Source organism: Myotis myotis, unplaced genomic scaffold, assembly GCF_014108235.1.
Source record: "Myotis myotis isolate mMyoMyo1 unplaced genomic scaffold, mMyoMyo1.p scaffold_m19_p_8, whole genome shotgun sequence".
Lineage (NCBI taxonomy): Eukaryota > Metazoa > Chordata > Mammalia > Chiroptera > Vespertilionidae > Myotis > Myotis myotis.
The window spans coordinates 8,921,196-9,064,677 of NW_023416390.1; the positions used below are offsets into that span (position 1 = coordinate 8,921,196).

The 143,482-nt window shown below is 42.8% G+C and overlaps 3 protein-coding genes and 1 pseudogene across 11 annotated transcripts; 2 read left to right on the top strand and 2 right to left on the bottom strand.

Annotated features, from left to right (window-relative positions):
* Positions 1 to 889: 889 nt before the first annotated feature.
* KCTD18 (potassium channel tetramerization domain containing 18) lies at positions 890 to 15,689 on the bottom strand. 3 transcript variants are annotated; one of them, XM_036319848.1, is made up of 7 exons: positions 15,559 to 15,689; positions 12,840 to 13,070; positions 11,060 to 11,271; positions 8,733 to 8,926; positions 7,546 to 7,640; positions 4,318 to 4,420; positions 890 to 2,652 (listed from the first exon to the last, which is right to left on the bottom strand). In XM_036319848.1, the coding sequence occupies exons 2-7, from the start codon at positions 12,994 to 12,996 to the stop codon at positions 2,202 to 2,204; spliced, it is 1,212 nt and encodes a 403-aa protein (XP_036175741.1). In that variant the 5' UTR covers positions 12,997 to 13,070; positions 15,559 to 15,689; the 3' UTR covers positions 890 to 2,201. The 3 variants fall into 3 exon arrangements, with proteins under 3 accessions (XP_036175741.1, XP_036175742.1, XP_036175743.1); XM_036319849.1 differs by lacking the exon at positions 15,559 to 15,689 and adding an exon at positions 14,445 to 15,529; XM_036319850.1 differs by lacking the exon at positions 15,559 to 15,689 and adding an exon at positions 14,401 to 15,529.
* Positions 15,690 to 21,839: 6,150 nt separating this feature from the next.
* SGO2 (shugoshin 2) lies at positions 21,840 to 44,025 on the top strand. 5 transcript variants are annotated; one of them, XM_036320171.1, is made up of 9 exons: positions 21,840 to 21,978; positions 24,536 to 24,670; positions 27,331 to 27,506; positions 28,316 to 28,393; positions 31,470 to 31,555; positions 33,431 to 33,660; positions 34,625 to 37,798; positions 39,776 to 39,923; positions 43,702 to 44,025. In XM_036320171.1, exons 2-9 carry the CDS (start codon positions 24,538 to 24,540, stop codon positions 43,715 to 43,717), a joined length of 4,041 nt encoding a protein of 1,346 aa, XP_036176064.1. In that variant the 5' UTR covers positions 21,840 to 21,978; positions 24,536 to 24,537; the 3' UTR covers positions 43,718 to 44,025. The 5 variants fall into 5 exon arrangements, with proteins under 5 accessions (XP_036176064.1, XP_036176066.1, XP_036176065.1 ...); XM_036320173.1 differs by lacking the exon at positions 21,840 to 21,978 and adding an exon at positions 26,905 to 27,006 and having other exon boundaries at positions 24,559 to 24,670; XM_036320172.1 differs by lacking the exon at positions 21,840 to 21,978 and adding an exon at positions 26,905 to 26,994 and having other exon boundaries at positions 24,559 to 24,670.
* Positions 44,026 to 48,552: 4,527 nt separating this feature from the next.
* On the top strand, positions 48,553 to 113,933 carry AOX1 (aldehyde oxidase 1). Of its 3 annotated transcripts, XM_036318538.1 has the most exons (35): positions 48,557 to 48,926; positions 55,616 to 55,673; positions 57,735 to 57,831; positions 59,943 to 60,051; positions 62,039 to 62,165; positions 62,480 to 62,541; positions 63,490 to 63,579; positions 64,409 to 64,489; positions 65,085 to 65,229; positions 66,391 to 66,483; positions 67,402 to 67,553; positions 67,746 to 67,839; positions 69,415 to 69,524; positions 71,184 to 71,368; positions 72,314 to 72,476; positions 74,049 to 74,141; positions 76,444 to 76,613; positions 76,945 to 77,071; positions 80,773 to 80,895; positions 84,138 to 84,234; positions 90,372 to 90,496; positions 92,950 to 93,083; positions 93,910 to 93,997; positions 94,839 to 94,925; positions 95,755 to 95,946; positions 97,040 to 97,267; positions 102,311 to 102,406; positions 104,496 to 104,624; positions 105,282 to 105,356; positions 107,229 to 107,281; positions 108,550 to 108,664; positions 110,448 to 110,513; positions 111,544 to 111,732; positions 112,183 to 112,350; positions 113,383 to 113,933. In XM_036318538.1, exons 1-35 carry the CDS (start codon positions 48,882 to 48,884, stop codon positions 113,431 to 113,433), a joined length of 4,017 nt encoding a protein of 1,338 aa, XP_036174431.1. In that variant the 5' UTR covers positions 48,557 to 48,881; the 3' UTR covers positions 113,434 to 113,933. The 3 variants fall into 3 exon arrangements, with proteins under 3 accessions (XP_036174432.1, XP_036174431.1, XP_036174433.1); XM_036318539.1 differs by lacking the exons at positions 108,550 to 108,664; positions 112,183 to 112,350; positions 113,383 to 113,933 and having other exon boundaries at positions 48,553 to 48,926; positions 111,544 to 111,641; XM_036318540.1 differs by lacking the exons at positions 48,557 to 48,926; positions 55,616 to 55,673; positions 57,735 to 57,831; ... (2 more) ...; positions 62,480 to 62,541; positions 63,490 to 63,579 and having other exon boundaries at positions 64,416 to 64,489; positions 65,019 to 65,229.
* Positions 113,934 to 125,454: 11,521 nt separating this feature from the next.
* Positions 125,455 to 125,592, bottom strand: LOC118662367 (annotated as a pseudogene).
* Between the last annotated feature and the right edge of the window lie 17,890 nt (positions 125,593 to 143,482).

A 143,482-nucleotide genomic window follows, 5' to 3' on the forward strand; every position in this document is an offset into this window, starting at 1 on the left:
GTTTATTTTTCCCAGAAAGAACAATGGATTATGATGAGTTACCAACTCTTTCGTGTTTATAGGGCCTGGTATTAGGAAAAATGTGTTATCATGTGAAATTACCCTAAACCCCAGGGAAACACATCCAAATAAAGTATGGTTCATGTTTCTCCAACATTCTGACATTGACTTTGACTCCTGATGAACACAATGAAATAAGAAATATGAAAATACTTTATAAACTGCAACATCCGGCAATATCAAACAAAAACATTTAAAAACATGCCCTTAAGGGACTCTTTGTTCCTTCCCACCTCAGCTGCACCACAGCCCAGTAATTACTCCAAACACTCTCTTTCTAGAAAGGCTAGATGTGCTAAATAGGCTATCCCGAAACTACCCGAGACCAAGAAATGAAGGTGTTGACTGAATCACCCATGATTAATCTTCAAGATGTTTCCTTTCCAGATAAATGTTTATTAGGTATAAAATAAGCATTACATGTTTATTAGTAGTGTCATATTTCTTATATGAATCAGCGATTCAAAATGTCCTAGCTCAAGCAGTACTAATAAAGCCCTCATTGGAAGTTTCAAAATTCCCTGTGGTCTTTGATTTTCGGGATGCCTGGATTCTCTATAATAGTATTTTTTCAAAAGGAACTGCGTATTTTATATATTCTACAAGGGGATGTCACCCATGACTCTTCAGTTAAATATTCATTGTTGTCAACCAAATAAACCACCTATTTTAAAAGGCTGCCTGTAATTGGTTTCATTATTTCATACATTACCTATACAGGAAAGCAATTTTGTAAGCAGAAATAGATTACCTACACAAACTGGCAAGCTTTCAAACTACTAAAGGGCGGCAAGGCTTAAGAATAAGTATAGTAATAGAAAATGTCACGTTTTATGGAAAAGTTTTACTTTATTTTGTAAAAAATAATGTTTTGAATAGTTACTTTACTCTTTCAAAACAATGCAACCACAAGAAGCACTGAGGAGAAAGTACCCTGCTTTTATGAACTTATTGTTAACACACCGATGGCAGGCACACTGCTCACTGAAGCAGCCATATGTGACCCAATTGCAAGACACAACATGTAGGAGTAAACACACAAGACTGAACAGCTGTGAAAAATAGAGGATTGATCAAAAGATTCTGCTTAAAAACATTAAATTCAAGTTATGTGGATCTTTTATGCATAAAGATCATACTGTGTCACCAGAATGACTCTTCAATGGTCAGTTCTGGAAAACAAAACTTAACTTTAGTTAGAAAGTTAAACTGTTAACTTCTCTTTTTCAAAGCATTTTCAAAAACTATGCTATGTAGTTTTTATTCCAAGAAGCCTTCTTGTGATGTACAAATACATCTGCTAATGGAAAAAAGTAAAAAAAGCCAACCTAGGTCCGGGCTGGGTAGCTAGGTTGGTTAGAGCATTGTCCCTATATGTCAAGGTTGCGGGTTTGATCCCATCAGGGCACATACAGGAATAACTAATGAATGCATAAATAAGTGGAACAACGAATTGACGTGTGTGTGTGTGTGTGTGTGTGTGTGTGTGTGTGTGTGTCTACATTAAAAAAGGAAATAAGTAAAAAGAAAAGCCAATCTGGAAAAGAAAACAGTTTAATTAAATGAACATCAAAGTGTGGTCTCTATCTTCTGCCCCTCCTCATCTTTCTTCTCATGTCGCCTCTGAGACTGAGAGTAACTTGGGGCAAGTTCCCCTGATGTGCGTTCTCTCCGCCTCTCTGGGCTGTGCTACCACCAGGGAGCCCTGCAGCACCCTCGCTGGTCCAAGGCAGAAGGACCTCAGCCAGACTCACTCCTACCCCTGGGCTGCTATGACAAACATTACAAAGTGCCTACAGCCTACAATTATTTCAGCAACAAAGTAAACTTCTCTAGTGATGATGCTGTACTGGTTTGTCGCCCTAATACCAACCAACCATTAAAAAAACATTAAAAACCGGAAATTCAAACTGTCTGTAGACAAGTAATCATTTAAAAGTTGGGAAAATGAGAAGGAACTGTAGTCCCAACCACCTAAAGTCTCCCCTCCTCCACTCTTATGTAGCAATTTCCTTTCCCCATAATTACCCTGAATGCAAACATGACGCTGTCACCTCTACTGCATCGACAGTGTCACTTGTGTGCATCACCGGGTGGCAGCCCTGGGAGGCCAACAGGGCGTCTGGAGCCCAGCGCTCCCTTCAATCGGTCTTGTCCTGCCTGTTCTCAGTCCGCACATCCAAGGTGGGCGCTTGGGGTGGCGGGGCCCCCGCCGGGCTCGCTGCTGGGCAGGTGGGCGGGGGAGGCCCCGTGGCACACAGTGGAGTCCGCTTCAGCTTTATCACCCGGGGTGGGGTAGCCTTCTTGTCGCACAGCAGAACCTTGGCTGGAGGGGGTGATGTGGCCCCATTTTCAGGACCGCTGGGCCCATGCGATGGGGAGTGCCCAGGCACCTCCATGCCCACCAGGGACAGGGCCTTAGACAGTGCAGAGTGCTGAGCTGGCATTCCGCCTGGAGACGGGGACACCCGGACTGAAGCCGAGTTCTTGACCTTGATTTGTGTGCTGGTGGAAGGGCCCGAAAACCTGACAGGTTTAGGACCAGCCTTACAGTTCACGCCTTCCTCCCCTTCATCCAACGCCATCAGCCTCCTGCAAACACAGAAGCATGCCTGTCAGCACTTACACGGTCAGTAGCTAATGAAACCAGCTCCAAAATTCGCCTTTAAGGTGAACAAAAAGGTTTCCATCAAGAATGTGAGCCAATGCCGAGGCCGGTTTAGCTCAGTGGATGGAGCGTCGGCCTGCGGACTGGGGGGTCCCGGGTTCGATTCCGGTCGGGGGCATGTGCCTGGGTTGCGGGCACATCCCCAGTGGGGGATGTGCGGGAGGCGGCTGATCGGTGTTTCTCTCTCATCGATGTTTCTGACTCTCTGTCTCTCTCCCTTCCTCTCTGTAGAAAATCAGTAAAATATATTAAAAAAAAAAAAAGAATGTGAGCCAAGAGATCGATGCGTATCAATCGACCCCATTTCTCATCTCCCGCCATGGTCAGTACGTACATCGGCAAGTTTATAAGAGATTGTTTCACCTTGAATAGGAACCCTTTTAAAATCACATATAATACGAACAAGCTAAAATGTGGAAAAAGATGTTATGTGAGAATTACACAACATATCACTCTGTTCCCAAGATCCCTGATGCGATCCAGGGGCAACCAGAAACATCCTGAGTTGTTTTTCCCAGGTTACTAAGGAAGAAGAGCGCTTCCAGGCCACTAGACTCCAGACCAAGGTTTCTCAGTCTTGGCACTATTGTCACTATGGGCCGGATAGTTCTTTGCTATGGGGGCTGCCCCATGCATTCTAGAACATTTAATGGCAACCCTGGCTTCTACCCACTCGATGACAGTAGCATTCCCCACTCCACAGTGTGACAACCCAAAATGTCTCCACACACTGCCTAACACCCCTGGGGGACAAAATCACTCCCAGCTGAGAACCGCTGCTCACACTGAAATGATGTTTGCTAACTATAGGTTCAATGGGCAAAACAAATAATGATAACAAAACGAGAGCCTCTGGGAAAATAATCTGTTTTAACAAGAGATCATTAATTGCTACACACTGAATAAACTCGGCATTTCTGAGAAAGATCTAGAGGGCACAAGTCAGAGAGCATTCTGGAATCCCACAGGAGCTTTGAATCAAGTTCTAGAGCAGAAATCCAGAAATCAGAACTTCTGAAAGCCATGAATAATTCCCAGACGATGAAAAAGAAAAATGGTTTGTAAATGCATTTAAAGCACAGTGAACGACACAGATGAGGAGTGAGTTTAATGCTAATAATTTTAAAGAACACAAGAAAGTACCATTAACTTAAAATGCTATTTGTGGCATTGAGAAGGAGAAAGGAATTCAGAATAAGTCACAGGAAATTCCAAATATTAAATCTAATAAATACATTTTTTTGACTATTACCAATAAAGCCTGAATTTCACTTCTGTGCAGAAAACTACTTACCACAGCATTCCCACTGTCTCCACTAGTGTCATTAAAATCACACTCTCCCCAAAAGAACATACTCTAACTCCGTTTTAGAGAATTATTTGTACAGTTTTGGTAAATTATTTTACACAGTTTTGGTAAATTTGCATTTATCCAGATTTATATTTTGGTGGTAAGGCAGAATATTCGTCTCTGTGATTAATAGGTTTTTATTTTAGTAAGGTCAAGAACTGTTATTCATTTCCCCAATAAAGTCAGAAAAAATATAGGTCACAGATTAAAAAACAAACATCAACAGAGCAGAGTTCACCTCTTCCGAATCGGTGCCATGTGGCGCAGGCTCCCCAGCAAAGGCCGCTCCTCCAGGGTCCAGCATTCTATCAGCTCGTGCGGCACCCGCCAGTAGCTGACGCCTGGGAGAGAAAGGCATCGTTAAGAGAACCTCTGTCCACTGCACACGGGGCAGGAGCACTGTCTCCTAGAAGAAGAGCCAGGGAGAGCGTCCGAGCTTCATGCCTCATTTCTTTCCCTCCTAAGAAATCAATTATTTGCTTAAATTTCCTTTTAGTTTATTATAGTTTCATTTTTCATTCATAAATCTACCTGGGCTTATTTCGATAAATGATGTGAGGTCAAAGATGTTTGTCTCTCAAACATACTTGCCAATTACATGTTAAATAACCTATCTTTTTTTCATTGATATTTAGTCAGTCAACTCTGTGACTTTCTTATTACATAATATTTGTATTCTTATAACTTTATTGGGGTTTACTCTTGCTCTCTGCATCTATTCTTACACCAGGAACACATGATTTTTTTATTATTATCTACAGCATGTTTTGTTTTTGCTTTTTTAAATATGTTTTTATTTATTTCTGAGAGAAGGGAGAGGGAGGGATGGAAACATCAATGATGAGAAAGAATCATCGATCAGCTGCCTCCTGCACGCCCCCCCCCCCCCCCCCAGCCCACTGGGGACTGAGCCCACAACCTGGGCATGTGCCCAGACCAGGAATCAAACTGGGGACCTCTTGATTCATGGATCAACATTCAACTGCTGAGCCATACCAGCTGGGCTACAGCTTGTTTTACTACCAAACAGAGTTAGACTCATCCCTCTAATAACCTCTACTTCCCAAAATGTTCTTGGCTATTTTTCGTTTATTCTTTCAAAGGCATTTTAGAATCATTTCAAGATTCCCAAAGAGTCCTATTGATATTTTGGTAAAAACTGTGTTAAATTTACCATATAATCTCAGAAGAACTGACATCTTTACAGTATTCAGGTCTCCCTCAGGACCATGGCTTGTCTCACCATAGCCTTCATGTCCTCATTTATGCGGACAGATGGCGGCTAAACACATGTTAGCAGTTTTCTTCATAAACACTCAGGCATTTCTTGGCAGGGCAGTCCTATTTATTTTTGTTTTATTCATTGCTATCGTGAATGGGATTTCCCCTATAATTTCTAATTAATTTATCATAAATGAGCTGCTCTTTGTTAACATATATGTATACAGCTAACAATATATTGTATGCAACATATAAAATACAACTACTAAACTCATCATTTAAAATACCATTAGTAGATTCTTCTGAGTTTTCTAGAAATACATATTGTTCACAAATAACAATAAGTGTCTTCTTCCTCCCAACTGGCCTTTCTCATACTTCTGCTTCCTGCGTAGGGCTTTCCACAGACCTTCCAGAGCTTTATTCAATAGCAGTGATGCTCTACTACACACTTCCTAAAAAGCTAGAGGTAGTTGCACGCTTTGGTAAAGTCAGGGATCGCACTCTCTGCTCCAGCTTCCTAAGTCAGCAGAGAGCCTCCTGGGCAGCCTGCCAGTCCAGGGCACAGAAGGAGACAGGACACCATGGGTTTGTTCTCAATTATAAGTCCAAGTGTCTCAAAGTCAGTTAAATCTACAAGAATAAGCTAAAAGAGAATAGCACTCCTTTCGTGCTACTTTATCCTATCTGCTAGAGGGGTATGAAAAGAAAAGAAAAAGGAGGGAAAGTGAGGGAGGCAAAGATGAGGAAAGAAGAGGTTGGTACTGGCACCCCACCTAAAGGAGGAACAGCTGATGTAGTTTTTATTTACTTTTATTTTTTATTTTTAAAATATATTTTATTGATTTTTTACAGAGAGGAAGGGAGAGGGATAGAGACTTAGAAACATCCATGAGAGAGAAACATCGATCAACTGCCTCCTGCACATCTCCTACTGGGGATGTACCCGCAACCAAGGTACATGCCCTTGACCGGAATCGAACCTGGGACCCTTCAGTCCACAGGCCGACGCTCTAGCCACTGAGCCAAACTGGTCAGGGCTGATGTCGTTTTTAAAAGCCTCTTCCACTCTTTTTATTCCATTTTATAATGACTTGCAATCTCTGTTTCTATCCGCTTTTAAGATCATTTGAGGACTAAGATGTGCTATTTATCTTTGGACCCATTTTTAGGATTTAGTATAATGGTTGCACTTCACACTCAATAAATGCTTACTAATTAAGGGGGGGAACATCTTGGGCATAGAACAGTTAATTATCTGTGATCCTTAAGCAAGTGGCATGGCCTCTCTGAGATTCAGTTTCCTCACCAATAAAATGATAAAGAGCATAGGACGTTGTTTTAGGATTAAATAGCATGATTATCAATCCTATATAACAAAAGGGTAATATGCAAATTGACCCTAATGGTGGAAGAAACGCTCCACCAGTCACTATGAGGTACACTGACCACCTCTTGCTCCCTTTCCCTGGCCTGCAGGCTCCCATCACCCAATGGCAAATGGGGATCTGAGGGTGGGTGGCAGGGGACACAGACCAAGGCCCCGCCCTGACAGTCGCCCCACACAGAGGGCGACCTGTGGCAGGGGTGGGGCCAACGAGCAGGAGGGAATGGTCCCTCCCCATGGCCAGCAGGCTCCGATTGCCCAATGAGGAATGGGGAACTGGGGGTGGGTGGTGGCGGGGGGGCGGGGCTGGCTGTGGGAAGCTGGGGAAAATGGCCCTGATCATAGGCCAGGCCTAGGGACGGTACCTACGCACGAATTTCATGTGCCAGGCCTTTAGTTCTCACATAAGCAGCTTGGTAAAAATGGCCAGATTTCAAAGTGTGTATTTAAAGATTATTTTTATTGTTTGATAAGGGCTCTTTAGACATCTTACCAGAGTTATTTTCATTTCCTCTGTCTCTTTTTATTTATTATACATTTTATGCTGAACTTAGAGATACACTTCCTAGGACAATGCTAGGTACATAGTAGGTGCTACGTAACCTCTTGTTTAATTGAACTAAATAAGCACAATTAACAGAAGCATATTTTAGGTTACTGAATTATAAACTATTAACCATGTCTAGCAACTCACGAGGTTTAAAGATTTGCAAGTAAATTATCTCAATGTTACCATGAAATGACAAATACCTGGACCCACACAAAAAACATTCTCAAAAAAAGAAATGCATCTCAGCTCACTTTGTCTTACTAAGGACACGCCTCCTTCTGCCATGAAATAAAAGAACTGGACTGTACCTTTTCCTTCCCAGGCATCAAAGGCATCCATCATTTTCTTCAGTTCTGCTGCTGAGTAATAGCTCCAGATGTACTGAACATTACTGCCCGCCTCTCTAGAAAGATTGCAAAAGGTAATGAAAATGTACCACCTAGGTATGAATGTGTGTGTGTGTGTGTGTGTGTGTGTGTGTACAGCTAACAGACAGTAAGTGCTTGTTCGTTAAGAAAAGGTTTGTTCTGTGACCGTTAAGCACATATATAATTCTATATACTATATGAGTATTATATACTATATGAATATGCTAACCTACATTTGATCTCTTTTTACAGTAGTAAAATATTTGTTAATTTTATTATATATAGACCATGCAGACAAATCAACAAGTCTTTAAAATAGCTTTTCTAAACATCACCAACTCCAGTAATGTTAGAAAAGACTCAACTTTGACCAAAACTTTATTAAATAACAGTGATGCTCCACTACATGCTTTCTAAAAAGTTAAGAGCAGTTGCACGCTTTGGACTTGCCTAGCCTTTGCCAGGCAGTTATAAGTCTCATATAGAAACATCTCTGCCTGTAAAGAATTCAGAAAATGGTGACGTGTTTAACCATCTAAAAACAAACTTGTGTGGTCATGCATTTGTCACTAATATGTGCCCTAATTCAATATCCCAGAGAACTTTCTCTAAAAATTGCTAAGTGGACTGACCAGTGTAAATAAGATTACAGGGAAAATAGTAAGAGAATAACCCTTAGAAATTGAACATATTCAAGTCATAGAATTTTGAGGCTGGGACCAGGAAAGTCTCTCATCATTTCTCAGGGCAGGACACCAATGCACAGGCCACGCAGTGGGCCTGCCGGCTCCTTAGCCAGGGCTTCTGCCCCCAGGCTATGGCTGAGACACCCAGGCAGGTGGCTTTGCTTTTCTTTCTTTCTTTTCTTGTTTTATAAAGTCTCACAGGGAATTCTGATGTCCACTTCCAGTTGAGAACCACAGTACTAGATCACATAGATAGCCCATAGCTTCTTTGTGAGACAGTCTTAATTATAACTTCTGTCTCGACAGTCCGAAAGGCTCACTTTGCCTGTTGAGAGGGGCTGATGCTCTCTTCTGGTCAACCACATATTCCATTCAGTAACGCCTCTTAGAAAAGATCAAGACTTAATTTTGTTCCGTTTTCATTTTTAAATATGGACATACCTTTTAAAAATGCTTTTACTGTGAATTCTTCCTCCCAGCTGCTTATCAATAGCATCGGTTCCATCTGTTTTTGTGGCGTAAACACCAATAATTCTACTCTCACAGCTTGCACCGGATGTGTTAAGATAGTGGAGAACCCAAACTGTTGGTTTGTTGCAAACTAAACCATATGAATCACAGAAGTCTGTTAAAGCCTGGAGAAGAAAAAAAAAAAATTTGAATTTAATTCTGGAAAGTAATTTTTTAATTTAAAAAATTAATTTGTTGTTACTTTCATGTAAGGCTGCAATTTCAGTTGGTCATAAAGCAAAAAAAAAAAAAGATATTCCTAGTCTTTATGCCTTTAAGAACCAAACATGCATGGATTGAACTTGGAGTGAGGGGCAAATCACCAAAAAAAACATCACCCAAAAACCCAACAGCTTCTCATCTAGAGAACCCTTTTCCTGATGGAAATTACATTTTATTCCTCCTTCTTTAACCTCACTACCAGCATCACTTTTAATTTTGAAATCTTCACATAATAACTAAAACTGGACCTCTTTACTTCTCCCTTTAATTTCCCCCAAACTTTCCACTTGACTCAATCTTCCTTATATCTCCTACTGACTCTCCCACGATTGATGCTTATTTTTAAATCCAAATCCAATCATGGATAAGTGGATTTTAGCTTGCTCTTTTGCACTGAAAGGTATGAATATGTGAACTCAAAACAGGCTGCCTGAACTCACTCGGCACTTACCCACCTGCTCATTCATTCGCCTGAACATTAAGCAGCTACTATGTGCGGAGCACTGTCTACGGTCCTGGAGATAGAATGCTGAGCAAGACAGGGCCCTGGCCCTCCTAGAGTGAATGGCTGATGCAGAAGACAGACATTAAATAAGCCAGCAGCACACAACGTGGTAAGCGCCACTAGGTGAGCCTGCGCGGTGCTGAGGGGCACAGAGCAGGAACGCTTCGCCCATCAGGTGGCAAGGGCCTTCCCCGGGAGAAACGGTGAGCGCCCTGAGGGCAAGCACTTTTATCTGCTATATGCCAAGTGCCTGGAAGAGTGCCTGAAACACTGCCTGACACAAAGGAGATGCCTAATATGTACTGACTCAGTGAATGAAAATAGGACCCTGACATGTCTTGCATTTCCATTTAATGTTGCTATCTAACTCCTGTATTGGTTTTTAACTTTACTTGCACATCTATGAGAATTCCCAACTATATTATAAACTGTTCAAGGGCAAGAAGCACCAAATGTTGTATTTCTTTCTGTCCCACACAATCTCTAGAACAGTGCTCCCTATGCCTAAAACATTTGAAATAAATGTGTTGGTGAGCAGAATGAATGCATGCATACTATGTCCTTTTTGCATACAAACCAGGAACAAAAGACTACAGAGTTGGGACTTCAAAAATGAATGTTAGCCCACCCCAACCTTCTAGTCAAGTTTTTTCAGGCCCATTCTGCAAATGTGTCAAAAAACATCAAAAGACTATCTAACAACTCAATTTATAAAGAACTTCAGTAGCAGAACCCACACAATCATGCAAAACCCTGAAGGGGGTCTGGAACCAAATGAATGTTCTCCATGCTGCCCTCCTAATAGCCACAGCATCAGATTGCTGTCGATATCCAAACCAAAGATTTCATACTAACTCAGATCCACTTTCACTATTAACAATTATCTAGGTAAAAGGCCTTTCTTAGATGTCCAAATGTGCTAAATAATAGAAACATAATATTTATCAATAAAGCAAAAACAGATAATTAAGTAATAAAGATCTTTAAAATGTGATTTAAAATAGAAGCATCTTTAAAAAAATTTACTGATCGCAAAGTGAATTAATCAAACTGATGTTCTAACCTAGTAACGAACTTTATATTCACTAAATCGGGTAAGAAATTTTATACAATCTTTTATATATTATGACCATTTTTTAAAAAAACAATAACATTTCAGAAAACAAAATAATACCACCATACTCTCACTACTACAGTATTGCTCTTAATTCAAAAAGACCTTCAAGAGAAGAGTTCTATAAAATAGCCATCAAAACGTGTTACATCTTCAATGAAAAAGAAAAGCCCCACAAACCTTTGAGTGATGTAATGCACTTTCCTAAAATAGAATTTTGGTCTTAAAAAATGACTAGTAGTCATTAAGATATGTGTCTTCAAAATTATAAAAAAGTAAAACCGCCTCATGTTGGATTTATGTGACAGCCCAGGCTATGCAAAACAACACACGTCGCTTTGTGCAGAATAAATAGAGATATGTATATATATGTGTGTGTACATATATATATGTTAAAACTTAAGAAAATGCCAAGACCTTTTTAAGTTCTATATTTGACCTTAAAGAATATGTCTCCATTTCATTGGCCAAGTGGTCGGACAGGCTGTACGGATAAGGGATGCCAAAGTAATCCGCCTCTTCCTGTAGGGCGACTCGGGTTTGCTCGTCCGTGGGGATGTGAACTTCTCCATGGAGGTAATCCAAAAGGTATTTAAACAGGCGTCCATCGCGGTCAATAACACAAGCCCCTAGAAAAGATTCAGTTCCAAAGTCATTGCACAGATACATGACCATGGACAACATTTCCATGTCAAACCAAGGTCAGATGGAGGTAGCCGTGTCTCTCACAAGAAAGTTCCCGTCCGGTGTTCAAATAGGGTTAGCCAAATGTGGTGATCCTCTGCACTCTCACCCTCCAAGTAGGAAAATGCTTGCTCTGAGCTCCACTTGGAATCTTGGGTGCAATGACCATAACCCCACTGAAGCCCTGCAAAAGCTGTGGAAACCTCAGCCTGCTGGCAGAAAGGGAAACTTACCCCTAACTTCAGGCCACTTGACTCAATCTTCCGGAAAGGCCTGTGAGTTTCTCTCTAATGAGGGCTGGCAGAGGCCTGTTACTATGTCTAGTGTTTGTGTTGATCTGCAGTGCTGACATATAAACCCGGGGTTCCCAGCTCCAGCCTTCCATGTGTTTGGATTTATCAGATTAGTCCCTTTGTACTGTGAAAACCTAAACTTTAAAAAGCAAATATGCCCGGCTGGCATGGCTCAGGAGTTGAACGTCAACCTATGAACCAGGAGATCACAGTTCGTTCCCTATCAGCACACCTGCCCAGGTTATGGGTTCAATCCCCAGTACGGGGCGTGCAGGAGGCTGCCAATCAATGATTCTCATCATGATGCTTCTATCATTGATGCTCTCTCTCCCTCTCCCTTCCTCTCTGAAATCAATAAAATAAAATAAGAAAACAAATGCTATGCTGGTACTACTTTATGATAAAAGGCTTTTCTTGGGCAATTAGCAGAATTTTTAAAAAAACAACAGTTCTGTGAGTTACTCAGTAATTCCTTTTCTCCCTTGATTAGTTTAGAAAAGAAGGGATTAAAAAGGTAAAACTTGGGGACAGAAAAAAAACTCAATCTCTGCTTATCATCTTCCACCAGCAACCTTTCTGTCCAGATGGACATCAAGCCCTGGGCCATCGGTGACTCTCCCAGGCTTTCCACTGCCATTCCGCTGGCAAAGCCATCTCTCCAACCCAGGGTTGACTCACAGCCCCCCATACCCAAGACCCCACAAGCCCTCTCTTCTAGCAAAGAAGAATGGGTACCAGGAGCCCCGGAACCTCTAAGACATGCAAATTCCAGCTGCACCAGGTGACAAGTTTAACATTAACCCTGCACTAACAATGACGGCCCTGTCAGCTATGAGGGCAACTGCTTTTTCCAGAAATACATATTTTTTAACTTGAAAAACACAGAGAGAAGCTAATATTTTTAATCGGCCTCAATACCTTTACCCATGGAGTTTCATGAACGTAACAACTTCCAAAATATAATCCCCGTAAATCACACACTGATTTGCCTTCACACACTCACTGTTTTGTCAACTTTCAGCGAAAGCATCACAGATCCTAGAAACCGGTGTTTAATTTCCCCAAGTATTTAATAAGTCTCCATACAGTCCTAATGAGCTCACTAATTAGTAAACTAATCTAATCTATTTCATTGTAATTAGGAAAATCAAAGGGAATTTAAACTAGACTCCTATTTTAATGAATATGCATGATCATGCTTACAGATTGTAGATGTTTACCTGACTCATCTCTTTTTAGAGGAAAACGACCACTGAACATGGAAGCCAACATGGAGTCTTTAAATCGGCACAAGGACTCTCGCCTGGCTGTGTAAATACAGCCACCCACGTTCAGTCGAAGAATGTCTAACATCTCTTCTTCCTTGTGATCTTCCATTGCTCCCGCCGACACCTGAATTTGTGCCTTGAAATACTTTCAGAAACTGCAAACAATGGTGGTCCCGGTCCCCTCTGTAAAAACAAAGGACAATCACCACTGACATTTTCAACAATAGACAGTAAGATAAATACATTTTACTGTGATTTCAAATAAATTCCTCAGCACTGGCAATACTGAGTTGAAGGACTTTATACACTATGAAGAAAGTCTGACATATGCTGAGAATCTGGAAAACTCGGGCTCAAAGGACCTGTAAGTAATAATAAACTATGACCAATGAAATCATAGCTGTGGAGGTGACTGTTTAAAGAATTAAACAGCATAATGCATTGTGTGTCATATAGAAAACAAGGGCGGGGTGTGCTTCTGAGCCTCAATATTCACGTATCTTTTTAAAGTACAGTAAGTCTGAGGGGCTGTCTAGACTGCAGAGGACGCAGCGGGCATGGGATGAGGCTGCAAGGCTCTACTGTGCACTAGCTCGGGGCCTCAGGCAATACTGTCGTCCCCTGCCTGTGTCCTCATCTATAGAATGGAGGTAGGGACGGTGCCTACCTCAAAGGATTATCCGAGGAATAAGTGACAAAACATATGAAAAGCATATAGAACAGTCTCTGGCTCAATGTTAGTACTTAATAAATGATAAATATTACCTATGATGATATACATTTTACCATAAGGGGTATACTAGGGACTTGATATTGGCTCTGCAGATTTAAGGAAGCAAAAGGACAGAAATGATTAACAATAGTAATTGTAATTCTTAAATCGTGTAACTAAGGAAGATATAATTTGTCAACTGAGATCGGAATTCCATGTCTGCCAGTAGCTAGACTGGTCCAGAAAAACAAATAGCATCTCCAAATCATCTGACTTCTGCCCGGTTGGCATGGCTCAGTGGTTGAGCATCAACCTATGAACCAGGAGGTCACGGTTCGATCCCGGTCAGGGCCTATGCCCGGGTTGCAGGCTCTATCCCCAGTGTGGGGTGTGCAGGAGGCAACCGATCAATGAGTCTCGCTCATCATTGATGTTTCTCTCTCTCTCTCTCTCTCTCTCTCTCTCTCTCTCTCTCCCTCTCCCTTCTTTCCTGAAATCAATAAAAATATATTTAAAAAAATAAATCACCTAACTTCTGCACTCTGAAATGGCTGAAGCTTTATGCACATGCCATAGCAAGGGTAGCATGGCTGCCCAGAGGCGTGGCTACATCCATGGCAATTCACTTTACCACGTGCTCAACTAAGATCCTTTCGTGGATATTCCAGTGTATCCACTCTCCCAGGAAAAGGGGACAGGAGACAACCATGGGTGTCGAACACGGTCAGTGACAGAAACTACCACGGACCAAGGCCCAGCCTTCAAAACCCACCCATGGATGTGACTTCTTGCACTACCTACCGGCCCTGGGGGCAGCCCCGCAATGATCCCAGTGAGAGAACCACCTGGGAGGCCTGCAAGGTGCCTGGGATGGAGCTGGTTCTTGCTGCCGGTTACCAGCTCCCTGGAAGCCCATGTCTTCTTCAAAGCCCCAGGCAAACCTCACTGCCTGCACTACCTTCCCAATCACCCCCGAGTGACAGCCGGTGCGCAGTTCTCCGGATGAACTGTGCTCCTGTCTACATTTCACCTCGCCTGCTTAATCCCTAGTTTGGGGGCCTCTACGCCCCTAGAAGGCAGGGCCTGTGTCGCTCTTACTAATTCCCTTTTACTGAGTGCGTACTGTGTGCCAGCCCCTGCGGGCGACGCGGGCAGACCTGACCTGACGCACACGAGAGCCGGGCTGGATGCGGCTCCCTGTGCCCAGGGACAGATGAGGGCCCTGGGGGCCACACCCAGGCTGCCCTGCGTGTGGTAAGCGGTGGGGACCGCTCGCATCCAGGTCACAGGACCAACCCCCCAGTTCTGCCTGCTGCACCCACACTGCCGCCTCAGCACAGCTTCGCCCCGAGGCTGCCGGCCCAGGCACTGCGCTCTGTGCACCCCGGGGGCACAGCAGCACCCCGAGTGCGAGGAGGAGACACCCCGGCTCCGGTCCGACTCTCCTGAGGCAGAGGGCCACCACCATTGCAAGTGCAGCCGCGGTGCCCGCCCTCAGGTGCACCCAGTAGGCTGCCTACTGTGGCCGAAGTGCCCTGCCCTCCGGAGACGCGTCCCCGAAGTGCGGGCCTGGGACCCCCTGTATCTAAGCCGCCGGCATCGCCTGCTGCCAGGCGGATTCCCGGGCCGCGGCACAGAGTGCGGACCACAGAGTCCGCGGCGGCGGTGGGAGTCCGCCCGCGGACCCACTTTGAGAAGCGCTGCTCCAGGATTCGCACTTCTCCCTCCAGCTGGGAAGGAGGGCAGGGGCCGGGACACCAGGAAGCCCGCCGGAGTCTGCCCGCGGCCCGGCTTTCACAGATTCCGCTCCCGGCCCGAGCCCACGGCCCAGGCCTCCCGTGTGATCCGCGCGGCCCGGGCCCTTTCTCGGGGCGCCCCGCCGCCTCCCGGGTCCGCGGCCCACCCGGAGCCCAGATCCTCCGCTCGGGCGAGGCCGGGTAGGCGGCCTCCCCGACTGACCTGCGGCCGGCGCGGCCCTCGGCGCCGCCGCGGGACACTGCGGGGCCCCACTCGGAAGGAAGAGCCTCCTCCGATGCTCGGCAACTCCAGGAGCAGCGCGGCCCTAGTGGCGCCCCCGTGCGGCCCCGCCCGGCAGCGACGCCCGGGACACCCCCACCCCATCCCGCCCCCGGATTGGTCCCTCCCAGCCAGCGCCCCGCCCCCGGATTGGTCCCGCCCAGCCAGCGTCCCGCCCCCGAGCTGGTCCCGCTCAGCCAGCGCCCCGCCCCCGAGCTGGTCCCGCCCAGCCAGCGCCCCGCCCCCGGATTGGTCCCGCCCAGCCAGCGCCCCGCCCCCGGATTGGTCCCGCCCAGCCAGCGCCCCGCCCCGGGACTGGTCTGGCCGCTGGCTCTGGGCGATGGGAAGGCACGAGTCAAGGGTCTTGGTACAACCTCGGGGAAAGGAAAGGTCAGCAGAGACACGGGCTGGACGTCGGGGGACGGTCTTGTCCGTCAGCGGCTGCTTTTAAATATGAAGAAAACACCGAAAGTGCTAATAGTTATAATGAGTTAGGTTTTCGAGTTAGGTTTTCGCACCCCCTACATGAGGGCCCGTCTCTCCAAACTGGGCTGCTCATTGCCAAGATTTGTGAACATATTGCACTTAGATACGCCCATTCGGTAGTATTTAGAGTTTGCAAAGCTTTTCCACACAGAGCATTCTTGCTTCATCTGTGAGACAGCCCTATATTTTTATTCCCGTTACAACCAGCAAAACTGAGGCAGGAGCAACACTAATTGAGCATTTCTGTACACCTGACATTCTTCCAAAACTTTGTGTGTACTATTTCATTTTCTCTTTCATTTCCCAGCTTCACCATGCATTATGCAAAAGACTGCTAGGTATTGCAAGAAGAATAAAACACAGTCCTGTTTTCAAGGTACTTCCCCAGAGTCCATAATAATTGGTTCCTAATTCCTCTGGGTCTTAGAAGGGAATAAGCCAATGAGCGGTAAACCCATCTACCCCTCAGATATTAATAGTCGGTGAGAGATGGAAGGTTTACCCAACTTATAATTATTGACCACTAGCTATGGACTAAGCACTGGGAGTGAAGGAGTTACTATGACAATGTCCCTGACCCATGGCATGATTTAATATTACAATTCACAATGATTATACAATAGTTATAAATTCTATTCACCAAATAATTCAGCAACACGTGTATAAAGCAAAAAAAAAATATATCATAGGACATTTAAAGAAACATTGGTAGAAATACACTAGTAGTGGGAAAGTTTAATATGTCACTTTTAGTACAACAGACTAGTCAATAAGATAGATCTTATGGATATACATACTTTATACCCTGAAAATAGAGAATACAATAGTAACAACGAAGATAAAATGTTGTTTCAGAATGAAGTTTTCAAGAAATGTGCAAACCTTATATGAGAAAAACGTGAAAGCACCCTTGAAAGTACAAAAATGGGCGTGAACAAATGGAAAGATATTCCATAACATAAACATATCCATTTCCTCTAAGGTAATTTATAAATTTAACAAATACCAATAAAAATACCAACAAGATATTTATAGAGCTAGACAAGTTGACATTAAAATTCATATGGAAAAGTAAAAATGCAAAAATAGCCAGGAAAACAGGAAAAAGAAAAGTTTATGAGGGGAAGCTAGCCCTACCCATCATTAAAATACACTGTAAATCTGGCTTGTTTATCTACTCATGGCAACTGGTGAACGAATAGGCCAGTAGACCAGTGGAATAAAATAGAAAGTCCCAGAAATACTATATACCTAAATGCATATGAAAATGTAATATGTGATAAACATAGTATCTCGAATTACTTGGGAAAAGATGGGCAATTTAATAAGTATTGGTAAGGCAACTGGTTTGCATTTGGAGAAAGATAAAATTAGAACCAAGTTTCACGCTATAGTCAAGAATAAACTTCAAATGGGCCATGGATATAAATGTCAAAGATGAAACCGTGTAAGTACTAGGAGAGAGTATGTATGATTTTCTCTTTAGTCCGCTGTAGGAAAAGACTTTCTAACTATGACTCAAAATTCAGATCCAACAAACAATAAAGTTGCTGAATTTGACTATGTCTTTAAAAAAACTTTTAAACAACAAAAAAATAAGCAAAGATCAATTACTAACCCGAAAACACTTTCCCCTTCACACACATATACATTTCTCACACATTTCTCAAAAATATGAAAAGATGTTCAAATTCACTTACAAGTGAAATGCACATTAAATCTACTCTGATAATACACCTCCAAAAGTATGACAAAGTTAGACATTGTGTTATGGGTGGAAGTGGAGCTCTTGGGGTGCTGTGGGAAAACAGTTTCCTGAGGTCCCCACGGTGGATGTGTTTTTGTGGAAAGCTTTATAATGTAAAATTAAGGGGGTTGCCCTTCGAGGTCCCATCTCTGTCCATCCCACCATGGAAACAATCCAATCTTGTCTGCAGCAGGCCAAACTAAAAACCAATCTCCAGAGTTTCTGCTCCATTTTAAAGTATGTCCAGTCCAGCATCCCGCCTGTGGAGTCCGCATGGCCACTGCTCACACAGCTGCTTAAGGCCACATGGCGGGCAAGTGCAGGTCACAGAGCAAGAGAGCGTAAGAGAGAGCAAGCAAGCAGGCAAGAGAGGCTGAACTCTTTATTTGGAGATTTTAACTTTCCAAGGGTTCATGCTCTTGCCAATGATCTTTTTCCCAGGCTAGACTGACAGCCAAGCACCATCCCTACGTCACCCAACTTCACTGCACATATGCCCATCTCCCCCTTGGTTCCATCCCTTCCCCAGTGATCTGCAGGGAGTGGACCTGTAGTTCCCTGGGGGTGTGAACTGTTGTTTCCCGGTGAAACTGCCCAGATGGCCATGCTTATAATGTCTGGCCTCCCTGCTTTGCTCTTTTCCTGTTGTTAATATTGAAAAACTAGCTAATTGCCATGATAACTGTTAGGGTCATTGAAGGAGGAACACATGAGGCCAAAAGGGGTAAAGAATTATACATTTACTAGAGGCCCGGTGCACAAAATTTGTGCCAGGGTGGGGGGGGGGGCGGGTGTCCCTCAGCCCAGCCTGTGCCCTCTCGCAGTCCAGGACCCCTCTGGGGTCTGCCTGTAGGCCAGCTCCCTGCAATCGGACATCCCTCTCGCAGTCCGGTAGCCCGCACCTGTTACCACCTGGTTCGCTGCTCCTTAGCGCTACCATGGAGGCAGGAGAGGCTCCCACCACCGCCGCTGTGCTCACCAGCCATGAGCCTGGCTTCTGGCTGAGCGGCGCTCCCCCTGTGGGAGCACACTGACCACCAGTGGGCAGCTCCTGTGTTGAGCATCTGCCCCCTGGTGGTCAGTTCACATCATAGCAACCAGTCGTTCTGGTCTTTCTGCCATAACAGTCGCTTAGACTTTTATTATATAGATTAGGTAATCTGGGAAACCAAATGGGCTGAGCCCCAAAATGGCACCAGCACCCAGGAATGGGGAGGCAGAGGTTTTAAAGACTCTAGGTGGGCTTTCTCTGGGCGGAGAATTCTCTAGGTGGGTCCAGATCCTGGAAAGGTCTGGAGGGGAAGGATAATGAATGGTCTTAGCAAGTGGAATGTGGTCTAAGCAAAAGGGAATGTCAGTTGTGAAGTGGTCTAATGTATAGGCCCAGGAGAGGGGGTATCAATTCAATATTTGATCAGTCCTAATAATAACAATTGTAGTATTGTTTGCAATTGCAAAATACCAGAAGGAAAAAATAAATTTCTATAAATAGGAGAGTATGTGAATAAACGGTGACACAGACATAGAATGGAGTATTATGAATCCGTAAAAAAGAATGAGGTCATTTTCTATGAATTAATGTGAAGTGATTTCTAGGATACTTTTTAAATGACCAATGGGAAGTTTGGTGCATCTGGGGGTGGAGAGGTGGTGTCAGTTTCAAGCCAGGCAGCTACAGTGACGGCCTGAGTCGGATGGAGTGGAGGTCCTGTTGGACTCTGAGCACGACCCATGATAACAGCCAAGCTCCAGGGCCGAACTGTCCGATCTCTGAGTTCTCATGGCCCAAGACAGACAGCAGTCCCACTCATGTGAGTGTCCAGACTTGGGTTTTGGGCATTCTGGGCCCCTCCCAAGGGCTTTCCCATTACACGCACTATCTCAGTCTTGGGCATATTGCCACTTAACATCCAGGTAAATGTCGTGGCTGACAGTGACTCCGTATCAGATCGGAAAAGTCTGCTTTGCTCTTGCTCTATAGACAAGCTGCACTGGTAGCATGACTGTGGCTCAGTCCCTCTCCGCTGCCAAGGCCCCCTCATTCTTGCTTGTTTTAAAGCCTCTATTTCTATCCTCCCCAGAAATGCTTTAAACTACCCACGGTCCTTTTCTGTGTCTATCGGTGCAATTCAACCTGCCAGACCAATACAGATGATCAGATCAGATGGTTTAATGAAATGTAAGTCCACTATTTCCACTTTGTTTGATTAGTTTATTGATTTGCAGGGTGTCTTCTATTTGGCTCCTATTCAGGGAGGACATTTCTTGGATGATTTTTGTTTTCGTGATGCTGAGATGTGACAGGAGCTTTTTGCTGTTGTGCTGTGTGGCAGTGAGCCTTCCTCTTTCCTTCCCTCTACTCCTCTATTAGTGGGGAGTGTGGGTCAGGATAATCACATTTTAATGGACCAGACTCTACCTTTAGATAGAGGAAATCAGGAAACTAATGAGTGTAAGAATAAAGGAAAATGAAGGGAGAAAAGCAAAATCAGTTCCTTGTGTCAGAGCGTATCACAACAGAACTGTGAGCTCATTTCATTTAATTGGTTTATTTTATAGGTAAGGAGTTTGCAACAAAGAACATATCGATAATGTGTATTCAAGATATGAATAACTGCATCTTCACACTCCTAGTCCAGGGCTCTTGTCTCTATCCGTTATACCAAGACCCAAGTGGCCTGAAGGCAAGCTGAGATCAGGTTAAATTAAGTAGCCTAATTAATTATACTTTTTAAGTTTATGGTTGTATATGATAAGAATTCACATTTTCAAGAGGTTTTGTAATTTAAAAAGCTCTTGGTTCATGAAATTCTCTCAACTGCTTTGAGATAAGATAACGAGCACTTTTTAAAAAAGAGATGTTGGTATTCATGTCTTGATAAAATTTTTAACAACTCTCCTACCTCTGACTGCCCTGTCTCCCTTTTTCTATTTGTTTTGCTGTTGGAGTTGTAGCTACAAAATGAGTCAGGAAGAAAGCAATCTATAATAATAAAGGCATAATATGCTAATTAGGCCAGGCAGCCCAACAACCTTCGGGATGTCCTTCCAGAAGAAGCCGGGGCTGTGAGGGCCGAGCCCCTTCACGAATTTCGTGCATTGGGCCTCTAGTATTAATATATTTGAACAAAAGGGTCTGTTGGTCAGGCCGCTGTGGTTTGGTGGTTGAGCATCAACCCATGAACCAGGAGGTCAAGGTTCAATTCCCGGTCAGGGATCCCCAGTATTGGGCTGCAGGAGGCAGCTGATCAATGACTCTCATCATTGATGTTTCTATCTCCCTCTCCCTTCCTCTCTGAAATCAATAAAAAAAAATATATATTTTTAAAGGGTCTGTTGATTAGAACCACCATAAAAATATATTAGATGCTGTTATTAACTTCCATTTTACGGACAAGGAAACCTCATATGTATAAAACATATATAACATACGCAATATATAACATATGGAATATGTTATATACATATATTATGCATATATAACACATGTGACATATATTACATACATATGTAGTTTGTGTATAATGGCAAATGCCATTCTTGTATAGTTAGCTAAAACAGACCATTAGTACAAGACCTAAATATTGATGCGATGCGGGATTTACAACGAAATGTCACTGCCGCTCTTCGTCAGAAAGTTAGAAGGAAAATGGGGGGAGCTTTTAAGGGAAAAGCAACAGTGCCGGCCTCACAGGGCAAAGCAGCACAAGAATGCTAAGATCGGGTGGGCGGTCTCCCGGCCGCGTCAGAGGCGACAAGAACTTCCCGCTGACTTTAGGCGGCTGCCAAGCCTTTCGGACACCGGCCGATGGAGGTCATTTTGTCAAAGGATCGCCTTCTTCCCGCACCAGACGCCCGCGCCAGGGCCCCATCCAGCCCGCGGGGCGGCCCTTCCCCCAGGCCGGGTCCGCAGGCGCTCTCGACCACGCCCCCGACCACGCCCCCTCCGACCCGCGCGAGGTCCCGCCCCTTCCGCCTCCCACTTCCGGGCCCGGCGCTCTTTCGCGTCGGCTTCTCGGGACCTGGTTGGCTGATGGGGCAACCGCCAACGGCCGCGGGGTTTGAACCGGAGCCTCGGCCGCGGCGCGCAGCTCCGGGAGCGGGCTGGTGCCCCTCACTCTGAAGGAGCGGTAAGTCGGCGGCCTGTGGCTTTCGGGCCGGCTGTCCATTGTGGCGGAATCCGTGTCTTTCCCGGGCGGAACCTCCCGGCCTCGTCCTCGGGCGTCTTGGGTCCGCCGAGCCCCGCGACCCGCGCTCATCACGCCCACCCTCCGCCCTGGCTCCTGCACCCTTCGTCCGGCTTGTTAGGGGACGGGGGCGGGGGGCCTAGTTTGCATCTAAATCGCGGCCTCTGGTCCCCGGGATGCGAACGCCCGGCGGGGGCGGGGGGCGAGCCGCCAGGTAGGAGGTCAGCTCGCTGCAGGAGGGGCTCTCTCTAGGCGGCCGCTCCGCTCCGTGATGGTGGGAGGGTCCCGCCCGTGGGTTCTCTAAGGAGCCCCCTCCTTGGGGCGCCGCGTAGAAGGGAGGCTAGTGCAGGCGGAGGGAGGGAGCCTGGGAGCACCCAGGACTGGAACTGAGGGTGAGGCACAGGGAGTGTTTCGGCAGGGAACCGGGGCGAGGACTTCTGTATGCGGGATCCCATTCGGGGAAGCTGGGTGTGGAGAGGAGCGTTCCTGATTGAGGGGTCAGCTGAGATGCTGGCCAGACCAGAGCCGCAGAGGAACAACCGTTAGGTGATGGCCAGGCGAGAGACTGAGGCTAGAGGTTTTGATGGGTTGCGAGTTCCAGAGGACTCTGCGGGTTGGACAAGGGTGAGATAGGGGGACTGTTCATTCCCCGTGACTGCTGTAAAACACCACCGCCAACTGGGTGGCTTAAAACAAGAGAAATGTATGTTCTCGCAGCTCTGGAGGCCGGAAGTCCAAACACTGAGTGCCACTGCGCAGACTCGAGCTGTCTGCAGGGCTGCGCCCCTCTGGAGGCCCTAAGGGAGGCATTCCTCACCTTTTCCGGGGTCTGGTGTCCGCCTGCCAGCCTCGGCTTCTGGCCACCTCACTCCAGCCTCTGCCCCTCTCCTGTGCGGATACTCACCGTGGCATCCGGGGGGCCTGGCTGGATAATCCGGGGCAATCTCCCATCACAAGATCCGCAGTGACCCTGTAAAGACTCCTGTTCCACATTGGGTTCAGAATGACGTGCATTAGGACCTGATCGCTTTGGGGGACCATTTTCCACCCCACCGCAGGACCAAATGAGGGACGTGCGGACCTGGAGGGGGGCTAGAGTGAGGCGGGTGAGAGTGGCCTGGGAGTCTGGGGATTCTTGTGGTGGCTGACGTGCAGGGCATAGTGAGGTGAGTCCTGTGGACTCGGTAGGTAGGTAGTGGTGGACAGGCTGAGTATTGGGGGTTAGGCAGGTGGGGGTGGCAGGGTGTCTTCTAGGTCTCTGCAGGTGGAGACAAGGAGGCTTGGGGAAGGGGAGGGGGGACTTGGGAGGTTGGTCTTGTTCAAGTAGGTTGCTCAACGTCAACTGTATTTTGTACGTAAAACTTTTTCAGATCCTTTTCCCTGGACTAGGCAGAGTTAATCACTTTCTGTGCCATTGTGTATTATATACATCATTCTTGTCATGATGTGAATATCTTCTTGCTAATCAAATAGGCCATAACTCTAATAGACAAGTTTAAATTTCCTGCCTACTCCTCCCCCAAATACGATTAGGCATATCTCTTCTGTGCACATTCTAAGGTTACACTACATACATTGTAAAGGGTGTCCCAAAATTCACGCAAGAAGTAATTTTGATAGAAAACACAGGTTTATAATTAAAAATTGTAAATTTTTTATTGATTCATAAAGTATACAGAATAGGGTTATGTATGGACTAGCATACATAAAAACTGGATTATCATGTTGTGATAGCGAGCACCATTAACTGTTATTGCCTCAGCAGTCGCATTTTTTAAGAAGAATGGTCCGATGATGCCTCCAGCCCCAAATCCACACCAAACAGTGACACGGTGTGGATGCATTTGTTTCTCAACAATCACTCGTGGATTTTCTGAACCCCAAATGCGGCAATTTTGTTGATTAACCAAGCCATCAAGATGAAAATGAGCCTCATTGAAATTCAGCCACATTTATGCAAAACAGTCGTGGAAAATTTCAACAAAAGAGTGCGTATGTGCCAGCAAAGCCGTGGAGGCCATTTACCCGATATGCTATTCCATACATAACCCTATACTGTATACGTTATGAATCAATAAAAAATTTACAATTTTTAATTATAAGCCTATGTTTTCTATCACAATTACTTCTTGCGTGAATTTTGGGACACCCTTTAATAGTATCAAAGAGTGCCTATACCTACATTAGATTATGCATTCCATATTCTACATTCTTATACAGCCATGTCCTGTGTTCTGTCTCCAGCCTAGCCTGGCTCCTGGCATGGCGATAAAATAATACAGGTTTAAATGAAAAACAGTCACATCTTTTTTTTGGATTCTACTTTAAACCACTTTCAATTACATTCATACTTTACAGGATTATATAAGGGGTTTTATTGATACGTATGTACAGACAAATTATATCATTTGTCATGATTGTTACTTTTTAGAATGTATCAGTTACTCAAATCTTTTATTAATCAATACTATGATTTCCTTCCTTGTCTTTTTTGCTTCAGTGATGGATTATCAAGTAACAGAAATGGGATCACTTTTCCCCTCAGGAATTAAGAGGCATGTGAAAGACAAAAGAATGTCAAAGGCTGCTAAGTTGAATGTTTCTCTTGCCTCCAAAATCAAAACAAAAATAATAAGTAAGTGCCATTGGTTGTACATATACTCACGTTTTTACTTTTCCCTGGAGAATTGATGAGTGTTTTTTTTTATTTTATATTTTATCAAGTATAGAAAATGACTGTTTTTGTTAACTGATGCTTTTCTTTCCTTTTAGTCCTTTCTGTTTCCTTCAACTCCTACTAGTTGAATGGTTGTGATGATTTTCCCCCAGTGGTGACAGCTGAATTTTCAGCAGTGAGCTTGGTACAGCCTAAGGCAGCTACCTCCTACATGGCAAGGAAAATACCAATGCGCCATTCCTGAAAAATATCTTAAAAAGTGGTAGATCGTTATGGTGTGCTGTACCAGTTGGCTGATGGGTCATCTAGAGGGGTTGGCCCACATGGGCTGCTGTAGTGGGTGATCTTATATAGCCAAAGCTCATTAGGAGGGCACTGAGCCCTTTAGAGATGGGTCTCATGGATTCTGGAATTAGGGTGTCAGAAGGGCAAAAAAAGAAAAAAGAAAGAAAGAAATGGGGAAACTCCGCAAGATAAATTTTTAATGCTCTTGAAAATTGTCTCAATGGGTCATACCCACCTTAGCGGGAGTGGGGAAGGCACTTCCACGGGTAACTGCTTGGGAAAGAGCCAAACCTTCTGAGTACCTTCCAGTCATAATGCTGCTCCTACCCAGGTGTCTTGGGCCATGTGTTGTGTTAGACCACCTCCTCTAGAGGCTATTTCCTGCTCTCTGGCAGGACTATTGCACACCCGCTGCTAAGAAGGAATGTACTGACTTTGAGGCCTGCATCAGGAAAAGGTTATTATCCTTTGGCTGTGGCGTCCCACTGGTTCTAGTATGTTTCCGTTGCTGTGTCAGAGGTGGCTGTTGGAAACTGCTTTCTCAGTGCCAAAGATAAAGTATTTCTTTTGCCGGGAGCCGGTCCATCCTTGCTGTTTCAAGGGACCTGGCATATATGGCATACTGTTCTTCATATGTTTGCTCACCTTCTTGGCACTATGTGTTTTAACCAAGGTCACCTCTCTGAGAAAGGTTGTTTCCCCAAGTAGGGATTTTCCCCTGAAGTTAGGGAGGGAATAAAACCCCTTAACTAAGTGCCAGGCGGGTAATTAATCACTTTAACTACGAACAATCATGCTTAAGCTACATAATCTTTACTCCCTGGAATGGAGATAAGAAACGCCCTAACCTTTGGAATAGAGATTGATAGGATTGGAATCAACCGGTATAAATACAGATGTAACAAGACAACAGGACACAGAACCTAGACATAGAACCTAGATACAGAACCTAGACACAGAACCTAGACACAGAACCTAGACACAGAACCTACACAGAACCTAGAGACAGAAGAACTTCGCTGGGAGAACATGGCAAAAGATCCTGGACAGAAACTGGCCACAGAACCTAGAGACAGAACCTAGCGAGAGAACCTGGCTGAAGAACCTAGAGACAGAACCTGGCTACAGAACCTGGATAGAACATGGCAAGAGAACCTGACTAGAACCTGGTGACAGAACCTGGCTGGAGAACCTAGCGAGGGAACATGGCTAGAGAACCTGGCTGGAGAACCTAGCAAGAGAACATGGACACAGAACCTGGCTGGAGATCCTAACCAGAACTTCGCTGGAGATCCTGGCTAGGCTGCTGATCAACTGAATGCTGTCTCCGTGTCATTCTTTCTTCGCCGACTCCGTCCACACCTTTGGGGACCCCTGGACCTGCTGGGGCTGGACCCCAGCATTCTTTGGACTCTGTTTTTTAGATTCCCAGACTTTCCCTGAGTATTTTTAAAATATTATTTTAAATATTTTTACATATATACATTTTTATTCAGTGGCATGCAAATCAAAATTATGAAGATAAGAGTATGCTCTAAGTGTACACAGGGAGCACACTATATTTAAGGTGAGATTTACCAAGGAATTCATAATTAAATTTCTTTCCTTACAACGGGAAAGCCTTTCTGACTTAAATTATGTTTACACAGTGCTTGTAAAGAGAGGGGTTTGGTTTAGATTGTAGTAGATGCCTGCATATACGAGGGAGGATATTTGGGATTGAGGTAGAATATCCCATAGGTGATCTATCCAGCATTGTAGTAAGTATCCCACAAGGTGCAGGTGATTATCCAACATTGTAGTAAGTATGCTCCCTTTCACTCAAGGTTTTGAAAAATGGACTTTGGGAGCATTAACTAATGTGTTCAATTCTGGAGACACAGAAACTGGCTTTAAAATTTTTGCAGACTGGCCACCCTAATTTCTATGGGACATCTCCAGTTAGAGCTGCAGGATCAGCTTCTCCATTCTACTTCCTAGTCAAAGGCAAAAGGAAGGTAGGGCAGCAGGTATCAAATTCAGTGTTTGTGGCTGATCTTATTATCTAGAATGCTGTGTCTGTAGAAGAGCCCTCTGTTTCCTAACTCTGTATCCACAGACATTCTGCATTTCTCATGCCTTTTATTCATCACCTAGACAGCTTTTATTTCTTCAGTTCCAAACTCTAAGTACATTTTTTTCAAAACTACCTCTGTATTGTCAGTCTCTTCTTTTCCAACCTTCAGTTAAAACTTATAAAGTGAAATGCATTTTATCTAAAAGAATTTTATTAAGGAATATGAAAAATTGTTAAGGTATATGTTCAATATTAATTATTAAAAATTTTTTTACAGATAATTCTTCTATTTTCAAAATATCTTTAAAGCACAACAACAGGGCATTAGCTCAGGCTCTTAGTAGAGAAAAAGAGAATTCTCGAAGAATGGCAACTGAAAAGATGTTATTACAAAAAGAAGTGGAGAAATTGAATTTTGAGAACACATTTCTTCGCCTAAAGCTAAATAATTTGGTATGGAAACTATATTATGTTTGAATTCTAAATTGTAACTAAAAATCTTAACTATATTACTATAGAAGCTCTAGATATGTTTTTCAAACCTCCAATTATTATGAAAAATTATTGAAAGAGCATATGTTGCTCATGGGCAAACTGTAATAAAATAGGTGTCTTAATTCTGCATTCTAAATATTTACTTGTGGCTCTGCACACCAGCATAACACCTTGATTAACCTTTGATTGCTTATCATAAGCAAAGCTTTGTGCATTACTAATTCCTCCGGTGAATGGAAAGGAGGGGAGTTCACAGAGTATTAGTATTCTCCTCTAGCCCCAGTGTTTCCCTGACTTTAAGCCAAAAAGAATGAATATTGTAGTCATTGCTTTTCCTTCCAATTTGCAACTCTGTCCATAGACAGGGTAGTAAGTTCCAATGATCACCTAGGCTGCAACTATAGATCTAACTATAAAATAAGTAGAAATTAATTTAAAAATGGGAAAATTACCTACTACAGTTGAGGGTTAAATTCCTGTGACTGACCAACTATGTTTACTTGCCATATAATGTATTATTAGAAGATAGAAAAATGTTTGTAGAAAAATTTATGATTGATAGTTCAAAAGCATTCAAAATGTGTGTCTACTTGAACTATACAGTATAGTACCTTTTTAGCTCAATGTAATCTCAATTTTTAGTCCAATGTTATCTCTGTTATTTTTTAAGTCTTCTCAGCTGATTGTATTCATAAATGTATGATTTAATAAACTCCAAATCTTAATTGTTTAAAAGGGGTCTTTTTTTTTTTTTTTTACTTATACAGAATAAGAAGCTTATAGAAATAGAAGCACACTTAAATAATAGTTTGATAACTGCAATTGAAATGAGCAATTTTTCTGAGGTAAGTAGAATTGTGTGTAAGTGGTGCAGTTTTTTAGCATTACTGAGAATAGTTGAGGTTAGTTAAGTAGCATCAAGATTAGAGATTCATATCCTAAACTTTGTGCAAAGGAATGATGATATTAATGGGCTAACAGAGCATTATCATTTGGTATAATTGGTTATTGTAATTTTTACATAAAATTTAGTTTTGATTAAAAGTAACACAGGATTGGATAGCTCAGTGGAACCTAATAGCCCTTAAACACACTAGAAAGCATGAAAGACAATAGTAGAAAGGTAGTATTTCAACTAGGAAAGAATTTGTGTTATTAAAAAAAGATGGCCATAACCGGTTTGGCTCAGTGGATAGAGCGTCGGCCTGCGGACTGAAAGGTCCCAGGTTCGATTCCGGTCAAGGGCATATACCTTGATTGCGGGCACATCATCAGTAGGGGTTGTGCAGGAGGCAGCTGATGGATGTTTCTCTCTCATCGATGTTTCTAACTCTATCCCTTTCCTTTCCTCTCTGTAAAATATCAATACAGTATATTAAAAAAAAAAAAAAAAAAAGATGGACAGGAGGCTCTCCTCTCAGGAGCATACCTGAGCCTTTTCCTCCCCCCTCCTTCTCCCCCAGGTGCATTACTTTTACCCTTCTCTCTCCTAAGCTCCCAGGGCCCATCCTTCACCTCTGTAACTTCTACCTCTGTAATTTCCTAAATGAACTTTTTCTAAGATTTGGAAAATTAAAAAGATGGACATAATTGAAAAACAATAGAAGAAAAAAGAGGAAGATTGTACTCTATACCATTCTCTAAAATAAATTCTAGATGGATTTAAATGTAAAAAAAGGAAGTCATATAAAAATGAGAAGAAATTACAAATGAATTCACATAGGTAGGAGAGGCCTTTCTATACCTAAAACAAACCATAAAGGAAGTTATTTATGGACTTTCTAAAAAAACAAACAAACAAAAAAACAAAAACAAAACTTAGAAACCTAAAAATCATAAAAATAAAAGGTAAATTACAGACTAGGAAAATTAAACATATGGCAGAAAAGCTCTAATGTAAATAGTTTAAAATCTTTTATAATCTAGCACAAGGAAAATAAAATAATTTCAGGAAGGGAGTGAAATTTACTTAATTATCTAAATAGGAAAAATAACTTTTGAAGGGATAACTAATGAGAAGGCAAAATATATATGGTACGTAAACTGAAGAAAGGTCAGTGAAGCCCCAATTGTAGGTAAATTTCTTACTAGCTTCTGCAGGCAGGTTAGTGCTTCAGGGGGTAGCGTTTTAAATGGGATTGCCAATATTTAGATCCTAGCTCTGCTACTTCCTGATTCTGTGACCTTGGCCTTAAAGTCTTTCCACCCCAGTGTCCTCATCTACATGGTATGAATAATGGGGAGTTAGTGTAAGAATTAAATGTGCCTAGCATGTATTCTTTCAATAGGATGAGTGCAATAAATGTTAGCTATCATTACTTTTTAACTTTCTGCAAATCTGTCCTTTAAAAACTGTTAAAGTCATTTAGAAATCTCTTAAGTGCATTGTCTTTGTGGTAAGAAGATATGAACTCTTTCAACCTACGTGGTCAATGTGTAGCTCCTTTGTCAGAATCTTTTATAAAAGCTAGCCAAAGAATAGGTACTTTATTGTCTAATGTAATCCACATTTGGATGCGGAAAGGATTTGTTCTTAACAAATGAGTGGAAGTCCAAAGTCCCCATGTGTCCTTCACTGATATTGCTGCAGGGGAGGAGGTCTGTACTCATTGCCACCAGATGTCCCAGCTCTCCCCTTGGCCTTTTCTGATAGTACTCCTGGTTTGGAGAAAAGTTGCCTTAGTATATAGCCTGGTGAGTGTGAAAGTCTAGACTCCCCATTTGGCTTTTGCACCTTGTCCAAAATTAATTGACCAAATGTATGTGTATCTATTTCTGAACTCTGTTCTTTTTCATTGACCTATTTGTCTGTTTTATATTTTGTATTTAAGTATATTTGTCTGTTTTTATGCTAATACTATATTGTCTCAGTTACCACAGCCCTTCAACTTTGTTCTTTTTTAAAGTTGTTTTGGCTATTGTAGGTCCTTTGCATTTCCATGTGAATTTTTAAATTAGGTTGTCAGTTGGTCCATACCCATTTATATTGCAGGTTAGCACTGTACTAAGAAAACATGTTTGTATGTTGCCTAATTTTATGGTCTTTATCAAATAATTAAAACATGTCCAGAAAACATGTGAAAATTTAGCAAATATAGAGAAGCAAAAATTTAAAAGCTACATTAAAATCACCCAGGCTTTGAATTTTAAAAGACCATTTAAAAATATCCTCCTATATAGTAAAAGGTTAATATGTAAATTGACTGAAGGGTGGAACGACTGGTTGCTATATGATGTGCACTGATCACCAGGGGGCAGACTTTCAACACAGAAGCTGCCCACAGGGGGAGCGCCACTCATCCAGAAGCCGGGCTCACAGCTGGTGAGCACAGTGGCGGTGGTGGGAGCCTCTCTAAGTTGTCAGTCGGACATCCACTGAGGCTCCCAGACTGCAAGAGGGCGCAGGCTGGGCTGAGGGACCCTCCAAGTGCACGAATTTCATGCAACAGGCCTCTAGTATATTATATCCAGTAATACATTACTTAATACATATGTAGACATAAGCATATTTCATATACAGTTGACCTCTGAACAGTGTGGCGTTAAGGATGCCAACCCCCACATAGTCAAAATCCACATATCAGTTAAGTTGGCTCTTTACCCAACCACAAATCCAAAACTATGTATATGTAAAGACATCGTATTTGTGTGGCTATGCACTGTGTATCCATATGTATAGAAGAAAGTTTGGGAAGTTATATGCCAAAATGTTAGTAGTGATTCTCTTTGGATGACATGATTATGGATGAACTGTGTTTAACCTTATCACATTATTCTCATTGAACTATTAAAGACTAATGCAAGAATTGTTCCATTAGTATTGGTATTCTTGCATAATTTGATGTTTTAATAACGAACATGATTTAATGAGATTAGAAATTTTGTTCTTTTTTATTTTATGTATTTTCCCCCCCAAAATAGTTCCATCAGAGTCCCTTTCTACTGCCAGCCAGCAAGAATAAACGGGTTAGTAAACAGTGCATGTCGATGCGTCTTCCATTTGCAAGGTAATTGCTTCAAAACTTGGTTAAATATTAGCCTGCACACCTCTAAGTGGACTTTGAAACTTTTATTTGTTTCACTTCCTTGAAACATAGAAAAACATTTAAAAATTAATAATGAAATACTTGTTAAAATTGTACCAGCAAAAGAAATTGAAGACATAATATAATAGAATTTAGTTTTATATTTTGAAATAATATTCAGCTTTCCCATAGATTCTAGAGAAGAAAGAGGCACAGATGGACCTTTAGTTACATGAGTTTAAGTACATTGATTCAGAGTACTTAGATTTGTATATAACACAATAATTTTGTATGTCTTATATAATGTTTGAGTTTTATCAACCTGTGGTTGCCTACTATGGTAGGAAAGAGATGGTCTGTGAGTCTTGCTCAGATTGTGTCTTCAGGGCTCTGAGGAAACTTACCCTTATTCAGTACCTAAGTTGTATTTATTAACCCCCTTTCCCTATGGTTACTACTTTCCGTGTCCTTTTAAGAAACTCTTTACTAATTGGAAGGTCATGCTGTGTTCTGTTTTTTTTAAGCTCTATTATTTCCCTTTCACATTTAGATCTTCAGTGTACCTAGAATTTGAGGTATAGTGAAGGAAGAGTCATAGTTTATTTTTTCATGTGGAAACCCTACTGACCTACACCATTTATTTTAGAAAAGACCGTCTTTTTCCCACCTCATTGCAGTATCATCTGTTTCATAAGTCAGGTGACCTGATGCGTATGCATCTGTTTCTGAACTCACTGTTCTAAGCCTTGGTATTTGATAATATGAATCTCCATTTCATTTATTTATGTTTTTGATCATGAGTATTCTCTTGGCTGTTCTTGGCCCTTTGCATATCCATGTGCATTTTAGAATCAACTTGTCCATTTACATAATGCATGTGTACACATACATATTTGATTGGGATTAAAAAATTCATCCCATTAATAGGAAAAAAAGAGAAAGGTATCTTTTCAATAGTGACAGAAAAGGCATTTGATAAAATTCAATAGCCATTTATGAAAAACCTTTCAGCAGACTAGGAGTACAAGGAAACTTCTTTAAGCTGATAAGGAAAATCTGCAAAACTCAAGAGCAAGCATGTTAAATAATGGGAACACAATAAGAATGTTGTAACTTTCTCCTAAAGCCACAAACTATATGTAAACCCAGGGCTTCTACTAGGTACATATCCAATAGAAATGTGTGTATACATTTCAAAAAGCATATAAATAGCAGCACTATTTATAATAGAACAAAACTAGGTAATATCACTTATTTGGGTTCATTTGCTGGACCCCCTCCCACTTTCCTTGATGTTACTCTTCATTCTTTTAATTCAAGAAGGTCAGTTTAACAATATATTTCTGTGGATTTCTGTGTCCCTTCCACTCCCATAGATTTAAGTACTGTAGCATATGGCTTCAGTTTACATGGATGTTTTTGGAAATAACAAACTTCATCTCACACATAACTTTTTATACAATTGTACTTGTTTGAAACCAGAGGAAGAGTTTTGGGTATTCCATATAATTTAAGGAAAACTGTAAATATTATATACAAGTGTTTAAAAGTATGCCTGGACTTTCTTTATTTCATTATTATTACCCTAATAGCCTAACCAGTGATTATATCAGTTATCTCCTTTTGGGGCCACTGGGGTTATGAAGATAAGCATTCTTGTTTTACTCCAAGTTCTGTATTATTAGATACTACCTACTTCCTACCTATACTTGTCTTCATTGAACACAAAAAGGTACCAAGAGGGGTGGGTGGAGGTTGTGGTTGGTTCTTAAATAAATAGATTATAGAAAGAAATGTCTGTCATTTTCTAATTTTTGTAAAATGCAAAATTTTTCATTCATTCCCACTTGCCTTTAGAGTTCCATTAACTTCAAATGATGATGATGATGATGAAGATAAAGAGAAAATGCAACATGACAACAATTTTATATCAAAGACATCATCTGATGTTCCTACTTTGGTTTCAACAAGACAATCTTTATCAGCTCAGTATAATTTGGAGTTATGTCTTAAAGAAAATAATCAAAATGTGTGTTGTTTAGATGATTCAGAACAGATTTCTTCTATTATTGATATACTTCCTAAAGGTGAGATTTTTTTTTTTAATTCTCACTTTGAGTATCAGTATTAAATAGTACACTCATCACATTTTCTTCTTGATAGCCGTGGTATGTAAACTGTTAATAAGTTAAATCTCTAATGTTACAGATTTGCTAACTTCTACCATTTTAAAATGCAATGAAAATTTTCATTTAAAAGTCAGTGTGCTGACAAATGTCAGCTCCACATCGGTCTGATACTGTTACTCTGGAAACAATATTTAGAAATGAGCTGGCCTAAAGAGCTTTTCTTAACATCTTAGCTTATGAATGGAAAGATACCATATTAATTTCACATATTTTCATTTTCTCCTGTTCATAAATATGAAAATTGGGGGCCTAGATGGGAGTAGTGACTTTTACAAAATCATAACCAATTAATAGTAAAGCAAAAACTTGAGTGTGCATAATGGTTGAGCAAGAGAAAATGATGACACATTTTATTTAGATGCTATTTCAAAATAATTGTGTGGTGTAGTCTGGTTTATGTATTTGCCATAGAGTTTCCAATTGATATGTTGAATTTAGACCTTAGAATTACTTTTCCTTTCTAAAAATTTATATTTGTACATTCCATATATAATTTATAGGAACTAGCTTTCTGCTGATAGCCTTCTGATAGTAGTTCTTATTAGAGTTATCATTGTTATTTGGGGTCATTTGCTGGTCCCCTCCACTTTAGAAATATATATATTAATGGCTCTATCATTGGGGCCAAGGCAGAGTGAATTCTCAGTATCTATTTTTCATTGATACATATGTAAAATGTGACTTAGGACTACTCTCATCATTTCTACTTTATTTTTTTATCAGCATAGATTCTTTATAAGTAGTTGAACAGAACACATGGTTAGAAATCCTCTGTAAGACAGCTTGATTTCTAATCTAATTTGTTTAAAATTATAAACCTGTCATTACATATTTCTGAATTTTGTTTCCCTTTATTCTATAGAGAACTGTTCCCACTATGAACAAAGTTCCAAGAGTTCTCTAATGAGTGAAATGAAAAATTCCCAGCCTATCAGTCACAAAAAGGAGATACCATCTTTTAATAACATAACTAAAAGGAAAAAGCTTGCATCATTTCTGGAATCAAATAATCCTTGTCCAGACAATCCTTACATGACAGATTTAAATCAAGAAGGGATTTTAAGCTCAGAATTAAATGGGAATAATAACATAAATGATCATACTAATGAAAGAAATATTAAAATGCAAAGAAACATACAGTGCCTTCCTGACTCATCTGAGTCTGCAAGTGAACCTGCTACAGAATGCATGAATCAAGTTCAGGGTAATGATGACTTTCAGGAGCAGAAAACTGTGTATGACACTGACATGGATTTAACTGCTACTGAAGTAGTAAGCCAAATTGTTACAGTTTCAAAAGGCACTAAAAATAAAAGAAATAATAAACCAAATGACTGTGCAACCAAAACTTTCAGGAAAGTGAAAGATTCAAGCTCTGAAAAAAAGAGGGAAAGATCAAAGAGACAAATTAAAAATAGTTCAGAAATGAATGTTGAGGAAAAGATTGAAAATGAACCAGAAAAAAGACCTGTTGGCCTGAATGACAGTGGGGATTCAGAAGATCCAAATTCTATCTTCAGTACTGAACAACTGACTCAGTTGAACAAACTGAAGACAATAACCCTTCATAATGACTTTGATCAAGATGACAGACAAAGTACAGAGAATGGGAAGAAGAAGAAGAAGAAGAAAAGAATACATGTTACAAATGAGCAAGAAGAAACATACTCTTTCTCCCAAAATTCTGATAAATTCCAGCAGGAGAGTAAACTTGACATGGATCTGACATCTCTAGCTTATGATAAAAATAAAGCTTCTAGACAGACATTTGTGATTCATAAGTTAGAAAAAGGTCACTTATTCCTAAATCAAAAGGATCAAGAAACCATTTCTGAAAACCTAGAAATCACAAATGAATTTCAAACAGCTGACCTTGCCACCAAACATAATGGAAATTTATGTGATTATGAGACACAAAATACGTTGGATTTGAAAAAGCATGTGACCGATGCACAATCTGCTCAGCAACATGAATCAAAAGTAATTAAGAAGCTTAGGCAGAAAGTTAATCGGAAGACAGAAATAATTTCTGAAATGAACCAAATACATGGGGATAATGATCAAGATGTGCATTGTCCAGAAAAGGGTAACTTTTCCATCCACACCCAAGCGGATAAAGAAATCATCTCTGGAAACCTAGAAGTTTCAAATGAGTTTCAAAAACCTGCTCTTCATACCACCAATAATGGGAGCCTATGTGGTTGTGAGCCCCAGAATGTGTTGGATTTACAAAAGCTGGTCACCGAAGCATTTCCTGTTCAGCAAAATAAATCAAAAGCTAGTAACCTTAGGCAGAGAGTAAACCGGAAGACAGTAGTAATTTCTGAAGTGAATCATTTATGTAAGGACAAAAATGTGTATTGCCCAGAAAATGGTAACCCTTTCTGCCTAACCCAGCAGAATAAAGAAATCATCCCTGAAAACCTAGATGACGCAAGTGAGTTTCAGACACCTGCCCTTTCTACCAAAGTTGATAGAAACCTGTCTGATTGTGAGACTCAAAATATTTTGGAAGTGAAAAAGCATGCCAGTGATATGCAAACTGCTGGTCAAAAGGAATCAAAAATAGACAAGCTTAGGAAAAAGGTATGTCGGAAGACAGAAATAATTTCAGAAAACCTAGTACATGAGAATGATGACAAAGATACACATGATGCAGAAAAGGGTAACCTATTTTCTCTAACCCAGAAAGATAACAAAATCATTCCTGAAAACCTGGAAGACTCAAACGATTTTCAGATAGTTGATCCTTCTCCCAGAGGTAATTCCTGTTATGAGACTGGAAACCTCTACTGTGAAAAAAAGCAGGCTACTAAGATTCTACCTGCAAAGCCAAATGAATCCAAAATAAATAAGAGGTTTAGGGATAAAGGAAGTCGGAAGACAGAAATAATTTTAGAAACGAACCAAATAAGTGAGTTTAATAAAGGCGTGCATGACCCAGAAAATGGTAACCTTTTTTCCCCAACCCAAAGGGATAAAGAAACTATTTCTGTAAACCTAGAAGTCACAAATGAATTTCAATCAGCTTATCTTTCTACCAAAGATAATGGAAATTTATATGATTATGAGAACCTGAATATGTTGGATTTGAAAAGGTATGTAACTGATATACAACCTGCTCAACAAAATGTTTCAAAAATAAATAGGCAGAAAGTGAATTGGAAGACAGAAGTCATTTCGGAAGCATACCAGATATATAGGGATAATGATAAAGATGTGCATGGCCAAGAAAGCTATACAAAAGATCTTGATTTTAAAGTACATGAATCTAAACAGAGACTTGAATGCCAAGGTATTATCAGTGGATATTGTATGGAAATCAGTAGTAATGAAAAGGAAAATTGTGAGCAAATTTCAAATCCTTACAAACAAAAAAAGCACGGGAAAGAATCATCAGGCAAGACAAAGAATATTTTGGCAAAAAATAAATCTATTTTTCAGTTAACAGATTGTTCACAGACATCTGTCTCCTTAGAATCAGATTTAAAACAAGTTGCTAATGAAGCAGATTCTGATTCTAGTAACCAATTGGGAGCACATAAGAATCCGAAGCAAAGCACTACAACTTTTAATAAAAAAAGTGATATCCCCTTTGCAGAAGTGATGAAAGGAGAGTGCCAGATCAAAAGAAGAAGTAAAATGACATCCAAATCAAAGAAAAGGAAGACTTTAATAGATCCTTCTCCAGATAGCCATGAAGTAATGCACATAATATCTGACACCAGTCAGAGAATGCCAGTTGGATCTGAACAAGCTGATGAACAAAATTTGGAAAATGAGAAAACTAAGCCAGACTTTTATACAAAGATGTTTAATTCTTTATCTCAGATATATTCACCTAACGTACAAGATTCTTCTCATAACAGTGTTCATGAGGGTTCAAGACCTTTGCGTAGTTCTTCTAGTAAAAATCTGATGATAAAAAAAAATGTCGCCCGGGAGAGCTCACCAGTCTGTGCAGTAAGTGATGTGCAGGAGGAGATGGCAGGGATGACGTTTCAAGTCACCCAGAGAACACAAAGATCAGGAGCAGGTACGTCACTGCCTGAAGTGATCAATTTTAAAAGTGTATTTTTCCCCCACTTAACTGGTAAAGTATTTCTAGTTACTTTTATGGAGTTTAAAAACTAGCTTGATCCAAGAATTTAAAGAGAGCTTAGTACTTTGGAAAGATATTGGTGAGAATGTCTTGGACTTTATAACCTAAAAGACAGATTGGCTTTTCCCACAGAGTTGTCTGGTAATATCATTAGGCAGATAATTTCCTGTTTCATATGTTTGAAGGAAATTGTGTGTTTTACATATATATTATAAGGAATTGTGCTGGATTGATTTTATCAATGACAATTGCAAGTTTGTTTAGCATGGGACTTTGATAACAGTATATATTTAATGTGGTTAAAGCATTATTCTATGTGTTTTAGAGAAATAAAAATAAACAGTACCAACTCCCTTTCCTCAGAATAAATATATGTAAAAGGTTACAAATGCAATGGTAAGTGCTTTACTAGATGCACACATATTATGCTAAGGGTTATAATGGGGAGTACTTTTGACTAAAGGAACTGGCAAAGACATATGAAATAGGTAGCATTTTAGGCCCTAAAGGATAGGTAGGATTTTTACCTTAAGGTTTACTTTTAATTTTCTCCCAGTTATTAAAATACCACTTACTACAGAAAATTGAAAGTAGAGAATCAGAAAATAATAGGAAAAACAATCACCTAGAACTGCAGTCAACATTCTAGCCTATGCATGCAGATTTGAATCTATGGGTTTTTCCTTAAAATCGTATTCTATAAAACATTACTTATATCACATTTCCACCTTAACATTGAATTCTACGGATGTTCCTTTATTATTAGAAATTTTATAACATTAGACATTCCCATATCAATTAAAATTTTCTAGTGGGAGCCTAATATTTTACTACATGTGTGTGGAGCACAGGGATTTTTTCCACTTTTATTAAGAAACAATTGATATATATCACTATAAATTTAAAGTGTACAGCATGATTTATACATGTTGTGAAATGATTACCACAGATGTAGCTAACATCCATCTTCTCAGAGATACATTGAAAAGAAAGAGAAAAAAAAATTTTTTTTCTCCTTGTTATGAGAACTCTGAGGGTTTACTCACTTAACTTTCTTATATATCATACAGCAGTGTTAACTATAGTTACATTACACCCCTAGTACTTATTTATCTGATAACTAGAAGTTTGACCATCTAATGCCAATTTCCCATCCTCCCTGCCTCTCCGCTGCCTCCTAACCACAAGTCTGACCTCTTTCTATGAGTCTGGGTTTTGTTTTTAAGATTCCACATATAAGTAAGATCATACAATATTTGTTTTTCTCTGTTTGACTTATTCCACTTAGCATAATGCCTTTAATGCCCATCTGTGTTGTCACAATGGTAGGATTTTCTATTTTTTTTATCTGGGTGAATAATACTGCGTTTCATTTGTGGACCACAATTCGATCCATTCATCTATCCATGGACACTGAGGTTGTTTCCATGTCTATTGTAAATAATGCTGTTATGAACATGAGAGTGAGGACACTAGGATTTGATGGATGAGGTTATTCCAGGTAAAAGGAACACTGAAGCAAAGGTGCATAGTTATAGGACATGTTAGAGGACGAGAGCCATCTTTCATCTCTGTCTTCTTCATGGTGCCTTTCACAGAGTGGCCAATGAATGACATATGTTGAATGAATGCAGCAATTTGTGGGATTCTGTGAATAGTTGGACCATGAAGAATTTTTCTCAGCCTATAAGTGATTTCTGAATTACAATGTTGTGGACTACAACATTAAGGCTGGAGAAAAACTGATTTACAAATAATTGTAGTGCTACTATTATAATTAAAATTACAACTTGATTATTGTTAAGGTTAAAAATTTGCTATCAGTGATTTTTGCAAACCACTAAATAGCCCATTTCTATTTCCATATTTCTAAATGTTTATAAATATTTGTGAAAATAATATTCTTTTCAGGTGGTAGAACACTACAGGACTTGACAAATACCAATTTTGTTTCAAATAACACTGCTGCATCTGAGAACAAGTCAGAAGATCTTATTTTAGAGCTGCCAAAACGAAGAAGGTGCACTCCTCTCAATTTGAAAGAGCCAAGTCTCAAAGAGTAAGTGTTTCAGTGAGGTCTGAGTGATTTCAGTGTGATATTATCAAATATACACTCTTTCAAAAATCCCTTCCTGAATTAGTATTTGAACACTTCTGAATATCAATAAAGTATATATTATTGATGTGTAACAACCACAGTATAATCTGAGTAAGATGTGAAGAAATGTCTTCTTTTATTCTTTGAACAGTTTTTATAAAAGATGTTGCCTATAATTTATAAAGCACTGTTTACATATTTGTTATTCCCCTTAATTTATTTTCTACCTTGTTCCCTAGAAGTGGTTTTCAAAGTGGTTTATGTTTCCTTTGGCCTCAAAGAATAATACTCTTTTTTTCCGCTTTTTTTAAACTTCAAACATATCTCAGCGAACAGAAATAGTACTTCCCCCATTTACCCATCCCTGAGGTTCACCAGTTATTAATACTTTACCATATTTATTTCATCTGTCTTTTTTGTTATGTATTTTTCAAGCAAATAAAGATATATACAATACTGTGTATAGCTCTAAAAAGTAAGAACTTCTTAAAGTTTTTAACGAAACTTGACAAAAATGATCACATCTAACAAAATTGTCAATAAATTCCTGTTATCTAATAGACAGTTTTTATTCAAATTTTCTTGATTATCTCAAAACGGTTCAAATGCCTTTAATATGTGTTTTATTCAAAATTTCATTTTTAAAAAGGATTAATGAAGTAGCCTCTTTTATAGACCCTGATGATATTTAGAATATATTTTCAGAAGGAAGAGAAAAATATCCTTAAATTTTTCTTTCTTTTTTCTTTTTTTTAAACATATTTTATTGATTTTTAACAGAGAAGAAGGGAGAGGGATAGAGAGTTAGAAACATCAATGAGAGAGGAACACTGATCAACTGCCTCCTACACACTCCCTACTGGTATGTGCCTGCAACCAAGGTATATGCCCTTGACCAGAATCGAACCTGGGACCCTTGAGTCCACAGGCCGACGCTCTATCCACTGAGCCAAACCAGTTAGGGCAAATTTTTCTTTCTTTACACTTTTATTTTTATGTATTTGTTTGTATTTGTTTCAGAGAGGAAGGGAGAGGGAGAGAGCAATAGAAACATCAACAATGAGAGAGAATCATTGATCAGCTGCCTCCTGCATGCTGCACACTGGGATCAAACCTACAACCTGGGCATGTGCCCCAACTGGGAATTGAACCATGGCCTCCTGGTTCATAGGTCAACGTTCAGCCACTGAGCCACTCAGGCCAGGCTCTGTACAATCTTAGTGCTTGCTTCTTTTATGAAATGAAAGACATGATGGCTTTGATAGGTATTTTAAAACTAACCAGCACATGATCAATACAACATCCCTATGGCAGCTCTTTTGAAAGAATTAATTAGGTTCTATCTAATTACCCAAAATAAGGGTATCTTATTGGCTCTGAAGAGGAGTACAGAGGAGGGAAAGAAACCTTCCTTTTACCCATTATGCCTTCTAATTTGGGACCATGTGTTACGTATTTCATCCAAAAAACATATAAATAAATAATATAACTCCACTTCTTGCAGCATTATATACTAGGTTAATAGATCAACCCTCTAAAGTAGAATTACTGGACAAAATATTAAAACAGAACAGACAAGCAAAATACTCCTTGAATGTATCTATTAGAGAAGTGAGAAAGCTCGGATTAGAGATGAAGCCAGGAAAGCAAGTGGAGCCAGAAACTGGCTTTTGCTTGAAGACCTTTTGCCTAAGCATTGGATTCACAGCCTTATGGGCCTGGGGACAGAAGGCAGTCTTTAGGATTTAGCTAAAATTAAGAGTCTAATAGTGGATCTTCCTTAGTAAAGTTGAGCTACTCTCGAATAAAAGAACAAACTAAAATTAACCTTCCCACCAGCTTTTTTTAAGCTCCAGGAAATAACTCTGGTACTGAATTGAGGAGTAAAGAATTCTTAACCAAAACCAAACCCTCATGTATAGCAGCTGTAATTCACAATATCTGGAAGTCACAAAAAAACACCAACCTGAGGATTTAGTATTAGCCCCTGACCTGTAGTGCCCCCTGTTGTCTATTAGAAGCAAATGCAAATATTTTCTAGAGGAGCCCTTCATCTCAGTCCACCGGACATTTTCCACAGATTAAGCTGCAAGGGAAATGAAACAGCAGTTCACAGCAAAGAACAACACACAAGGGAACAAGAGATTAGCAAAAGCAACTGATAGCAGAATCAGATACAGAATATACAATAAGAATGTTTAATGCTTCAATAAAGGAGACACTTGAAAATGAGTCAAGGTATTTAGTGATAAAAAATTATAGAAAATCACCTACAGAATAATATAAAGATCACACATAGATTAAAGCCAAATAATATACATTTTTAGTCTGGTAGCCTGATAGGCATATCTCATGTCCATCCAAAAGTAAGTGTTCCTTCACTTACTGAGAGTTAAGCCTTGGATTTTAAGGTTTTGTGTTTCCTGGGCCAAAGTGGGTAATATTACAAATAGAAGGAAGCTGGGGTTTGCATGGGGCTTGGGCTGTGCAAAAAAAAAACAACAACAACAACAACAAAAACAACAACACTAAAGGTTGAGTTCCAGCCAGTTGGCAAACATGGAAGTCTTTGGTGAACATAACGCAAGAAAAGAATGTAAAGCTTTTTGTATTGAGTGAGAGAGTGGGAGTCTGGAGCCAGGCCAGACATTAGGAGGACCGAGCAGCATGGGCAATAACAAATGCTCTCTATGGAAGAGCCTCTGAAAGAGAGATTCCATCTCCATGGTCTACCCTACGGGGCATGCCCAACTAGAAGTTAGCCGGGAGAGCTGGAAGAAATCCTTTGGGGTAGTGGATTCCCAGCTGATTCACAAATATAAATGAAGCCTTTACTATAGAAAGAGGAATAAAGACATTATTTTCCTACCTCTGAGCCTTTGGGAGAATCACCATAGAATGTTGAAAGTTATTCAAAACATTTTAAGCTCCCTCTTTGTATTCCTGTCCTGTCCCTGAGGAATTTGATGGCCAAGGAGCTGCAGGCACCCAGCCCGAATTTCCCCAGTGATTGGAGTGAAGCCAGAAGTGAAAACTGAGTGAATGGCTCCTCTTGCCTTTTCAGAGCCACCGGAATGACAGACTGGTTGAACTGATTTCGCTATGATGTTAAATGTATAAAAGCCATATAGTCTTCTGTTTTCTCATTTCAGTGTTTCTGCTATGTAGATGAATAAAAAGTATGCAAATTATTTGAAAAATCCCAGCGGGAAGGTACTTTTCAAAGACTGTAATTTTTTTAACCAATAAACATTATTTTTACAAGCAAAAAAAACAAAACAAAAAAACAAATAATATACATTTTAGGAGTGTAATATACAGATGGTTAAAAGTGTAAAGAAAAGCAAGGGAGAGATTAACACAATATAGGTTAGCGGTTACTTTGTGAGGGATTAGCAGGCTGTGATCAGAAAGGGACACACTGGAGGAGTCTGGGTATGGTAATACTAGAAACAGGAGGTACGTATATCAGCGTGTATTTAATTGTTTTAAAGTTATACATTTGCATATATGCTAAGGTTTGTAGTTAAAAGGAACTTATAGTAAAACATGTAATGTATAAAATCTGTTAATTACTATTTCTTAAATGTTATTTATAATTCCCACTATCTCAGAGAGTTTCAGAAATATGGCAAAGCTTAATATGCCACTAGTATGACACAGCAATTTTCTCCATGCTTCACAGCAAAAGCATTTGTTTTGTGTTGTTACTAATTTTCCCTTTTTTTCTACATTGCAGCAAAATGAGAAGATGAGGTGAATTTATGAATTCTGGCTTTTCTGAATTCCAAAATCATAATGAGTCAAAACAGGGATATAATTAGAAGAGGAAATACATGAAGTTTTTTTTTTTTTCTGCCTTTTCATGGAGTATTGATTTATCCATTTTTATGTTTATATATGTGCATAAAATAGCTATTTTGTAATATTAAATTGTATTACAAAATTTAAAATCTTTTTGGTTATCCTATAACTTATATTCCTGTTCATTCACCTTTTTCAACGTAATAGATTTAACTAAACAATAGTTGTTAACCTTTTAACCAATAAAATGTATAATAAATACTTTTGCAGTGGTTATCTTGCTGTATGTCAAGCTAACTTATTTAGTTTTGTTTTCAAATCATTTAATATATGTGAACACCTTTAAGATTGTAAAAGTCTCCTGCAATGGTCAGTTTTCTCACCATTCTTTCATACTTTCAGAATACTTGATCCGTAATTACTTAGGTGTCAGGTTCTGTATTCTGTTTTGTGTAATCTGATGACTTGGCTGAGGGGTTAGGTTAACCTTTCAGGCTCTCTTGAATTTGGTTTTTATAACTGTATTTTAAAGATCACTTACTAGTGTAGTAAAAGTAATAAATCCTATTCATATCTGAGATCAATGAACATAGCTTATTGTATATTCAAATCACTAGTCTAATTCTACTCTGCCTAGATGGGAAAGTAGAGTATCTGACAAGTTACAGGGTGGGCCCAGAAGTCTGCATTTTTAGCAAACATTTTAGATAATTCTGGGGCAGATGTCCTAGTACCAAACTTTGAGAAAAACTGCTGTAGGAGTGCAGAGTCCCACAGAACTTACTCATAATGTCAACAGTGTGGGTTGAATGGGGGCCAGAGGCTTTTTTTAAGGAACTGTTGGCACAGGGGTTAAGAGCTTGGTACCTTGGCAATCTTTGTTCCCTTTCCTATACTCCTGTTACTTATTACTCAGCCTTTGGACCTCCCAGTCATTCTCTGGGATTATATTTTTGTGCCTATTCCTTATTTTCTTTTTTAAAATTTTTTTAAAGTATTACATATGTCTCCTTTTCCCCTCATTGACCTCTCCCCAGCCGTTCCCACCCTCCCAGCACATGCCCTCACCCCCACCCCCCACTGTCTGTGTCCTTGGGTTATGCTTATATGCATGCATACAAGTCCTTTGGTTTATCTCTTAACCCCGTCACCTCCCACCTTCCCTCATAGGTTGGACAGTCTGTTTGATGCTTCTGTGTCTCTGGTTCTATTTTTGTTCATCAGTTTATGTTCATTATATTCCACAAATGAGTGAGATCATGTGATATTTATCTTTCTCTGACTTGCTTATTTCACTTAGCATAATGCTCTCCAGGTCCATCCATGCTGTTGCAAATGGTAAGAATTCCTTCTTTTTTACAGCAGCGTAGTATTCCATTGTGTAGATGTACCACAGTTTTCTAATCCACTCTCCTGCTGATGGGAACGTAGGCTGTTTCCAGATCTTAGCTATGGTAAATTGTGCTGCTGTGAACACAGGGGTGCATATATCCTTTCTGATTGGTGTTTCTGATTTCTTGGGATATAGTCCTAGAAGTGGGATCACTGGGTCAAATGGGAGTTCCATTTTTAATTTTTTGAGGAAACTCCATACTGTTCTCCACAGTGGCTGCATCAGTCTGCATTCCCACCAGCAGTGCATGAGGGTTTCTTTTTCTCCACATCCTCGCCAGCACTTGTCCTTTGTTGATGATAGCCATTCTGACAGGTGTGAGATGGTACCTCATTGTTGTTTTGATTTGCATCTCTTGGATGATTAATGACTTTGAGCATGTTTTCATCTGTCTCTTGGTCTTCTGTGTGTCCTCTTTTGAAAAGTGTCTATTTAGGTCCTTTGTCCATTTTTTGATTGGATTCTTTATCTTCCTTTTGTTAAGATATATGAATTCCCTATAAATTTTGGAGATTAAACTCTTATCAGATATAACATTGGCAAATATGTTCTCCCATGCTGTGGGCTCTCTTGTTGTTTTGTTGATGGTTTCTTTTGCTGTGCAGAAGTTTTTTTATTTTGATGTCCCATTTGATTATTTTCTCCTTAGTTTCCATTGTCCTACAAGCTCAATCGATAAAGTTATTGCTACGATATATATCTGATACTTTTCTGCCTATAGATTCTTCTAAGATTTTTATGGTTTCTTGTCTTATGTTTAAGTCCTTTAATCCATTTTGAGTTTATTTTATAGTGTAAGTTGGTCTAGTTTCATTTTTTTTGCATGTATCTGTCCAATTTTCCCAACACCATTTATTGAAGAGACTGTCTTAACTCCATTGTATGCTCTTGCCTCCTTTACCAGATATTAATTGAGCATGATGTTTGGGTCGATTTCTGGGTTTTCTGTTCTGTTCCATTGGTCTGTATATCTGTTCTTGTGCCAGTACCAGGCAGTTTTGAGAACAGTGGCTTTGTAATACAGCTTGATATCTGGTATTATGTTCTTTCTCAGGATTGCTGTACCTATTCGGGGTCTTTTTTTTTATTCCATATGAAATTTTGGAGAGTTTGTTCTAAGTCTGTGAAATATGCCGATGGTATTTTAATGGGGATTGTATTGAATCTATAGATTACTTTGGGTAGTATGGACATTTTAATGATGTTGATTCTACCAATCCATGAACATGGTATGTTCTTCCATTTGTTTATGTTGTTTTCTATCTCTTTTTTCAGTGTCTTGTAGTTTTCCGAGTATAGGTCATTTACCTCTTTAATGAAGTTTGTTCCTAGGTCTCTTAATTTTTTTTTGGTGCAATGGTAAATAGGATTATTAGTTTCTCTTTCTGTGAGTTCATTATTGATGTATAAAAAGGCTATAGATTTCTGGGTGTAAATTTTGTATCCTGCTACATTGCCGAATACATTTATTAAGTCCAATAGTTTTTTGATGGAGTCTTTACTATGTACAGTATCATCCTATTCCTTATTTCTATTTTTCCTCTTTCTGTGAATTTATCTTCTTTTCTCTTTCCTATGCAAATTATTTCCCATCTTATGTAGTCAGATTTATCAAACTTTATCTTGTTGCTGGTGGAATTTGGTCACAGTAAGAAACAATTTTCCTGTTCCCAGATTATAAACACATTTCCCTGTGGTTTCATTTTGTTTTTACATTTACATTCTGATTTACGTATATTTTGTTGTATGATGTGAGGTATAATGGTATGGTCTGCAGTTTAATCTTTTTCAAACTGACTTCCCATTAATTAAAAAGTCCATGTTCTCCACTACTGATTTGAAATGCCACCTTTTTAAATGTTGTATTCCCATGTGCACTTAAATTTATTTCTCAATTTTCTGTCTAGTATGTCTTTCTGTGCCCCACTACCATCTCCTTAATTTACAGAGACTTTAGGGGAATTTCAAAGTTTCCCTCATAGAGGTTTTATATATTTGTTGATAGATTTATGCCTAGGTATTTTAGCTTTTTTCTTGCTAATACCTATGGGATCTTCTCTTTGATTCTTCTAAGTGATTATTGTTTTCATATATGAAAACTGTTGATTTTTGTATGTTAATTATTATGTATAGTCTCTAGTATCTTCCAGCCCTGTCTCCTGAAACTCAAGTTACCTTTTCCTCTTCTTTTCCCTCAATTCTTAGGCTGCTCTTTGCATTCTCTTGTCTAATTGGGTAGCTGTTTCCTTGAGTAAATACTAAATAGTAGGAATAGTGGTTTTCATGTCTGTTGTTCCTGATTTTCATGGGAATGCCTCTGGTTTTACCCCATTGAGTAAAATGCCAAGTTTTAAGCTGATGTATATTTGTATACAAATGATAAAGTATTTATCATTGTTACTTTATTGCATACTTTTAAAAAATCATGAATGATTGTTGAATTTTGTCAAGTGACTTTTGACCTTGATGGAGATTGTATTAGTTAGGGTCCCGCCAAGGGAAGAAACAACAATTATTTTATAAATTGCTAACCAAATATTAGAGAACTGACAAGAACTGAAGAGGCAAAAGGGACCAGCGGAATATCTAGGAGGAAGTTACTACCGGCAGCTCCCACCACCTCTGGGGCTGAGGGAACAAGAGAAACGGATGGGATTGAAACCTTGAAACCGAAAGGCTTGGAGGCAGAGCTCCAGGACTGGGGAGGGTGTGCCACTGGCCCAGGCTGTCTCCCTGAAGGGCTATGGCAATTCTGGTGGAGAATGTGAAAAAGCTGCGACCTGGAGCCAGCGGTTGCTACTGCAGCAGTTGCTCCTCCGGTGATGGGCAGGAATCAGAAGCAATCGAGGTTGGACATTTCCCCCTCCTCCTCCATGCTTCCAGGATGGAGTACGTAACACTAGTCTGGAAAAGAACCAGTTTTGCTTGATTTGAATTTTTACGAGGTGTCATAGCACAGACTTCAAAAATGTAGAGATAGACCCAAAAAGTTAACCGGTTAAATCTAACTTGTAGGCAGGCCTATGGGTGATTTTTATTTTTATGCGTTTCAGCACTTTCCACGTTTTTAAAAAGTTTTCCAAGATGTTTTACACCTCTTTTGATATTTAGGAGGTGAACTTTGTGGTTATTTACTAGATAAACCGTGAATAGTGATAAAACTTTTTTTTTTAAAGTTTATCTCCATATTAAGGTAGCTGTTGATTTTGAAAATAAACTTGGATACTTATTTATAAAACTGAGCTAAAGTTGCAAAACCATTCGTACAGTTGGAACAAATGTGATTGTTTATTAACTAAAGGGCACCCGAGGGCGGGTAGGAGGGAGGGGAAGTACAAAGAAACCCCGCTGCCTCCAGCTGGCAGCCACTTAGAATATTCTGTCATCACACTGGACCTGCCCAGCCCAGGGGCAGGAGGGGCACAGAGCTGAGCGCAGGCCAGGAGGTAACGGGCTCCGCCCATTATTTCAGGCCAGAGAGTCCGCGCCAGTGACGGGCCAACGTCTCAGGAAGTTGATCTGGAAGGCGCTTGCCGGAAGCCGGTCCATCCTTGCTGGACCCCGGCAGGCGCTCGCACAACTTTTGGATCTTCATCAGGACTTTCTGCATCGTCTTGGCCGGACTTCCGGCTGCAGCTGTCCCGTCTCACACTCCAGGTCAGCGTCGCAGGGTCCCAGGTGCCAGCGATCCCCCTCGGAGCCCTCAGACCCGAGCCTCCGCCATGGACGGGGCGGCCGAGCTGCTCTTCTACGTGAACGGCCGCAAGGTGAGCGCGACCGCGGGACTGGGCACAGGCCCCGGGAACCGGGAACCGGGAACCGCAGCGAGGGCTCCTGCCGGGCCCCTCGGCTCAGGGCACTCCCTCCTGCACGCAGGGGAGCACTGGCTGCCCCAGCTTGCGGTTTGCAAGCGGGTTTGCCCGAGCACCCCCACCCCCGCCCCAGGGCAGGGAGAGCCCGAGTGTGTGGGGACAGCACGTTCCAGAAGTTCCTTTCCCCTCTCAGTACAAGACGCACAGGCCATTACCCCCCTCACCCCATAAACAAGAAGAGAAATAGCTATTCTTCCTCATGGAGGTCAGCACCCCCAACTCTTCCCTCCCTGAAACCCTTGGGAAAATGTCTTTCAATAGACTGAAAACAGACTATCAGGGCTGAGCCTCAGCTGGGGAGGACGGGCGGGGCGGGGGGGGGGGGTGGGGGGTGGGGGGGGTGGGGGGATGGGGGGGTGGGGGGATGGGGGGGGTGAGGCGGGAGAGAGGTGGATGAGCAGGGAGCAATTTAGAGTTGGGACAGGGCCATGGAGTTGAACTAGTTCCGACCACTCCCGTCATTCCTCAGATAAGGAAATTCTAGTTCTGAAGTCACAGACAGCTCCTGGCAGAGCTGAGTCCCTGCTGGGCTCTGAGGATTGGTCTTCAGGGGGTTTACAGCTGGTGTGGCAGCTGTCCCCTCAGAGCCCAGCTCACCCTGCACAACCAGGGCGGTTCCAGGCAGTGTCAAAGCCCCAGGGCACCCTTTAAAACACTTGCCCGAGCTCCGACACACATGCCATGGCCTGTCACTCTTAATGTTATCCCAGCATCTTGGAATCATTTTGCAAGGGGGAAACTGAGGCAGGAAGGGTAAGGGACTACCTGAAGAGCTGACCACCAAGCCGTGCTACTTGCATTCCCACGTGCCAGCGCCTTCAGAGCTACCTGCCACCCTGCTTCTGCTCACAGACGCCACAGCACTTCCCCCACTGGTGCGAGGGACCCCCGGGAAGCGGAGGGGGGTCAGGACCAGGGCCCTGAGCGGCTCCCGCGCTCAAAGGCACAGGTTGTAGTTCCCATGAAGCCGGCCTCTGCCCCGCTGTCTGGTTTCCCAGGAGATAAGATGAGCTTGCTGTTCCCAATCTGTAGAGTAACATATGGCAATGGGAGGAAGTATTATGTCACTTTTTCTTCTTTGGAATAACTGAATGGTATATTAAGGACAACTGGCCTTTTTATTTAAACAAATAAAGGGTTTGCCCTAGCTGGTTTGGCTCAGTGGATAGAGCATTGGCCTTTGGACTGAAGGGTCCCGGGTTTGATTCTGGTCAAGGGCACATGCCTGGGTTGCTGGCTCGATCCCGAGTAGGAGGCATGCAGCAGGCAGCCAATCAATGATTCTCTCTCATCATTGGTGTTTCTAATCTTTCACTCCCTCTCCCTTCCTCTCTGATATCAACAAAAATATATTTAAAAAACAAAAACAGACTTGCCTGTGAAAGGAAGCTTAGAAGCCAATTAGGAGACTCTCAGGGATGTGATTGGCCTCTGGTCTGTGGTTTTTGAGAAATTCCCCAAGATTCCAAAAGGTGTGGTTGAGCAGGGTCTAAGACAGCCGTGGGCAAACTATGGCCCGCGGGCCGGATCCGGCCCGTTTGAAATGAATAAAACTAAAAAAAAAAAGACCGTACCCTTTTATGTAATGATGTTTACTTTGAATTTATATTAGTTCACACAAACACTCCATCCATGCTTTTGTTCCGGCCCTCCGGTCCAGTTTAAGAACCCATTGTGGCCCTCAAGTCAAAAAGTTTGCCCACCCCTGGTCTAAGACCATTGCCATTGGTCTTAGTTGAGATTTAGTTGCAGAGAGATGTCTGAAGACTGTTTGCTCTACCAGGGCCCCCAGAACAGGCGTCCAGTTAACATGGAGATTAAGGGGCAAGAGCCCATGAGTGGATCATACCATAAATGCCAGTCTCCAATACAACTCTGGAACCAAAGTACGTCACTCTCCATGGCAGTGAGGTGTAGAGATCATAGGTGTGGGCTTTGAAACTAGCTAGTCATGGGTTTGAATCCTGCCCTCTCTGCTCTGCCATTCAGCGGCTCTGGAGCCTCGAAAAGCTGTTAAATATCTCCGAGTCTCAGTTTTCCTCTCTGCAAAATGAACCCAATAACAATACATTCTTCCTCGGAATTGGGATGAAGATTAAAGTCCATGGAGAGTGGTTAGCAAGGTACTTGGCACACAGTAAGCATGCGACAATGATTTTTAAGATCTGGACTGGAAAGTCCTTGGTTTCATGCATAGAGCCAGAACCTGCCCAGACGTACCAAGGGGGCCGAAAGGTAGTCGGGCATTGTTTTATTTATTTATTTATTTATTTATTTATTTATTTATTTAATATATTTTGATTTTTTTTACTGAGAGGAATGGAGAGGGATAGACAGTTAGAAACATCGATGAGAGAGAAACATCGATCAGTTGCCTCCTGCACACTCTCTACTGGGGATGTGCCCGCAACCGAGGTACATGCCCTTGACAGGAATCGAACCCGGGACCTTTCAGTCCACAGGCTGACGCTCTATCCACTGAGCCAAACCTGTTAGGGCAGTCGAGCATTGTTTGCTCAACAAAATGTACGGGCTGGATGTCAAGATAAGAATCTGGACAGAACTGTCCTGGGGGTTTGGTTTACAGGGCTGGGAGAGGACAATTTGGGCTGCTGGGATGGCTGTGATAATTCAAAGAAAAATGGAGGGGTTGGAGGTGGCTGCGGCAGGAAGAACCAAAAAGTAAAATGAATTTTAAAGCAACCTGAAGCTCAGGCAGAAGCCCTCCCTGGATGTCCCCTTGAACCCCTGCTCTAATGCTGCTGTGGGTTATTGTTCTTCTCTACAAACAGTGTCCCACAATACATACCTCGTTCTCCCTCTTCTACCTGTCGGCCTGGTGCTTTCACACATACCCCTCTCCCTTTCTTATTCCATTCTTTCACCTCCTTTCTCTCTCTCCCCCTAATCTCCCTTTTCTTTCTGCCTCTGTCTTGGACCTGACAAGGCCCCTCAGCCTGGCCCAGAGGAATGTGGTTTCTCATCCTTGTGCAACGTAAACTTGAAAGCTCCCAGAGGGCTGGTGGAGATACAGAGGGACACACTGTTCTTGCAACACCCAAGGCTGCCCTGAGACGGGAATATGCATGACCCTGACCCCGTCAGTGAGGATAACTGTGCCTCATCCCCTCCCCACCCCCAGCCACTATCTTGGTCCTGACCTCCCTGTTTCACGCCAAGACCTGCCAGGACAGGGTGCTTGCTGAATCCTTCCTCCCACCTCCGTCCTCCAAACATGCCATCTACCAAATCAAGAAAAAGAAACATATTTAAAGCCAGTGGGCTTTGAGCTAAACTCTAATCTCTTGAAACATCTAGAACAAACAAGGCCTGCTGCTTCCATTAACTCCTTCCAAAAAATGCAGTATGTCTCAAGCCTAAAATACTATTCTTTGCTCTCTGGGCTCCCCACATTCTGTTTCTCCATTAAAAGTGGGCTTCTGTGGATTTGCCATCATATGTATTAATTAGGATTAGTTTCAGCTACAAATGGCAACAAATTCCAAATTAACAGTGGTTCAAACAAGGTAAGTCATTTTTTTTTATTTTTAAAGAAAGGATATCTGGGGATAGACACTGTGAAACTGGTCCAGAAGCTTTAGTGTCACATTCTTTCTTTTTCCTCTGCTGCTGTTAATATGTTGCCTCATGGTCTAAAAGGGCTGCTGGAGTTCTAGCCATTTCATCCCTATTCCAGGCAGCAGGAAGGAAGAAAGGGAAAATGCATGCTGGGTAGACAACCAACAGTTTCTGCCACCATTATTGGCATTTCTCTACTTGTCTTTCTTTTCTTCTGTCCAGATGTTCCTCCTCAGTGTTTTCCTAGCAAATTGTATATATCATGTTCAAGTGACTCATTTAATTTATTAGCATTTATTATATCACCAGCACGTAGCTCAGTGTTTGGCGCAAAGAAGAATAGCAGAAGGTGATTTCCCTCAGGGATCAAGAAAGACTTATACATCACAAGTAATTGTGATGCAGGTAAAAAATTCTGTGAGAGGTGTGTGGACATTGGCCATGGGAGCACAGAAGAGGATGGCTCCCTGAGCAGAGCAGGGAGGGGATAGTAGACAGCAGCACCTCAAAAAGGAGAGAGTTTTTGAGCAGGGATTTGAATGGCATACAGAATTCTGTTGAGTTAGAAGAATTGGAGGACTTCTGGGACAGAAGGAATTCTATCAGCACCTGTAGTGAAGGATAAAGGTTCGTGCACTGCTGGGATTGGCTGGCTCTTCCACGTGAGTGGACTTCAAGATACTTCAAGATGGGTTGAGTGGCTGAAGATTATGGGCAGTGTATCAAAGAGGCCTTGTAGGCTATTCTGAGAAGTTTGAACCTCTTGTATTCCAGGTTGTTGTTTTATATTTTTTTATCACTTTAAGAGAAGAAGGAAGAGGGAGAGAAAGATAGAAATATCAGTGATGAGAGAGAATCATTGATCGGCTGCCTCCTGCATGTGCCACACTGGGGATCGAGCCTGAAACCCAGGCATGTGCCCTGATTGGGAATTGAACTGTGACCTCCTGGTTTATGGGTTGATGCTCAACCACTGAGCAACACCAGCCACGCATATCCAGGTACTCTTGAATGTAAATTCACCCAATACCCACTCAGTGTGCTCATTATAGAGGTACATTTTCTGGTTCCCTCTCCTAGAAAGTCTGATTCCATAGGGTTTCATTTTAACAAGTACCCTGAGGGACTGAGGAATTCACGGCATGGCAGTTTGGCAGCAGGGGTGTGTGTTGAATTTAGGCAGATACAGGAGATGATCAGACTTGGATTTTAGGGAGGACACTCTGGCAGTGGTATAGAGGGTGACATCGCGGGTGCCAAGAATGGAGGCAGGAGGCCTGTTAGGGAGCTGTTATAATTCTTCAGGCAGGCGGTAATAAGGACTGATTTCGGGGAATGGCTGTAGAAGTGAAAGGCGTTTAGAGAATCATTTTGGAAGTATACGTGGCAGGACTTGGCAACCCTGATTATGGCAGATCAAAAGAAAGGAAAAGTTTAAAATAGCTAAAAATTCTAATCTTAGATAACCTAGCAGATGGTGAGGCCATTAAATGAATTGGGGAAAATAAGTAAAATTAAGTTTTCCATTTGAGGGTCAATTTAGTTTGGCTTGCCTAGGGCGCTCCTCTGTATTACAGTATGTGTACACACACACACACACACACACCCCACATCTTCCTTACTGTATACAGACTCTCTAGGACCTATATCTAACCTTGGTAATTGGCACATGTCTTTCTTTGCTGGGTGTATGGCCACTTAAAATTAAGGGTAAGGAGGCATCCATAGAATAAGCATTGTCCTTTCCTCATCTACTTCCTGGAAGGGAACATTAGTGAAACAAGATGGAAGGGGAACTCTACTTCTGAACTTGTGGAGTAAGCCATGCTTTTGTTTGTGAATCTAAGAGAAATCCAATTCTTTAATCAAAAGAGAGAGAACGTGATCACTTTGGAAAATATAACCAATTGTGACATTTCAATCATGCCACATCTGTGTGCTCTGTCCTACTGCTGTGCTGCTCACGGACTTGCTTCCCAGGGTGACCTTGCGTTCCCATCTTTGTATCACTTGGCACACACATTTTTTTAAAAATATATTTTATTGATTTTTTACAGAGAGGAAGGGAGAGAGATAGAGAGCCAGAAACATCGATGGGAGAGAAACATCGATCAGCCGCCTCCTGCACATCTCCCACTGGGGATGTGCCCGCAACCCAGGTACATGCCCTTGACCGGAATCGAACCTGGGACCCCTCAGTCCGCAGGCCGACGCTCTATCCACTGAGCCAAACCGGTTTTGGCAGGCACACACATTTTTAAAAAATATATTTCTTTATTGATTTCAGAGAGGAAGGGAGAGGGAGAGAGAGATAGAAATATCAATGATGAGAGAGAATCATTGATCGGCTGCCTTCTTCACACCCCCAACTGGGGATCGAGCCCACAATCCAGGCATGTGCCCTTGGCCAGAATCGAACCTGGGACCCTTCAGCCTGCAGGCCAACGATCTATCCACTGAGTCAAACCAGCTAGAGTGGCAGACACATTTTATCTTCTTCTTTGTTTTTGTTTTATTTGGGGGCAATGGTTGATTGTGATCTCCTTTTGGAAACTTGTTCTTTGAACATGATAAGCGAGTCTTAAAAAAACTATATCAATTTCTCAGAAGCTACTCTATTCCAGCAGCATCTCTCTCTCTCTCTCTCTCTCTCTCTCTCTCTCTCTCTCTCTCTCTCTCTCTCTCTCCCCTCTCTCCCTCTTTCCCTCTCTCTCCATTCTTTTATACTAATATATTATCCGTTTTAGACTTTCTAGCAGAAGCTGGACAGAAGTCACTAGTGTTCCTACTAATAGAACCAACCACTGCCTTGGAGAAGAGTGTACAGTAATGATTCAGTACCAAGGGCAGTGGCAAACTGGTGATGGGGCCCAAGATTCAGACCTTACACTTAAGAGAGTTAATTAATGTGTGTTTCCATCAAATTAACATAAGCCTGCTATAACAAAAATGACACAAGCTTTCTCAAATGTGTGTGCCTAACTCTTATTTTCTTTCCTGTGCAGGTGATAGAGAAAAATGTTGATCCTGAAACAATGCTGTTACCATATCTGAGAAAGAAGCGTATCCTTTCCTTTGCTTTGTGCTTGTGTGTGTTTGAAGGTAGGGGTAGGGGTGGGGGGTTCTGACAGCCTCATCAGGTGATATTTAAAATATCTTTTATAAAAAATGTTTTTATTGATTTCAGAGAGGAAGACAGAGGGAGATAGAAACATTAATGACGAGAGACAATCATTGATTGGCCACCTCCTGCACACCCCCCACTGGGGACAGAGCCCACAACACGGGCATGTGCCCTGACCCTTCTGGTTCATAGGTCGATGCTCAACCACTGAGCCATGCTGGCTGGGCTCAAATATCTTTTTAAAGCCATACTGAGTCATATATTCTCTACTATTGCGGTTTTATGTTCTTTGAGAAAGTCTTACATTGTAGTTTTGTAGGCAGTGCACAGTTGAGACTGTCAGAAGAACCAGCTTCTTTCCCATCTGTTTTGGCACTTACTATATTGTATAGATGGAGAAGCTAGCGATGGGAATGAAAACAATGGATGCTGAAAGGCTTAATTAAGCATCCTTTAGAATCAAGAGTCACAATATTGACATTCTGTCTTTGAGGACTAATCATCATGCCCATCAGAAAAAGAGAGCACAGAAATCTCCTGAAACGAAAGGAAAAGAACAATGGAGAAATCAAGCCTGAGAATGGTACCTTAGAAAAACTTTCTAAATAAGTCATCTAAGGAATGGATTCTTAGCCTTCTAGGCATGAACTCCAGTGGGCTCCCAGAGTTCTGTAGACCGCAATAAATTATATACAAAATTATGTGACAGTGGGAGTTGGTACATTTCTCTCTCCTGGAGAGAGTGAAATTCCCCAAAGAGTAGACAACTCAAAAAGCATCAATAACTATCCTCTGGAAGTCACTGAAGATCTTGGGATGTAAAAACAATGAACACTGATTTCCTGCTTATCCATGGTACTAATGTGTAATATTTCATATTCAGTTCATTTGTGAGTGACAGAAAATCCCCAATAGCAATAAACAAGATAGAAAATAGACATGTATTCCTTTCTCATTGTATTAGTTCAGGTCCTCCGAGAAGCAGAGACTAAAAAAATGGGATTAAATGTGCAAGAGTCTTATTAAATGAAATGCCAGAGTGAAAGGAAATGGGGAGGGAGCCAGTGACAACTGGAGGGTAGATTTCAGAGTGTGGCTGTTGGACCTCTTGGTCAGTACCCTCCCTGTTGAAGTAGGCGTGTGAGGCACATTCTCATAGCTATCCTACTCCCATAGAGGCATCCCAAATGTAGGTATATCAGGCCTAGTAAAGCAGTGTCACAACGTAATCAGGGAACCAAGCTCCTTATATCTTGCTATTCCCCCTCCCCCACCTCAGCATGCAGCTTTCTCCTCCTGGTCAGAGATGACTATTGAGGTCCAGACATCATATCTGAATTCCAGCAAATAGAAAGAAGTAAGGGATGAAGAAATAGGCACCCTTCTCCTTTTGAGGACATTTTCCTTCTGGAAGTTATATTGGCCACCATTGTTGATAACTCTATCTAGCTGCAGAGGAGGCTTGCAAAAAAATTTTTTTTTTATCCTGGGAAACCATGTGTGTAGCTAAAAATTGAGGATTTTATAACCGAGGAAGAAAGATATTGGGGAACAACCAATAGTTTCTGCCACCAAGAAGCAGAGAAATATGGCCAACATGGATAATGTGATAGAAATATTTCAAGAATTATTTGCACATTGACATTTTACTTTGTATGCCATCAAAGACACAGATGAGGTTGAGAACAAATGTAGAATATACTCATACTTTCAAATATTTAAGCCCTTATGTATATAGACTCCTCCTTTTCTTAGTTTGGCTCAATTTTTGGCAACCTGAGGCCCAGTTGTTTTGAAAGGGAGGAAACTAGATATAATGCACAAATGAAAATTAAGAATTTACATTATTCTAAATAATAGCATCCATACAGCCATCATTTGGTAATTATGTATTCATTTAACTATATATATAAGTCTTTGGTAGTGTTGTCTCCTAAGATCAGTTCTATCTGGAAAGAGAATTATGAAAAACATGTTATCCTTAACTGTGCTTTTCCCAGTTCGACTCACAGGAACTAAGTATGGCTGTGGAGGGGGAGGCTGTGGTGCCTGCACAGTGATGATATCACGATATGACCCCGTTACCAAGAGGATAAGGTACCTGTCAGCAAAGTGCAGATATGGTTGATTTCTTGTAGTTTTGAACTTTGTTTTATTCCTTTAGTTGGAAAATATGCACTGAGCACCTACTATGTGAAGGAACTATGTTAGATACTGGAGACACAGTGACAAGACAAACATTATCCCAGGAATATGAATGGATTATTAAAATGTGCCATCAATGAGGATAACATGTAGCCAAAGAATCCCCCATTGAAAGTTAAAAGGCTGTCTGACACCCTGTGCTGTCTGGGAGGAAAGGAGGGCTCAAATGGCAGGGGAGAATAATGCCATCATCACACTCTTAAATCACTATTACGGCCTACTAATGATCCCCTTGCTCTCTCCCTTGTCCCAATATATAGTACCTTCTTCATACATCACTCAGAGAGACCTGTTTCAAGTATAAATCAGATCACAACACTCTCATACTTCAAAATCACCAATGGCTTACCATTACATTTAACATCTCTTTCTTGTTTGCCAAGTTTCTTGGATTTGTGGGTTGATGTCTTCTATCAGCTTTGGAAACTTCTCAAGTTATTATCTCTTCAAATATTTTTCTTCTCTCTCCCTTCCCCCGCATCTCCAATTATGCACATATTACAGCATTTTACATCATTCCATAGATCTCAGATGAGGGCAAAGGATCTGAGCACTGTTGAGACTTCAGAGATCTGTCTGTGTTCCACAGCCAAGCCAACTTATCTGTATACATAAATATTGTCTATCTTCCCTCAACTAAACTATACAACTCTATAAGGAAAGGGGTTTTATCCAATGAATCCTAGCATCTGGAACAGCCTGACACATGGTAGACACTCAATAAATATTTAAATTTATTATACATGAATAATATCCTTTTGATCTTTCATGTGTGCACATACAGAAGCATACTTCATATATTGTTTAGAAATCTGTATATTCTCATGAATATCTTTTGAAAGTAATAAATATAATTTTAATGGTTAGGTATGTTCCATTGCTGAGTGCACCAAAATCAATCCCCAAATACTAATCACTTAGATTGTTTTCAGTTCTTCATTATTATAAGCAATGTGTCAATGACATATACATGTATCTGTGACAGTCCATAGAGATGGAATTTCAGAGTAAAAGAGTGTGTTTGTATCTGAAAAGTTTTTATGCCTTCCAGTGAAATGTCTCCCAGAAGAGCTCTATCAATTTACATTGTTATTCAACAGTACATGAGTTTCTTTTTTCCAAATTTTTGCTAATGATGCATATTACACTTCTTAAAAATGTTTGTCATTTTCCTTGATTTAAAAAATGGTGTTTCTCATTGCTTAATTTGAATTTCTCTTTGTTATTTTGAAGCTGAACATATATCTCATGTGCTTATTAGCCATTTGTAGTTCTGTTTGGTGAATGAGAACATTTTAGTTGTCATTTTTGAGTTGGACATTTCTAAGCAGTAGGTTTTGTGGGATTGAGGAGTTCTGTATCCCACACCCTATTTCTTCTGAAGCACAATTTCAAATTCACTGTATTCCCCCAACCAGCCCCTGGCTCAGCACCTGCCCAGAAGATGGAATATGCTCTAGCTCAGTGGTTCTCAACCTGTGGGTCGCGACCCCTTTGGCAGTCAAACGACCCTTTCACAAGGGTCGCCTAAGACCATCCTGCATATCAGATATTTATATTACGATTCATAACAGTAGCAACATTACAGTTATGAAGTAGCAACGAAAATAATTTTATGGTTGGATCACATGAGGAACTGTATTTAAAGGGCCAGAAGGTTGAGAACCACTGCTCTAGCTGATTAATCGCAGGTGACCACAGAGGAGAATGTCAGCCCCTTATCCATGAGAAAAACAACAAAAGTGAGTGGGACCTGTTCTGGAGTCAGAATTTGGAGGTCGAATTGAATCCTGTCTCTGGTGCTCCAGCTGCGTCCCTAAGCAAGCCACTCTGACCCTCAGATTCTACTTTTGTAAAATGAACGTGAGCTACGGATAAAATGTATACGCAAACAGAGCCTGGAACATTCTTCCAGACTTTCCACATTGGAGGTGCTCAGTGAATATTCAGCCCTCTTCCCCATTGGCTACAATTAATCTGTGCTTTTCTTTTGCATTCTGAAGACATTACCCAGCCAATGCCTGTCTGATGCCCATCTGTTCTGTGTACGGCGCTGCCGTCACCACAGTGGAAGGCATAGGCAGCACCAGGACCAGGATTCACCCAGTTCAGGTGAGGGTGGGCCTCTTCAGGGTATTTCTGGGCTTTGAAAACCATTGATGTCATGATGAGCTCCTGAGATTAATACAGTCGAGCAGCCTGGGTCCTCCTGCTTGGTCAGCTGACAGATGAAATCCAGCCGGGTACCGGGAGGGGAACCTGGGCCACATGGATGTTTTGTGCCTGATGTTTTCCAAAGACTAGAGGACTTGCTTAAAAACAGACAGACACTGACCTCACTGGGTTGTTTTTTTAAAGATTTATTATTTATTTATTTATTTATTTATTTATTTATGTTTAAATTTTCTTTATTGTTGAAAGTATTACAGATGTCCTCCTTTTTTCCCCATTGACACCTTCTAGCCCGCACCACCACCCCAAGGCCTTCGCCACCCTATCAAATATGTCCATGGGTTATGCATATATGCATACAAGTTCTTTGGTTAATTGTTTCCCACCCACCCACCCTCCCCACCTTCCCTCTGAGACTCATCAGTCTGTTTTCTATGTTCTAATTAAATGGCACCTATCCACTATCCGCTTTGCATCTTCCAACCTTACAAAGAAATGAGAGCTCTGTGCATTGAGGAATATAATTTTATTGTTTTTTTATAAAGTGGAAAACAACATGATTTTAAAGCTGAATGACCATCTCAGCTACCAAAATGATTTAAGTGTAGGACTTGTTCAGAAGACTGGTAATAGGAATTGTTGATGAATTTGGAGGGTTTTTTCCTCCTAAGGCAGCACCTTCTTAGAACTTTGCCTCAAGTGAAAGGGCACCTCTGACTCCTGAGTCTTTTGGTTATTTATGCATTTGCCACAAAAATGCTGGTACTGCATGTTTTTCTCTAAGTTGATAAGGGTCACTTATGAGGAGAGGGCTGAAGAGGGGAAAGATTGAGGTGACAAAGAAAATGACCATACTTCAAACTCTCGAGACTTGAAGGAATCATGGGTTCTGTTTATGTTCTATGAAACCCCAATACCTAGAGGGCGTGAATTCTGCCTGGACACCCTGGTAAGACTTCCCTATTCACAGGCATGACAACACTTTCATTTAGTCACTGCTGTTCCTCTCCTGGTTGCAATGTAGCCAGAAGACAGCTTCCAAAAGGAGGTTGCAACTTTGACGTTAGATTCCAAGGAGAACATGCTGGGGGTGGGAAAGAGTTGGAAGGAAAATAAAGGCAATACTTCCTTCTTGATTGCTTTCAGGATCAATAATGGTGCTTTGTAAACAAACTTCTCTGTGCCAGAGTATTAGGGCAGTAGTGGGCAGGTACAGGAAATACTTGGAGGTTGGTTGTTGTTGTTTGTTTTTCCCCCTCAACTTGGGTATAATTCAGTTTATTTCCCTGAAAGACTTCCAGGGAGTAACCTTGGGATCACTTTATCTCAGTGATTCCCATTCGGGACTACAAATTGAAATCACCTGGGAATCTTTATTATTATTATTAAATATATTCTTATTGATTTCAGAGAGGAATGGAGAGGGAGAGAGAGATAGAAACATTAATGATGAAAGAGAATCATTGATCGACTGCCTCCTACATGACCCCTACTGGGGATGGAGCCCACAACCCGGGCGTGTGCCCTGACTGGGAATCAAACCATGACCTCCTTGTTCATAGGTCGATGCTCAACCACTGAGCCACACCAGCCGGGCAACCTGGGAATATTTATATGTCTGTGTCACACCCCTGGGGATCCTCAGTCAGTTGATCTTGGGTGCTGCTTTTGGACATTTTTAAACTCCCCTGTTGATTCTGAAAGCTGAGCACCTTGAATGAAGCTCAGAAGCTGGTGAGGACCAGTATTCCTGGCCACTCAACCCAAGAAAGGGAGACCCTTAGGATGAGAAGGATCTCCTGGGGCCTCTTCTCCAACCCCAATGTGCATATGATTCGCCTGGGGCTCCTGGCAAAAGGCAGGTGTGATTCAGTAGGTCTGGGGTGGGGCCCCAGATTCTGCATGTCCATACCTCCTGTGCCTCCAGGAGAGGATTGCCAGGTGCCACGGCACGCAGTGTGGCTTCTGCACCCCTGGGATGGTGATGTCCATCTACACGCTGCTGAGGAACCACCCGGATCCCACCCTGGACCAGTTAACTGATGCCCTGGGTGGTAGGTTATATGTGTGTGTGCTTTTGTTTTTGAATAATGATGATGATGATGAACACTAATGTTGGACACCTGCCATGTGCCACACGCTGTATTAAATGCTGTGTAAAGATGATCTCATTTGCTCTTTGCAGTAACTTTATATATCAACCAAATATCCCAAGTTGCTGATAAAAAAACTCTGACTTTGTAGATTAGGTGCACTGAAATGTCAAATAGACTTCCTTCTAGGATGGGCGCCTTATTGCCATCATGATTGGCAGTCTGTGCCTCTCTTTGGGTTCCTTGATTGACAGAGCTGGGTGTTTCTCCTGTAGGTAACCTGTGCCGTTGCACTGGATACAGGCCCATCGTTGATGCATGCAAGACTTTCTGTAATGTGAGTAGAAAGGAACTTATTAGTAAGTGTATTTTTTCCCAATGAAACAGAACAGTAGGGGTTGTGAGGTGTGACTGGGGGAAGAGCCATTTGTACTGATTCAGGGCTACTTTTTATCTCAAAGCCTGTGTTTGTTACCTGATCTTGGGCACGGTGCTTACCCTCATTCACTGGCCTGGCCCAGCTACTCACGTAATGAGCACTAAGCACTTTGATGTTGGCTGTGGTCATTGTTGCTGACCTGTTTGCCTGAGTCACATACCCCGCCATGGTGCTCCTGCAGCCCCCTGTGCGTGCCCATGTCACAGCATTGGTCACATGATGGGGTAGGTGCCCATATGCTCTCCTGTCTGTTCATCAGACTTTGGTCTGCCTGACAGTAGAGGCCATGTGTCTCCAAACTGGACACCATTGACCGAGTGAGTGACCACGCAATCAATGTTTGTTGAATGAATAAATGAACAAATGACCTTAAAATGAGGGATATAAGATTGCCCTTTGGAAGTTAAACTATGACATCAGTACATCATAAATAAGGTCAGAGTGATAATAATGCTTGTTAACATTTTTATTAATAAAATAAAAAATATTACTATTAAAAACCATTGTTAATATTTATTACTATGTGCCAGACTTTGTTATACGATCTTCAAATTATGGTGACAATAGTTAATAATACTGTGTTGTGTGTTTGAGATTTGCTAAGGGACTTGACCTTAAGTGTTCTCACCACACACACACACACACACAGTGGTAATTATGTGTGATAATAAGTGTGTTAATTAACTGACTGTGATAATCATTTAACAAAATATACATATATCATATCATCACATTGTACACTTTAAATGTATACAATTTTATTCATTAATTATATGTCAAGAAAGCTGAAAAAATTCTTAGTAGAATCAGCAATAAATTCTCCGTTATTTGTTTTTCACCCCCTAGACTTCCGGCTGCTGCCAAAGTAAGGAGAATGGGGTTTGCTGTCTGAATCAAGGGATAAACGGATTCCCAGAACTTGAGGAAGGAAATAAGGTCAGTGACATGTGCATTTTTTATAAGGGCTTCTCAGGACCTGGTCAGAGACCAGCTGACTTTTCGGAAGGATAAATAGCTGCCTGAGTTAAATTAATTGGAGGTGTGTCAGCATGTCCCCCTCTCCCATTCTCACTCCGTCTCTGCCACATGCACACACAAATCTATCCTGACAACTGTATTCCTCATCCCAGATGTTACTCTCATTCAAAGCACAGCGATCTGTAGCACATTGATATCTCAGTGTTTCTTAGTCTTTTTTTAAAAAAAGATATTTTAATTGATTTCAGAGAGGAAGGGAGAGGGAGAGAGGGATAGAAACATCAATGATGAGACAGAATCATTGATCGGCTGCCTCTTGCACGTTCCCCACTGGGGACTGAGCCCACAACCCGGGCATGTACCCTGACTGGGAATCGAGCTATGACCTCCATCCACACCAGCCAGGCTCTTTCTTAGTCTTAAAAAAGCCTCCTTCAAGTCTTTTTTCAAGAATGAGAAGCAAAATGGAGATGTCAGGGTGATGAAAGAACAGATGGCGATTCAGGGAGATGCTCTTGGTCTCAGCTGCATCCTCTGCTTCCCCGGACTCCAGGAGAACACGCAGGGGGTGCAGGGCCTGGGGGCTCCCCACCACCCACACTGATTGCTAAGGACCAGGTCTTGTCAGAGCCCTTGACTCAGAGCCCAGGGACTGTGGCTGGCCAGCTGCGTTCTGGTGTGTGTGTGCTGTGTGTCTGTCTTCTTCTGAGCTCATTCCACAAAGGATTTAAAGTACTGTAGTTTGAGTTGATGGATGACAGTTACTTATTGTACTTTCTCTTTTTAGACAAGCTCAAAACTCTTCTCAGAAGAGGAGTTTCTGCCACTGGATCCAACTCAGGAATTGATTTTTCCTCCGGAGCTAATGGTAAGTGAAGGCAGCGCTGGGGTCGTCCTAGAGGAGCTCATGGTGAAATGGCAGGAAGGGTGTTTGCTGGCGGATCCTTTCAAAGGCTGATCAGCAACCAGCTAATATCCATCTGTCGTCCTCCGCTCAAGGTCTAAAGAGCGTGGGACCGATGTAGAGAGGGAGGAGCAAAGGGGGGTGTCGCCTGGAGGAGACAGTGACTGTAAGAAGCAACAGTTAGTGTCCATGAAAAATGCTATGAAATTACATCACAACATTTGTGGACGTAGACATGTTTTCTACTTCCAGCAGAAAACCGAGTTTATTCTTCCATAGGATGTTGTGACAAAATTAAGCATGATGAAACCTCTGTGAACATTGAAATGAATTCCTTTGAGATATAAAAGCACCAAAAGGAGACACTGGAACAGATTCCAGAAGGAGTAAAATATTGCCCATTTTTATTCTGATTCCTAGTGAGGCTGTACTTTTAGGTCGTTTTTATTTATTTATTTTAAAATCTCCATTTCCTTTCCCTGTTTATACAAAGATGGAGCAAATCCAGGTGGAAACATGGTCATAAAGTAACCTCAAATCGCTACTGGTTTTGCAACAGATAATGGCTGAGAAACAACCACCCAGGACCAGGGTTTTTGCTGGCGAGAGAATGATGTGGATTTCCCCAGTGACCCTGAAGGAACTTCTGGAGGCTAAAGCCAAGTACCCCCAGGCCCCTGTCATCATGGGGAACACCTCTACGGGTATGCAGAACCCCATACCCCGGAGACTTCTTACAGGGAAACCTAGGGAAAGTGCTTTGGGGAAAAGAACCTCAAATATGTGCATCTCAGGAGAAGCAGCCAGGTTGAGTCTTGGCTTCCCCGGCATTGCTCAAAAGACTCTCACAGCTTCCTGACATAAGTGATTCCTATTGTCCCTGTTGGGAGCCGTGTACAGAGCTGCACCAGGTTGTGGGGCGCGGTGGGGAGGGCTGCTTCCTAGCAAAGCAAGAGCAGCATTTTCAGGACAGCCATCCTGTCCTTGTTCCCTGGGGAGGCCGATCTGGGCTCGTGTCTGAAATGGCTCTGCTTCCTCTCAGAGGTGTCTCAGTGGGTATCCACTGCAGTTACGGGGTCCTCCTACTGTCTGCTCTGTAAACTCAGCTTGACCGCCTGCTTCTTTGAGAAGGCTCCCAGGGTCCTCCCAAAAGATTTTTTAAAATATACTTTTACTGATTTCAGAGAGGAAGAGAGAGGGAGAGAGATAGAAACATCAATGATGAGCCTGGCTAGTATGGTTCAGTGGTTGAGCATTGACTTCTGAACCTGGAGATCACGGTTTGTTTCCGGTCAGAGCACATGCCCAGATTGCGGGCTCAATCCCCAGTAAGGGGGTATGCAGGAGGCAGCAGATCGATGATTCTCTCTCATTATTGATGTTTCTATCTCTCTTTCCGCCTCCCTTCCTCTCTGAAATCAATAAAAATATTTTAAGAAAAGAAACATCAAAGATGAGAGAGAATCATCGATCTGCTGCCTCCTGCACACCCTATACTGGGAACCAACCCCACAACCCAGGCTTGTGCCCTGACCAGAAACAAAAACCGTGACCTCCTGGTTCATAGGTCAGTGCTCAACCACTGAGCAACATTGGCCGGGCCCAAAGGGAATTTTGAGTTGCCACACATTGTCTTGGATTCATCAGCCAAGTTTTCAGGCTGACAATGCAAAGGGTCCCCCGTGCAGTGAAGATTCAGCTGGCTGTTCTCTGTGTGTGTGTGACTTGGCCATGAACAGACCAGTAGGAGAATATGTAGTTTTTATATATTTAAAGTCATCAGCTTGAATACCAATTTCAAAATTAACAAGGCGGTTACCCCTTTATCCTAGTCTTCCTCTTTTTTTTTTTTTTTAATCCTTTAGGGCCCGAAGTGAAATTTAAAGGCGTCTTTCACCCAGTTATCATTTCTCCCGATAGAATTGAAGAACTGAATGTTGTAAACTCTGCTAATAATGGTGAGTTCCGTAGGTCCCTGTTTTCTTAGTTAAAGTGAATGAATCAATTTATTTTCTTTGCCCAGCAGATAACGAGAAAAAGAATTATTCCAAAATATAACAAACAGAGAGATTCTCTTCTTATAAGAAGGCTAACATTCTGGAGGAGGCTCAGGGGAGAATTCTCTGTAATTTTATGAGCTACTAATAGTCTGAATGCCAGCTTTTCATCGAGGAACTTTCTATGTGTGCCATATCAGAGAAACGTAACGACTCTTCCACAAAGGGCGCTGTGTAAGTGCTGGGCAGAAGACAGAGATGAGTGAACACAGTCTTTGCCTCCAGAAGCACAGGAGTAAGCAGAGCAAGTTTATGCATTAAGCAGCTGACAGATTCTTTTCATCCTGATATAGGAAAGGGTATAAATGAGAATTTGAAGCCTGGCTGTGGAGTCTAATTCTTGACTATCTATATCTATAATAATAAAAGCGTAATACGCAAATTGACCAAACAGCCGTCCGGATGACCGAAGCCGGGGCTGCAGCTGTGGGACTGAGGCAGCCCCCGCGGCTGCAAAGGCCTACTCTTGCTTGAATTTCATGCATCAGGCCTCTAGTGTTATATATTAGCTGTAAAAAACTAGTCAAGTTCTTAACTGAGTCTCAGTTTCTTGGTCTGTGAAATAGGGCTAATGACATCTCAAAGCCTTGCTAGGGTGCAAGGCGATTCTGTGGAGCATTCAATGGAGCACTTGACACAGCGAGTGTGAAAAACGTTTAGCCGCCTTCACAGCCATCATCACCAACACCACTTCTGTCACCATCACAGGGCAGGGCAGCATGATGCAGCATGAAGGCCCTGTATCCGTAACCTGAAATCGAATGGACATCCCCGCCAGCAGCGATCACACTGCATGACTTACAAATGGTTTCATTTCAGGGCTGACCTTAGGTGCCGGCCTCAGCCTGGCTCAGGTGAAGGACACCCTGGCTGCTGTGGTCCTGAAGCTCCCCGAGGAGAGGACACAAACATACCGTGCTCTCCTCAAGCAGCTGGGAACTCTGGCCGGAGCCCAGATCCGGAACATGGCTGTATGTATGCAGTGACAGTAAACTGGTGTGTGCCCCTTGCATGGCTGTCCCCACCCAACAAATCAGAACATTGTCACTGTTGTGGGACAGGCCGAAAGAATAGTTCTCCAAAGCCTTGCTTGATTCTTATTTGATCACTTGTGTTTCGATGATTGTTCAACTGGCGTGAGAATGACTCATTGTTTTAAACAGTCTCTAGGGGGCCACATCGTGAGCAGGCATGTAGATTCCGATCTAAACCCCCTCCTGGCTGTGGGCGGCTGCACCCTCAACTTGCTATCGAAAGGTAAGTGAGAACTCCTTCGGAGGGTGATGGAATCGGCTCCTTCTACCCTTTGTTTCTCTGGGTGCAGGAAGTCCGGTTTTGAAAGTGACTCCCCTTTAGATTATTAATAACTCTCTCTGCCTTTCTGGAAGCTGGAAAGGTGGCCAGTCTGGTCCTAATTCTATGCACTTCCTGTGTCTCCCTCTCTTTCTTTTTGGGGACTAGTGCTAGATATTTTCCCATCCTGGTCACCCGGCACTGGCCACACGTGGTGGTGTCCGGATGTGACCCGAGCGTGGAGAGACCACAGGCTGTTGAGAACGACTATTGAAGACTTCCCCCGGGGGTTCAGGAGCGTGGTGGCTCCCACATCGTGCGCTGGGCTCATACTTAATTTGTCGTGAATGGAAGCCTCCAGACCTTTTTCTGTTGAACGATGGTTTGGCTTAATTCTGTATTTATTTACTTGACTTTTGGTTTTGAAACTAAGTTCAGGACTTTTAATTTATTTCTCTTATGCTAACATAGTCAACAATTATTGGGAAATTCCAATTGGTCCTCTATAAATCTCTTTTTAAAATGTAAAAATATGGACTAGCTTTCTATTATCTGCATTGTCAAAGAACTACTCTTCATATTGCTGAAACCACAAAATTATCCTAAGGAGGAAGATTTGCATTCAGAATTATCAATTTATGTAACATCCATTTTAAAAAGTCATATAGTGAGAAAGAGATTTGTGATGTGAATATAAAAATCAGAAGCTTCTTAGCTTTCATCCCAGCATTGTATTTCATTATAGCTTTAAACAGCTTCTCCCTCAAATATATTGATTAAAGAACAGGAGTTTCTTTAGGTGCTGGAAAAAGATATAAGCAAAAAAGATATCAGATCACTAATATAAGAATTCATTGAAGGCAATTTATTTATTGACTACTGAACCTACTAGGGGTCCCAATGATAAACAATAAATGTTTGTTGAATGACTTGATTGGAATATCAAAAGGGGCATTAATATCTATTCCCTATTTGCAAAGCCCAAAATGAATTATGCTGTCCAGGAAGGGTACCAAGGTCCTGTTCTTCCTGACCTCTGGGCTACTCTGCTAGATATTTTTATTTATAAGCCAAGGAGGGAAGGAAGGAAGGAAGGAAGGAAGGAAGGAAGGAAGGAAGGAAGGAAGGGAGGGAAGGAAGGAGGGAAGGAGGAAGGGGGGAGGGAAGGAGGGAGGGAGGGAAGGAAAGGAAAGAGGGAAGGAAGGAAGGAAGGAAAGAAGGAAGGAAGGAAGAAAGGAAGGAAGGAGGGAAGGAAGGAGGGAAGGAAGGAGGGAAGGAGGAAGGGGGGAGGGAAGGAGGGAAGGAGGGAAGGAAAGGAAGGAAGGAAGGAAGGAAGGAAAGAAAGGAAGGAAGAAAAGGTAGAATCTAGATGCAAAGAAATGTTGCAAAATGCCATTATAAGGTGAAAGATTTGTTAATGGTAAGAAAATCACTACTTTTCCCAGTTTCCTCAGATATTCGGTAGAATTGTTGCTTAAGTTTTGGGAGTTTGATCGTTTAATAGTACAGATTCCACAGAAAGCGTCGTTTCTTTCACAGAAGGGGCACGACAGATTCCTGTAAACGAGCAGTTTCTCAGGAAGTGCCCGAGTGCGGACCTCAAGCCTGAAGAAATCTTGATCTCCGTGAACATCCCCTACTCCAGGAAGGTGAGACTGCCCTTCTGTTCCCTAGCTTTCCTGTAATCCCGAAGCTGTTAACTCTGGCACACAGTGGGTTAGGGGGAGGTGCGCAGTGTTTACAGGTGAGATTATGAGGACTTGTGCACACAGTAGTCTCCCCTTATCTACGGGGTCACTTCTGCAGTTTTAGTTACCCATAGTCAATTGTGGTCTGAAAATATTAAATGGAAAATTCCAGAAATGAACAACCACAAATTGTAAATTGCACGTTGTTCTGAGTAGCATGATGAAATCTTGAGCCATCTCACTCTGTCCTGCCCAGGTGGCGAGTCAGCCCTTTGTCCAGCGTCTCCACACTGGATATGCTCCCCACCTGTTAGTCACTCAGTGTCCATTTGGTTATCTGATCGCCTGTTGTGGTGTCACAGTGCTTGTGTTCAAGTCGCCCTTATTTTACTTTATAATGGGCCCAAAGCCCCACGGTGGTGATGCTGGTGCTGTGGCTATGCCAAAGAAGCCATGCGGTGCTTCTTTTAAGTGAAAAGGTAGAAGTTTTTGACTTAAGGGAAGAAAAATAAAATCCTATGCTGAGGCCCCGGTTTGGCTCAGTGGATAGAGTGTCGACCTGCAAACTGAAAGGTCCCAAGTTTGATTCGGTCAAGGGCACATGCCCAGGTTGTGGGCTCAATCCCCAGTGGGGGACTTGGGGGAAGCAGCTGATCCATGATTCTCTCTCATCATGGATGTTTCTATCTCTCCCTCTTCCTTCCTCTCTGAAATCAATAAAGATATATTTTTTTAAAAAATCCTATGCTGAGGTAGCTAAAATCTCCAGTGATTACTGTAGTTGCTTTTTATTTGTGTTATGCAATCGTCTGTCTCTCCTGAAATCAGGAGACCTTTGTCTCTGTCCCTCTCTCTAACTTTCCCGCTACCCCAAACTCTAAAGTTACTTTCTTACTAATTTTTTTAAAAAAATATTTGTGCCAGGAGGGTTTTCCCTCAATAAAGCTTGAAAATATTTCTCTACCTAAATCTGGGGGCTTGGAGGAGGCTTAAAAATTACACTTGCAATAGAACATAGGGGAAAAGGTCTTTGGAGTTAGACTCAAGTAGCATCCTCTTTAAGACCTGCTGTGACCCTGAACTGATTACTGACTCACTCCGAGCCTTAGAGTCCCTATAAAAAGGGAATAACTGAGCCTGCCCTGGAGAGTGCGTTAGTCTGCTAGGGCTGCCATCACATAGCACCACAGACTGGCTGCCTTAAGCAACACGCATTTATTCTCACACGGCTCTGGAGGCTAGAAATGTGAGGTCAAGGTGTCAGCAGAGCTAGTTTCTTCTGAGCCATCTCACTCTGTCCTGGCTTGTAGATGGCCATCTTCTCCTGCGTCTTTACGTGGTCTTTCCTTTGTCGTGTTTGCGTCCACATTTTCTTTTCTGATGAGGACACCACCCTGTTCGATTAGTGTTCACCCTACTTGCCTCATTTTAACCGAGTTGCCTCTTTAAAGATCCTGTCTCCAAATGTAGTCACGTTCCAGGTCCTGAGAGCGAGGACTTAAATGCCTCAACTCAGGGAGGACACAGTTCAGTCTAACAGAGTGTGGCAAGGATATGTGAGGCAAAACTGCCTAGAAACTCAGTGTGTTTCTACATACACCACTTCACTTTGGCTTCCAGTGGGAATTTGTGTCGGCCTTCCGACAAGCCCAGCGGCAACAGAATGCGCTCGCAATAGTCAACTCAGGAATGAGAGTCTTTTTTGGAGAAGGGGACGGCATCATCAGAGAGTTATCCATCTCGTATGGAGGCGTCGGCCCAACCACCATCTGCGCACAGAATTCCTGCCAGAAACTCATTGGAAGGTACGGCATCATGTCCCTAGACCCCAAGTAACAGAGCAGCTCTTTTTTTGATGACATGAAATTGTAAGAAGCAACGTGCTTACTACATTTTTATTTAGTGGCATGGAATTCCAATGCGATTTTACAATTATTTCCATATATCTTGATTTTAGTGAATTCTAAAGTGGGAATCATATAATCTGTGTGTGTGTGTGTGTGTGTGTGTGTGTGAGAGAGAGAGAGAGAGAGACCATATTCCAATAGCACATAGATTCAGTAAGCAAAATGAGTACATTATTTTTTATTGAGAGAATAATTTACTATGATGAAAAACAGATTATGGCAGTTTGTTTTATAATTAATTGCTAAATGCATTTGCTTACCTGACTTTTTATATCTTTAGGTGATACTGGTAGCCAATATTTCTTGAATACTTCCAGGTATCAGTTATCATTTCCTAATAGTTAAAAACATGAGCTCAATTGAGCCAAATTGCCTGGGTCCGAATCTCAGTTCACCCCCTATTAATTATGTGATCTCAGTCAGTTTACTTAACATTACGATACCTCAATTTCCCTATGTCAAAGGCAACAATCACCCCCACCACACAGGACACTTGAGGGGATTAAATGCATGACTACATATAAGATGCTTAAAACCAAAACCTGTCTTACAGTCAACATTCTAGTGATACAGGAATGCATTGCTCCTGGGCTGAGGACTTAACACAGGTTGTCATTTCTTCCTCATGACCATTCCATGAGATGGATCCTACTATTATTTCCCTTTTACAGACGACAAAGAGGGGGCCTGGGCCAGCCGCCTTGAGAGTGGTGCACTGTGGTTTGAATGTGGGTTGCCCGACTTTGAAGCTTGTACTCTTGTTCCCTGCACTAGATTGTGGCTATTTGTCTCACACACTAGCTGAGCCTGTGAGATAAGGAGTCCTCTTTCTGACCCTCACAGGCCCTGGAATGAAGAGATGCTGGATGCAGCTTGCAGGCTGGTCCTGGATGAAGTCTCCCTCCCAGGCTCAGCTCCGGGCGGGAAGGTGGAGTTCAAGAGGACTCTCATCATCAGCTTCCTCTTCAAGTTCTACCTGGAAGTGTTGCGGCTTTTAAGGAGGATGGTAAATGAACTGACCATGTATTTCCCAGCTTTAGGGGCCATGGGAATACCCAAAGTGGAGGCAGCAACCCCCTGACCAATGGCTGTAGAACAGGAAAGACAACCCAGATTAGAAGTGCGTGGGCTCGCTGGGCCTGCTTCAGGCTGCCTGTTGATGGCTTGTAGTTTGGGGAAGAGTTGCAAGTAGAGCACGGAGTTGTGTAGGATTGTGTTTGACACCACTCGGTTCTTTTGTTTCCGATCCATTGTTTGTCTAGGTGGTGTGCAGAAAACTCATTTATGACTTAAATATACTTTCCCTCAGTAAAGCACTTCTTCCACCGGTTGGGGGTTACCTTCATGCGTTAGGCCTTCTTCTCTGGTTCACCTTCATTTCTCTCACCTGTAAGCTGATGATGGCAGCCACTCCATTAGGTCATTGTGAAATGGACCATCATAGGAACAGGGCTGACTATGGTCCCTATTCAGCCCAGGGCTTTAGAGGAACATGATGAAGACTGCCTAGTACTAGTCTCAATAAGAGCAGTAATCATCCAGGAATTCTTTGCCTGGTCTCGCTTTTGACAGACTTTTAGTTAAAGGATTGTTGGCAAGGGAAGGCACAACTAAAAGAATTTCTCTGAATGAATTTGCTGGGCTCAAAGGGAACTTGAGCCATATTGGCCTCATTAATCCCACACTACAACCAACTGACCAGAAGCCAAGCACATCCTTTCTGTGGTATAGAAATTAGTATGAGCACATTAAGTGAGAGGCACAATGTTCTCTGCTTCTGGGGATATCTTCTCATTATATAGAGGAACAACTAAGAACCAAAACAGTTGTATCAAATTTTTGAGAACAAAAGCTTGAAATCATAGATAAGTGACATATTACCACCAGATAATCACAAGAGAAAAAAAAATAAAGCCAATTGTAGACTCCTCCTACCTTATAGTCTCATACTTTCAATTCAACTTCCTCTATTCAGTATTCCTCTACTATTAAAAATAATAGTCTACTATTTAAAAAACTAATGTGAAAAACAACCGTTAGGTGTATTGTTCAAAGCCTTAGATAATGACCCAAATGACCCATTTCCCTTGGTTTTAAGGAGCGTTCCTCCTGGGACCCTGCAATGCTTCCTCAGTGGGGCTACAGCTGCGTGGGCCTCTGTGTTGTCCTTTCTCTTGGAGAGTTGGCGAGTTGGCTGGCGGTGCAGAGTTTTAAGCACATTGCTATGGAGTGCTTTGACTCTTGCTCCTGGCTTAAGCATTCTACCCCTTTCCGTTGTATTTATTTAGCTTTTATCTTCCTGCGCTATTGGTGCCTGAGCCCCAAACCTGTGAGAGAGCCATAGGGGACAGAGCTGTTGGAAGGCAGTGGCCTACTAGGTCCACTTGGCTCTTCAGTATGGACCGTCCAGGACGCGTGGCCCGGAGGCCAGGAGCTGCTGTATTTCCAGGGCTCTGACAGGCGAGTCCTCTGCAAACGTTAGACTTCAGATTAGAGCTGCTGGCTAAGGACCACGCTAGCTTCCCTTCCGAGGCCACTCAGGCACATATTACATATCCACGCTGGTTCTACTTTTCAGGACCCTGTTCACTATCCTAGCCTTGCAGACAAGCATGAGAGTGCTCTAGAAGACTTTCATCCTAGGCATCGCCAGAGCGCACGGAAGTACCAGGTAAGTGGCTTTTTTTTTTTTTTTTTTTTTTTTTTATTCTAAGGGCCTGGCTGTAATTCCTTCACACAGACCCACTGAACAAGCCCAGTAAGCCAAGCTCCCCTCTGGTGAATTCACAGCCTTCTTTCCTGTTCATTAAAGTTTCAAAATCAATGAAGAATTGTGACTGAAAACCAAGCTACCAGTGGCCATTTTTTGTTTAATGTCTGCTTTGATCTTGAAGGCGGTGTGTTTGGCTCTGCGGCCTTGTGCCGTCATGTGCCTGAGCTGCTGGCTCGCCACACGCTTCTGCCCTTGGCAGTGTGGAAGTCGGAGCCCCACAGTCTCATTCCATGTCAGGGCCCTGGGGCCGCTTTGCTTTTATTTCCAGAGGAGCAGAACACACAGGCCCTGGTCGTTGATGACACGAAGTATTGCTTTTTAAAAGAGCTGCTGATTTATTTTGTTTGGATGTGAATCTACTTTGCTCCCCATCCCCATTCACCCAGTGGGTTTTCTGTGAGTTACGTTTTAGAGTTGGATCAAACGTAAGTTCTAAGGGCTGTTTCGAGCTCTCCTAATGAAAGCTGACTATCAGGGAGAACAGAGTCCCTCAGACATTTCAAATGGTATTTTCTGCCACAACATCATAAAAATGTCACCTATAGTAATCCCATTGGTAAACCCGATAAGACTCCATGTGTTTGTCCTTGGAATTATTATTAAGAAACTTCACTTGGAAGGTTTTATTAAGTCAAGAGCTTTGAATATGTTGTTGGATTTAGTTATAAAAGCTTACAGTATGTTGCAATGAATATTGAAGTTGGTGTATACCCTTCAGGGTTTAAGTTTAATATGTTCAAAAATTCAAATATACCATACTCCATTGAAAGTGATTATTTTGACTGTTAAAAACAGCTGCCCCCACCACCACCACCAAAAAAAACACACAAACCATACTAGGAAGGAAGGAAGGAAGGAAGGAAGGACGGAAGGAAGGAAGGAAGGAAGGAAGGAAGGAAGACAGCTGCCAGTCCAGCTGGGTGGCTCAGTTGGTTGGAGCATCATCCCGCACACCAAAAGGTTTCAGATTCAATTCCCAGTCAGGGCACATACCTAGGTGGCAGGTTTGATTCCTAGTGGAGGCAAGTACAGGAGGCAACTGGTTGATATTTCTCTCTCACATCAATGTTTCTCTCTCTCCCTATTTCTCTCTTCCTCTTAACTCAATAAAAACATATCCTTGAGTGAGGATTAAAAAAAAGAAAACAGCTGCCACCTTCCTTTGTAGTCAGCAAAATCTGACAGCTACAACCTTTAGCTTATAAATACCTAACCGTGACAATGGAGTAAACTTTAGGAAGAAACCACAACAAATTAATGGGTATTCAAATCACTCAACGAAAAGTGATCATCTTCATGTAGTTGACAACCTTAAAAGGGAGTTTACTATCATGGATTGCAAGTCAAGGCTTGGAAGCAGTGTAGCTCCCACAGATGCGTATTGTTTCTGCTTCTCTGTGGTTTTTCTCACACAGAGACACACTCATTGCTAGAGCAGCTTCCACGCTCATGACGGGCATTGTCTCCCTGTCGGGTCTTTCTCTTTGAAAGCATTTGTCAAAGCTTCCGGAGACCAGCAGTTTGCGGGACAGCATTCTTTCTTCCATCAGATCGATAACCACAGAACAAATAGAAGCAAGCATCAAACACAATCTCTTTCACCAAGAGATTCATCACAGCTGACTACCAAACATCAAGTGTCTTCAGCTAAAATAAGCCAGTTCGTATTTGATTATAGAATAGGCCAAAGATAGCCTTTGGGACTTTTCTTCAATCTCTTGACAGGCTTCTTTACTCAAAATAGACATGTCCTCAGCATTTCTTATAAACATAGTCACGATGTCATTGTGCTCTTCTGCAGAATACATGTGCTGTGCTTAGATACAAACAGTAAAAATATTTTGATAGTACAATTTAAAGAAATCCATGAGCATTAGCAACAAGACACAATTTTACATCACCAAGAAGGGTTATATGCATTTACTTATACAAATGGGATTTGTATTAGAGATGTTTGTGGTCTACTAGTATATTCAAAAAAAATGGGAAAAAAGATAAGAACAACAGCATAGCTAGGCATCCACCCCAGGCTCCCAACTGAACTATTGAAATAAGCTTATTGTCCTGGTATCATTGTTGATAGTGGTAGTTTTCATTTTCAAAAATATTCTGGTTTAGATGTTAATTATATAGCTACCATCTTATGGGAGATGTGTATACTATGATTATAAAACTGATATGCTGATTATTGATTAAACAGAAGGTAGACCCAAAGCAGCCTCCTCAAGACCCAGTCGGCCATCCCATCATGCACCTGTCTGGTATTAAGCATGCCACGGGAGAAGCCATCTACTGTGACGACATGCCTGCCATGGACGGGGAACTTTTCTTGGCTTTTGTAACAAGTTCAAGAGCTCATGCTAAGATTGTGTAAGTGATGAAGTTTTTACCTGGTAGACATGAACAATGTCTCATCTAAGTCACATTAGTGACAAGTAATGGTGTGAGGAGGGCAAGCTACTGGTTGGTGATATTCAATGAAGATTAGAGGTGAGGGGGTCCATATGTAGGATTTACTAGTTTGTCCTTCCATTGAATAGCTTCATTGTCCCAGGGATTTCCCAGATCATCTGGCAGAGAACTACTGGAGTGGTTTTGACTTACCATGCCTCTCTCATATCTTGTTCCCCAATTGAGCCCGTCCCCTTTGGTCCCTGGGCTGCGGGGCTCTCTGAGGAGCCTGCTCTGTGTCCTCATCCAGGTCCATTGATGTGTCAGAAGCCCTCAGCCTGCCAGGCGTGGTGGACGTCCTGGCCGAGGAGCACCTTCAAGGCGTGAACTCCTTCTGCCTTCTGGGCCAACCTGAGAAGCTGCTGGAGTCAGAGATGGTACTGAATATTTTGCTTTCTGTTTTAACAATAACTTCCTCCACCATGGCAGGTCGATTTTCTCAAAGGTAGCATAGCATTTGGCACATGGCAAAGGATTCCTATATATTTTAATGCTTATTATAAAACACTATATTCTAATGCTGAATGGCTTCACATATATTCATTTTCCACATAAGAAAAGAAGCTGAGTAGTTATATAAAAGGTACATGATTGTTTGACATTTTCTAGTAGTGAGATAGTGTGCTGCCAACAAGTATAGAAGAACAAATGAGGGAAGAGCGGTCATTTTCATTTGCTAATCTCTCTCCTGAGAATCTCTTGCCATGGCCCCAGTCAGTGTGTCCAAAGTCCAAGTCCAAGTTCAAGTGGTGTCTCCCCCATGAAGCCTTTCATTGTCCTTTAGTCCAGGAGTTCTCTCTCCCTGTCTGAACTCACCTTGACTCATCCACTCATACTGCCAGGTATTGGACAGGCTTTTTTTCCTTTGTACATTGGATTGGTTATATATGCCCTTGTGTGTGGAACTAACACTGTGAAAAATAAGTTAAACAAATATGCCCTCTGCCCTCAGAAATGCACACATATGAAAAGAAACAGATATACACACTTTCCCAGAATCCACATGTTGGCAAAGCACAAACCAAGAACACATTGATCAAATATTTACAAGACACGTAAGCATTACAGCTAACAATTTTCATGTTGGGGCTCACTGACATCTAAGTGGGAACTTAGTAGTTGTTGAAAGTCAATAGAGCCTTAATACTCAGTGACCTTTGTAAGCAAATGTATTGGTCACTTTAATAGATTTATCATATATAAAATCTCTTGAGAAAACTGAACTAAGTATATCTGTGTATAGTTATAACTAATAGTTATATTTTAAAAGCAAAGAGACACACCCTAGCCAGTTTGGCTCAGTGGATAGAGCATCAGCCTATGGACTGAAGGGTCCCGGGTTTGATTCTGGCCAAGGGCATGTAACTCAGTTGCAGGCTCCTGCCTGGCCTAGGCCCTGGTCAGGGCACTTGCAGGAGGCAACCAATTGATGTGTTTCTCTCACATCAGTGTTTCTCTCTGTCTTTCCCTCTCTCTTCCACTCTCTCCAAAAATCAATGGAAAAATATCCTCGGGTGAGAATTAAAAAATAAATAAAATAAAATAAAACAAAACAAAATAAATAAAAGAGACAGGGGTTCCTTGGAGACCCCAGAACAGTTGGTGCTCACATGCCTTGTAGTTATTGATTGTTGGTCTAACATCAGGCAACATTCTGTCACCGTCTCGGTGTGCCTGGTGCCCTTACTAGTATGTGCAGGGAACTTTGCAGTAACTGCCAGTCACTCCTTTTGTGTTCTTACCTCACTCTCTACATCCTGGGGTGGCCTTTAGTTATCCCCCACTGACATTTACTATGGTTCAGCTCTGTCTTGGCCCCCTAATTCTCATTTTGGGGAGTGGGGGTGGGAGAATAGATGCATTCTGTGGCATAAGCAATAAGATGCAACCCTGAAGTCACTGAGCCTGACTTTTCTCCCTGTTTGCTCTGGCAGACACAGGGAACTAGAGCTGGTCTCCTGTTCCAGGGGACTGCAAAACCTTTTGTCCACAGAGGACAATGCACCCACACAGCCTCAGATCTGGAGAGCAGGAGGTTTGCATGGGACTCGAGTCCAGCTTTCCTTTGTTCATTCACTTGGGAATTGATTCCTCCTTCAAGTTTAAGCTCAAGGTCAACAGGCATTTTTTAGCTGAGCACCTACTGTGGCTGCTCACTGTAGCTGAACAAGACCTGTGCGGTCCTTGCCCTCATAGAGCTTAAAGTCTGGAGGAGAAAGCAAAGTGGATGTTTCATGAACTTTCTACCTTGGATTAAGCTTATTTATTTATTTATTTCCATGCCTTAGATACAGGGCGTGCCCCCAAAATGTATACACACTTTAACTGACAGCTCAGTTTTGAACATGAAATGTACTTTAATAAACACTGCCTATAATTATTCAAAGTGTGTGTATACATTGTGGGAGGGCACCCTATATTTTTCCCTGGGCTGGTGAAAGTCCTTGAATGAGGCCGTACATCTGATTCATCTGTATATTCCACACACCACTTTCCATGTAGCAGGGTCAATGAGTAGAGAAATAATGCTGTTTGAAAGTTTCAAATGATTAAAACTTTGCCTACCATATCTTCAGTCATCAGAAAATGCAGTAATGGCATTTCAGCATGTTTTCTGCAGAACTCAGGCTTCTCAGTTCAGTGTTTACCCAAAAGAGCTTCATCATTTGGGGCAGCCCCTGCCTCTGGCTCTTGCCAGCAGATTTGGTTAATAAAGACGAAAGTTTGGTGACTGAGAGTTTCAAGTCAAGGTTGAAACTCCCCCAAGAGAGTGGCTTTGGCAGAAGAAAATGAGAATTGTGGCCTTTTCATCAATGTTTCCTAAACAAGCAAAGCCATTCCTGTCTGCACGATAGTTCCTGCTCTCTGAGGTGTGGCTATGTTGATTGTGAGCCTCTGGGGGCCAGGTCTGTGTGCCAGGTCACAGAGGCAAAACCAGGCGTTTGTGGAGAGCAGGGAACAGAGCCACCGTAAAGGACTGCCTTTTTAGTTCAATTCCTTTTTCAAGATTTGTCTACAGCATGTTATGCCTTTTAAAATTCTCTCATTGCAGAAAATGGAAACATGCACAAAAATAGAGATTCAACATTTGTCGAATCTTGTTTCATTTATCACCCCACTGGCCCCACCTACCCAAACCCAACAAACATGTGTATGTGTGTGTGTGTGTGTGTGTGTGTGTGTGCGCGCGCGCGCATGTTCTGGATTTAACTTGCTTTACTACTATTTTTTTCTTGATGATAAAACTACTATACGTTCCCTGTAGAAAAGACCTAATAGTCTAATGTAGATTTTAAAAATAAATGATTAAGTTTTCATTGCGATCATGGTATAAGATGGGAGAGAGAACAAAACGGTCCTGGTGACTTTTTCAGTCCTGAGTATTTTACCTTTCTGGAGCCTTGGTTTGGTTTGGTTCGGTTTTCCATCAACTTTGTGCCTGGTCCCTGTGTAAACTCCCTGGGCCGCCTACCCACCTGTGGGTGACATGATCAGCGTTCTGTGCTTGGTCACACGGTAGCTAGTCCAGTCTCATGTCTGTTCATGAAAAGCCTATGCTTCCCCACAGTTTGGGGCAGAAACTTGCTCACTAACAGTGTCACATCATCCCCCTCTCTTCTTCCTCTCTGGATGAGATAGGCTGTACCTCCTGGTCCTCCCTGTCTGGGAAGGCAAAAGCTGCCTCTTGGAACGGCCTTGCTCATGGAATGGCAACCACAGGCCGTGCCCTGAGCCTGGCTCTCCTGGCCCAGCTGGCCCTTGGGCAGCTCTGTGGGCTTGGCCTGGACAGAGCCTGAGTCTGCTGTACAGGAGGCAGCATCGCTCTCAATCTCTTTGGCCACCACTGCCATTAAAGCAGCAAAAAGACTCAAACTTCCCCGGTGCCTGGGGCCGCAGACTCACTCTGACAAGTACACTGTCCTACCAAAGCCATTGTTCACAGGGCACCGTGTTTAACAAGTGAAAGGGTCCTTGACTGTGTGTCTAGCTCTGTGCTAGGAGGAAGGAGAAGAATGAACCAGAAGAGAGGACCTGGTGCCTGCCCGTCTTGAACACAAACGTCTTTTCTGTGTTGCAGGTGTTTTGCGTGGGTCAGCTTGTCTGTGCTGTGATTGCAAATTCTGAGATTCAGGCAAGGAGAGCTGCGAAGCAAGTGAAGATTGTCTACCAAGATTTGGAGCCAGTGATCCTGACCATTGAGGTAATGAGTTCAAGGGTGGGGCCAGAAGGGCAGATTTTAGTGGTGTATCAGTAAAAATGTTGGCTATAGTAACAGGAAACAAAATTTGATAAAAAGTTGGGGCTTCATTGGCTCCAACTATATCAGTGTTAGGGAGAAGCCTGACCTTCCAGCTCTTCTCCCTGCTGCCCACAGTAGGAGCGTTATCCCCTGTGGTCATAGGATGGCAGCCAGGAGCTCCCAGAAGCAAGAGAGAACAGTTGTCCCAGCATTACATGAGTCCCGAAATCCAGCCTCATCGGGCCCCTTAGTCACATATACAGCTCTGGGTTAATGACTGACAAGGGGAATGGAGGATCTGTTAGTTACTTCTGGGAGGTCAGATTTCTTTGATGGATAAGGGCTGGATGGAGGAATGGTGGAGACCTGAGCAGAAATCTGAGCATCGTTTGGAAGGGGACAGGTGAGAAGAATGCTGGATGGACAACCAACAATGTCCCCAAGAGGAGACACACCCCATAACTCCGTAGAGCAGGTCCTTGAATAACATTGGTTCATTCAACATTGTGTCGTGATAACGTTGATGAGATGCCTTAAGAATTTAACTCTTGTTTCTATCATCAGGTAGCCTATGGTAAACTTGATTTTGTTATAAGTCATTTTGCCATAGTTACAAGAGCCTATGCATGTTGAGTGAGGACTTACTGCATTCACCTTCAACCAGACTCACCCAGACACTCTCCACCCAGGCACAGTGAGAACCAACAAGATGATCTAGGGAGCAAATATTGGAGACACGATTTTTAGATCCTTTCATGTATATCTTAAATGAGTATGAGAAACAGATCCTATGATGCCTACAGGTATTTGAGCAACTTAAATTGCATTTCCTATCCTATATTTTAGAAAGGAGTTTGAAATTTATTAAGTTTTTAACACTCATCTCCATGTAATGATAAATGATAAATTCATTGGTTCTTATAATTCACTGAGTAATCAAAACATGAAAGTTGGAAAAGCAGAGTGAACAGATTAGATTCAGCACATACTGACTCCATATGCTCTTGGAATGCAATATTATCTTCCCAGCATAATGGACACCTTGCTGTCCAGGCACTAGCATGCCCTGAGGCAGAAAATGGAAACGACTTGGCCAAGATTAGTGTCTCCAGGAAAAGTTAGCCTATCCTCCTGCTTTGTGCCTAGGAGCTCAGAGTTCATTTCTAGACAGTGTCCTCTGTGTTTTAAAAATAAAATAAAATCATGTGAAGAAAACAAAAATATAGAAGTTTAATTGGAATCAAAGCGTGATTAGTTCTTCTAAATTTTCCTGGCCAGTTTCAAGTTCAAACATGTTGTTCAGTTCTCAGACCCTTTTCAATCATATCTTGCCTGCTCTGCTTTCTTACTTTACTCTGTTTCTTCCCCAACATTCTATTTTAGAATTAGGATGACTTCTCCATAAGAAATTATTTACATAACTAGAGGCCCAGTGCACAGAATTTGTGCACTCGTGGGGGGGGGGGCGGGGGAGGGTGCAGGTCCCTCAGCCCAGCCTGTGTCCTTTTGCAGTCTGGGAGCCCACAGGGGATGTCTGACTGACAGCTTAAGCCCGCTCCCCACTTCTGGCTGAGCAGTGCTCCCCCTATGGGAGCGCACTGATCATCCAGGGCAGCTCCTGTGTTGAGCGTCTGCCCCTGGGTGGTCAGTGCACATCATAGCAACCAGTCATTATGCAATTTGGTCTATTTGCATATGAGTCTTTTATTATATAGGATGCTTCATCAAAAATTTTGTTTGTAATCCTTTGCCCAATACCAGTGGCTATCTTCTCTTCTTTCCCTCTCCCTTCCAGCTAAATTCAATTCTAAATAAGCAAATAGATAACACTCTCTTTCTGTCCTCCCCAACTCCAGTCAGCAGACCTCTGTTGCCTGCCAAAGAAGACCAGCATCAAATAAGAAACTTGGACATTGTGGAGTAGAGCCACCTTGTGTTTCTATCAGTGATTAAGCTCTCCAAGGTCAATCAAATAGATTAGAGTGGATCTAGTAATCAAAGTCATTTATAGCAGGGAAATATGCCCAGCTCTCTACATATTAAAGTTATTTTTATCACTTTTCTGACCAGAAATTTTTCAGGAAATTGGCTCAACGTTGCTCAAAGAGCAAGCAGCAAGTGAAGTGGAAAGAGATTAAAATTTTAAAAATAGGATTTATAGAACTTAACTTCCATTTCCGACCTGGAATAGCTGAGTCTTAGATTAATAAGAAAATCACATAAATTGATTCCAGTAGAAAAGTGTGGTATCAGTCAAAATAGGATAAAAAAAATGTGCCTCTGTCACTAATCGCTAAGGTTTCACCTAGCTTGTGCTTTTTAGAGTTTTTAATAGTAGTTTGAATGGGCAAACTCTTGGCTCAAAGGGTCAGGCCAATGACCCTGGTGAGAAAAAATAGGCTCTTGACCAGAATCTCCCATCAGTCATCATGATCAACAACACTAGCTAATTCCTACACAGAGCTCGCTATGCAGTTATATAGTGCTAAGCTGCTTTCCTACATTTACTCACTACATTCTCACAACAATCCCATGAGATTAAAAACTGTTATTATCCCCATGCTGGTGAGGAAACTAAATGACAGGGTTGCCCCCCAGGGCACACAGCTGGTCAGTCATAGAAGCAGTCAATAAACATTCTATCAAAGAATCTGTGCCTCACGGAAGTAAAAACAAATCAATCCCTTTTCCAGTGTAGGAAATGGCGGGATCCCAATAGGACATCCCTGTAGGTATTGCTAGACGCTTACTGGTGTGGCTAACGGGAACCAGCGATAGGAGAATCCCCAGTTGCCAGCAGGCGGGAATCCCATTCATGGGCAGTAATCATGGGAGATGCTGCTGCAGGAGCTGGTGTGTGGCATTGCCCAGTTGGCACAGGGATTACAGTGAGATAAATTCCTAAGGATAGGCAAGAAAACCAACCTAGATTATTATCGCTGCACCCCAGGTTATGTGTCCCCACTACTGTTCCCCTTCATTGGGCACCCAGGGGAAGCCAATAAGAACCAGTGTATAATTTGTGGTACCCATGCTGGGCTTGAAATGGAATCTTACCTCCAGGACTGGAGGTTCCAGGTGCTCTACTGCCCTGTGCAAATCTGTGCTCATCTCCCCAGACTCGGACGATGCCCCTGTGTGTGGCTCCTTCGTGGGGCTGGATAGCATGCCCAGGCAGCCTCACTTTTCTGTTCTCTTTCTAGGAAGCTATACAACACAAGTCCTTCTTTGAGCCAGAAAGGAAACTGGAATATGGAAATGTTGATGAAGCTTTTAAAGTGGTTGATCACATTGTTGAAGGTAAAACTATCTGGAAAAAAAATGATGAGAAGGGGAAGCTACCCCGAAAGCCTTCCAAGTTTGTCTCATCTAACATTGCTCCTGGGAATAGGCAACTCACTCATAAATGCGGTCCCCTCTGTGGTGTGTGTATGTGTGTGTGTGTGTGTGTGTGTGTGTGTGTGCACACATGTGAATGCATATGTGTGTGCATGTGAATGTGTGTGTGTAGCACAGCAGGGAGGCATAGTGGGAGGCCTTAGCCATGCCAGCCCCATGCAGTGACCACTTACCCTGAAAGAAAATTGGAATATGGAAATATTGATGAAGCATTTAAAGTGGTAGATCAGCCCAGCTGGCGGGGCTCAGTGGTTGAGCAGTGACCTATGAACCAGGAGGTCCAGGAGGTCACAGTTTGATTCCAGGTCAGGGCACATGCCTGGGTTGCAGGCTCGATCCCCAGGGTGGGGCATGCAGGGGACAGCTGATTAATGATTATCTCTCATCACTGATGTTTCTATCTCTCTATCCCTCTCCCTTCCTCTCTGAAATCAATAAAAATATATTTTAAAAATAAATAAGTAAAAAAATAAAGTGGTTGATCAAATTCCTGATGATAAAACTGCCTGGAAAAAAAAATGATGAAGGGGAAGCTGTTGTGGCCATAGTTGTTACGTTTCTGTTCACAGCCATCTTGCAGGCTGGGATTTGAAGCGCAGAGTGGTTAAGGGGCATTACCTCATACAACAGCTACTAAGTGACAAAGTTGGTCTGGAATTGATAGCTTTTCTTTTCTTTCTTTTTTTATGATTTTCCAAGCCCACAGTTCTTTCTCTTTCATCCTTTCTCTGATTTTGCCAACCTTCCTTCCTGCTGTCTCCCTCCCTTTCGCTTTCCTTCCCTTCCTTCCAGGGCATACACAGGCCTCAGGGATATTGTGAGTTTTGTTCCAGACCTCTGCAATAAAGTGAGTTGTAATCTTTTGGCTGGTGGAAGGTCTCCCCTTCAATTTGTAAAAGGAAGAAGGAGGAGGAGGAGGAGGAGGAGTAGTAGGAGGAGGAGGAGAAAAAGAAGAGGAAGGAGAAACATCTGTTAAGCACAATAAAGCAAAAAGCAATAAAGTGAAATATGCCTCTATATGGATAAAATAATACTGGTCTCAAAGATCCATTGTGAAAAGTGTAAGAGAGGATACATGTGTGCTTGGCACAGAGTAAGAGACCGTAACTGTGAGCCACAATTATTATTAGTTAGAATGTTTTTGTTGTTCTTCCCTAGAAAAGGTTGTCTATTGTTGAGCTCTCACGCTGGCCGGCGTGCACTTATCAAACCCATTGCTTCCCAGTTTTTCTCACTAGAAGACGATCATGAAACCAGCCTGGAGATTCCCGGGCCCCTTTCTTGGGATTCTAGTCAGAGGACCCAGGGGCACCCGACTCTTTTCTGACCGGTCTTACCAGTGCTCCGGGTGATTCTTGGGGTTAATAAAGTGGCCAACGCGCCGAGGCTGAGTTTGTTTTAGGGGAGAAGAGGGAGCATGTTTAGCATAGAGAGTCCATGGTGTGAACATCTTGGAAATGTCAATATTTAGGGGTTTCTTCCACTTGTGCCACAATATGTTTTTATGGAAGGTCCTAGCATCGTTATTTAATTATTTATTTCAGTTAGGTAATGTGTTCATTCTGTCTCTTTCTTGAATTTTAACTTGCTACCTGCATCACACCCTGTAAATAGGTATAAAAATGATACAGGAAGGTCAAAAGGGGACTTTTAAGTTTTCATTCCCTTAACTCACTAAGTTTGTTTGTTTTTCTCACTCTGCAACTGTCATTTGGGTGAAGATGTTTTGACTACTTGTTTCAATGTGAGATAATTGGAGGTAATTGTCATAACAGCCCTTGATCTGCCCCTTAGGAAAATTGGTTCTCCAAGAACAAAGAATATTTACAAGATAAAATACAGGCAGCATTATATCAAGTCTTACACTGTGTTGTGGAAGGGGGTGATATTATTGTTTGCCTTTGCCGGCTGTGAAGATAGATTTCAGCCCTCCTTAACCCTGGGGTCACAGGCATTAAAGAGCACCGCGCACAAATGAGCCAGGGGAGGCCAGAGAGGCGTGTGATCCAGCAGGAATCAAACCTAAGTTCTCCAATTCTGAAGTTAGCACGTTCTCTCCTCTGCATTAAGCCGCTTCCCGTTTATCTCTTTACAATTTCCATCGCTGGGACGGGCTTTGGGCTTTCCGCTGGAGAGGGAGATGGCAATCTCTGCAGCAAGATTTGCGAGGCCGGAAGCCCGGGCCAAGATTACCTTCCCGCAGCAGGTCCTGCTGGGCACAGCACAGATAAACTTCCTATCTGGACGGCTTTGCCTTCTTTAAGGGCCGCTATTAAAATGTAAATATGCCTGGAAGAATCACTCCTAAACCCATACTGGGATGAAATCTTATCTCAGGGATTAGTTGAACAAATTGGTTTCCAGCCTAGAGAGTTGAGAGCAAGGCCCCAGGGCCAAGGAGGGTTCCATGGTGTGGGGCGATAGGGGTGGGCAGCACAACAAAACAGGGCCCTGGAAATGGCTCTTGTCTAGTTTTTTGTTTGTTTGTTTGTTTTTGTTTTTGTTTTTTGTTTTTTTAGCTCTGCGTATTCTTAAATGAAGTGCATATTTAACAAGATTAATTTTGAGTGGGTAGGTGTGATCATTAATATTGCAAACCGTGAACTGGAGCCTACTGATAAGTGAGGTTTTCAATGTACAGTCCCTGATAAAAGCTTACATTGCAACCGAGATCTGAGTTCTTGACATTTTAATTTTTGTGTTTTATAAATGAAGCAGAATCTGTCCATTCTTTTTTACTCTTTCTTTACTTAGATTGTGGAAGAGCTAGGAAGTCCAGACTCCAATACAAAAGATTTCCTTGGGAATCTTCCTCAAACAATTTATAAATCACTATTATTGCGTATATTTTTAATTTTTGAAAGTTCTGCCTGCCATAGCTGGTTTCGCTCAGTGGTTGAAGCATTGGCCCTTGGACTAACAGTGGTTCTCAACCTTCCTAATGCCTCGACCCTTTAATACAGTTCCTCATGTTGTGGTGACCCCCAATTTCATTGTTACAAATTGAACATAATTAAAGCATAGTGATTAAGCACAAAAACACTATGTAATTATATATGTGTTTTCCGATGGTCTTAGGTGACCCCTGTGAAAGGGTCGCGACCCACAGGTTGAGAACCGCTGGAAAGGTTGTGGGTTCAATTCCCATTAAGGGCATGTTCCTCAGTTTCAGGCTCGATCTCTGGCCCTGATTGGAGTGAGTGCGGGAGGCAACCAACGATGTGTCTCTCTCACATGGATGTTTTTCTCTCTCTCTGTCTCTCCCCCTCCCTTCCACTCTCTCTAAAAATCAATGGGAAAAAAATATCCTTGGGTGAGGATTAGCAAAAAAAAAAAGAAAGAAAGAAAAAAAAAAGCCTGCCTGCTACCTAGCATGATGATTGTCATAGTTGTGCTCTGTTTTTTTGTTGTTGTTGTTGTTTTTTATGTTTTTTTAACCTCTATTTTTAATTTTTTTCCCTGCCCTCCAGTGGGTTTCTTAAACATTTTTTAGAATTCCATTTTGATTTATCACTAGTGTTGTTTCTGTTTTATAACTTTATTTAACAATCAGTGATCAGTTCTCATCCATGTTAACTGTTTGTAGATTTTTGGAGTGGTGACAAGTACATAGGTAACTAATATGTAGGATGAAGTGGTGAATCTTCATCTTCATTACATTTACTGGACAACCACACCTGGATAGGGTATGGGACATTCCTTATTCCTTTGGCCCAGATATGCTCTCCCTCGTTTACAATATAATTGTCTTTAAAATGTTCTCTACATACATTGAAAACTACATGAGGCAACGTTGTAATTCTGCTTCAAATACCAGTTAGAAAACTCAAGAAGAAAGGAAAGTCTATTTGGCTTACCTGTACCTTTATTCTTCCCATTACTCTCTTGCCTTCCTGATGTTCCAAGGTGTTTTTTAATCATTTTCTGTCTGTTTTAAGAACTTACCTGAGCCATTTGTTATTTTAGGATAGGTCTGTTGAAGACAAACTCTCTTAGTTTTTTTCATCTGAGAATGTCTTTATTTCCTTTTTATTCTTGAAGGCTATTTTCACTGGATATAGAATTCAAAATTGACATATCTTTTAGCACTTGAAGAAAAATGTTTTACCAGTTCCTCTGGCCTTCATGGTTACTGATCTGCTGTCTTTTGAAGTATCTTTCTCTTATAGATGAGGTAATGTTTTTCTCTCTCTGCTTTCAAGATATTTTCTTTGTGTTTAGTTTTCAGAAGTTTGACTGTGATGTCTGGCATGGTTCTTTGGTTTATCCCTTTGGGATTTACTCTGCTTCTTGAATCTGTAGGTTTGTGTCTTTTACCAAGTTTGGGAAATTTTCAGCGATTACTTCTTCACATGCTTGACTTCAATGACACAAATTTTTTTTATCTTTTATTTCAGTCACAGAGGTTCCTTAGGCTATGTTCATTTTCTTTTCAGTCTGTCTTCTCTCGGTTGTTCAGGTTGGAAAGTTTCTGTTCTATATTTTTTGTTCATTGATAATTTCCTCTGTTCTCTCTATTCTGTGGTTGAGCTCAGCCATTGAGCCTCTTATATTTTGGTTGTTGCAGTTCTAACATTTCCAGTTGTATATTTTATATCTTTTGTTTTTTTGTTGAGATTTTCTTCAAGTGTTCATGTCAATACTCATTGAAGCATTTTTATGATGACTGCTTTAAAATCCTTGTCAGAACATTTCACGGCCTGTGTCCTCTCAGTGGTAGCATCTGTTGATTATCTTTTCTTATTCAAGATGAATTCTTGTTCTGATGAGTGATTTTTTTATTGTACCCTGGTCATTTGGGGTATTATGTTATAAGACTCTGGATCTTATTTAAGTCTTCTGTTTTATCAGAACTCCTCTGGCCCTGTGTTGGTGTGGAAAGGGGTGGCGATGCCTTTTTATTGCCAGGTAGAGGGTGGAAGTTTAGGTTCCCATATGGTCTCTATGACACCACCCAGCAGAGGGTCATCGGTACCTCATTACAACCTGATAAAGGTAGAAGACTAGGCTCTCCATTCAACTTTTGCAGACAAAGAGAGGTCCACAGTTTTTTCTGTAGTGTTAGGCTAGAGTAGAGTAGTTTTTGTATAAAAGCTTTTTGGCTTGCTAAGCTTCTCCTTTCCTGGTCCTTCATCTAGAGAAAGTAGGCTTTTCTTGAGACTTTTGTTTCTGTCTTTGCCTGGTAGTGTTTTTGGATTTCTGACTCCTCTGGTACCAAGTATAGGCTATAAGAAGGAAACAACAGCAGCATAACCCATAGAACTCACCATTGTATCTTCCCTTGGGTCCCAAAGTCCCTAGCTGGTGCCTTGCCCTCTCTATTTTTGAGAGTCTTCTTATGTTTCTTTTATACATAACTAGAGGCCTGGTGTATGACATTCGTGCACTGAGGGGAGGGGGCGTCCCTCAGCCCGGCCTGCGCCCTCTCACAGTCCAGGTCCCCTTAGGGGATGTCCAACTGCCAGCTTAGGCCTGCTCCCTGTGGAAGTCAGACATCCCCCGAGGAGTCCTTAGTGCTGCTGGGGAGGCAGCTGCTACACTCACCAGCCATGAGCCTGGCTTCTGGCTGAGCGGTGCTCCCCCTGTGAGAGTGCACTGACCACCAAGGGGCAGCTCCTGCATTGAGTGTCTGCCCCCTGGTGGTCAGTGTGTGTCATAGTGACCGGTCATTCTGCTGTTCAGTTGATTTGCATATTAGGATTTTATTATATAGGATGTCCAGGCTGTTAGCAGAAGGAACAGGGAGATGTGTATCTACACCATCTTGTCTTAGAACTAGAAGTCTCCTTGTCATACTATTTCTACTCTAGACACCTTTCCCTAGGACTGTGTGATCTACTGTATTGGCAGACATGACAGATTCCTCTACAGAATTGTACTTCAAATCTGCAGGTATAATGATAGCTAAAGATTATTGTCTGTGGTCCTGTCAGCAGAAGCACTGTCAGTGGACTGTCTCCATAATGAGAAAACAGCTGGGGGACGCTACCTGTCCTACCTGACAGCCCTCTTGATTCTGGTGTCTTTTCCTCTTACAGGTGAAATACATTTGGGAGGTCAAGAACATTTTTATATGGAAACCCAAAGCATGCTTGCTGTTCCCAAAGGGGAGGATCAAGAAATGGATGTCTACGTGTCCACACAACATCCCAAAGGCATACAGGTAACATAGGGCCGTCGTGGAGAGGACATAGTTAAATGGTTTCTACCAGCAAAGTATACCAAGAGCAATTACAAACAAAAATGTCATTTCAGAAACTGACTATCGATTTGGGTATTAATAACCATACAATTTTAAATCTTTTAAATTAGTGTTATGAGTAGAGGCCTTCTGATTGGCCAGTGTGACTCAGGGGTTGAGCCTCCACCTAAGAACCAGGAGCTCACAGTTCGATTCCCAGTCAGGGCACATGCCTGGGTTGCAGGCTCAACCCCCAGTGTGGGGTGTACAGGAGGCAGCCGATCAATGATTCTCTGTCATCATTGATGTTTCTGATGTTTCTATCTCTCTATCCCTCTCCCTTCATTTCTGAAATCAATTAAAAATATATATATTTTTAAAAAAGAGTAGAGGCCTTCTGTTTGTGGATCTGTAACTATAAAATTATAGGGAATCTGCAGGTCTCTTTTGCTATACTCTTTTTTTTTTTTAATCCTCACCCGAGGATATTTTTCCATTGATATTCAGAGAGTGGAAGAGAGAGGAAAAGACAGAGGAATATCGATGTGAGAGAAACATATTGATTGGTTGCCTCCTGCACATGCCCCTACTAGGGCCCAGCTCCTGTAACTGGGATAGGTGCCCTTGACCCTGTGGAGGAACCTGCAACCGAGGTAGGCACCCTTGACCCTTGACCGGAATCAAACAGGAACCTTTGGTCCGAAGGCTGATGCTCTATCCACTGAGCCAAACCAGCTAGGGCTCTTTTGCTATACTCTTGACACTGTTAAGAATACAAAAGAAGTGATGACTATCACTGAAACTGTTGAATGATAATGTAGGAAAGTTGTTAAGAGAGTAAATCCTAAGAGTTATCCTCCTGAGGAGAACTTTTTTCTATTGTATCTATGAGATGATAAATGTTAACTAAACCTATTTGGTAATCATTTTACAGTATATGTAAATCAAGCCATCATGCTTTCCGCCTTAAACTTACACAGTGATATATGTTAATTATTTCTCAATAAAACTAGAAGAAAGAAAAAAGAGGAAGGCCTGCCCTCCAAAGTCACATGAAGCAGTTAGGAAAGCGTGTTGAGGAGAGTGCAACCTGATGTAAATCTGCTAATTTGCATACTAGTATGTGGAAGAACTAAGAGAACAGGGGCTGCTAAGAGCTAGAATCATCCAGAAAGTCCCCTGGCGGTGAAGTCTTAAGTTTGGATGTATACTGAGAATGAGGTTTGTCTAGATCTGGGGTGGGGAACCTTTTTTTTCTGCCAAGGGCCATTTGGATATTTATAACATCATTCTCAGGCCATACAAAATTACCGACTTAAAGATTAGCCTGCTGTATTTAGTCAAACATTTAATTAACTCACCCCTAATAATGCCTTGGCAGGACCAGACCAAATGATTTCTGGGGACTTATAGGGCCTGAGGGCCGAACACTCCCCACTCTTGGTCTAGATGGTGAGAAGAGATGCCATTTCTAGGCAATTTCACACCAAGATCAAATACCATCCATCCATCCATCCATCCATTCATTCATTCATCCATCCATTCTCTCATCTGCCCCTTCTGCAAACACTTATTGCCTATATGTCAGGCAGCATGCATGTAAAACAGGAGGGATAATACAAGGACCACCCAAGCTGGGGTGGAGGATGCCCCTTAGAGGTGGATAGTTTAAGTATCATGGTGAAAGTAAGGGGAGCAAAGCAGAGGGGTCTTGATTCAGTAGTGTTGTTACCAGAGCAGTGTGGTTACAGAGCAAGTGGAACGTGGAAATGTGGAGAAGGGGGCCTGTAGAAAGTGGAACACTAAGAAGGGTCAAGCAAACTCCATTCTAGTCCTGTTCTGCTCCCCACTTCCTATGTGATGTTGGGCCCCTCACTTCATCCCTTTTGGGCTCCCTAGCTGTAAAAATGAGTTGTGAAGATTATATGACCTCTAAACATTAGGATGTAAAAAGAGCAAGACCTGCATCCAGGGAAGACTTACTGGCCAACTACAGCAGTAATCCAAACAGAAGGCGAGAAGAGAGCACTTCCCAGTGGAGAGGGGTAGAGTGCAGGGGAAGGCCCGACCTGAACGAGGTTTAGAAGGCCGCAAAAACCTCACTGCTTCGGGAACCATATCCCCAGGGATCAGTGTGAAAGGATTTTTTGGGTATAGTTCATGGGGAAAATTGGTAAAATATTATCAGCACAGAAATATCTCATTGCTACTGAACGAACTACTTAACATGAATGATAGTTTTGGCAATGTCACTGTAGCCAAACCCCACTAAGATGAGCATGGATGCATGCCTAGGTCATTGGAAAGTGTCCTGTTACTTAGTATAACCACACAGTTCATGTATCATGTACATTATAGAATCAAAACGTGGAAGGGCTGTCCCACCTCCCTTGCTACTGGTGGGTTAGATTAATGAGAACTGTTATCATTCCCAGGACATCGTTGCTTCGGTCTTGAAGCTGCCAGCGAACAAGGTCATGTGTCATGTAAAGCGTGTTGGCGGAGCATTCGGGGGGAAGGCATTTAAGACTGGTGTCATGGCAGCCATCACCGCATTTGCAGCAAACAAGTAAGTGGAGCAAATCTGCTAAATAGACTAAAAATTAAATGAGGCTGTGCTGAATATTAGCAATATCAGGATTATAGAGAAAGAACCAGGGTGAAGATTATTTAAAATCACAGACACTATACCAGTTATTACAACTCTTTTATCTTATATTGTCAAACTACATACTAAAAGAACCAAAATGAGAATCAATTACTGAAAAGAATAAAAACCACAGTAGACATACTAAATACAGGTCCTGAAAGGGTGGAGTTTACTTATCCTTAGCATACGTGTGTGCATGTGCGTGTGCGTGTACATGTGCGTGTGCATGTGTGTGTGTGTGTTCTGCTTTTGTTATGCTTACCTTTGTTTAAATTACCATTTTCCTTCAAGAATCTCAAAATATTTCCCTAGGAATTGTCTTTGAGCAGGCTCTCCTAGAAGGCTCCCTTTCTGTGCTGAGAATATAGGTCAGGTCCTCTATCCCATGACACAAAAAGGCCTTGATTCCAGACCTGTCCTCTCGGGAAGCCCTTGGCAATCACACCACCTGAGTGTCTCCATTGGGAACCAGTCTTTGGATTCTGACTCTGGCGAAGGTAGTTGGCACAGGGGGAAGTACCCCCAGAGCAATACTGTGGAGCACCCCAGAGCCCCCCTCCCATAAGCAGTGAATGCCAGCCACGGTGCCCTGACCGACCGTGTACACTTGAGATGGGCACAGCCTGGGCTCAGGGAGTAGCTCTGCTCTGTCAGCTTGGATGCCACTCAAGCTGTCACAGGGGTTACATAAACCCTGGGTGATACCTATGTGGTATCTACCTTTCTCGATTTTTTTCTGTGTTAGACATGGCCGTGCAGTCCGCTGCATCCTGGAGCGGGGAGAAGACATGTTAATAACCGCGGGCCGCCACCCTTACCTTGGGAAGTACAAAGTGAGTAGAAGGGAGGGAGGATTCGTGTTGTATGTTTACTCATGTTGTAACGTTCCCTAAGTGCAGAGGCAGCACCTGGCTACTCTGTAATGGGGAATAATAATGAGCAAACTACTAGTAACTGGGCTTCTGTTTAACTTTCTATTTCTTGTGCTAATTGCTTGGTTACTGGCTGGTAGCATTGGGACTTTGCTGCTTAGCCCATAGATGACAATTTGTGAAAAGTGCTGGCTGGTACTGGCTGATCCGGAGGGAATAACTGGAAAAAAATATGAGTATATAAGTCCATGAAAGTAGATCTGATAAGTATACTATTCCCACCTATAAAAAGAGGTAAAAATAGAATGATTCCTATAACAACAGTGTTATGTGAAATTATAATGATTTGCCAACAGGTTCTTCATTTTTAGGTATATCAGGGTATTTTTGTAGAACTGTCCCAGAAAATTTTCCATAGCAGAAAATAATTATGATTTTGCTTTATAAGGAAGAAGTTTATTTGTCCATTTTTAAATCAGGTTGTTTGTTGTTTTGCTGTTGTGTTGAATTATTTCTTTATACATCCTGAATGTTAACCCTTTAACTGATATATGACTGACAAATATTTTATCCCACTCTCTGGGTTGTCTTTTCACCCTGTTCATTGTGTCCTTTGATATATAGAATTTTTAAATTTTGTTGTCGTCCAGTTTATCCATTTTTTCTTTTGCTGCCTCTGCTTTTGGCGTCATATCCAAGCAATCATTACTGAATCCAATGTCAGGAAGCTTTTCACAAGGGACAGAGCACACTGAGACTCGGCCCCCCACACGCGTGTCAGAGGCCAGGTCTCTTTCCGCAGGCGGGGTTCACGAAGGACGGCAGAATCCTGGCCCTGGACATGGAACACTATGGCAATGGAGGCGCCTCCCTGGACGAGTCATTATTTGTAAGTGTTTTAAGGAGCAAGTTCACATTCTGGAAAGTGTTCTATAAAACGGTTTAATCTAGAATTTTTCCAATAGCCACATATATTTCATTATGAAAGCATAAAGACCCTCATTGCAGGGAGAGCCACATGATATTGGTGCCCCACTGTGAGCCCGAAGATATTGGCTAAGTCTGCACCTGTGTGCCATCTCCGTGTTTCCTGTACGCCCAGCTCTTTCCCCAGGTGCAAGCATTAGACCTCAGCCCTACTGACACGTGGGACTGGATAATTCTTTGTGGGGGAGCCTGTCCTGTGCATTGTAGGATGCTTAGCGGTATTTTGGCCTCTACCCAGCAGATTTCAGTGGCACAGCTACCCTCCAGTCCTAGCAACCAAAGATGTCTCCAGACACGGCCAAGTGTCCCAGGGGGAAAGAGGGCCAAATTGCCCCTCATTGAGAACCAATGTGTTCAACCAAATGCCCAAACATTTTTTTCCTGTTTTCTAGGATATGATTTATATTCAGTACATTCTATGGATTCAGTGGTTAGGGCCTATGCATGCTTCACAGACTTCTGGAAATGTTTGAAACCTGGAAAAAAAATGCATCTGCTCTACTAGTAAAATATGAAAATAAAAAATGATTTCAAAAGAAAAATTAACCCAATCCCTAAATATTATCTTGCAGCAAAGATGCATTTAAGTTGAGCTCTGGGTCTGTTTGAGCATGTTTGATGTGATGGAGAGGGGGCTGGACATTTCTGGCCTGCTTTTGGTCTGAGCTCTCAGGATGGTACAACAAGGACAGAGGACGAGGTCTCATCACATCAACTCTGGGTTTCCCCAGGTGCTGGAAATGGGAATCCTGAAGTTGGATAATGCTTACAAGTTCCCCAACCTGCGTTGCCGAGGGTGGGCGTGCAGAACCAACCTGCCATCCAACACGGCTTTGCGTGGGTTCGGCTTCCCGCAGGCAGGGCTGATCACCGAAGCCTGCATCACCGATGTGGCAGCCAAGTGTGGCTTGTCCCCTGAGAAGGTAAGACTAAATTAGTCCCACATACAAAAGATACCGACTTTTCAAGGTAGGAGGGCCACTGGGGGTCATTCATGCTGAGGAGTACGAGGCCTGTTGGTGCTAAGTGATTTGCCCTGGGTAACCCAACTCACCGGGGACCCCAAGTTCAGTGATCCTTGTTCCACTCAGGGTGCTTCTCAAAAATCCTGGGCACAGGGCAAAGGGGGTAGAGAATGGGAGACATCTGTAATACTGTCAACAATAAATAAAAATTTATTTAAAAATTTATAAAAAGATTTATTAAAAAATTTATAAAAATCCTGTACTCATTTTTCTTGGTTATAAAATGGGGAATTCAGAAGGTTAATCACTACTGTATCTTCCAGGCATAAGGCCCAAAATTCTATCAGAAGTTTTAATACAACAAGGAAATCTCCTTTAAAACATATCATATTTCTGATGTATTATTGCAACCATTTTCTAACCAAGAGCATAAAATAAACCCTGGGGCCCAGGAGATATTGAAGAGTGAGCATTGGATTCTAACTCATTCAGTGAGAAGTCTCCGTTGGTTGGGGTGTAATTGCTACCGACAGGTTCTGTCACCCCTCTTTCCTCGCTCCTTCAGCGTCTCAGGCAGCTGTCACTGAGTTCCAGTCCCTCCATCCACAATGGTCTCCTTTCAGTTCTTCAAGTCTCATTCTCAACTCTGTCATTAACAGCTCTGTTCCCTTCCCTGCAACTCTTGCCCCCAGGGTCCTGGCATGGAGTTAGGTGGGGGATTCGGTGCTCTCTGCCCCTTCTCCCTGTGTCTTATGCTGCAGTGTTGGGGCAGGAGGAAGGAAGGACCAGGAAAACAGGCAGCATCTGCCCGTGGGACTGCTCCCTGCAAGCTCTCTGTCCTCTCCTTGGTTAGATGCAGCCACTTCTCAAGTGTCTTGTATCTGAGTAGAAGAGACTGTTATACGTTGGGAAAGGCTTCAATAAGGCGTACATTGAACTCAGTTTGAGCCTTACAGGAGGAGCAGATTTTGACTAGGAGGACAATGGATGGAAGAGTCTATCTGCCAAGTCTCCTCACCCCTATTTTTTTCCATCTCCTTCCCTTTTATAGGTCCGAATGATAAACATGTACAAGGAAATTGATCAAACACACTACAAACAAGAGATTAATGCCAAGAACCTGATCCAGTGTTGGAGAGAATGTATGGCCATGTCTTCCTACTCCCTGAGGAAAGCAGCTGTGGAAAAATTCAACTCGGAGAATTTCTGGAAGAAGAAGGGGCTGGCCATGGTCCCCGTGAAGTTTCCTATCGGCCTTGGCTCCCGGGCTGCTGGCCAGGTCAGTTCTCCAAACAGACAGATGAAAAGGTGTTTGGGAAAGTTTCCATGGAGGTGAATTAGCCATATGGCTGCAATATCTGCTTGCTAAACGTCACCAAAGTTGGGCTCAAGCACACTGGCTTTTCTCTAGAGGAGACCAGAGCCTCTTTGCCCACATCCCCAGGGTTGGTGACAAGCATCCCTCCTGGGAAATTGGGAGACCCAGTTTCTACTCCTGGCCCTAGTATGAAGCAGCTGAGTCAACTCACTTGGCCCCAGATTGCTCCAATATAAAATCAAAGGTGGGACCAATGACTGCCAAGACTCTTCATTCAGCTCCTCTGTGATTCAGTGTCTCTGGGCTGTGAAGTAGAAACAGGCAGCTGCAAGGCTGAGGAGTAAACTAAATGATGAGTAGATCATTTAAAGAATTTTTAGAACACAATTTTAGGAATTTACTCACTTCATAGCCATTGAAAGTGTGAAGAAGAAGACTAAAAATCTATTCTTATAGTTTAATTTCTTTTATTGATTAAATAAACTCCCTGCTTGGTTGCTAAATCCCACTTACTATTACCATCTCTCCCTTCTTGAATGCAACTTACTGAAGAAGGACTGGTCTCCTTGCTCATTGTATAGCTATGATGTGGGACCCTATTAAATACACACACACACACACACACACACACTCTAGAGGCCCGGTGCATGAAATTTGTGCACTGGGGTGGGGGGGCCTCAGCCCAGCCTGCACTCTCTCCAATCTGGGACCCCTTTGGGGGATGTCCGCCTGCCAGTTTAGGCCGGATCCTGGGGATCAGGCCTAAACTGGCAGTAGGACATCCCTCTCCAATCTGGGACCGCTGGCTCCTAGCTGCTCACCTGCCTGCCAGCCTGATCACCTCTAACTGCCCCTCCTGCCGGCCTGGTCACCCCACGCAGCCTGCTGTTCAGTCATTTGGTCGTCCCTCACTAACCCCCTTGCCGGCCTTATCACCCCATGCAGCCTGCTGTTCGGTCATTACTGTTAATGTAATGGTGTCCCAGAAAATTTGCATATTCCTCTATTATTAGCGCATATATATATATATATATATATATATATATATATATATATATATATCATGGCAGAGCCTCAATACAATTGTCACCCCTTTGCAGTATTCACACCTTTGGCTGAGGCCTGATGAAGATGTGGCAGATGTGCTGACAGAATACTAATAAATGGGGGTGGGGCTGTGAGGGGCACTAGTGTGTAGGCTGGGAGGCCAGGGAGTAGAGGAGACCAAGAGAAGTGGGTGGGAAGGTCCTTCCTTCATCTCCACAGTCATCCATTCACCTGCCCATCCTGGTTCAGCTTCAGGGTAATCATTAGAACGTTTCATGCAGTTTTGATTGTAGCTGGATTCGCCCAGAGGAGGAATGTGACATGACAAGGGGTGATCTTATTACAGCCGAACCATCTCTTGTCTGTTTGTGATAACAAAAACCAACACAGAGTCGTTTAGTCATCTGCACCCAATTTACCCAGATGAGAGGGACAGTCAAGAGGATGAGGTTGAGGAATAAAGACAAAAACAAGGTTATTCAAAAGAAAGGAAAGGGGGAAAGTGCCACTAGAAAAGGAGTAGCGAGCAGGGAGTCTTGGTACACAGTTTTGGGGAAACTGATATGCCGGTAGCTGGCAGCCAGTCTGGACTGCTGTCCTGGTGCAGGCTGGCTGGGGTCCCAGGACAACAGCCGCCTCGTTTGTGGGTTGTAGGGAGAGCCGTGAGCTGTAGGCTGTGGTAGTCATGGCAGCTGTCCCTGCTTAATGGTTGCCATCACTTAACATCTGGCCTCTGGTGGACCAGGTCTGTCTCATTTCCCTCATCAGGAATTTCTCAAAAAATTAGTTTTAAAAAATAATGAGATGGCTCAGCACCCACTACGTTTATAAGTTCTTTTAGTTTTTATCGCATTCAGCCCTCAGATCAACCTATAAGATTTGTAGCCTTATCTCAGGGATGAGAAATGGAGGCCCCAGAGCTTAAACAACTTGCGCGGGTCCCACAGCTGCTGAGAGGAGGGCTCGGGGCCAGAAGCAGGGCTTTCTCAGCCTTTTCATGGTCACTGAGGTGGGATTCAGCTCAGCTGGGAAGAAACCAGACAGCAGCCCCCAGTACAACTTCATTCTCAAAGGCCCCTGAGAAGCTGGCCCCGCCCCCAGGCCTTCCCCCACCCGCAGGAAGCTAACCAGCGCCCATGTTTAAAACACTAGCTTAGGGCTGGCTCACAGCATCGGGAGAAGCCAAGCTGCTTCCCCGGGCCAGATGCGGAAAGGCTACTCTGACGCCAACCGAGTGGGAGGGAACTAGAAGTGATGTTCGAGCCCCTCTGTGTGTAAGGCCCGAGGCGGAATGATTTGTAATTTCCCACTTGACTGAGCCCCTGTCTGTGGGGCAGGTGTGATCGTAGTTTACAAACTGCGCCCATCGAGGTTCGCTCTCTGGCCCAAGGACATGCAGTCAGTCAGTGACAGAGCAGGGATAGGACTTCAGGACTGGCGGAGAGGGGACACAGGGATGCCTTTATCATTCCACGCCGCCTCCCTGAGCAGAAGTCGCCCTGTGCTCCCCACAGTGGAGGGGCCAAGCACACCTCACCTGCATCATATTTCATTCCGAACCGTGAATACCAAAGGACACATGGTAGCTAAGTAACCTCTGTCTTCCCAGTGTCCTGGAATGGAGCCTGGTGCAGAGTAGGAACTCACATGTTTGAATGGCTCAGACATTTGGGATCTGTGGGACCAAACCAAGTGTCTCACCAACACCAGCAGTCACTGCTCGAAGATTTAAATGTCACCGACGCAGTCCCCAGTTTATCCTGCAGAGCCGTCTGTTCTAGCTCTCCAGTTGTGCCGATTGCATGGGTGAAGCTCCGTGGAATTGTCTTTTGTGGGGCTCACAGTGAACCATCCGGTGGTGCCATTTCACGGAACCAAATTTGACATTTGAAACGGCTCCAGGAGACCGCAGCGGCACATGGAACCAGGAACTTGGCAGCCCCTGATAGGAACGCTGCCCTGGGCCTGTGGGCAGAGCGCCGCTGCCAGCAGGCCACACAGTGTGAGAGGTGCCACCCGCTGCCATTGTCCCTCAGCCTCAGGCGCCAGCTGCGAACTTCACTCGCCACATCTGACACGCCAGCGGAGCCAAGGACACGAAACACGGAGCCCACAAGCTCAAGAAGCAGATAGCGTGGCTGTGCTGTTGCAGATTCACTTATCAAACCTTTACTGAGCGCTCGCTGGGCATGAGAGGCTGTGCTGAATTCCAAGGGATGCCCCAGGTTCTTCTTTCAGGGGCTCACGTTCTAGCAGAGCACAGGGAGGCGCCATAGAAGGAACCCGGAGCAGCCACTGCCACAGCACCAGCTGGCATCCATCCCATGCACGCCCCCAGGGCAGCCAGCTGTGGGCTCTCTGTAGAGGAAGCCATGCCTTGTCTTTATTATTTGAGAATAAATGGCCAGGAGCAGAAAACAGTGTTTCCAGGGACGGTGTGTCAACAGACAGTACAGCACACTCTGCTGCATCTTCCCAAGGCCCTGGGCTGGTTATTATGGCACCATGCCTTCCTGAAGGCTCTGAAATTCTCCCCTGGGCTGGGAAGGTATGTGCCTTTGTCCTCAGAGAAAGGGTAGGCCGGGTCCCTATTTCCCCATACTTCCCTAGTTTGCACTGGGACCAGGTGACTAGAGTGTCTTATTTGGAATAGTAGAGGCTTCTGCTTGCCATTTGCTGGAGTAATGCGGGCCTTTGGACACCAATAAAGAGGCAGTTCTCCACGTGTGGCCTGTGGCTGGCAGGTGGCTACGGAGGCCCTCCCGGGGCAGAGAATGGGCCCAGGAATGCAGTCCTTTCCTTTGATGTATCTGGTGATTGACATGTGAGTCTGCCGACTTTGGTTTAGGGGTTGTTTAGAAGTCATCTCAGTGAGTCAGAAAGCCTTACTCAGATTTTAGCTTTATTAGATGGAAGTTAGCTTGTTACAGAATTTTCTGAAGGCCCGCCTTTACAAATCCTAGATAACTGTGCCACTCTGACCGAAGCTTAGAGGCTAAGACACCCACCGATAGAGCTCTACGGTACCCCGGCAGCTGCAGCCCACACCAGTGGAGCCGCTGCAGGGGGTGCCTCGCAGGCCTTGCTGAAGCACAGCGCGAGGGGCCTTTCTTAAAACCGTGCGCGTTAATATTGCTCTTACACTGGAGACGCAGCCTGAGAATGCTGCCCTGTTTTCTGCAGTTTCCTGCGCCATCTCCATACTCCCTGGTTTAGCACGAGCGGACTTGCAAGACGGCATATTCTAGTTAATTATAAAACATGTTTAGCTTAGAGTTGGGATGTTTCCGATTGCAGCCGCCTTCAATTCTGTGAGCAGTTTGGTTCCTTCTGGGTCACTGCGGGGAGCTGTACAGCTAGATAAGATCACTTCCAGGCTCCCTTTCAACTGAAGCTCTGAAATGCTGTGCCAAGAGGAGTTAGAGTGGGCTTAGCTCACTTTGCAGTGAGGAAATTATCTGTTTCATCTGACTTGGATTTTCATGTTTGCTTCTCTGTAGCAACCTACAACCTGTGGGACTATGTGTTCACATAAATAATCACTCTCCCTCTTCCTCTATCTACATTTAACTTTGCTTGTTAAAACTGACAACCCCTCCCCCAAACCTATATCATCGCCCCACCCATGTTGGGGGATCCTTAAAAGGTACCAGTCAGTAACCTCAAATGTCCCACTGAGGACATAGTAGCTCAAGGAGCAGGGTCTTGCCCCAGACTCGAAGCTACCCAGCAACACTCTGGCCTCTCGTGGGTGACCATGGGGGGCCCCAGCGTTGCCCTGGCTTTGCTCAGTGCTCTCAGGGCGACGCGAAAAGTGCCCAGGAAAAGTGTCTATGTATATTTTGGCCGGTGATGGAAGGGAAGGGATCATTTCCAGGGAAAATGTTTTCATTGACAAGACATATGATAATATCAGTCAAAAGATCATGGAAGCTGTTTGTATTTTTTTTTGCTTAGGCTGCCGCCCTGGTTCACATTTATCTAGACGGGTCTGTGCTGGTGACTCACGGAGGAATTGAAATGGGGCAGGGGGTCCACACGAAAATGATTCAGGTAAGGACGCAGATCACTGGGTGAAGTGGGGTGTGCCTGAGAGAGAAACCATGGGTGCACATTCTCGGTTCCAAAGTCAAAAGGAGAGGGGACTTTAGCTTTGTCCACTTCCGCGATGAAGCTACAAGCAGAAACTGGGTTAGCCATCCAGTTTGTAACAGACCCTCTTACAAGGAGGTGGCAGAAGAGTCTTGAGTTGTCTCATTGCTGAACAAGGCTCTGTGGTATTTGGCCGCTTTCCTTTGGACATAAGAACAAGTGAGTTGTCTTTTTTAAACCTTTGCTGGAAAAATAGAAAGATGCGTAAATTCTGAAGTGCCACATGATTTCTGGCTTTTTCATAGTAAGGACTCTTAAAAAACGGATACTATAAATCACATATGATATTTCTAATCAAACTTTACCAGTTTTCTCATGGCTTTTTTACTTTAGATTAATTTTTAGGTACTGTTTCGATTTTGCTAATCATACCAGTAATAACAGAGGTTGTAAGACATTTGTAAGAGGCAAATAATTCTTTTTTAGAAGATCCTACACAATTCCATCATTTAGCAATAATTACTGTTTTTGAGCCCTTTCCCATCTTGATTTTTCAAAAAAAATATATTTTTCATTGATTTCAGAAAGGAAGGGAAAGGGAGAGAGGGAAACATTAATGCTGAGAGAAAATAATTGATCGGCTGCTTCCTGCACACCCCACACTGGGGCTTCAGCCCACACCTGGGCATGTGCCCCGACCGGAAATTGAATTGTGACCTCCTGGTTCATAGGTTGATGCTCAACCACTGAGCCACGCCGGCTGGGCTTGACTTTTTTCTCTTTCCAAAAATTGCCAACATGCTGTGTATAGGCCTTTGTACCATGGTTTTTCACCTGTTCTTCCACAGCGTGAGCCCTGCTTCCTGGCATTAGAAGCCTTTGCCCTCATGACTTGTAGTGGTTGCATGGGGTTATCTGTATAATTTATTGAACCTTCCCTGATGGGTGAACATTTCCGTGAATATTTTTACATAAGCCCTGTGATCAAGTCAGTGACTGTTTTCTTAGAATAGGTTCTCAGAAATGGAATTACTGGTCACAGAGTGTGCCTTAAATCATTGGGCACATATTACTAACTTGTTTTCCAGAATGTAGCCATCTCATTACACCACTAACCAACATTATATGCTATGGGCTGTTTTAAAATTGTAGATAAATTGATAGGTGAAGATTGTACCTCATTATTGCTTTAATTTGCATTTTTTTCTGAGTAGAGAAATGTTGACTATGCATTTTCTCTCATAAATCAGTCACTTGAGAACTGTCTGGTCATATCTTTGCCTATTTGGGAGGTGAGACTTTGGTGTTTTCTTCAGTGGGCCACCAGACCTTTATGTCTGAGCTGATGCATTTCATGTAGACGATCTTCTGAAAGTCAGTGGTATAGCAGGACTCCCTATGACCATGGCCTTGTCACAGCTATGAGCAAATTCTATTCAGCTATCCTGCTTGCAGGAAAGAGGAGAATTTTAAATGAGCTGCAGTTAGTAATATGATTTTGCCTCCGAGCACTAGAAACAAAGGAAGAACACAGCGGCCAGCTAAGTCCTGTGCAGGCCAGCAGCCCTGGCACCATCTCCTTTGAGATCGCATTGGTGCTGCTGCTTTAACGAGGCCACTGTTCCTTCTCAGAAGTGCTCTTTCCTGCAGCCTCTCTGGGAATGTGGGGAGGGCATCGCCACTCTGAGAAGGTCGGCTCTCCTACAGTTTTACAGAGTGCAGCGTCGGAGAGGCCTCACCGGTGTTGATTTCATGATGACAAAGACATAAAGCACTTCTTCCTACCGCGGCCTTGCTTCCTCTTCCTGACGCCATTGCACATGAGACAGTCAGGGACTAAGAACATGTGCACAAGACTTGGGGTCCAGACTAGCCCCGGGTTTTCGTACGGAGGAACTTTGTGCGGCTGGAAGAATCTGTGCTTCTGCCCACCGGTCCCCAGTGGGCGAATCAGGGCTTCCCGCTGGTGCTACCCTGTGGGCACGAGCATGGGCCTGTGACTCACCAAAGTATTTGGAGAAAAACAAAACAACTCTCTTCTAAAATCCAGGTGGCCAGTCGTGAGTTAAGGATGCCACTGTCCAATGTCCACCTTCGTGGGACAAGCACAGAAACCGTCCCCAATGCGAACGCCTCCGGGGGCTCCGTGGTGGCGGATCTCAACGGGCTGGCAGTAAAGGTAAGGTCATTGCTGTGCCATCCAGATCATTAGCTCCATCAGGACCAACACACAGGTGGCACTCAGAAGATGTTAGGAATTAATCCAGCTCTTATTCCCTCCCCACACCCTCTCGGTGGAAAGTCCTTCCCCGTCTCAGTGGTGCAGCACGAGGCGCTCTGAGCTGGAAACGCCACCTCTTCTCCTCACTCACTCCTGACATCTCACTGGTGTTCAGGTCATTTCCATTCTACGCAAAAACGTCTCTGTGGAGACATCCCTACTGCCCTGATTTGCTAACACGGCTGCTGCGTTCAGACCACAGCCCCGGTCCCGGCCACTGCGGGCTCTTTCTGCGCCCCAGTTATATTGCCTTCCACCTGGTTTCATGCTGCCACAGAGTAAACCTGACCAGGCTGTGCTTAAAAACAGTGATGGATGGTTCGCCAGCAGTTTTTCTGTGAAGTCCTGACTTCGCCTGGCTCCCAGCCTAGGCTGTCACACGTCAGCCCACCCCCGGGAGACCTGTCACATCACCTCTTACAAGATGGGTCTCTTCCTTCTCTGTGTTCCTTGGGCCTCTTAAATAAGCCTGTGTAAGGGCACATGTCATGTGGTGTTGATATTGGTGTTTGCGTGGAATTATGATTATAATTTTAACTAAAAAATAATCCCTAGGACGCTTGCCAAACTCTCCTAAAGCGCCTGGAACCCATCATCAGCAAGAATCCTCGAGGCACTTGGAAGGACTGGGTGAGAATCACTTTGTGTTTTATGTTAGAATGAAAGAGGGGGGAGTGAAAGGGATATGTATGAACTGAATATCAGTAGAAAGAGCATTTTAAGAGATGCTGTAGTTACGTAGGGTAAGCAGAGGCCCTTGGGCTCTTGGCACAGGGAAATCATATCACAAGATGATGGAAGAACTTACATCTGAGAAAATCTATCAGAGAAAAAGATGGTTTTTGTCTAGAACTCTTTTAAAATGCTTTAATATTTTTATTATTTTTGTTTTAAATATCTTTACTGAGGTATAATTGACCTACAATAAACTGCACACATTTAAAGTGTACAACTTGATAAGTTTTGATAAATGTGTACATATATGTAACCATCACCACAGTCGAGAGTGAACATATCCATCACCCGCAAAAGATGGGAAGTGTTCGTTTGTGCTCCATTCTCACTTATCCCTTCCTCCCACGTGCCCCCGCCCCATCCCCAAACATATTGATCTGCTTTTTGTCACTAGAGATCAATTTGCTTTGCCTACAGTTTTATAAAAATGAAATCATATAGTATAAACTTTTTTACAGTATAATGATTTGACATTTATATAACTTACAAAGTGATTATCTTGATAAATTCAGTACTCATCTGACACCACACATAGTGATTACAAAATTACTGGCGGTACTTTCTATCAGAACTCCTACTTTAAGCAAGAATTAAGGTGTTTTCTAGATAACAGCTGTAAATCTGTTTGTTCTCCTTCTTTGGGTTCCACTGTTACTAAAATGGGAAGAAAACACTTCCCAGTTCTCCTTCTATAAAACTGAAAACCATGTGAACACTTATTTAGAAATAGGAAAGCAAGCCATTGGCTATATACTCAACCAATAGTTGAAATGGAATGGAAATATTTAACTGCTTCCTTTGATCTACGTGTGATGTAGTTGGAAGAGAAAACACCCATTCAACCAGCAAATTTTTCAGAGTAATAGGTTCTAAAGCACCAGATGACATGGAATGGATATCAATAAAGGCTGGGAGTGTGTGCCATGATGACGGCTTTAGCATGCCACATTAGAAGCATGGGTCTGGAGGAAATAACGTTTGGCAAGTCTTACTTAGAAATGGTTTCTTCTATTCCATAGAGTTAGGACTCGCTCTATAATTCATATTTATGGGAGCACTCAGTCCCTTTGGGGAATATTTATTCTGTCCTCTTGCCTGTGCTGCCTGGTCCCAGAAGGCTGAGGAGTCTGATTGGAGAAACTCCATCGCACTGCGGTGAGATGCAGGGCAAGAGGCTCAGTCCTCCACCACTGGGCAGTGCTGCCATTCAGCCCACTTTCTGCTGTATGGTTGCACTTCTCCTATTTTCTTTCTCAGACTTGGGGACTTGGACCTAACCCCCCATTTTCCCATCTATTAGTCATCTGTGTGTGCTGCAAAGTCAGGAGAACGTTTGCTTCAAATGGTACAATTTAGCACAAGATTACCTCTCTCCTATGACTGTTACGGACATATATGATGTTAAAATGAAACATGCAACCACCCATTGTTTCCTGAAATGTTGTGTTAATAGGCTTAGTCTTTCCAGATGACTGAGCGAGAGTCTTTATGAGCAGAATATGTGCTGCCCAGCACAGTCCAGGCTGTATGTGTAGCATGCCGTGGCATCACTGATGACAGTGACATACATTGAACAGGTGCTGGGACCACAACCAGTGAACCACACATGCAGGCGGAGGAGGAGGATGCCGAGAGGAATAAATTAATGTTGGTTCTTCCTAGTTATGACCCCTGAGAGCTTTATGTAGCATACTGCAGTTAAAATGGAAGTTTCCAGTGATTCTGATTGAAACACCCTTATTGTGTCCCGAACCCCTCTTTTCACAGGCGCAGGCGGCTTTCGACGAAAGCATCAGCCTCTCGGCCACCGGGTACTTCAGGTAACCCGTCCTTTCTGTCTCGGCTCTGGGAAGCAGCAGGGGCATCTGGAGGAAGCGTTTCGCTTCTGCTTGCAGCTGTGGCACCAACTGTACCTTCTAGTGACCCACTGTAATCAAGAACATTTAGCTGCCACTTAATCCAAATGTCCAGAAAGGCTGTTGTTGGGGGAAATAGGCCCACAAATAAAATACAGCTGAATCGATGGTTCGGATCCTACTGGGTAGTTCTAGAGGGTTCTCTGGGGCTAGTGAAGGACACTGACAGGAACCTACAGCAGTGGCTGACCTTTTGTTGAAAACTCATTATATTCCTTAAGTTCAAAAACAAAGGTGAAAAAAAATGCAGTCAAATCCATAATAAGATAAACAGCATTGACACTTTCCAGCTTGGCAAAAGATCAGAAATGTGACAATAACTATGTGTTATCAAGATGTGGAAAAAGTGGAAGTTACGTGCTTTGGAAAACAATTTATCTGATTATTCAAATGGAGAGTGGAAGCCATCAGAGAGCAGGCTGACCTGATTTGGGCGCCTTGCCACTTGTCCTGGGAGTCCCAGGCACTGTCTGGCTGTGGAGAACAAGCCCTGGAAGCATTTTTAATGGCCACCTTCAGGTTGGGGAAGCAGGAGAAAAGGGTAGGGAGTCCTGGAAAGCTGCTGGCTCTTATTCTCTTTCACCAGACATTCACTTGGTGTCCTTAAAGATAGGTTGAAGGTGGTCATTCATTTGGTGTCCTTAAAAATGGGTTGATGGTGGTATCCTAGAAGATGGGTGGAAGGGGGACATGCATTTGGTGTCCTTAAAAATGAGTTGATGGTGGGAGATTGGAGTATTCTCAGAGCAAGAGAGAGATAGCCTAGGTGCCTTATCCCTCACACAGGAGGCTAAATCCTGGGGCCAGAAAGACAAATAAGCAGGTCAGTGTGAACCTTTGAAGTCGTGTGTTGTGTAAGAAGCAGGTGGAATTCCCCAATCTGATGACAGTAGGATTATCTGAGCCAATATTAGCTCAAAGCAATGGGGTAGATAACCATACGGTCAGCAGTTAACTTCCAGGCTTGTGGAGTCATTGGTAGGGAACAATTGGATGTTTTTATCAGGCAAAACAAATTTAATTAGGAGAAAGTAAATACTGATTTATGCAACATATTTATTGCATGTATGTGCAGGCACATCATTGCACATGTCTACTCATCTGGTTTGCAGGACATACAAATCGAGCTCAGCTCTAATAACAACACTCCTCAAGCATTCTCTTTCCTCCAGGGGTTACGAGTCAAACATGAACTGGGAGACAGGCGAAGGCCATCCCTTCGAATACTTTGTTTATGGAGCTGCCTGTTCCGAGGTTGAAATAGACTGCCTGACAGGCGCTCATAAGGTCAGTACCAATGGGGAGGGTCTCCAGGCTGCATGCTGGATGCACCTCAATCGCACATACCCCTCTACTGAGCACCACGGAAGCACCAGGAATTTGGCCTAAAGATAAGTCTCTGTATTATCAGAGGAAAATAGAAGCCCAGCAGTTCCCTTGGTGCTATGATTGCTCCCATGGAAAACAACCAGTGGCCTCTCTTCTTTACTTCCCTGGCCCTTTAATGGACTAAGGAAAGAAGCCACTTCAAGAAGGAACACAGCCTACAGGGGGCTTCCATGTAGACTGTGGGGACAACTGGCAACGGTGACCACTTTGGTGAAATGCCATCATATGGGTGCCAAGTCATAAGCACCCATACTCTGCTAACAAGACAGAAGCCACAGTCTTTTATAGCCTGATATTGAGGTGACATATGATTACTTCTTTTTTTTTTTTTTTTTTTTTTTAATATATTTTATTGATTTTTTACAGAGAGGAAGAGAGAGAGATAGAGAGCTAGAAACATCGATGAGAGAGAAACATCGATCAGCTGCCTCCTGCACATCCCCCACTGGGGAAGTGCCCACAACCCAGGTACATGCCCTTGACCGGAATCGAACCCGGGACCTTTCAGTCCGCAGGCCGACGCTCTATCCACTGAGCCAAACCGGTTTCGGCGACATATGATTACTTCTGCCATATCCTATTGGTCACATAAACCAATCCTGGTAAAATGTCAGAAGGAACCACAAGAAGGCTTCATCCTTATGATACCAAGGTGTGGGGATCATTTAGGGCCATCTTGAAGGCTGGCAGCCACAACCTAAAGCCACTCTCTCCAGCCCTGTAAGTCCTGTAACTCCACAGCTTTGAAAGTAAAAGCCTTACTCACACGGCAGACTTGAGAGCACCTCCCCTCCCCTCCGATGGGGGCCACTAGTCTCATGGACGGCCAGCCTTACTGCCTGATGTCAAAGAGAACTTTACACTTCATTGTGTCTTTAAATAAGAGAGACGAGGGCCTGATGTTTTATTATAGTGGAACATTCCAGATCACTGATTTTCATAAGAAAAATGTCAGATGAAAGTCCCTCTTCAAAGAAGGACACTCTTGGGTTTCCTTCGTCCCATTAATAGTTATGAGTAGAATCTGTTTGCCATTGCCATTATGAAACCACTATGTCCCATCAGAGGCGGTGCAGGCTCGCCGGAGAGCCCAGGTGTGCCAGCAGCCCAGCTCCTCCTTGGTAGGTTACTGGAGAATTTTTAGTCACCAAGTTTCAATGTTAGATTTACTGTCTCTTCAGCTCTAAAAATGAAAAATCTAGAACAGCAGATAATCACTGAAAGATTTTTTTTGCTGATGCACCCTGAGTTCTGTGATTCGGGAAACAGCAAGCAGCCAGTTGGGTGTTGGGTTGTATAGTCACCACAAAGTTTCGCAATGAGGACCACGAGGGCCATAGAGGTTTTCTGTTTTCTGTGTCGTGTTTCATGTCATGCACTGGATTGAACCCAGTATGTTACATCACTCAGCTGGAATCAAAGCCAAGTCAATATTTTCCTCTCCTGTTGTTTCCAATAAAAATAATCAGTGTTTAAGCGGGTAAAGAGTATTTGTAGAACTCGGAAATTCATACATAATACACGTGGTAACATACAATGTTGCCTCTTTCTTCTGAAGTATAATGTGGCCCAAAGAAAGGTTCTATAGCCACGCCACCCTGACAGGACTATCTCTCAGCATTCCCTCCCTGTGCTGTGTTCGTCACAGTAAACATTCTAACTTTTTTTTTTTAATTACTAGAACATCAGGACAGACATCGTCATGGATGTTGGCTGCAGTATTAATCCAGCCCTTGACATAGGCCAGGTATGTGGAACTGACTTGCCTCGCTTCCTGTGTGTAAAAGCCAAGGCTGCTATGGAATCTTCAGGGGAAACATCCCACCTAACTTATTCATCATCTCCCTTTTCTACCCCGGAGTCAGAATCTTTCTATTCAGACCAGCCACACAACTCATATCTCTTACTGTTTAAAAAGGGAAGGAAACAAAGGTGTTTTAGGTCATGTTTGAAGAAATGTGAAGCCTGGGACTGGGCAGCTTGAACGAGGGAGGGCTAAGCTTGGAGGGGACAGAACGAGCCCCACATTGGGGGTGGAGGTAAAGTAGGGTGCTCAGTGCTGAGCCTTGGCCTACAACAGGCTTGACCTTCGAGGAGTTTGGAGCTGGGCCGGGATAACAAATGTCACATAACTGCAGCAGTAGTGACGGAGAGGCAGCCTATGTTGCCCCCAGATGTTTTTTATTTAAATTTACAGTAACTGACAAGATTGAAAAATCACAAGCTGTTTTCCATCAACATTGAAATGTCCAGCACATCTAAGGGCTGGAGCGTTTCAAAGCTGTTGGGGAAGCTTGAAGAACACAGTTCAAACCCTCGATGGTACAAGTGGGGAAACTGAGTCCAGGGGTGTGAGGCTGGCCAGCTCGTGAGCAAGAATGTTAGGAGGGGTGATTTGGTTCCAGAGGCCCGAGAGCCTTTCCTACTGGGCTGGGACCTGTGGACATGTCAGTCAGAGTTTCATCTGAAAGAAAACATGAGAGAATTGAACCTCCAGGCTTCCTGAGGCCTCTTCCAGGGCCCTTGACAGGCTAACGTCAGGCTGAGATTTGAACTCAAGGCCTTTGATGTTGAACTTAGCGCTCATAAGGTGTTTAAAAGGCTTTTAGGCAAACTTTTATGTAAACTTCATAGACATTTTCCAAGACATACTGAATACCCCCTCTTGCACTGCATTTTAAAAAATAAGACAAACAGCATGAAGTTGAAATGCTACTGTTGACTGCATTTTCTCATATATGGAAATTCTACTTTTTATTTTATATTTTTGGCCTCAGATTGAAGGTGCATTTATTCAAGGCATGGGACTCTACACAATCGAGGAACTGAATTATTCTCCTCAGGGTGTCCTGTACACTCGCGGTCCAGACCAATACAAAATCCCCACCATCTGTGACATCCCCACAGAGTTTCATGTTTCCTTTTTGCCTCCATCTCAAGACTCAAATACCCTGTATTCATCTAAGGTAAGTTATGCTCCATGAATAAATGCATGCTGATGAGATACTCGTGCAGGGAGGGAAGGGCTGCATTCATCTTTTGGTTATTTGGAGTTCTTACCAAGATTGTAGAAAAAAGGCCTTATTAAGCATTTTAATTATAAAATAATTTAACATAATTCTTTTTAAATACGCCAAATCTTGAACCTAACGCAAACTACTGTTGTCATAGGGTTGCATCTGAATTTTCACTTTGTGATCATCATCTTCATGCCCATATCTCCTTTCTCCATTTGGGATCATTTCCTTAGACTGGAATCCTAAGAATGGGAATATTAAGATTAAATAGTAAATTGCTTTTTTTAAAGGAAAAAGTTACAGATTTAATATTTTATACATGCACACATGTACCTGTAGACAGAGAGAGAGAGAGACAGAGAGAGCGAGAGAGAATCCAGTTCACTTGTCCCCTTGCAGGGCCTGGGAGAGTCTGGCATATTCCTGGGCTGCTCAGTGTTCTTCGCCATCCATGATGCGGTGAGTGCAGCGCGACAGGAGAGAGGCCTGCGTGGACCGTTGAAGCTCAATAGCCCACTGACCCCAGAGAAGATTCGAATGGCATGTGAAGATAAGTTCACAAAAATGGTATGCTCTGCTCATCAATTTCTGAATTTTTGTCCCCTGTCTTGTGGTCAGGTGTTATTAGCCCACCATGGCAGTTTTCCGTGGAAGAAAAGGTGACAGGAATCCCAAGGGCACTTGTGCGGGAGAGAGCAGCATGGCCTTGAAGTGCATTTTCCAACAGCCTGGCCCTGTTACTAGGAAGGGGACCCAGTCCTGAGCGGGTCTGCCTGGGGCCAGCCGCTGGTGTGTAGGTTCTTGACTTTGTGCAGGGAAGATTTCATATCATGAGTCCTGAGGCTCAGTTCTGCACTTCTTGAAAAAAGGTTTCTTTTTTATCATCAGTTATGTTCCTCCCTTCTTTTGTTTTTTCCCAGGACACATTGGTCCAGGATAGAAGTTTAGGCGCTGTGCCCTGAGCCTCAGAACCCAGGCCAAGACTATGGGCCACTCCAGCAGCCGCTCTATCTCAGTCCACCCCACCCAGGCAACTGGGCGTGTACAATCTGAGTTGCACACACTCAACGGGCCTTTTCCCAGCCCCAGCAGCAGGAATCCTGACTACATCCACACCCCTGCTGAGCAGACATCTGAGCTCTCCTTGGTCATTTTCAGGGATGGGATTTTTAATTGTGGGAGGAATTCCCAGTGACCTTTCTGACTATAAACAAGTTATTCCTTGTTTATCCCTATATTGATGGGAGAGCCCCATATCTCTTCACATGCTGGCTCTTTGTGGCACCCCTTACTGGTACAGCTCTTCCTGACCCCATGAGTCACCTCTTTTCTCTGGAGAAACACAGACTGATTCCACTTTTCATTTGACTCTCTTCAAAATGGGATGAAAACTCCCGTAGCTGCTCAACCCCCCCCCCCCCCCCCCCCCGACCCTGAGTCCTCTCCTGGATTCCTCCACATTTCTCAGCTGCCATTGCCAGACCTCTCATTGTCCTGGTCGCCCTCGGGTGGTCTTTATCCTATTGTATATGCTGCTGTGTTTCACCTGTCACAAATGTTTTCCAGATGCAAACGTGCACATTTGTCCTTTTATTCTAGATTCCAAGAGACAAACCTGGATCCTGTGTTCCTTGGAATATACCCATATGACCAAGTACAGAATTTGGGAGAAAATCGGTGACTCTTCCGATATAGCAATCTGCCCAGTTTCTGTGCTCTATGCTCGGTCTGAAAGACAAAGCCCCACCGTTCAGAAGTCATTTCACAGTGTTGCTTTTATATGACGCCGACTTCAAACGTTCCATTTAGATTTTGATAGATATGCTTAAGCAATTTAGAAATCATATTTTAAATGGTGTAAACACTAGCTGGCTTCCTCTAAGATATTCCCCATCACTCTGCCCCTTAAGCCTTCCGGCTGAATGGAATAGAAGGTAATGACTTGTATGTGATTCACATCTGGCTTATATGCAACTGAAATTATACTGTCTAGTGAAAGGACGTTTTCTAAATGATTTTATTAGTAGTATACACTGTAAAGGATATTCACTTTTTACTTTATATGCTTTGTATGTCTTAGTTTCTAAAAATATGCATTAGTTTTGTCATTTAAAGCAAATTAATAAACAGACCCATTTAACACCTAGAAACAGCACCTGAATTCATTACGTCTCCATGGTTTAGTTCTATTTCATTGACTAAAGGTCTTTGTTGCTGACTGCAGGAAATTTTATTCCAGGGGGTCCCCTCAGGGCAGGGAGAAGTGTGCATTGTGTAAGAATGAGGTTGAGATTGAAATTTCAAATTGGTTGAAGGGAGGAGGAAACTGGAGTTAGCAGAGGAAAATGGGGACATGAGAGGGTCAAGAGCATAGAGGCAGGATGTGACTGGAGGAGCACACTCAGAGAACAAGCGAAAATCACCTCCCACCGGGGGGGGGGGGGGGGGCTGCCTCAACCAGCTATCCCTCCTCCCGGGAGATCTCAGCTAGTCTCTCAGGTGGACACAGCAACAGTGCTTTCTATAGGACAACTGTCGGCCAATTGTTATAGCATAGTGTGTAGTCTAAGAAGTCAAATGAAGTTGTTTTCTTTGTGAATGGAAGAATGGTAAATTTTCCGCATGGTTATTTCTACATTTATGTAGAGAAAACAACCACAGTAGAAAGTAGGTGTTCAAGTGACCAGTGTGTGAGCTGGGGATTTGCTCTGATTGTGATAAACCCATATCAATTTATATTTATAGTTCTCTGGGGGAAAAGAGAGAGAGAAGAAAGACCAAGAATGAGAGAGCAGGAGAACGGATACAGGAGAGAGAATCTACTCATGAAAGGTATTAGGATTCCTCATGGAAAGCACTTGGTTATGTTGAGCCTTCAGACTACATTTTGTAATTGCGTTTGTATTCATCTAAGTGTTAGGCATCACCTTCTTATTATGATTTTCTTCATCTCTCTCTTCTCCCCCATTCCCTTCCTCCCCTCTGTCTCCTTGAACCACTACCGACACCACACACAAACACACATGAGTATAAAACCTTCAGGTTATTTGCAAATAATTACAAAATTTTGACCAGCAAGAATAGAAGGGAAATCATACCGGAAAGCTAGGAATACATTTCATAGTTAGTTTACATTTTTATATGTTGCTCCTTTAAGCAGAGATTCTTAAATTACTTAACAGAATGGACAAAATAATTTTCTGGTCCTACCTTTGTTTTGAGTTCATGAATGGAATGTGCTCCTGCTTTTCACTGTCCTTGAACCTGCACCTGAAGGGCAACCCTGTATCAGTGTTTTCAGCTCCACAACCAAGGGGAAGAGTTAGTTACGGTTGAAACCGAGCCCACGCCCCCACCAGGCTGTGCAAAGAAATGGAGGCTCCACGTATATAATGTACCCAAGATCACTCAGCATTAGAAAGACCCTGCTTTTCATCTGTCTGCTCCCCAGGTTGCATTCTTTCCTCTGTGACATGTGTCCTCTCCTAAGAAGGTAGCGAGTCTTCTAGAATCCTTTCACCAACAGGAAGAGGGGTGGGTGGTGCCAGTGTGTTCCTGTGGGTGCTGAAATAATGCCATTTACCTACGGCTGCGAACGTCTTGTTTTCTTAACTTTGCAAATATGAGTCAAGAACAAAGAACATGTTTTGCAGGTAGCAGTGAGAATTAAAACTCTTATTCAACTGTGTGAACTCAAGATTTTTTAAATTTATAACTATTCAATATTTCACAACCTTTTATGATTTACCCCAAACCAGTGCTGTATTAGAATATCAATTCTTGCTGGTTTATCTTCTGAAACAAAGCCAAACATTTGTCCTGCTGAAATAAAACAAAATACAATACAGTATTACATCATTTTATAATTGCGAAGGGTGATGTTTGATCAACTCAGGCAAACAAGATCAGCAAACATATCTTCAATGACTCTTAGCTATTCAGAAAGAACGGGCTACAGGAAAACTGCCTCGATCGATAGGATCGTTTCCTCTGCACAAATCATTGAGAGGAATTCAGGCCCTGAAATGTATTGTTCTACCTGCAGGAAAACTATATCCTTTTGTTTGTTTAGGAAAGCAAAGCAAATAATAAACTCTGGAAACTTTGCAATCTTTCTGGCATTTGCACAACTTTTTTCTCTGTCACACTTCATTGCAAAGATTTTGATTTAGCTCCTGTGCACAAAGACACGAAAAGGGGACAATTCACATTTATCTTGGTTCCTATAATGAAATGAGAAAAGCAAGGCTGCATTGTCTGTGTTTGGTCTGTGTAAATGGGCATGCTGCTAATTCTAGCCAGAAAAAAATACTTTTGTGATGTGGCTATTTTGGTGTGTTATGTAACAGTCTTTAATCAAGACTATGTTGAATATTCCCCATACTAAAAGTTATAAACACTTTTTGGGTAAGGATTGTGTCTTGTTCTAAAAATACCTCCACACCAGAGGAATTGGTGTGCCATAAAGGTTGCTGGCAGACCACTGGACAGGGGCGGTGGGGGGGGGGGGGGGGAGGGGAGGCGGGGGAGGAGGAGGGGGGAAGGCAGTAACATCATAGGCCTATGTGTCCTTTTGCCCCATGAAGCCTCTCACACCATCAGATGCACGCAGCTGGGTATGTTAGACTCAGGATTGAGTTTGTATAGGATTTTTTAACTCATGGACTAAAGATGCACAAGTTAAAAATGTCCCAAAGTGAAGGAAACTACTGCTAACGCTCCTCATTAGAACGGGAAAAGAGAAGTAGAAAAGCTGGAGCTTTCTTGGTGGACAGAAGACTTTTCAATAAATCCCTACAATTCAAATCCTCTCCTTCCCCTCCCTCCCTCTCAAGTGGTAGAACAAAATAAAAGCAGGTGATCTCATTGTGGTCTTGGTTGAATCTAAGCTGTGCCTTTCAATTCAAGCCCTGTATCAACTGTGAGCACTTCCTCTCCCAAATACCTCAATGCAATCTCTTCCCAGAAAGCTTCCCTTGGCATCATCAATGGGAACCAATCACAGCACTTCCCATTGAGACCTCACAGGCCTGTGCTCCCTTTAGCTGCACCAATCAGAAGCCTCCATTCATTTCTGAGAGCTTCCTACCCCTCAGTTTTCAGGCCAGGTCCTCTGTGTTCTTTGCTTTTAGGAAAGGATTGCTGAAGGCCGCATCGCCCAGTGCAGGTCCTGCATCCCAGGTGTGGTGATGAGCATCTACACTCTCCTAGGAAACCAGAGAGCAGTTCATGGGAAGCTTGGGTGGTGAGTCATGAACCTCTTACACTGTGGAGTAAGGATTGTCTTTAACAAGAGAAGCGGGGATACTTGAATATTTCCCTCCAAGGAATTAAGCCAAAGGGCTTGACAAACATTGATTTGTGGATCTTTCTGGTCTATGCCAGCAGTGTTGGCAAATATTATCCAACCCTATGTAGTGGGAGGGGAAACTGAGGCAGCTACCCAGAAAATAAAGTGAATTTTCCATATGACTGTTACATTCTTGGCACCACATAATTGTTTGTAATCATCATATTGAAAAGGTATGTGGGGGTAGCAGATGCTTATGGAAATAGTCATTGCGTGGGTGTCTTGATGCAATTGCAATGCTATTGGAATGATGTTTGGAAATATTAGGACTTTAAAACATCTTTTAATTATGTACTTAGCCAAAAGAAGCAATGACCTTTTGGTTTGTTTGTATTTTTCGTTGTCGCTGTTGCTGCTACAGTACTATTAATGCTCATGAAATCATAGACTCTTAGAAATGGGGAAAAAGTCACTTACGACTCATACATTTGCAGTCATTTGAAACGCCTTAAGACTTTTAAAGTGATGTTTTCCCTTCTTGTCCTTTTAGAAAATTTTAACTTCATACTAAATTTTACAATGCATTCTATCCTTTCAAGATACTTTTTAACTTCTATTCTATTATTTGAAAATCTGATTAAACATTGCCTTCTCTCTGTAGGTCATTGATTAAAATGTTGAATAGAATGAGCCAAGTGGAGAACTATGAGCAAATGAATCAATACCGTTAACATCAAGCTGTTGTTCAGTCAAGCACCAGCTCTTCTGTGGTATCAGACTTTTACCTTCTCCATTCCCTTCACAGAGGGAGTACAGACACTGTCAAGTGCCTTGTGAAATCCCCGCCTACTGTGTCACTGATGCTGATTAGTGTCTCAGTACAGAATCTTTTCTCAAAAAGAAAAGGGGGTTGGTTTTCTTGAGTACCCAGACTCCTCTTGGGGACCAGTGCTCTAGGCCCTCTCATCAATAATTGACTCCAGAATAGATCCAGAAAGTTGCCTGAGAACAGAGTTGACCTCATCTGAGTCCATCTTTTTGAAAATTGGGATCAGTGGTTGCCTGTCTTTAGTATTCTAGCACGGCTCTGGTTTTCTGCGATGTCTCAAAAAGATGACTGATCATGGCTTCACGATCTCATCGACAAATCATTTCAAGGTCATGGGACATAATCATTTCAAGGTCATGGGACATAATGCACCACAATCGATCTGACCACGTGAACAAATCTAAAAAGGCTACATGTTCTCTTAGAAATCTCCCAGTATCTTGGCCTTCAGGTCTTTCTGGTGCTTTTAGTTTACCGAGCACACGTTTAGTGAGAAATATGGAAGCAAAAATTAGGATAAGATGGTTCTGCCTTCTCTCTGGCCTTTGTTAGTATTACTCTACGGCCACTGAGCAGTATATTTGTTCTCTTTCTGATACATCTTATGGTTATAGTATTTTCCACAAAATACATCTCTCTCCAGTGCTTCAGCCAACTTGACACTGCTCCATGCACCACGTCTGCCTTCAACAGTTTGTTGCATTGCTTCCATCATTTGTTCATATGCTTTATCTTTGCTGATCAGAGAGCAATCTACTTACAGCCCCCCAACTCCTTATTTCTTCTGTATTTATATTTACATTCTCCAAATTTCATTTCTGTGCACCTTTTTACAGTTTCTGGGAAGTGGGAGAGAGTCAATTATTGCTCTGTGCTTTCTGAAATTGGCTGTTCATAAGACTAAAGCCCTAAGTAAAAAACATCTGGCATTTTCCTTCTTTTCTTGTTATGAATCTAAAGTTGTTCTCCCCAAACATTCCATGACTTCCATTTCTCAGACTTTGCGGGTAGCTTGACAGCCATTCCCCTCATTTATTCCTCTTACTTGTGAGCCATACAGGAACTTTTAAGCCCCTGTTCTTTAGAATCTCTCAAGCCTAGGTAACCAAAGCATCCCTTCCCAGCTATGTCCTTTCCTGTTCCAGGTTTGTAATTAGCTTTAGGGAAGCCCCATCCATACCTGTTGTGAGACCAAGTGACCTGTGTTGTTGAAACCCCCATAGACACTAAATGTTGGTTGAACTGGTAGGGTGGGGATGGCCGTATGAAGACATCCCATATTGGGGCTGCAGAGGATACTGTAAGTGGTGTTCAGAGGAACACTAGATTCAAGAGCCAGAAATAGAAGTCTCAGCATTTTGCCAAAAACTGAGGAGCTAAAGGCAGATATCAAAAGCCAAGTAAGGCCAAGGGTCAAAGGTCAGGGGGGGAAAAAAGCACAAACACAGACACAGTGAGAAAAGCAGTGAATCTATACAATTACCTTCAGCAAGCACCGTGGCGCATGGTGTGATGTATGAGAGAGTCATGGGTAAACTTCTGTTTGTTTCTCTTTAAGCTCTCACTCAAATGGCCTCTACCCCCTTCTTTCCTGCGAGGTTCCTGGACTTCCACTCAAGTTTATATTTTAGGCTCATATGATCTCTGCCTCCTTTGTTAGTTTGCTCTTCAGCATTGCCAGATGTGAGACCCTTTAGTGGGTCTCATCCCTTTGGGTTTTGGTGGTCTCTATTAGACAATAGTAGCATCACTGCACCAAAATTGCAAGTCCTCTTTATCACCCACAGTCTGTACTTTAATATCTAGGCATTGCCATAACAGCTAACTGTTGCTATGTATGAGGCACCATATACTGTGGTAGGTACTCTGTACCAATTGTGCAGATGATGAAACTGAAGTACAGAGTGATTAGGTTACTGCCTAAGATCACATCACTAGCAAGTGGAAGAGTCAGGATTTGAACCCAGATCATCTGTTGCAGAACCCATGTTCTTAGCCATCTTGACTGAATCTGTTTATTTTCTTGAGATCACGTACATTGTTATTTTTCTTAGAGAATTATCAGGACCTCTTTTATTATTATCACACACACACACACACACACAATTGTCTTTCATTGCATATTTTGGAGCATTATCCATGTAAGAGTCAGTCTTCTAATTTACTTATTCATTTCTCAAGTTCATTCCTGAGCCCTGCTATAAGTTTTAGTTGAGTGTCAGTGTGTTACGAGCAGTATGACTATGGTTCTTACCCTTAGGGCGAATCAGTCCAAACCAGAGGTTCTAATTTAGAGCCAATTAATGCCTATAAGGGGCCCACAAGTATTTACATGTGATTTTGAGTGTATACTCAGAATTGTCAGTTCTCAAAGACTTTATGACTCCTTCTTATAAAGCTGAGAATCACTGGTCTGAAGAGACACAGAAATAATTATAACAGAGTGACATTCTGAACAGATCAAGGAGCCATGCCCCTAAGCATCCTCTCTCACCCTTTTTGAGAGATAATCCCTCTGTGTCAGTCCTTCCAATGTTATGAGATTTTTTTAATACAGTGTAATGATTGTCAAGAACTGTAAAGAGTCGGAGTTTCACCCTACTTACAAGCAAACATCTTAGCCTGACACAGTTTGATGGATGCTAACAGAAGACATAAGACACTTGGGTCAGATACAAAAACATTATTGTTTACAGCAATAACGTGGCTAGAGTGATAGAATTTATGGCAGCTTCTCGAGCCCCAGTTCCCACGAAGCTAAGAGCAGAGGGCCAGTAGACACCTGGATGTGCAATGGGTTGTGCTGCAGGAGAGGCATCCTAAGATCAGGGAACTCGGATCTTTTTAATGGGTGGTAAGCTCCCCTTTGACATTATCTTTATTATATTCGACAGTAAGAATTCTTGATCATTCTTCCACAGGGTGGCACTGTCTTCATCTTCCAAGGCTGGTCCCTATACCAACATCGTTGACAAGACCTTCTGGAACTAGAGCAGTCAGTCGTTCTGCTCATAAGATGTGCTCATCTCTGGCTCGTGGCTTGTTCCTCCTGTAGGGTTTCCTCTGTCCTTTGTCCTTTCTCTGCCCTGACTTCTTGTTCTGCACCCTTCCCCAGACTGCACCCCAGAAATGTTCTCTAAATGTCTTCTCAAGACACCGGCTCAATCTAGAAAAGTGACTAGATTTTGTCTATGATTCTTTTTTGGAGGAGAAAGGAGAGAGACATGCCAAGGGCAGAAGGGTCCTGTGGGTTGAGACACTGTATGTATGTCAACCCGGGTTCTGTACTCGGCCATGCTGAGTACAGGCCCATTGTGGAGAGTAGGGGAAGTCTCAGCCCCGGGAATATGAAACCACTGACAGCTGCTGAGCCAGCAACTTTGGGATTAAACAGCAAAGCCTCACACCCATTATGTGCAATTGGTTTTCAAGGAAAGCCCAATATTGTGCGGTACAGACTCAGAGGTTTACTGCTTTGCCCATCTCAATGAGGGTAAGCAGATATTTTTCTCAGAAACACAGACAGGTAGCACCTTAATGGCTTCTTTGAAGGTGAAGGTTACAGAACAGCGTATTCTAAGTGAAAATGGATTGGGCCATCTTCCTAACCTCGAGCTTTGCGGTAGGGAAATTCAGAGAAGAGACTATTTCTCACACTGTCATTTCAGCAGCACATTTGCGGAGTCGCCGCCAAAGTGAAACATTTTGTGAAACAAATGCCTGTGTCCCCTCTGAATGTGATTCCATCTTTGATCAGTACTAATGGTCTATGGGGAAGCGAGGGGAAGCCATTTCCATCTCTCATGTTGTGTGGAATCAATAGCTTCTAAGCAATCTGTAACACCCATAGAGCATTGCTTTCAGACTCTCTTCTTCACACTGTGTCCAATAACCACCCCCCAAATAAAACCTATGGCAAGTAGGTAAGAAAGAATATATGGAGTCATTGATTCCAAAAAAGACAATCTTTTTCCCGCAAAGATATGACTTACGAACTGCTGAAGTTTTATACCCAGAGAGGTCTGGACCCCTAAGTTATTAAAAAGAATGTGGAAAAGTGAGAAAAAGTTTAGATGATTTTGAAAGGGTGTGTGCAAGGAAATATGTCTAAAAGAAAGATTAAAGAATGGAGACTAGAGAGCTTTGTAAATAAAATTGACATGAATAATCCATGGAAAACATTTGTTTTGGTACCTAGCAGTTATAAATATTAGTATTACTATTTACCTGAGCTGGAGAAGTAAGACAAATTGCAATAAGATTTACTTATTTATTCAGTCACTTTTAAATGCATTCATTATTTATTTGAAAACATGTGTTTTATAGAATCTAGGTACCTTCCATTGTCACCTATAATTCATTTTCAGTTTACTCATGAGTTTTAAGGCTATGTAGTCAGCTAGAACACCTGGTCAAATAAGCACTGAGAAAAGGCCTGAGCCAGATTCCCAGACTGTGATGAACAGGGCGGGTGAGGGTGGGGAAGCGCGGTGTCACAGATTCAATAGGAGGGAGAATCCTTCCAGGGAGCCAATCCCCGGGTCGCAGGGGCAGCCGGGTGGGTATTGCCCTAACTCAGGAGGCTTCAGGGCCTCCAGGGCCCCCAGGCCTTTCAGTCCTCGCGGGGCAGCCTGCTCTCCACTCCTCTCTCTGGAGGGTTGTTTGGGGGATTAAGTGCCTTAATGAATGGGAAGCACTGGATTGTGGTGGACAATCAGGAAACTGTATTTGTGGTTAATGATTAGAGGCCATGTAAAGCTGTGTTTTACAAGCACAGCCTCCACTGTCAGAGTGCATGGCTTCAGATTCTGACTCTGCTCTTCTTTAGCTATATAATTTGATAAATTACTTAACTTTTCAAAGCTTCTGTTTCCTTATCTGTAAAAGAATATTATGATCATGAGGATTAAATTACGTCATGTTTATAGAGTAGAAAACAACAGGCCATGCATACACTGAGTTCTCAATAAAACCTCTACTGCAGTTAACACAGCCACTGCCCCTGGTGCTGCCACTGCTGCCATCGTTATTAATATTACTAGAGGCCCTGTGCATGAATTTGTGCACCACTGGGTCCCTCGGCCCGGCCTGCAGGATGGGGCCGAAACCAGCTCTCTGACATCCCCTGAGGAGTCCTGGATTGTGAGAGGGCACAGGCTAGGCTGAGGGACCCCCAGTGCACAATCGGGACAGGGAGGGATCAAGGGAGGGCTCCAGGGTGTGTCCAGCCCATCTCGCTCAGTCCCGATTAACCAGACCCCAGCAGCAAGCTAACCTACTGGTCAGAGCATCTGCCCCCTGGTGGTCAGTGCACGTCATAGTGAGCAGTTGAGCGGCCTTAGCATATCATTCACATATTATGCTTTGATTGGTTGAACAGTCAACCAGACGACCAGACACTTAGCATATTAGGTTTTTATTATATAGGATCATTATCCTTGTTATTACCTCTCATGGCATTTTACAACTCCAGAATTCCCTAATTTTGCCATCCTATACTCTCCCTTAGAGTCCATCTTGTTGCCAAATGAATAGGGCAGGGAAATGTTGCTTGGATCAAGAAGAAAACAAGCCTGACTTCCAAACTAGTGTAAGTCTTCCCTTTCTCTCCTCTCTTATCTGCAGCTTTTCATATTTGGTCTCAGTGCATCCTATTGATTATCCTGATGGACCTGACCAACAGAGTTGGGACCCAGAGCAGAGTCCCAGTGACCTGAGGCCTAAGACAGAGTTGGGAGTAGACCCCTGCAAACCTCATTTGATGCTTCTGACATCAGCAGAAATATAACCAAGAATGAGCTCTAGGATGGCAGTTTGAATGCATAAAAAATAATGTTGCAGAAGATCTAATAAAGTGCTCAATCTAACCATTACTCGTTCTTCGGCCATAGTTATCCCTGCACCTCCTCCCTGCAGAGTGCCGACTAATCAAGTTTAGTTTGTGTTAGAACTGGAGACTCAGTGGTGAATCTCCCTGGAACTGTAACAGCCAAGAGATAGGGTTGGATTCCACAGTTCTTTGGGCCAGCTCTGTCTTAGCCATTTTTTATTTGATCTGAGATCTGCTTTCCTGTAATTCTCATATATATGGGCTAATACTGGGCAAATCTATGCCTCATCGATGAGACAGCCTTTCTCACAGGTGCAGCCAGCTCTCATCCCCACTCACCCTCCTTTCTAACTAAGTTATTCTCATGAGCGTTCTTGACTTCATGTCTTACTCATTCCCGAGATTCCAGGTAAGCTGTCCAACAATGATGCCCTAACCTTTTCTCCTTCTGCTCTCTCTTGACCCTTTCTTCCTTCGCACACCTGATCCTGAGTCCACTGTAACCCCACTCTTACTCCACTGAACCAGTCTCTCTTCTGACTTCCATATGTATGGTATTGGTAGCACCACCTTTTGTTTTTCCTCCCCCATAACCAGGGCCTGGGAATTGTAACATGCACCAGCCCTCATGCTCACTGACTGCTTTTCCTCTGCACTCACACTGTGCTGGTCCAGTCCATCTTTTTTCACACTGAGATGTTGGCAACAAGGTCTTTTTCCTCTAACACCTCCCCATACAACCCAACCATGGCAGGGTTCCCCAGTTTCCCAGAAGGCAGCAATCAAGAGATGGGAGACCTAATGGTGTCTCAAATCTGTCTTGCTCACTGTACTAGGTTAAGGGTTGTGAGTGGTTGGGGTGCATGTATGTGGAAATGCGGGCAGAGTGAGTTTTAATTGGAACTTGGGCATTTATGGTAAGGGGTGCCAGCACTGAATCTTCCTGGACAACAGACCCTTCATTTCTGGTTATGTTCCAGTCCTTTAGTTGGGGAGTGGGGGGCAGATTTTGGTTGTGTGTGTGGGTGACTTTGGTTCCATTCCAGGAGCAACTGGAGGTCAAAGTTCTGTCCTCTGCATATGCTGGGGCTGTATGACATCCCATTTTGGTCTGTTGTCTCCAAGGAGTAACTCAGTATCTTATTAAACAGGACAGGTCCATTTTGAGCTGATTCTGTGGTTACACGACATGAAATGATTTATTGGAAATTTCACCAAAAGTTCCGCCCTTTGAATGGCTCCCACAAAGAACAAAATAGTCTTCCATATAATATTTTTACAAGGGCATCATAAAATTTAATTTCAAACAAATTAAACAATTCCGTTTCCTTGAGAAATGGTTCTCTTATTTATTATTAACCAGCAGAAGTTGCTTAAACCATGCTTTTCCCAGATGCATGAGCCATTTCGGGATGAGAGGACTCTGGGCAGGGAGCCTGGTGCCCCCAGGTTCATGGTCTTGTTTACATTAACTATCTGTATCATCATGACCAGGTCACTTGCCCTCTTTGGGCCTTATTATTTTCTTCTATAAAACAAGACCATTCCCTGCACCGAGAGGTCACTGGTTCGATTCCAAGTCAGGACAACATGCCCAGGTTGCAGGCTAAATCCCCAGTGCGGGGCGTGCAGAAGTCAGCCAATCAATGTTCCTCTTTCTCCTTCTCCCTTCCTCGCTTTCTAAAAATCAATAAAAACATATTAAAAACAAAAAACAAGACCAGTGGTTCTCAGATTTACTCATGTGAAGGAGCAATGAGAAGTCAATAATCAGCAATACCATATTCTTTGGGGAACACTATATTAAACTGATAAGAACAGATACTACACTTGATCTTAGCCAAAAGGCCGAGAAGCGATAGGGGGAACACTATAGAATAGTGGCAAATTTCGTTAAAATGGAAGAAAGAGGAACAATATGACTACGTTATATGATCCCTGCACGAGGTTAAAAATGGGAACACAGAAGTCCATGAAAAAAAGAGAGAAAGGCCACCCAATTAAGCATAGTCAACTATTTGCAAATTACCCTCATAAATACGTACTTACTACTTGTTCATTCCATCTTAGGATCGGCCATCACTTTTGCCACTAGTTTTAGACAAATGGATGGGAGGAAAACTTTAATGAAATTCTGCCCATTAACTACTTCTGCTAGGGAGAAAAGTCCAATTTTCAACTGTGGAACCCCTGTGAAACCCCTCAACCTTGCTTGAGAAACAACAATGGTCTGTAAGAGGGAGGTCCCCACTGGCTCTTAAAAGTCTCAGATTCTATGCTTTTACCATATTTCTGTGGTTCAGTAAAACAGCCAGCCTTACCTCACAGAAATATGGCCTTAGAGCCAAAAGGACTTCTGGTCAAATCCCTAATTTGCAGATAAAGTCAGGCCTAGAGAGGTTCTGAGTTTTCCTAAATTCACCTGGCTTCTCAGTGACCAGACTGGGCTTAGAACCTGGGCCTCTTGCTCCCTGGTGTACTAACTCAGTGTTTTTCTGCTCTATAATCTTGCCCGATGATAAATAACACACACACACCCCAGTGCACATATAGTTAATTCTCTGTCAGTGTTCTATCATCATTTGTAACTTAGACAACAATTATTTCTCCACTTGAGAAATTTCATCCCTGGCACGTAAGATCCTGTTTGTTTATAAGTTCAGATTTAATTAAAAGCTACTTTGTTGTTGTTTTTAAGTTAGAAGAGGAGGAAAAATAACTGTGCCGAGCAGTGAATTTAATTGTGAATTGATGAGGCCACTGTTCTATAAGTATCTCTCTTTGTTTTGTTATCCGTGGTGGGTTCCACTCAACGCCACTCAGTTTGTGAGCTTTAATGAAGCCCACAGTTTTTGTCACTGACTTCAGTTTTAAGTTTGCATTTATCTAGTGCAGAGAATGGTGGAAGATCCCCAAAACAAATTTCTGATTTTTCATAGAGAGAGAACTACCTGGATCACCCTAAAAACCCTAAATGACCTCTGGGACTGAAAATGAAGGACCCCAAAGCTCCTCTTGCGGTGGGGAGCACTTGTGTTGGTGATAGCAAAAGGGTCACAGTTCCTACTCCCTATATTGAAAATGGAAATCAGGGAAAGCAGACGTCATAGCATACACTCACAAATCAAAGCACAGACCTGGCGATTCAAACTCACCCTTTGCCCAACTCACCGCCAGTTTGCTACATCATTAATATCTCTGGCTCCTAAAGACCCACGTAGCCTCTTATTCCAGCTCTAGAATGAAGTTGACAACAAGCCTCACTTATCATAGTTTTATTTCACTTTGCTTATTAGGCCAATAATAATCACTTCCAGGCATCATGTTAGTTGCAACACAAAATCTAGCTGCCTGCTTTCCTATTGATGATCATTCTTATAAATAATTCCAAAGTTTAACAAAGTTTCCTATCCAATTACTTATCTCTCCTGCAAGGATTTTGAATTATTTATAGTGACTAACACAAAAGAAGGCCTATTCTCCTTCACCATGTCAAGGTCCCTATGTTGCAGATGGTTCTGCTAAAGAAAATTAAGACTCTCTGACACTAAGCAAATCCCCGGATTGTGAGGATGGAGGAAATCTATTTTGCAATGTAATGTGAACCCCATCTGATCTTCCGAAAAGATATTTCATAAGTTCAGAAAATCCTGGTAAAGATTGTACATCCTTTCTTGAGACTCAATTTTTTTGCACATAGCTGGGGCTCAACAAATGTTTGTTGATTTTCCAGAAATTTATTCATCTATCTCTAACCACCATCATTCAAGGAGGGCTTAGTCTGTTTCTTGCCTCCAGCATCCGATGAGAGCAGCTCCCACATTCTCAGTTAAATAGCTCGCGGCATTTTCAGGCATTTTCACAGGCTGGAGCTGTCACCAGGTATTCCTTCCATTTTCTTTTCTCCAACCCAGCAGAACCAATTTCAGTGGCTGTCCCAAAGGCACCCAACAAGGAGAGGTATGACTTATTTATTTCCCTCCAAGTTTTTCTATCAACATTACTCTGAAAAGTACAGGTGAAATAAAATCATGTAAAACACCCATTTGTTTATTAATTTGATAGTCATTAAGCCTTGATCATGTGTCAGGCACTGGGCTATATGCTGGTAAATCAAGCCCGCTGAAAAATACATGATTTCTTCCCTAGGAACTGTGGAAAATGTAGTTGTATACAAAGATAATTATAGAGTGATATGGTTTGTGCTATGTGACATTTATATTTTCCTTTATCAGTGGAATCTGCCTTCACAATCTAAGGTATGTTTTCAAAATTATACTGTTTTTGGATTATCCCAGTTATAGTGATATTTGTTAGGTCGCCGAAGGAGGAACGAGGCCAGAGTGGTGAGGGATTACGAATTTATTCTATTAGATCATCCGCACACAAGGTGGCTGAGCCTGGATGGCTCCAGCACCCAGTGATGGGAGTCAGTGGCTTTTAAAGGACTTTTGGCGGGCTTTTTTCTGGGTGGAGATTTCTTTATGCATACCTGGAGGGGAGATAATGGAACGTGGTCACCACAAGTGAATGTGGTCTCAGCAAAGGGAATGTCCATAGTGAAATGACCTGAAAAGTCAGTGCCCAGGGGAAAGACATTGATTCAATTGCTCGGTCAAAGCTAACAGTATTTACATTTTAGTTAAGGAGGATTTGGGGATTTTTAAGGAAGGAAAAGACAAAACTACCCATTTAAGATGCTGCACATGTTAGTCGTAAAATTGTAAGCACTGAGTAAAGTAAATGTTACTTATGTTCTTAACATTATTTCCCTGTATTTTCTATATACAAATCTGTTTGACTTTAATGGTAAGAAAATAATCATTTTGCAATTGTTTGATAAGAGCATGAGCAATGTCCGCCTCTTCTGTCATTCCAGCAGCCCTTCATGTAACTCAAAAATTGCAGTTCACAAAACCTCTTCTGTTGGGGTTGCCGATTCCACCTAAGATTTCTTTCTTTTCTATTAATTTGGTTTTTAAAATCTTTATTGTTGAGAGTATTATAGCTGTCTCTCCCCTTTTGTTTCCCATTGCCCCCTCCACCCAGTTCCCACCTCACCCCAGGCCTTCACCACTCTATTGTTTGTGTCCATGGGGGCAATGCATGTATACATGTAAATTCTTTGGTTAATCTCTCCCACACCCCCAACTTCCCTCTGTTCCATGTTTCTATGCCTCTGGTTCTATTTTATTTGTCAGGTCATTTTGTTCATTGGATTCCACATGTAAGTGAGATCACGTGATATTTGTCTTTCTCTGACTCACTTATGATTTCAATGCTGCTCACTCAACTTCATGGTTCTGGCTCTTTATCTGAGAGATTAATTAATTCTTTCAATCTTTATTTATTTACTTTGCCTTTGAACTTAGATTATGTCATAGCAAACATCCTTTGAAGTCTTACATAAATATCTGTTTCATAAGCTCAAAGGGCAGAGACCTCTATACCCAAGTGTTCAATGTCAAATCATAGTTGTATTAAAACAAGTCAGATACATTTACTAGTATGTTCCAAGTTCACAGTACAATGTAAAAATCCACCGGAAGTGGATGTGTAAACAGTTATCTTCTTTATTAATAAATCCGTAGACTCCTGAGCTGGGATACCTGCTCTAAATTAGCCTATTTGGTAAGCAAAACAGAACCTTATTGAAGAAAATTCTGCCCCAAATTGAATTCATCAGTCACATCTATTTAAGGAGATTAAAATGAACCTAGTCAGATTGCTTTAGTTCCAAGGAGTACTAAAAGGAAACCTTATTTAAAATGAAAATTGCATAGTTTTTTTCAGATTCTTTTCACAAGAACCTTAATTTTCTGTCCAACTTCTCAAAATTAAAGCATGAGCTCCCTCTGCTGAGTGAATTAATGTGTCACGATGACACAGAATCCAAAACATTTGCACATTGCTTATTTTGCCATTATGTTCTTAGAAATGTAAACAATTATGAACTACAAAAAAATACTTTCTTTTTTAACAACTCATGACCATTATATGGGGTGGAATGGAAAGGTAGGTAAAAAAATAATTTATAAGGTAAAGATTCTTATAAAAGTAAGATTCATCTCACATATGATTTTTTTTAAAAGTTCATCTACTTACATCAGTGGTTCTCAACCTTCCTAATGTCATGACCCTTTAATACAGTTCCTTATGTTGTGGTGACCCTCAACCATAAAATTATTATTATTATTTTTTTTGTCCTTGTCCCCACGTTACCCTCTACCCCCTCCCCCCGCTCATGCCCTCACCGCCCCCCCCCCCCCCAGTTGTCCGTGTCCATTGGTTAGGCCTATATGCCTGCATGTAAGTCCTTTGGTTGATCTTTCCCCCTTACCCCCACCCTCCCCTACCCTCCCTCCAAAGCCTGACAGTCCAATCAATGCCTCTCCGTCTTTGGATCAGTCCTTGTTCATCAGTTTATGTTGTTCATTATATTCCACAAATGAGTGAGATCATGTGGTATTTATCCGCTCTCCAGTTCCATCCATGCTGTGGCAAATGGTAAGAGTTCCTTTTTCTTCTTCCTCTTCTTAAAGAATACCTTTCAGCATTTCATATAATGCTGGTTTGGTGGTGATGAACTCCTTTAGCTTTTTCTTATCCGTGAAGCTCTTTATCTGACCTTCTATTCTGAATGATAGCTTTGCTGGATAAAGTAATCTTGGTTGCAGGTTCATGCTATTCATCACTTTGAATATTTCTTGCCACTCTCTTCTGGCCTGCATGGTTTCTGTTGAGAAATCAGCTGACAGTCGTATGGGTACTCCCTTGTAGGTAACTGTGTTTCTTTCTCTTGCTGCCTTTAAGATTCTCTCTTTGTCTTTTGCTCTTGGCATTTTAATTATGATGTGTCTTGGTGTGGTCCTCTTTGGATTCCTTTTGTTTGGGGTTCTCTGCGCTTCCTGGACTTGTAAGTCTATTTCTTTCACCAGGTAGGGGAAGTTTTCTGTCATTATTTCTTCAAATAGGTTTTCAATATCTTGCCCTCTCTCTTCTTCTGGTAGCCCTATAATTCTGATGTTGGTACGCTTGAAGTTGTCCCAGAGGCTCCTTACACTATCTTCATATTTTTGGAATCTCTTTTCTTTTTTCTTTTTCGGTTGGGTATTTTTTGTTTCTTTGTATTTCAAATCTTTGACTTGATTCTTGGCATCCTCTTGTCTGCTGTTGGATCTCTGTAAATTATTCTTTATTTCAGTCAGTGTATGCTTAATTTCTAGTTGGTCCTTTTTCATGTCCTCCAGGGTCTCACTATACTTATTGAGGGACTCATTAAATTTATCGGCGGTTTCCATAAAATTCTTGAAAAACCTTATAAACATGGCCTTGAACTCTATATCCAGTCATTTGCTTTCCTCCATTTCTGCCATTTGTGACCTGTTTCTTTGTCTCCACATTTTGGCTGCTTCCCTGTGTTGATAGAGTGGCTTTGTGTGCTAGGTGTCCTGTAGGGCCCAGTGGCTCAGCCTCCCCAGTTACCTGAGGTAGCTATGCCTTGGTTGTTGTAGGATCACTGGGAGGAATTGACCTCCAGGCCAATTGGCAGTGAGAATCAGCTGTGTCTGCAGTGGGAGAACTTCTGTGCTGGAGACACCCTTCTGGGGCAAGACTTGCTTCAGTGGGGCTTTGGTGCTCACTGAGACTGCACCCTGAGTGTGTTCCTTATGGATCTGAGGAGTTGTGATCTGGATGGTCCCTCTCTGACCACTGGGTACAGTGGCTCTTGGACCTAAGGAGGTGCTAATTTAGCCTCTGCCTGAGGTTACACAGCTGGAACTATGAAGAGAACTGCAGATTCCCCTTCCTTTTTTGGCCCTGATGAGGCTCAGCTGTGAAGCAATGCAAGCCGCTGTGGGGCCTTGGGCCTTCTCTTGGAAGTTCTGGGTCTGTCTGGCCAGGCTGCAGTTAGGTAATTACAGGTTACAAAGGGCCGGGGCATTCATATGCAAAAGCCTCTGCCGAAGCCTGGGTGGGGCGGGGTCTCAAGGAATCAAAGGGCAGAGCAAGCAGCTATGGCGGAGCCTCAGCCCCGCCCTAAGCAGTCGCGAGTCTCAGTTTCCCGGTAACGGCTGCAAGCACCTCTGAGGGAAAGCCGCCCTCAAGTTCGCCCGCTGCCAAACAGTCCAGTTTCTCCCCGTATGAGTCCTGGGTCCCCAGAGACTTCCCGGAACCGGAGTTCAGAGCAGTCGGGAGCTTGTGATTCCCTCCGGATTCCAAAAGACAGCCGTGTCCTCAGGTGCCAGCCCTTTTCCGCGCGCGCGAGCCCCCGTACCTCTGCACTTTACTTCCGCAGCTCCTCTGGCTCTCAGTGTGCTTTTCTTTCCTTCTAGTTGTAGAATTTACACTCACCCATCCTTCCTGTAGTTCTGGATGATGTCCATTTTGTGTTTTTGACGTATTTTTCAATTGTTGTGGGAGGCAGCAATTTCCCGGTGTTTATCTATGCCGCCATCTTAGTTTCTCCATAAAATTATTTTTGTTGCTACTTCATAACTGTAATTTTGCTACTGTTATGAATCATAATGTAAATATCTGATATGCAGGATGTATTTTCATTGTTACAAATTGAACATAATTAAAGCATAGTGATTAATCACAAAAACAATATGTAATTATATATGTGTTTTCTGATGGTCTTAGGCGACCCCTGTGAAGGGTCGTTCAACCCCCAAAGGGGTCGCGACCCACAGGTTGAGAACCGCTGACTTACTTGGTTCACAAAAGTCTTTCCAGTTGTTGCAGCCTCAGACAGACCTATGGACCACACCCTCATGAAACCAAACAGAACAATGCCATGGCTGACCTCAGGACCTGATACAATGATGAACTGCTCCCTACTCTGGCCCCAAACAAAAGTAGAGCCCAGGACCCCAACTCCTTTAGCCACCATTGTTGAAGAAGACCGAAGAAACCCAAGCAACACTTAGAGAAATGGAGTTACACAGCTTTATTACACTGGCGGTCTCAGAGGAGTTGCCTCCAAAGTCTGAGCAAACCAATGTGGTAGAAGCTCTTCTTTTATCCCCTTTTGGTTTCTTTTGTGCCTCAAATATGGACGGCACAGTGGTTGAGCATCGCCCTATGAACCAGGAGGTCACAAGTTCCATTCCAGGTCAGGGCACATGCCAGGGTTACAGGCTTGATCCCCTGTGTGGGGCGTGCAGGAGGCAGCAGATAACGATTCTCTCTCATCGTTAATGTTTCTATCTCTCCCTCTCCCTTCCTCTCTGAAATCAATACAGAGATATTAAAAGAAGAAAAGGTAAAAAGAAAAAGGTATGATCCTCCCTGAAAACGAATCTGCGACGCTGAAGGAGCACAGGTTAAATTTGATAAAATCCACTCCCACCTTCAGCTGAGCTGGCGTAGGACTGACTTCTTTAGTGGGAGCTGAACACCAGTGCCTGAATGACACCCCCTTCACTGGTGGAAACTGGATAAAAATCCTGAAATCGAATAACATTCTTAAGATTTCTAAATAAAATATTTAGAGTTGGTGGGAGCCCACCAGCAGGGGGCAGCAGAGGCCTCTGTCCTGCCTCCATGTATTTTATGCTCCAGTTTTACGAAGGCGGCTTTTTCTCTGACCAGTTTCCGAGGTCTCAGAAGGCAGCAGGAAGACAGATGTGTTATCCGTGCTTGTCATCTCCTTAGTCACAATGAGTCATGAGGGTGGGCTGGTGAGGTGGTACCTCCGGGGCCTTCTCTCCAGACCAAACCACCCGCATCCCACGTGGTGAGGTTCCTGCTGTGCCACCCATCAGAGCCCAGTGGGAGACAGGCTCCGTTCCTGGGTTGTTACTGAGTTGGGCAGACCTCTCCACAAGAAGCTGGCATTTAAAGCACCGGCGCTCGCATCTGGATTTTTTCTTTTTTTCTTCTTTTAAAATATTTTTTTTTTATTGATTTCAGAGAGGAAGGGAGAGGGAGAAGAGATAGCAACATCAACAATGAAAGAGAATCGTTGATCAGCTGCCTCCTGCCCGCCTCCCACTGGGGATTGAGCTGCAACCCGGGCATGTGCCCTGGCTGGGAATCAAACTGTGACCTCCTGGTTCATAGGGCGATGCTGAGCCACACCGGCTGGGCTGGACTTTTCACTGAACATCTTTTTCAAGAGTCAATAAATTAGGCAAAGGAGAGGAACGAAACTAGGGAACTGCCAGAAGTTCTCAGTTGCATTCCTAAGCAATATCAGCAACCATCGTGTTATCTGCGTGGCTTTGGGTTTGGAAATGAGGAGAAGGTGCAAGGGGAAGATGAAAGATCAAATCAGAGGCTGAGTGCAGAGGCCGTCAGCTCTCTTCCCTGCCCACCAGGGACACTGGTCTCCCGCCCACTCCCACACCAGCTGGCTGCCTCCAGGCTCTTTCTCATGCTGCGCCTCTTTGTTTCCATGGCCCTCTCATCCTCCTCTGGGTCACACCTTTCAGACCTTCCTGCCTTTCTTAGTTAACCACTGAGCCACACCGGCTAAGCAGAAAAGGATTTCTTTCCTTTTCTTTTTTATATATTTGCATTGATTTCAGAGAGGAAGGGGGAGGGAGAGAGAGCTAGAACCATCACTGATGAGAAAGAATCATGGATTGGCTGCCTCCTGCACACCCCCCATGGTGGATGGAACCCACACCCCGGACATGTGCCCTGATGGGGAATCAAACCGTGACCTCCTGGTCCATAGGTCGATGCTCAACCACTGAGCAACACCGGCTGGGCTGAAGGTGATTTCTAAAGTCCCTTTTCATCATGAGATTTTTTGAACACACAAAGGCAATTTTGATTGATGATGAGACTTCTATAGAACTTAGGTGCAATCTACTCATCTTCATTCTTGTCATGGAAATTAGTGAAGAGATAGACCATCCAGAACATCAGACTCAGAGAGGAGGGGAGGGTTTTACGAAGGACCTTGGTTCCTTGGCCAAAAAATAAGTACTAGTGCCATAAGCCGATGACTTCCAACCACTGTCCCATGGCCACGGGCTGACCATGGCCACTGTAGACCATGAATACATTTGAGAGTCTGAATAGGAAGGTGAGATGAGCACAGGCTGCCGTGGGTGAACCTGGCGGTACAGTGTGGATTGAAGTGGGAAGAGAGTGTTCTCTGGAAATCAGGTTGACGGTCACTACAGTCTGCCAGAGTCACAGCTGAAGTGTACGCTTCTAGGTGCTCTGCAAAGTCAGTCCTGGCCCCAGGCGGTTTCATTATAAAAGCAGATTAGCTCTCAGGTAAGAACATCTCAGGCTTTGCTCTTATCTGATGGAGTTGCTGCTGTGTCAGTAATAACCAGTAGCCAGTTCTTGGGAGTGTGGGCAGGTAGGGAATGGAGCCAAAGGTGACAGCGCTTTATCGTACTTGCACACAGTTAATTATCATGTGGGCAGTCGTAGTCGCCTGTGGAAAGTGTGTCACGTTATCATGCCTCTTAAAACTCACTATCCCCATGATCTGGAAAAAACTACTAGAGACACCTAGTAAAACACAGTACATTCTTGTTTTGAATATATTAAAATTAAGTTCCTCTAAAAATAAGACTCTTGCCTGCTTGCTGTGCTTAACAGGGAAGTGCACTTTGGAGAAGAGAAACAAGGGGCAACGCAAGGCAAAGGATTTTAAAAAGGGACATATATGTGTCAAGCCAAGAGGCAGCATTTACACAGGTAATTCCTTTCCAGTCTTGACTTTGGTACATGTTGATGCATTTCTAAATGAGATGTCTTTTTTTTCTTTTTTTTTAGTAGCTGTGTGTCCCGACCCGCAGGACAACAACGGGGGAACGAAGAGACACCCTAGGAGAATGAAACAAACAAGGGACACGAAAGAATGGAGGCAAGACAAGTTCTGATCAAGCCTCAAACTTTATTCTCACAGCGGCAGGATATATACTGTTTTAGGAACGGGGGGTGGGCAAAGGGGTCTATGGGCAGTAACCTATTACTAGAGATTTATTAGGCTCCTGATGGCTGTGCTTATCAGTGGAGATGTGTGATTTAGCGGCTGTGTGAGGGTAGTTTATCTTTAACTGCTGGCCAATTTGCAAGACACAGGTGGTTTCTGGTAATTAGGAGTTTCTGGAGGAACCAGAAACTTATAGTTCTTAAGATGGCTTTGTTTAAGCCAATATCTTTAATGGCTCCCAACAATTCCTCCCTTTTTCTTTATTAAGGGTGGGCTTTAACCGACTGGGGGAGTAGGGACCTGGTTCCTCCCGTGGGATGGTGGGATCCCACCATCAGTGGCTCTTGGTATCTTTTGGGGAGGAGAGGCAGAGCCGATAGTTATGTATGGATACCAACCTCTATGCAAACCAGGTGTGCTCACAGGGAAATCCAGAGGCGGTCGAAAATTTTGTGACCTTCCCTTGCAGTGCTTTGCCGTGCACCCAGGTCGGTGCCCATGCCTTTCTCCTTCTATGGGGAGTAGGCAAGCATCCCTCTGGCGTCATGCTGTCCCCGCAGGGAGGGAGTTTTAGCAGTCATTATAATCACATTCACGGTCTAACATGGCTAGACGATGGTAGTGTACCTGAATGGGTTTGGCCAGGACGCTATCAATCTGCTGTTTTACAAAGTCTGTTAATTTTCTAAAAGCCCAGGGGCCAAAAGCTAGGATTAGGAGAAGGCTTATAAGGGGGCCGAGAACAGGGAGCAGGTAGGGCAGGAGTCCGTTCAGTCCGCTCCAAAGGGGGTTCTCGAATAATTTTCTCCGTCTTTTCACTAGATCTTCTTGTAACTTCTTTATCTTGTCTCGGACGATCCCGGATTTGTTGGCATAGAAGCAGCAGCGTTCCTGTAGGGCCAAGCATATTCCTCCCTGTTCTGCTGTGAGAAATCTAACCCTCTTCTATTTTGTAGTACTACTTCAGCTAAGGAATCTATCTGATCTTGGAGATCATTGATAGTGCCTGAGAGAGCTTGGACATCATCAATTAGCTGGTTAGATAATTTATTATAGGTGTGTAATGCTGTCCCTAATCCGGCGGAACCGGTAGCTACAGCTCCTTTTGGCAAAAAAAAGGTCAAGAGAGGTCAATACAGAATGCTTAAGTGCCTTCCCCAGGAGGCCCTCCACACAGTGGAAAGGAATAAATCCCTTCATGTAAAGCATTTAAATTCATTTGTAAATGTGTTTGGGATAAATGCACAATATATTGTTGTAAAGCATCAAAAATTATTAATGAAACTTGTAGAATAATACCATGTAAGAATATTCTTTGCTCTAGGTCATGACAACTTAATTTTAAACTCAAGGTTTGGAATGAGGAACCTAGTTAGCAAAAAAAGCAATTTACAGAAGCAGAGACAGCATGCTATCTAAATTACAGTTCTGGGTCTCCAGAGCACTGAGTTGACACGCTAACTGGAGCCTTCTGAGTTTGGAATAGCTGTGCTGTCCTTCCCAGGTAAAAGAAAAATGTGCCTTCTAAGACCAGTATGAAACTTACAGTTTTTACCTGAATTAATTGTTACCATACTTCACTTTACCGTGCCCCAGGTGGTCTCTGGGCTGTTGGTTGTCTGGTTTGTCTTCCTCCTGCTCCTCATCTTCAGTGGGCTGCTTGGAGTCCTGCTCTCTGTGGCTGAGGTAGTTGATTGTTTACAGCTACATGTTATGGCTCCAGGCGCAAGATCTTCAGTCTGGCTAGATTCCTGATGCAGTTTAATATTTCTAGCAGGAATCCATACGGGTTTGGAAAAATTCTCTGGGAATATACAAGCATAGCCTCTGCCAAAGGTTAATAATGGGTCAGGTCCCTTCCATAAACCAGATTCGGGATCCTTCCATTTAACTAGACCATTTTCTTTTGTTTTATTCTGACACCAATGTAGCTCCATAGGTGTCTTTCCATCAGCATCACAAGTGAAAAAATTTTAGAGTAATTAAAGCTAGGTGCAGCCTACCCGAAGGTGATTTCTACATCATCCCCCTTTTTTGTTTTTCAAGTTGGGATTTTTAAAAGCTGATGAAACTCTGAAGCCTCTTTTAATAAAGCAACCAATTGATCAGCATGTGCATTTCCCTTAGTTAATGGGCCAGGTAATACACTGTGAGCCCTGATATGGGTGATATAAAAAGGGTATTTTCTCTGCTGTACAATCTGTTGAACTTGCTTAAATAGTAGGAATAAACTTTGGTCACCGGGCAGTTTCAATTCTACTTACTAGGCCCGAATCATAAGAGGAATCAGAAATTATGTTAACAGGCTGTTGGAAATCTTGCAATGCAGCCTTAATAGCTTCTAATTCAATTCTTTGCACAGAAGTATGACTGGTCAGTATGACTCGGTCAGAATTTATAGTATGATAGGCAGCTTTCCCATTTGATGATCCATCAGTAAAAACAGTTAAAGCTCCAGGAATTGGTTCCTGCCTAGTATTTTTTTGGTATAATGATGGCGGTCTTATATAAAAATTGTAAAAGTTTATCTTTTAATAGGTGACTGCTAAGTTCCCCTGAATATCCACTTAGCCCAATTTGCCAATTTTAAGTCAGTTTGAAATAACATTTATTCTTTTAACTTTACTTGTCCTAAGTTATGGACAGTAAATGACATTAATTAAATTTCTGGTATTAGTCTTTAAGTAAATTTACATAAACTTTGTTTAAGGAGGCAAAATACAAATTATTTAATTTAGCTTATGAGGCCCAATATATTGATTTTTAATTTTAGTTAGACATCTGAAGGAAACCTCTTTTCTTTTTCTTCTAGACAGTTTTCTTTCTCACACAAGCCACAAATGTAAGGAACATGGTTGCCTTTTGAGATTTTAACAGATACTGTCGCAAAGCTATATATTTCAAGTGATTTTTCATTTATGGTGACTAACTATTGTCAGATTTAGTATTTTAACAATAATCTGTAAATGTTAGTGGAAGATATTTCAAAATATTAAAATTTCTTCTTTTTATTAAATTTAAAATAATGTTTTTTAAACAGCGTTCCCTTTCGGCTTATTTGCATATACAGAGGGATCATGGGAAGCCTTCAGTAACTTTTTAGAAGAATTTTACTTTACTAGGATTCAATTGCTTACAAAGATTAGTAAATTCAGTAAAGCTTTGTCTGATACACGAGGTGCAAACGCTGCCCCACCTCCAGCCTAATTTAAAATGCAGTAGTGAGGAGCTTTTGTATTTCAAATTACATCTTAAAATCTCACTGCTGTATTTTAAGAAATATTAAACAAAATAACTTGTTTTGCCCTTTCTCAGAGGCAAAAACTTAAAATATATATTTATTAATTTTTATTTGATAAAGCTTTCCATATGATTTTAAGTATATTAAATTTAGCTAAATTTAAAAAGAGAGAATAGACTTTTGAAAAACATTTCAGGGCCCGTGAAATTTCTCAAAGTCATTCCCTAGTTATAGTTTTGAAATCCAACTTGAGAGACCACCAAATATATATATAATTTAAAAATTATATACTTCTTATAATTATTAAGAGATATCAATTAAATTTAAAGCAAATTAAATATTTAGCATTCTTCAAATCAATACTTTTACATTTAAGGATATATTTCAAACAAAATATAAGGCATTTTCAATTAATAGATTAACTTCTATCATCTAGACTTCATACTAGGCATACTCAGAGTAACATTTCAGTATTATAAATTTCAATACTTTTAGATGATTTGAACTTAAAAGTTTTAAGTTTCCAGCCATAGCTATTCATATGTAAACTTGACTATCAACTTCCTGGTGGTACTTGCCTTAGGGCGGGAAATTTCAAAAGAGCTACTTTAAATTGCCTTGGGAAACCTATCTGCATTTCTTTCTCAGGTTCATCTTTGCCATTTTTAAGACCAAAACAGTCTCGGGTTTTTATTCTGTACTCAGCAAAAGGTCAAGTTCAGCTCAAAACTATGCGCACTCGTTTTTAAACTGGCCTTTTCCCTTTACATGTGCACAGAAATCCCGGATGCATTTTTAAATTTGTAAAAGCTTTTCAGTTACAAGAAGGACTTTAATTTTAGAATACTTGGGGAGGGGGCGTCCACACTGGATCGCCACGTGCTTCTTCTTCCCTTCCCCCACATTCTGCTTTTGGGGGAAGTTTCAGCAAATGACTCAGATGGCGTATTTTTCCCAAAGTCATGCTTATAGAAAAAGACATTTTAAATTTTTTCCTATTTTGCTTTCTAAAGTCATGGCTAGCACCCAAGGTTATCTTAGCCAAAGTTTGGTTGTCATAAGATGTTCTCCGGTAATTTTTAAATAAAACATTAAGTAATCTCATTGCGGGAGAGCTTTTAACTCTGCTCTCTCTTGCCACCTTTGAATCTCTCCACACCAGAGGCGGATTCAACAGCGGGGTTTCATTTCTTATTACAGATTTTAGATTCCAAATACAAATTAAGATAAGAAAACACATTAAGATGACCATGGCACTATTTATTCAGCCTGATTTTAAGGAGTACCTCTTAATATTCCAATTTCTTTATAATTTGGCCTTTTTGCACAGGTGATTCTATTAACGGCAAATTAAACATTTCAGGATTAGGACATGGAGGTGGAGGGAGCCATGAAGGCCATTTCTCCCATTTTTTTTTTTTCTTTCTGCTTCTCTTAAGGAGCGGAGGGTGCAAGGGGGAGGAGATCCATCCTCCTTGACCTCTGCTAAAGCCTCTAGGAAATGAAATGCCATGTTCCACAAGGGGAAACAATTTTTGGCAAGTTCTGATTAAATTTTTGGCAAACTTTTAAGATCGAATGTACCTTTTTCAAGAAACCAAGGGTTATGTTCTATAATAACATGCAAAAACTGTAAAAGATTTCCTTCTAAAATTTTAACACTTTAAACATGCAAATCAAAAGTCTATAATAAACCATGAGCAAAGGTTAGTGACGAAAGTGAAAAAATTCTTTAAATCTTTCTTTTTAACCCGAAATCCTCGAGCCTTGAGGGACTCCCTGAGCCCTCTGAGAAATTCTTAAATCTTTCTTTTTAACCCGAAATCCTCGAGCCTTGAGGGACTCCCTGAGCCCCCTGAGAAATGCTTAAATCTTTCTCTTAACCCTTACTCCCCGTGTCCTGAGGGACTCCCTGGGCCCATCTAGAAATACCTCATGAGAGTTCAATGAGTTGCCCATTATTTTGGCTGGGTAGTTCTCAAGATTTCCTCCTCCACGTAAGCCTCTGGGACGTATAAACCCCGTGCCAGGTCAGCTGGGAATTTCTTAAATCTCTGGTGATCCTTATGTAACCACTCTCCTTTTACCTTACGGCCTCTGCTCCCGTGTCATAGGTCGGGATGTATAAGCCCCATACCAGGATGGCAACCACTAAGACTTAGCGAGCTCAGAGTTTGCCAGAGAGGGTGACACAGGTCAGGCCAGAGAAGAATTACTCTTCCAAGTGATTCAGAGTTTTCACTGCCGGTTTCGGGTACCCTTCACTCTTCCCCGAACGGCGAGGTGAAGCGCTTATTAGTGGACTGGAGGGAGATCAAGAAAACTAAAAGGGCCAGCCAAAGAGGGTGAAGGCTCTCAAGAGGTATTTTGAAATTCTTGTTTGAAAAGTTTTGTCTGCTTACCTTCACAACGATCTGTCTCACGGGCGGGTGAAACCGTGGCGATCAAGATGCCGAGTCTTCACTCACGAGTCAATACTGCGCGGCGACTCTAAGGGGTGCCTGGCCAGGCGCTTCAAGCAGACGTTCTCGCAGGGGGTCCCCAAGTTGCCACGTTGAGCGCCAGACTGTCCCGACCCGCAGGACAACAACGGGGGAACGAAGAGACACCCTAGGAGAATGAAACAAACAAGGGACACGAAAGAATGGAGGCAAGACAAGTTCTGATCAAGCCTCAAACTTTATTCTCACAGCGGCAGGATATATACTGTTTTAGGAACGGGGGGGTGGGCAAAGGGGTCTATGGGCAGTAACCTATTACTAGAGATTTATTAGGCTCCTGATGGCTGTGCTTATCAGTGGAGATGTGTGATTTAGCGGCTGTGTGAGGGTAGTTTATCTTTAACTGCTGGCCAATTTGCAAGACACAGGTGGTTTCTGGTAATTAGGAGTTTCTGGAGGAACCAGAAACTTATAGTTCTTAAGATGGCTTTGTTTAAGCCAATATCTTTAATGGCTCCCAACAGCTGTGGAACCCAGATATGAGAGAGAATGTTTCATCAAAGGCTGAACATCAAGATAGAGGCGCAGGTCAAGGGCTGTACCTTGGTTGTGGGCTTGATCCCCAGTAGGGGATGTGCAGGAGGCGGCTGATCAATGTTTCTTTCTCATTGATGTTTCCAACTCTCTATCCCTCTCCCTTCCTCTCTGTAAAATCAATAATATATATATTTTTAAAAGATAGAGGTGTAGCCCAGTCCCAATTTTTACCAGTGTTCCCCAAAGGTCCTCCCCCTTCCTCTCAGATAATGACTGCCTCCTATTTCATAAATAATATTATTAATAATAATAATTGAGGCCATCCATTAGCAATTGCTCCAAACACCATCTCTACTCCTCATCCCCACCACATGCATAATTTCAGAAGGTGAGGGCTCCTCCCTCCTTGCCAGGGACAATCTGCACCTGCTCCTTTGGTTCCACTCGCTCTCTACAAGTGTCCCTTCTGTGCTCCGTACCTTTAACTTGCATCTCTTTACCGCCTCATTCTGATCAGTCCATAAACTCAAGTCTGTCCCACCCATAACAAGAGACCCTCCCTGGATTCTGCTTTCTCCTCTAGCTGTTGCTTCTCCCTCTTTTCCCCTCTGAGACAATTGCCTGCCCTCTCTGCCTCCTTACTTCCCATTGATCCCTCAACTGCCTGCTTCTGACCAAGTGACCAGTGGCCTCTGGGTCTCTAATCTGAGAGACACTTTTCTGCTCTCTCTGGACGACCCTGCTGCTGTCCACAGACCACTTGGCCCTTGTAGCCTGACTCCCCTGGCCTCTGACACTGCTCTCGAGTTTCTCCGTCTGCCTCCTTGCACCTTCTTCAATGCCTCTCTGGGCGCGTCCATCTCTGCCTGGTTCTGTTATTCTTTTGAGAGTCAAAAGGTGTGGGCCCTTCTTCCAGGTAAAAAGGGCACACATCCTGTATAAACCGTACTGCCAGCTGCCACAACAGCCCTGAGGTCTTAGTGGATTAGCACAACCACAGTCCATTTCTTCCTCTTGTTCTTTTTTAAAATATATTTTTATTGATTTCAGAGAGGAAGGGAGAGATAGAAATATCAATGATGTGGGGATCGAGTCCACAGCCCAGACATGTGCCCTGTGCAGGAATTGAACGGTGACCTCCTAGTTCATAGATCGACACTCAACCACTGAGCCAAACCAGCTAGGGCGAGGGTCAATTTCTTGATTGGACAAAGTGCAGTGAGGCTGTTCTCCTAGGCTCATCTCCTCTCGCGTTACTCAGGGACCCCCTTCTGCCCAGCTGTGCTCAGGCAACACCGTTCATATCTGTTTCCAGTGTTTATTACACACACAGCTCTGTGTACATCATGCCCGACCCAGGCCCCTTCTGCTCTGCCTAGATGACTCTCACTTCTTACAGACACCATCTATGTATCATCGTGTCTCCACAGAAGTTGCTCCCACCACCCCTCACTGCGAGGAACCCCTCCAGCTCTCCCTGCCTCAGATCCATGCGTGACTCGGCTGAGCATCCTGGCTGGTCGGCCCGAGTCTGCCCAGGGAAGTGGCAGGAATCATGTCCCGATTGATGTCTCAGTGAAACACGGACTCTGGGCTGAGCAGAAACGGACAACATAGAAAGAA

What these genes read in the sequence shown, in the direction of transcription:
- SGO2 (XM_036320171.1), top strand. Translation starts at nt 24,538, where the DNA reads ATGGATTATCAAGTAACAGAAATGGGATCACTTTTCCCCTCAGGAATT. An exon ending in AATCAAAACAAAAATAATAA is followed by an intron (nt 24,671 to 27,330) that starts GTAAGTGCCATT and finishes ATTTTTTTACAG; the next exon opens with ATAATTCTTCTATTTTCAAA. An exon ending in GCCTAAAGCTAAATAATTTG is followed by an intron (nt 27,507 to 28,315) that starts GTATGGAAACTA and finishes TTACTTATACAG; the next exon opens with AATAAGAAGCTTATAGAAAT.
- AOX1 (XM_036318538.1), top strand. Translation starts at nt 48,882, where the DNA reads ATGGACGGGGCGGCCGAGCTGCTCTTCTACGTGAACGGCCGCAAG. An exon ending in CCCGTTACCAAGAGGATAAG is followed by an intron (nt 57,832 to 59,942) that starts GTACCTGTCAGC and finishes TGCATTCTGAAG; the next exon opens with ACATTACCCAGCCAATGCCT. An exon ending in AACTTGAGGAAGGAAATAAG is followed by an intron (nt 63,580 to 64,408) that starts GTCAGTGACATG and finishes TTCTCTTTTTAG; the next exon opens with ACAAGCTCAAAACTCTTCTC.
- KCTD18 (XM_036319848.1), bottom strand. Translation starts at nt 12,996, where the DNA reads ATGGAAGATCACAAGGAAGAAGAGATGTTAGACATTCTTCGACTGAAC. An exon ending in CAAATATAGAACTTAAAAAG is followed by an intron (nt 8,927 to 11,059) that starts GTCTTGGCATTT and finishes TTTCTTCTCCAG; the next exon opens with GCTTTAACAGACTTCTGTGA. An exon ending in AGTAAAAGCATTTTTAAAAG is followed by an intron (nt 7,641 to 8,732) that starts GTATGTCCATAT and finishes CAATCTTTCTAG; the next exon opens with AGAGGCGGGCAGTAATGTTC.